Below are 144179 nucleotides of genomic sequence, written 5' to 3' on the forward strand. Positions count from 1 at the left end.
AGTTTTCTTCTTTTATCTTATTTCTTAAGACTGTACTTTGATCTTTCTTCTTTTCTGGTGCGGGGTGGGTGGTTTGTTTTTCATTTGTTGTTTTTGTTCTGCAGCAGTTAGAGCACTAGTTGAGTGTTTTTTGGTATTTGTGGGTGGGTGACAGACCTCTCAAGCCTTACCAACGAGTAGTTGTCCAGTTGACGTGTGTTTTTGAACTCACTTGATGCAGCGGGAGTTGGAATGGGGAGGATAGGGAAAACACAGGGCTCTCTGTGGGTTGTTTATGATCTGTTTGTTGAGGAGGGATACATGCATGATGACACTGTGTTTGCAACCCTAGTGGGAGATAGACTGAACATCCCCCTATTTACACCCTATAGTACCTGACAGGTTTCCAGATGACATATGGCACTCAATTATGTTTTGGAACGTAAATGGACTGGGTGATAAAGTGAAACAGGCCTGGTTGCGAGATATCTCAAGCAGCAGAGGCCTGAAGTGGTCCTACTCCAAGAGACACACCTACTTGGGACACCCTGCCGTTTTCTGGGTAGGGGTTTCTACACCACACTGACACATACAGGGATCCGAGGGGTGTCCATATTGACTAAAAACCATGCCCTGTTTCAGATCTCTCTGACCTGGATTGACAGGGCAGCAGATATGTGGGAGTGTAAGGGGAAGGATTTCTATCACACTTGTCAGCGTAAAAGCGCCTCCCCATCTCCAGGCGTCAGTACTAGACCAAGTAGCAGCCATTCTCCTGGAGGCAGACTCCACCTTCAACATACTGGGTGGCAATTTTAATGATGTCATGGCCCTAGATTTGAATAGATCGGAAGAGGTGCAGCCACCCTCAAAGACCTCCCCCCTGTGCACTATGCAGACTTACTGAGTCTCTGTGCGTCACCACCCGAGAATCAGGGGCTACTCTTACTTTACAGGGCTGCATAAGGTGTTTTCCAGAATCAACTACATTTTTGCTCTGGTAGAAGAGGTGATGGGGGGACAGGGCTGAATACCCTATCGGACCATTCCCCTCTCTGGATTACAGTGGGAGGGAGATGCCCCCCTCAAGGTGTTGGCTGGAAATTTAGGGCCTGATTACAATCTTGGCGGACAGGGATTCTATGTCACAAATGTGGTGGAAATCCTGTCCGCCATATTACGATTCCATCATATCCTATAAAAATCGTAATACGTTGGAAAGAATATCTGTCATGTTTGAGATTGAGTATTCCATCTACCTAGTCCTTAATGCGTGGGAACTCGGAGATGCGGAGGTTGCTCAAGAACTTTGAATCCATTCAGAGCTTTAATTAGGAGAAAACAATGGGTCTGTAAACTTACCAGTGGTGCTTTGGGAGGCCTACAAGACAGGCATAAGAGATAGAGCTCAAAATATTTTGGCACAACAGAAGTGCAAAACAATTGCAGAGACAGAGGGGCTTGAGCAACAGCTTAAAGACCTTGAGAGGTCCCCCAGAGCCCGGACAGATCCACAGACCTTTCGCACCCTAGAGGTGCTCTGGAAGGAATATCGAAACTTGGAGTAGGGAGAGTTTAGAAAACAACAACTGGCTACATGTCACAGCAGGTGATAAGCAGGGCAAGTTGCTTGCCTGGTTCAGCAGATGGGAGGAGGAGGAACGCTGAGTGCAATGTATTATTGATGAGTCAGGGACTTCCCATTCAATGGAAAGGGCAATTGAAGAGGCTTTTGTGCAGTTTTGTGCCCTGTTCTATGAGTCTGCAACTGCTGGCAGACACTCGCAAATAACTGAATACCTGGCAATTGAAGAGTCTTTTGTGCAGTTTTGTGCCCTGTTCTATGAGACTGCAACTGCTGGCAGACACTCGCAAATAACTGAATACCTAGATATACTGGACATGCCAGTGGTGTAAGTAGATGATCGTCTGACGCTAGAGGAGGACCTCACACTTCAGGAGGTACAGGCAGCTATTGCATGCCTTAAACCAGCAAAGGAACCAGTAGACTAGTTGTGGTTCCTATCGTCCAATTTCTTTTTTAACGTGGAAGCAAAGGTGCTGGCCATGATTCTGCCCACCAGGCTTCTGAAGGTGATAGTTCCACTCGTTCACAATGATCAATCAGGTTTCATGCCCAGCAGAGCTACAAGATTTAATCTTCGTCATCTGCACAACTGGATGGCGGATATTCGCTACAGGAATGAACCCCATGTCTTTTTAGCATTGGTTGCTGAAAAGGCATTCAACGCTGTTCCCTGGCCCTTCCTTCAGTAGACCCTGTGGAAGTTTGCCTTTGGCCCTAACTGCAGGCAGTAGATCTCCCTGCTCTACCAGGCTTCCACTGCGATGGTGAATGGCATCCTATCATCTGCTTTACCAATTAAACAGGGCACCTGACAGGGGTGCCCACTGTCTCCCTTACTATTTGCCCTTACCACAAAGTATTTGGCTGCTATGGTTCATGCCTATCCTGACATTCATGGGTTCAAAATCTCTGATACTAACGGGGCTGCTGAGAAAATCTTGTTAAGTGTGGATGACATACGCCTCTGTGTCAATAAGCCATTCATCATGAACCTGGCGGTCTTGCATTTGTTCGGGACCTACCCAGCCCACTCAGGCTATCATATCAAATGGAACTAATCGGTTCTTTGTAACCCGCATATCCTGCTAGATTTCACTGCTCTTCTCTGGACTCTTCGGGTGTTGAGCAACGGCTACCGCTACTTGGGAATCTATGTCTCTCCCCACAGTGAGACGTGTTTGGCCAAAAATCTGAGTGGGGTGATGCAGAACTTCAAAGCGGATGCCAGGAAGTGGTGCACACTCCCCCTTACCTTGATGTGGAAGGTGGCGATTATGCTCGCTAAGCTACTGTATGCCTTACAAAACACTGACTACCCAATCCCGGAGGTAATCTTTGTTAAATTAGATGGTGACTTCAGGACCTTGTTGTGGTGTGGCAGACACCTAGGATAGCGCTTGTGACTCTCCTGCGTACCCCTACAATGGTGGGATCACTCTCCCAGACATGTGGGCCTACTATTGGATGGTCAATGTGGGGGCCACAAACAACTAGAAGTTTACACCACAGGCTCAGTCTACCTATGGACTGAAGCTGGCTTAGTTTTCCAACCAGTCCTGTCTCCATTACCTCTATAGCAGGAAGGGAATACGATGGTTGCTACCGTTGACACAAGTGACCCTGGATGCCTCGCACAAGGACACTAGACTTATTGGCTGAGAAGGCAGGATTACGAGGGCAGCGCCGATTTGGAAGGGTGCATGAATGCGTGAACTGGGCAAACTCAGGGGCGTGCTGCATTAGAATTGCTCAGAATCTCCCAAATCAGAGATATTCTAAAAGAGGGCTCTTTTATGCCCTTTTCATTCCTACAGGGGGAGTACTCCATGCAGAACCAGTATCTCAAGAATGTGCAACTACGACATGCCTGGCAATTGAAGAAATTGGGGGACCCGGGACTGCGTGAATTTGCCACACTAGAGTCCATCTCTCTCACCTATAAGACATTAAGCAACACTATGCTGAGCACACTGACTAAGTTGAGAGCCAAATGGGAGGTAGACATGTGCGAGTTGAAAGATGTTGCCTGGTAGGCGGCCCTGATGCACCCGAAAGAAGTGGCTAGAAAGTCTCGGCTGCACCTTAACCAGCTTAAAATATTGCATCAGGTCTACTATGACCAGGACCGCCTACATCACCTGGAGAGGGCTGCCTCCCCAAAGTGCTTGTGCTGTGGAGATGCTAGAGGTACTTTTATACACACCATTTGGGGTTGCCCAGAGATTCAAGCATATTGGTCACAGGTGGTGCAAGAGCTTGGTTAAGTGTTGGGCACAGTCATCCCTCTTGACCCTAAGTATGTTTTGTTAGGGGTTCTGGGAGGTGTGGATATTCCCAGTATCCAGCTTCTTTTCTGCAACCTGGGACTGATGGTGGCTAACAGGATGTGGGGCGCCACTAGGGTGCACCGGAAGTCTCTACCAGCGAGTGGAAATCGGGGATGGATTTCTATATGGCTGCTGAAAAGGCCACGTACAAATGTAGGGGGTGCCCTCGTAGGTTCTTCAAGGTCTGGGGAGGGTGGCTTAGGCATTACAATCTATGCCCCTTGGGAGATACACCTACTCACTCACTATGATCAATCAATCAATCATTTGTAAAGCGCGCTACTCACCCGCTAGGGTCTCAAGGCGCTGAAAGGAGAGGGAGGGGGAGGAGAGCTACTGCTCGAATAACCAGGTCTTGAGGCGTTTCCTGAAGGTCAGGAGGTCCTGGGTCTGTTGTAGGTGGGCGGGGAGGGTGTTCCAGGTCTTGGCGGCGAGGTGTGAAAAGGGTCTGCCTCCGGCTATAGTTCGATGGATGAGAGAGATGGCGGCGAGGGCAAGGTTGGCGGAGCGGAGTTGGTGGGTGGGAGTGTGGAAGGTGAGTTGTTCGTTGAGGTAGGCAGGGCCTGTGCTGTGAAGAGCTTTGTGGGCGTGGATGAGGAGTTAGAAGGTGATCCTCTTGGTGATGGGAAGCCAGTGTAGGTCTCTGAGGTGGGCTGAGATGTGGTCACGGCATGGGATGGTGAGGATGAGGCTTGCGGAGGCATTCTGTGTGTGTTGTAGTTTCTCCTGGAGCTTGGCTGTGGTTCCTGCGTAGAGCGCGTTACCATAGTCCAGTCTACTGCTCACGAGGGCGTGGGTGACCGTCCTTCTGGTTTCGGTGGGGATCCATCTGAAGATCTTGCGAAGCATGCGGAGGGTGTTGAAGCAGGAAGATGAGACGGCATTGACTTGCTGGGTCATGGTGAGCGATGAGTCTAGGATGAAACCTAAATTGCGTGCATGCGTGGGTAGTGGGTGTTGTTGCGCTTCCTAGGGTGGCTGGCCACCAGGAGTCGTCCCATACGGAGTGGTTGGAGTGGAGGATGATGATCTCTGTCTAGTCTGAGTTAAGTTTGAGGTGGCTCTTCTCCATCCAGATGGTGGTGGCATGCAGTCCATCGTGGAGGTTGGTTTTGGCGGTGGCGGGATCCTTGATGAGTGAGAGGATCAGCTGGGTGTTGTCGGCGTATGAGACGATGTTGAGGTTGTGGAACCAGACGATGTTGGCGAGCGGTGCCATGTAGATGTTAAAAAGAGTTGGGCTGAGAGAAGATCCTTGGGGAACACCGCAGATGGTCTTGGTGGCTTCCGACAGGAAGGGCGGGAGGCGGACTCTCTGAGGATATGATCCAGTCCAGGGCCTTGTGGCGGATCCTGGTGTCGTAGAGGCAAGTGCAGAGAGTGTGGTGGCAGACGGTGTCAAAAGCAGCTGAGAGGTCCAGGAGGATGAGGACCGCAGTTTCGCCTTTGTCGAGCATGGTCCTGATGTCGTTGGTTGCAGCGATGAGGGTGGTCTCAGTGCTGTGGTTCCTACTGAATCTGGATTGGGAGGTGTCCAGCATGTTGTTGCCCTCCAGGAAGCCGGTCAGTTGGCCGTTGACGATCTTCTCGATGACCTTCACCAGGAAGGGAAAGAGGGAGATTGGTTGGTAATTCTTGAGGTCTTTGGCGTCTGATTTGGGTTTCTTTAGCAGGGCGTTGACTTCAGCATGCTTTCAGCTCTCTGGGAAGGTGGCGGTCTCGAAGGAGCAGTTGATGATCATACGGAGTTGGGGGGTGATGATGGGGCTCGCTTTGTTGAAGACATGGTGGGGGCAGGGGTGGGAGGGAGATCCAGACTGGTTGGTGCTCATGGTTTTGACGGTGTCCTCGTCGTTGATGTGGGTCCAGGAGAGCAAGAGGTTGGTGTGGCTGGGTGCGTTGGGGTTGGTGGTGGCCGTGGTGGTAGTGGGGGGGAGGACTTGAAGCTGTCATGGATTTCCGTGATCTTGCGATGGAAAAAGTTGGCGAGGGAGTCGCAGAGGTCTTGCAATGAAGGGGGGTCGATGGAGCATGACCTGGGGTTGGTGAGTTCTTTGACGATGCTGAAGAGCTCTTTGCTGTCGTGGGCGTTGTCGATGCGATCTTTGTAGAATGATCTTTTGGTGGTCCGGATGAGCTGGTGGTTCTTGCGGACGGCTGACTTGAGGGCGGCGTGGCTGGTCTCTGTTGGTTTGTGGCACTTCTTCTTTTCGATTTTCCAGCACTCCTGCTTGGAATCCTGAAGGTCGGCGGTGAACCAGATGGCTTTGGTGCTGGTGCTGTTGTTGGAGGATTTCCTGAGCGAAGCGAGGGTGTTGGCACAGTCATCTATCCAATGTCTGAGGTTGAGGGCAGCTCTGTTGGGGTCGGTGGTGTTGGGTGGTGGGGCATGGGCGAGGATGGAGATCAGTTGGTCTTCCGAGATCTTGTTCCAGCTGCAGGGGGGATCTGTTGTGGGTGGTGGTGAGTGCCGTGTTTCTGGAAGGTGAAGTGGATACAGCGGTGGTCGGTCCAGTGGAGTTTGGTGGTATGGCTGAAGGGGACGTGGCTGCTGGCGGAGAAGACGGGGTCAAGCGTGTGGCCGGCGGAGTGGGTGGGCGTCGTGACCAGTTGTTTGAGACCAAGGTTGGCGAGGTTGTCGATCAGAGCAGTGGAGTTGCTGTCGTTGGCGTTCTTGAGGTGAAAATTCACATCGCTGAGGAGAATGTAGTCTGTAGAGGCAAGGGTCTGGGTGCTGATTATGTCGGCTATGGATTCACTAAACTAAGGTCGGGGCCTGGGGGCCTGAAGACTAGGGTTCCTCTGAGGGTGGTGTTGCCGTTGATGAGGATCTGGAAGTGTAAGTGTTCGGCAGCATCAAGGTGGTCATCGGCGTTATTTGAGAGTCTGATGGTGTTCTTGTGGACTATGGCGATTCCTCCTCCCTGTCTGTTGGTGCGGTCTCTGCAGGTGATCTTGTAGCCTTCGGGGATGGCTATGGCGATGTCAGGTTCCACGGAGGGAGTCATCCAGGTTTCGGTGAGGAAGGCGACGCCTGGGGAAGAGGAGGTGAGTAGGTCCCAGAGTTCGACGGCGTGTTTGTGGACAGAGCGGGTGTTGAGGAGGATGCAGCTGAGGAGGTTGTGTGAGGTTCTGGCGTAGTGCTTGGCAGCTTGGGAGCAGGTGAAGCTGCAGATCTGACAGGAGAAGGGTCCGTGGGTGTGCCTTGGGGTGGCTTGGACGCAGGCGGTGAAGCGGCCTGGGTTGAGGGCGTGGAGTTCGTTGGCGCTGTGGTAGCATCTGGCTGTGCGGGGGCACGCCGGCCAGGGGGACTGGCGCTGGGCATGGTCCAGGGGCAGACGGGCACAGACGGGCCTGCTATCTGGTCTACACTGTGATGTTGTCCTCATCTCATTCTGTGGTTTATTCATCTCAACACTTACTCTTGTTGCCAAATGTTTGTTTTTTGTGAACAGTGGCATGTATGCTTTTATCTCCTCTGTTTGTTTTCAATTTTCTTTAGGGCGGGCTTTGAGCCCTTAATTGATATTTATTGCCATATATATTTAAATAGAGATATATTTTTTTTAAGTTGGGAAAAATGTATGTGTCCCTCAAATGAGATGAGTTGATATGTTGGCCACACCAGTGACAACTAGGGGGCAAACTCAATCCTAACGCCAAACCTTGGGTGCAAATTCAGTAAGTTTTGAAAGACTTCTATGACTTTGCATAAGAGTACAGCAGGTTATTTGAGGTTTGTTTAGGTTGCTTGATAGGTTACAAACCCCATATTAAATTAATGAAAAATATGGTACCGTTTTAGCAAAGGTAAGACATATTCAATTGAGCATGCAAGATTGTGTTGACAAAAAATTTAAGAAATTGGTGAAGAGGGGGTAATTGAATCATTTGAAGCCACAGAATGGTTAACTCTCATTGTTGTTTCAAAGAAATCCAGTGTGGCTATATGGTTGTGTGTCGACTTAGGAACATTGAATCATGTGGTAGTTGTGGACAAGTTTTCTTCTCCTAATTTTAATGAAATGATTACGACTCTGAAAGGGGCCTGGTGTTTTACAATGCTTCAGGCCTCTGTGTACCATCAGATAGAACAAGATGAAGTTGACAGCCTTTATACAGCTTCCGTATTTCAAAGAGTCATGGGAAAGGTGTTGCTGGGAGTAGAAAGGGGTACAGCATTACCAGAAAAATGTGTTTTTATTTGGAGAAAACAAAGAAGAGCATGATATCAGAGTTCATGTGATGCTGGGCAGATTGATGGAAGCAGGTGCAACCTTAGGAAAGGATGAATGCAAATTTGGCATCACAGACGTTTATTATCTTGGACACTGCATATCTAGTGCTATTGTGACACCTAAACAAGAATTTGTGCACACCATTCTCAATGTAAAGGCACAATTTGCAAAGAGGAGTTAGTTTTCTTTTTGGGACTGATGGACTACTACAGCAACCTTATCTCATTAAGGAATATGCTGTCTAAAAAGTGGAATTCCTGTGGTCTGAATCCTGTTCATAAGAGTTTATGGGGGTGATTCCAACCCTTGCGGTCGGTGATAAAGCGGCGGCCAACCCGCCAACAGGCAGGCGGTAAAAAAAAAGGAATTCTGACCCTGGCGGGAACCGCCAACACAGCCCGCCACTTTAACACTCCGACCGCCACGGCGGGACAAACAAACAGCGCGGCGGTCACCGCCAACAGGCAGGCGGCAGACAATGTACTGCCCACCCTATCACAACTCACCAATCCGCCACATTTTCCGGGGCGGGAGCCCCGCCGATAAAAATACGGCGGAAACAGACTACGAATGGGAAAACGCTTACCTCTACACACTCCACGAGGACGGAGGACAGCATGGAACCCGAATTAAACATCCTACCAGCTATTGTCTACCTGCTCATCTACCACGAGTACGAATGCCGGCGCAGACGACAACGGTGAGTACTGCACCTACGACACAGGGGAGGGGGGAGGAGAAAAGGTTACGGCCACACACATACGCGACACACCTACCCCCCCACCCCTCCCAACTATCTACACACCAATGCAGAGCAACAACTCAGAGTGACACCCCCCAAACCCCCTGGAAAAATGCAAAGACATAATTAAAATGATAATTAAAATTTATGTATAAAATAGGTTCATTGAAGTCATGGAAAATTATCTATATGAAATATAAAAAAAAAAGAATGAACAGTGCGAAATCTATATACATAGGCAATAAGTCCTGCTCATTTTGTTAAAGTTCCACAGTCCGTGGGCCAATGTCCACAAACACATGGGCAAAGCCCACACAGGAGACCAGATACCATTGGAGAGAACACTGCTGGGGCATCAGATAATAAAACTACAGGCACCTCAGGGGGAAGGGAAGGGGGGGCACCGCAGCCACAGGAGTCCACGACGCCAGATCCACAAGGGGCCTCCATGCCCACTGTACCATCCTGGGGAGTGCAAAGCCACAGTCTCTCAAGTCTATACAGTGGGAGGGTTGCCCAATGTGCCATCCTGGGGAGTGCAAAGCCACAGTCTCTCAAGTCTATACAGTGGGTGGCTTGCCCACTGTGCCATCCTGGGTAGTGCAAAGCCACACTCCATCAGATGGATAACCGACTCCACTGGTATCGACACAGAACCGGCACTGTCAATGGGCCAGCGGTGCTTGACAGGAAGGGCCCAGCGGAGCGGTGCTTGAGACGGCGGGCCCAGCGGAGCGGTGCTTGACAGGAAGGGCCCAGCAGAGCGGTGCTTGAGACGGCGGGGCCCAGCGGAGCGGTGCTTGAGACGGCGGGGCCCAGCGGAGCGGTGCTTGAGACGGCGGGGCCCAGCGGAGCGGTGCTTGACAGGAAGGGCCCAGCGGAGCGGTGCTTGACAGGAAGGGCCCAGCGGAGCGGTGCTTGAGACGGCGGGGCCCAGCGGAGCGGTGCTTGACAGGAAGGGCCCAGCGGAGCGGTGCTTGACAGGAAGGGCCCAGCGGAGCGGTGCTTGAGATGAAGGGCCCAGCGGAGCGGTGCTTGACAGGAAGGGCCCAGCGGAGCGGTGCTTGAGACGAAGGGCCCAGCGGAGCGGTGCTTGAGACGGCGGGGCCCTGTTCAGCGGTGCTCTTCACGGCGGGGCCCTGTTCAGCGGTGCCTGTGTTGGCGGGGCCCTGTTCAGCGGTGCCTGTCTTGGCGGGGCCCTGTTCAGCGGTGCTCTTCACGGCGGGGCCCTGTTCAGCGGTGCTCTTCACGGCAGGGCCCTGTTCAGCGGTGCTCTTCACGGCGGGGCCCTGTTCAGCGATGCCTGTCTTGGCGGGGCCCTGTTCAGCGGTGCTCTTCACAGCGGGGCCCTGTTCAGTGGTGCTCTTCACGGCGGGGCCCGGTTCAGCAGTGCTCTTCACGGCGGGGCCCTGTTCAGCGGTGCTCTTCACGGCGGGGCCCTGTTCAGCGGTGCTCTTCACGGCGGGGCCCTGTTCAGCGGTGCTCTTCACGGCGGGGCCCTGTTCAGCGGTGCCTGTCTTGGCGGGGCCCTGTTTAGCGGTGCTCTTCACAGCGGGGCCCTGTTCAGCAGTGCTCTTCACGGCGGGGCCCTGTTCAGCGGTGCTCTTCATGGCGGGGCCCTGTTCAGCGGTGCCTGTCTTGGCGGGGCCCTGTTCAGCGGTGCCTGTCTTGGCGGGGCCCTGTTCAGCGGTGCTCTTCACGGCGGGGCCCTGTTCAGCTGTGCTCTTCACGGCGGGGCCCTGTTCAGCAGTGCTCTTCACGGCGGGCCCTGTTCAGCGGTGCTTTTCCTGTCTTTCAAGGGAGCCAGACCTGGCCAGGATTTCCCGCTTAGTCGCCCTCCGACCGTGCGGTTGCTGGCCCCTCCTGTGATGGAGTCCTGGGCCCGTGGGTGTCCTCCGTCACACCCAGTATTGGGCTGGTGGGGCCCTCCTGGTCCGCGCGCCTGCTGGCTGACTTCTCCGCCCTGCTGCCCTTGCCCTCCTTCGATGAAGCTCTCTGGCCCTTGCCTCCCCTTGATGTTGTGGCAGGTGACGGGCCACGACTACGCTCCTTGGTGGCAGCCGTCTCAGCCTTCTCGCGCCGGCCCTTTGTTTTTCGGGTACTCTTTCCAGGGGGTGGGCTGGCTGTCCCCTTGCTGCTGGCCGATGTATCTGCACTAGGAAAAGGTGGACTCCAATACCCGTGCACAATGGTCGCCCTCGATGCAGGGCTGGTGGTGGCTGAGGTGCTCTTAGGACTCTTACCAGATGGAGGGGGTGGGTCAGTGTTTGGAAAGAGGTCAAGGTTGGAAAGGAAAAGCAATTTGGAAAGACAGGGACGGGTAGGTGTAGTGGTTATGGGAGTGGAGGAAGAGGATGTGGTTGTAGGAGAGTCAGGTGTGCTGTCTTTGGGTGCAGGTGCTTGTGACGTAGGCTGTCATGAGGTGGATGGCTGTTGGGTGGGTGGCTGCCTGCGTTTGTGTGGTTTGGAAGAGGGGGTGACAGACACACTGGGAGAGGACACAGGGGACGTGTAAATGGCAGTGGGGGTGGTGACTGCACCTGTGCGGACTGTACTGGAGGGTGTGCTTGTACTGCCATTTGATGGAGTTTGTTTTGACCAATGACTTTGTGTTTCACCACTGCGCATATTAGTTGCTCAATGTTCACCAGTAGCACATGGTATGTTTTGTTCAGTTTAGCCGCCTATGGGCTTTGACATGGCATTAGCCATTACTTTCTGTATTCAGTTTAGCCGCCTATGGGCTTTGACATTGCATTAGTCATTACATTCTGTATTCTGCCTATTGGCTTTGACATGGCATTAGCCATTACTTTCTGTATTCAGTTGAGCCGCCGATGGGCTTTGACATTGCATTAGCCATTACATTCTGTATTCTGCCTATTGGCTTTGACATGCTGTATCCAGTCTAGCCGCCTATTGGCTTTGACATTGCATTCCTATTGACTTTGACATGCTATTAGATATTCTGCCTATTGGCTTTGACATGATATCATATATTACATTTTGTATTCAGCTCCGCTGCCTATTGGCTTTGACATGATATCATATATTACATTTTGTATTCAGCTCCGCTGCCTATTGGCTTTGACATGATATCATATATTACATTTTGTATTCAGCTCCGCTGCCTATTGGCTTTGACATGATATTATACATTGCATTTTGTATTCAGCTCAGCTGCCTATGGGCTTTGACATGATATAAGACATTGCATTTTGTATTCAGCTTAGATGCTTATTGGCTTTGACATGACACTAGACATTGCATTTGATATTTAGGTTAGCTGCCTATTGCCTTTAACGTGGAGTTAGACATTGCAGTTGAGAATCCAAGCTGTATTTTTCCAAGCTGTGTTTTTGCACCAGAGAACCAAGATGTTTTTCTCACAGTAGACTAGACATGATAAGAGAGAGTACATGGGTGTTGTTTTTTCTTCGCTTGAGCTTGGGAACAGGAGTAGTCTTGGAGACCTGGCCAGTCTCCAAAAGGCTTGCTCAGTTTCCCAGGTCTGAGAGGAGGGGACACACCTTTGTAACGAATGTAACAGGCTGCAGAGGGTCAGATTCGAATCTGCCGGACCTCGTGCTGGAGCTTGGCGCCAGCTGCCAGCAATCCCGTGTGGGTAGATGAATCTCTTTCTCGCGGCTGACAGGGGTCATCAGCTTGCAGACCTTAGAAAGATGAAGCTGTAGATAGTTCCCACACGGTGAAGTATTTGTTTTGCTTTGCATTCAATATCTTATAAATATAACCTGCTGTGTATATTGCAAACTGATATATTTTGTTTGATTAACGCGGACTTGAAAGCTACTAATTCGTCATTCATAAATATTGTGGTTGGGGAAGAATTAACAACAATAAAAGTCTTCTTTGACCTCAGAAGTGCATTTCTGTTGTGTTATGTTAGTGCTTAGAAACTAGATAAGAGGAAAGCACTACAATTGGTACCAGAAGTGGGGCCGGTCATTAAGAGGTGATTAAGAGGGTGTTGACGAGTTGGTAGATTTCTAAGTGCACACTTTAAAAGTGTAATTGTTTTTTTTGTTGTTTGGAGAATTACAGAAATTGTTTTCTGTTTGGAGAATCACAGTAGCACCGCAGACCATGTCTGAGAATGCATGTGTTGATAAACTGCCTGATGGTGCTACGAAAAACTGTGAATTGTTTTCTGTTTGGGGAATTACAGAAGAAAATGCATGTGTAGCTAAAATGCCTGATGGTGTTTTGAGAAATAATTCCTGTTGTACATATGTAGAAAACGTGTCTTTTGGAAGTAATGATGACAGAAAGGTCTGGATACCTTTATCTGCTTACAGAGAAATGCAGGAGAAATGTAGGAAGTTGGAACATGAAAATAGGAATTTACGTGAGCAAATTAGCCCGACTGAAAGTTATAAAAGGGCTGTTTTTGAAGAATCTTTCTTGTCCCATTCCAGTAATGAGGGGGTTAAGACAGCTCCGAGCTGCACTGAGTTTCCGTGTGAGCCAGGGTTTTTGGCAGCCAAAATGCATTCCTTAACTGATATAGAATGTGATTTACGAGTTACCGTTGCAAAATGCACAAGTAAAACAAAGGATTTTAGAGCAAGACACCCCGAGTTTCATTAGCTTGTTTGATTTCTGGAAAAAGAATAGCCCTCATTTGAGTGAAATCCAAACACTTTTGTATATGGTCACTGTGAAAAATGATATGCAGCTGCGCGCTTGTGATTTGGCAAATGAAATAATGCAGACTTTAGGTTTCTGCGCAGTGCAAGAAGGAAATACTTATGTACATGTAACTCAAGAACAAGGAAAGAAAATAGTGCCCCTAGCTAGGATCATACACTGGATCTGGTATTTGCAAGACAGGGCTAGAGTACCACAGATAAAAGAGTTACCAATGAAGTTGAATGCACCATTTGAATTCGTGTCCACTGAAGATAAAAAGCATGTTTGTTTTACTAATGATTCATTGACTGAAATGTTGTTTTCTGGCACAGGAGAAGGAATGGAGTTGTATAATGTGTGTCAGATTTTAAAGCAAGAGCTACGTGAGATGTGTAATTTTTACGCTGATTTTTGGTTCATTGCTAATGTTTTAGCACCTAACTGGTTCAATTACCTTGCAGATGTTAATGAGAAAAATTCAGAGAGAGAAGTGTTCACCCAGAATTCTGCCTTAGTGGGGATGGCTAAGTGGGTGCCCCAGAAATGTGAACAGCTGAGAGAAAAAGCCACTTACGGGTGGGCAGAGATCAGAGAGATGCACATTCCCCTAGTTTTGATAAAAACTGTGCAGCACGCACAAAAGCAATCTGTCATGCAAGCCGTCACAGAGCAGTTGGGGAGAGGAAAGTTACCAGAACAGAAATGGCAAATTGATCAGGTTTTAGGGAGAGTGATTGCTGCAGATTACCAAGGAAAAATCGAAATTTTGCTGATACCTAGAAAAGAATCTGATTCATTCATACAAATTGGAGACAGAATGGCCCAAATTGACAAAAGTGCAGTGAATGGAGGTTTGGTAAAGAAGGAGTCTGCCCCAGCCCTTCTGACAATGCAAGAAAAGGGAAGCTGTGGCGCAGCAGATAAAAACCTCAGTGCTGATGTGTGGGCTGAAGCCCCAAGTGATCCTCCAGAACCTGCAGTGAATATAACAAAGGGCCCCAAAAACGTCCTGCTGATAATAAAACAGGGAAAGAAAGAGGAAGGGTGCAGTTTAAATGAAAAATGTTATTTGCAAGAAAAGTCATACTTGTTTCTTTTGCAGATCCTACCACGTTTCGCCACTGTCCCTGAGTGTGCTGTGTGGTCCCCCTTCCGGTGTGTGCGTGTGGGGTCGGGGAAGGGACCGAATCCCCAACCTGAACCTGGCTGAGTAAAGTGCCAGCACCATGGATCCATTTTGCGCAAACTGCGCCTTCAGTTCAAGTTCAACTTGTTTGATTGCATTCTTCCACTGGAACTAAGCTGTGTTTTTTTTTTTTCCCCTCTCGTATGGAACTCTGACTTTTGCTTATCTTCCAGCAAACCTTTCAGGTGGACCGTGCCCCTTTACATGAGTAGAACTCATGCCACATCAAATTGCTAACACTGTTGAATTAGAGACTCATTCAGAGAAAAAAAATTGCTCAGTCTTTTCTATGTAGATGTATCTGATGTGAAAGGTTATGAAATCAATGTGTTAATCCACTTCTATTGCTTTACAGGGATTGCTTTGATCTGATGTTTTTTTTTGTTTTTGTTTGAAACAACAGATATGTGAAACAAAAATTCATTGGTCAAAGGGCGGAATGTACTGCCATTTGATGGAGTTTGTTTTGACCAATGACTTTGTGTTTCACCACTGCGCATATTAGTTGCTCAATGTTCACCAGTAGCACATGGTATGTTTTGTTCAGTTTAGCCGCCTATGGGCTTTGACATGGCATTAGCCATTACTTTCTGTATTCAGTTTAGCCGCCTATGGGCTTTGACATTGCATTAGTCATTACATTCTGTATTCTGCCTATTGGCTTTGACATGGCATTAGCCATTACATGCTGTATCCAGTCTAGCCGCCTATTGGCTTTGACATTGCATTCCTATTGACTTTGACATGCTATTAGATATTCTGCCTATTGGCTTTGACATGATATCATATATTACATTTTGTATTCAGCTCCGCTGCCTATTGGCTTTGACATGATATCATATATTACATTTTGTATTCAGCTCCGCTGCCTATTGGCTTTGACATGATATCATATATTACATTTTGTATTCAGCTCCGCTGCCTATTGGCTTTGGCATGATATTATACATTGCATTTTGTATTCAGCTCAGCTGCCTATGGGCTTTGACATGATATAAGACATTGCATTTTGTATTCAGCTTAGATGCTTATTGGCTTTGACATGACACTAGACATTGCATTTGATATTTAGGTTAGCTGCCTATTGCCTTTAACGTGGAGTTAGACATTGCAGTTGAGAATCCAAGCTGTATTTTTCCAAGCTGTGTTTTTGCACCAGAGAACCAAGATGTTTTTCTCACAGTAGACTAGACATGATAAGAGAGAGTACATGGGTGTTGTTTTTTCTTCGCTTGAGCTTGGGAACAGGAGTAGTCTTGGAGACCTGGCCAGTCTCCAAAAGGCTTGCTCAGTTTCCCAGGTCTGAGAGGAGGGGCACACCTTTGTAACGAATGTAACAGGCTGCAGAGCGTCAGATTCGAATCTGCCGGACCTCGTGCTGGAGCTTGGCGCCAGCTGCCAGCAATCCCGTGTGGGTAGATGAATCTCTTTCTCGCGGCTGACAGGGGTCATCAGCTTGCAGACCTTAGAAAGATGAAGCTGTAGATAGTTCCCACACGGTGAAGTATTTGTTTTGCTTTGCATTCAATATCTTATAAATATAACCTGCTGTGTATATTGCAAACTGATATATTTTGTTTGATTAACGCGGACTTGAAAGCTACTAATTCGTCATTCATAAATATTGTGGTTGGGGAAGAATTAACAACAATAAAAGTCTTCTTTGACCTCAGAAGTGCATTTCTGTTGTGTTATGTTAGTGCTTAGAAACTAGATAAGAGGAAAGCACTACAGTGCTGGTGATGGAAGTACTGGCTGATGGTGGTGTGCATGCAGGTGTGGGTGGAGACGTCACAGGGAGGGAGGAGGGAGACGAGGAGGAGGGGGACACAGAGGTGGTAGTGATGTTGGCATGTCTGCATCTGGATGTTGCTTGGGTGAATGCTTGTGGGATCTGCGGTGCTTATGTCTGGATGAGCTGCCCTTGGGTGTTGAGGTGTGTGCAGGCTGGTCAGATGGTGTGGATGGGATAGGCTGAGGAACAGGAGACTGGGACTGGGTGGAGGCAGTTAGAAGAGGGAGGCTGGAAACAGGGACAATGGCTGCCGTCAGTGCTGAGGCCAGAGAATTGAACGATCGTTGATGGGCAGCCTGACCCGAATGAATGCCCTCCAGGTATGCATTGCTCTGATGCACCTCCCTTTCTACACCCTGGATGGCATTCAAGAGGGTAGACTGCCCAACAATGAGTGTCCTGAGGAGGTCAATGACCTCCTCACTGAGGGCAGCAGGGGTAACTGGGGCAGGGCCTAAGGTGCCTGGGGCGAAGGAGATGCCCGCCTTCCTGGGCGAGCGGGCACGGAGCGAAGGCTGAGGGGCTGCTGGGAGGGCGGGGCTGGTGTGCTGGGTGGCGGCTGTACCTGTTGTGGCGGTGGGCGCGGATGTTGCCGCCACCGCAACGGAGCTCCCTTCTGAGGACGTGTCGGTGTCACTGACGTCTCCACGGGTCCCCGTTGTGGAGCTCCCCTCGCCCTCCATATCACTGGTGAACTCGGTGTCTGTAGCATGGCCCTCCGGGGCCATGTGAGTTGCAGCTCCCTCGTGCTCCGATGCCAATTCTCCTCCGCCTGATGATGCTAATGCACACATGCAGCTCCCTCGTGCTCCGATGCCAATTCTCCTCCGCCTGATGATGCTAATGCACACACGCACAGGAAGATAAAGAAAATGGGTGGGGGGAGAAATAAAGACAGGTTGAGTGCCTGCATTGGCAACACCGTTGTCGGAGAGGACAGACACAGATGCCCCCTGCACTACGCCGCGCAATCGGGGTACACTACTCAGTACTTGTGACTAGGCCTCCAGGTCTATGGACAACAAATGCACACATGGGTGATGCAGGACCATGGATAGCTGTACTTGGCACCCTACAGAGGTGGGGGGCGGGGGCACAGGGCCATGCCTAAAGGAGGGGACTAGCCTACAGAAAGCGCCCTGGCCTAAAGTCACCCACAGCCCTCCTCCCCAACCCAGACACCTCCACTGCGCGCAAAGATAGCAGAATGTGCTGATACTCACCCCCTTGTGTCTGCTGTGATGTCCTCACGCGCCCATCCAAATCGGGGTAGGTCACCGCCAGGATCCGGGACATCCGGGGGGTCAAGGTACGACTGGCACCCCTCCTACGTTGGGAGGCCATCCCCAGCAGAGACTCGGCGGTCTTCCTGGTCCCGCGGCGGATGTCCTCCCACCTCTTTCGGCAGTGGGTGCCCCGTCTGTTGTGGACCCCCAGGGCCCGGACGTCCTTGGCGATGGCACATCAAATCTCGATCTTCTGATGGGCGCTGACCTATTTGACATGTACAGGGTGGGAAAGGAAATATCATCACTTTTCTGCATGGTGGATGTGAGTGACCCCCCCTCCCCAACCTTGCCATGTGGCACATGCTCTCATCTGTCGTGCGTTGCACTCCTCATTCGCTCCCCTCCCCACCATCTTACATACACCCCACTCAACACAGGCATAGCCCATTCAACGTGCACCCAGTGTACTTACCTGTTGGTCTGGAGGACCGTAGAGTAGCGCATACTGGGGGAGGACCCCATCAACAAGTTTCTCCAACTCTTCTGAAGTGAAGGCAGGGGCCCTTTCCCCAGTCGCAGCAGCCATAGTATCTCCCAGACCGAGGTCACAGCAGCACTTGCAGTATGGGTCCTCTCCTGTGGATGATCAGGTCTCGAGTGATTAAGCAGATAGAAAATGGCGGTCACGCCCACGGCGGTGCGTACCGCGACCACCGGCGCACATCGTCATTGGCTCCTGATACCCATAGGGTTCAATGTTAACCAATGCGGCTTCGCACCGCGGTCTTCGACCGCCTACCGCCACGGTGTGCCACGCCAGCGCATTGACCTCACATCCCATAGTCACACTTCACAGGTCAGGCAGCCGCCATTTCAAAGGCCCACATGGCTTAATTTCTACTGCGTCACACAGGCCTAGGCCGTGCATTGCCACTCATACACGCCTTTCACTGCATTGCGATTCATTTACTGTGAAAGCTGTGTGAACGAACCTGTGGCTTGCTTCACTCTGTACTCCATGTTGTCCTTCCTAGGCACCGTCCGCTGGGACTTGCGAGGAGAAGGATGAATCCTCCCGTGTACCGACCGCTGGTGGACCTGTCGACAATGGAAGAACGACATATTATACTTCGATACAGACTTGACAGAGCCACTATTCATGAACTGTGTGCCCAGCTGGAGCCAGACCTGATGTCCCTCATCCGCCAACCCACAGGGATTCCCCCTCTGGTGCAGGTTCTGTCAGTACTCCATTTTTTGGCAAGTGGGTCTTTTCAGACAACAGTGGCCATGTCATCAGGGATGTCTCAGCCTATGTTTTCTAAGGTTTTGTCCAGAGTGTTGTCTGCCCTGATGAAATACATGCGGAGCTACATTGTTTTCCCTGAGGAGGATGATTTGGCTACAGTGAAGGGTGATTTCTATGCCCTTGGACTTTTCCCAAACATCATTGGTGTCATTGATGGGACCCATGTGGCTTTGGTACCCCCCAAAGGCAGTGAGCAGGTGTACAGAAATAGAAAAAGTTATCATTCTATGAATGTCCAGGTGGTCTGTTTGGCAGACCAGTACATCTCCCATGTAAATGCCAAGTTCCCTGGGTCAGTGCATGACGCGTATGTTATGCGAAATAGCAGCATCCCCTATGTGATGGAACAGCTACAGAGACACCGTGTGTGGTTATTAGGTGACTCTGGTTACCCCAACCTCTCCTGGCTATTGACCCCAGTGAGGAATCCCCGGACCAGGGCAGAGGAACGGTACAATGAGGCCCATGGGCGAACTAGGAGGATAATAGAAAGGACCTTCGGGGTCCTGAAGGCCAGGTTTAGGTGCCTGCATATGACAGGTGGATCCCTAATGTACTCACCAAAGAAGGTGTGCCATATCATCGTGGCCTGCTGTATGCTTCACAATCTTGCATTGCGACGCCAGGTGCCTTTCCTGCAGGAGGATGGTCCAGATGGTGGTGTTGTAGCAGCTGTGGAGCCTGTGGAGAGTGAAGAGGAGGAAGACGACGGGGACGACACGGACAACAGGGATACCGTTATACAACAGTATTTTCAGTAGCACACAGGTAAGATTCAGCCACGCCATTTTACATTTACTTCAGGCCTCCTGCGTCTCTACTTTCTGTGTTTCCCCCCATTTCCTTTTAACTGAATTGTGACTTTCCCTTCACTTTTCAGAGCTGTTTGACCAACTGCGTGACTTCTGCTTTGTTTGCCCATGGACTACAGCTTGTTGTCATTGGTATGTTGTCATCACAATGTAACAGAACATAATTGCACCGTTATGTGTGATACATAATAGTAAAATACAAGCAGACTCCTGTTATTGTAAGTGCAATAAGTGATTTATTTTAAGTGCTACATATAGGTACATGATAGTAAAACGGTGATGGGTGGGGGTGGAGTAATGTCCATGGCAGAGTCCAGTTCTCAGTTTCACATTTGCATTGTCCATATGCCTGTGGAAGGATGGAGCAGGGGCAGTTCAAGGTTGGACAGGGTGACAATGTGGGACAGTGGGATGACATCAGGGGGTATTTTATGCTGGCGGGGTCTTGCAATCCTACTCTGTCTTCTTGTGTGATCTCAGGTTCCGCTTGCGGGGTGGTTGTTCTTCAGCAGGAGGTGGGGTTCTGGTGGCCTGTCGTTGTGTGGGGGCCTCCTGTCCACTAGCGCCGGCGGAGGTGGTAGGCTGTTCGTGGTCCAGGCTAGTGACAGGGGCCCTTTGGGGTGCCACATGGTCCCGCAATGTGGTGACTATCTGGTTAAGGGCCACATTGATGGTCCCCATTGCGGAACCAATGTTCCTCAGTTCCTCTCTGAACCCCATGTACCGTTCCTCCTGCTGTGCCTGGATCTCCTGGAACCTGGCCAGTACCGTCGCCATCGTCTCTTGGGAGTGGTGGTATGCTCCCATGATGGTGGTGAGGACCTCTTGGAGAATGGGTTCCCTGGGCCTGTCCCCCCCCTGTCGCACAGCAGCCCTCCCAGTTCCCCTGTTTCCCTGGGCCTCTGTCCCCTGGACGGTGTGCCCACTACCACTGCCCCCAGGTCCCTGTTGTTGTTGGGGTGGTGGGTCAACCTGGGTGCCCTGTAGTGGCGGACACACTGCTGATTGACGTGTCCTGGAGACAGAGGCATGGGCCCGCTGGGTGGGAGCTGTGGTGGTGTTCCCAGAGGGGGTTAGGTCTGGTGTAGCCTGTGGCTGTGTGTGGGGAACCGACTGTCCAGAGGTCCCCGACGGGCCGGGCTGGTCATCTGGGTCCAGGTCGACAGAGCTGCTGTCATCGCTGGGGGCCTCTTCTGGGGGTGGGATGGACATCTCTGTACCCTCCGTGGCGGTGTGGTGGCGTTCGGGTCCTGCAGGGGTATAAGGGTATGGTTATTGGTTCTGTGTGTGGCATTTCCTGTGATGGATGGGTGTCCGTGTACCCAAGTGCAGGCATTCCCGTGTGGGGGCTTTTGTGAGGGTGGCTTGTGGGGGTGATGTGTGTGCAGTGGGCATGCTTTGGTGATGGGTGTCCATGCTTTGTGGTCGCATGCAGGTCTAGGTGTTGGGATGGGTGGTACATTTGGAAGGAGTTGGTGTGATGGGGGTGGGGTGAGGGTGGGGATATGTGCTGGCATGCAGATGGGGTGGGGGTGGGAAGTAGTAGTTAAGATTTGACTTACCAGAGTCCATTCCTCCGCGTACTCCTGCGAGGCCCTCAGGATGCAGTGTCGCGTGGGCTCTCATTATCCTAAATGAGACTACTGGATTTCTAGGCAGCAGGATCGATAACGGTGTGGGGGACTGAGTCTGACCCACGTGTAAGGAACTCTGTCACCCTAAATCCGGTTGTTGCTCCGGCTAACTAGCAGTGCCTCATTTCTCCCACGGGGAAGAAATGATTGGGCAGCCGAGCGCATGACATCTTTGGAACTTCTCAGGGAAGTCGTGGTCACTCAGATCCAAACCAACTCTCCCATTCACTATATGGTCTCATATACAAATGACAAAGACAGTATAAGTTTTATATAATGTTTTAATAAAACGACTGTATTTTAGATATTAAGGCGTGAGCCGCAATAACCAGAACAATACAACATAGTAGGATTGATATAGTAACCAGGAGAGTAAAACATAGAAATAAAGCTATCATAATTCCTAACCGTTCCTACTCTCCCTCTGCTTGTTCTATTTAGAGCACAGCATGTTAAGCTTTCAGCTTGCCTTTCTGTATCACTAGGGAGACGGACACACTCATACCTGAGCAAACGCCTGTGATCTGGTTCAGGATCTGCAACGAGGCAGTCAGCGTCTAGTTGTGGTTCCCTGGTCGGAATCTCCCTCTTGATGTATTGGGACAAGGAAGTGATTTTATAACTAACATGTCATCGTGATCACAAAATGTTCCTGCGCAGGAATGGCAAGTCTAGACTCCTACCACGTCTATCGGCAATGTACCAGACTGTATCCTTGACTAAAGCACAGAGTGAATATGTTATGAAGAACTCCAGTGCTGAAGTAGGCAAAACAGTGTGATATGAATAAAAGACAACACCGTAGAACTGGCTATTCTGTAAAATAACAGTACGAAGCCTAATAGAAAGCATTTAGAGTAAAGTGCACAGAGGCTCTAAGCTGTTAGCAAATGAATAAAATATATTTAGGGCAAAGTGCACAGAGGCCTAAGGCCTGAAGCTAATGCTCAAAATATACGTAAAACTGACCACACTACACCCTCCCCTTGTCGGTAGCAAGTGGTTCTAACAACATTAAAAAAAAACATGACCTAAATTTAAACCCAACATTTCGACAAGATGAGAAGACAACAAAGTCATAAATTTAGGAAACATGTGACGATAGAGCGAATTGCAATATAGTGTCAATTTAGTCGGGAGAGAGAGAAAAAAAAATCCAATTGTCAGACAGAAGCAATAGAACGTAGAAGCTCCTCCACTTCGAGATATGTCAATATCGGAAGATCCACGCCACAAAGTACCATGGAGCAGGTGTGTTCCAAAGCCCCAAAACCATTCAGGGCGGCACCCCGTGTAGTGCCAAGGAAAGAGACAAAACCATCTTCCTCCAGGAAGGGAATCTCATAATCCGCTTCACGAAGCAAACGCAACCGTAGTGCACAAGTCTGGGAATGAGCCCTAATCGGGAACATCAACAGATCAAGATCAACCACTGGAGAGCGCTGCAGTGAGAGACAGAAAGCCAGTGCATGTTCAAACGAGCACCAAAGGCATCGAAACACGGGTTGCACACAATCCAAAACCGGTCGGAACGACAAAGACCAGTCACACTCCAAATGAGCCAGGAGTGTTGCTCCAAAACACTGCATCATGCGGTCACGACACAGCTGCGCTGACGGGAGCAGCAATACAGGATCTCGTTGCGGCGGAACAGCCATTGCGAAAAAATAGCAACAATAGCAAAACTCCAGCCAATAAAGCCAAAGTAATTGGGAAACCCCCAAAAATGCTTCCGAAAATAGAGTGTATAGCCGAAGGTATCAAACCGAATATGGAAGAGAAGGTGTGAACGAAACCAACACCAACGGCTTTGAAAAAATGAGCAATACCAGCAGTGCTGGATGCATTAAATATACGTCCCGCAAGTTCACCGAAGTGACTCGGAAAGTTAGTATTCAAAAGGGACTGTATCATCGCCGATGACCTTGCCACTTGAAGTGCGTAGGTCTCGCTAGCAGATGTAAGGGCCACATGCTTTTGAAACAATAAAGCGTTCAGCCGACTCAACTTGTCGAAATCAACCTTGGAAGTAGCAATATGAGGCCAGATGTCCGCTACCTCCCTAAATTCAGTAGGGGGAAACAACACATTCCCGCAGCACGTAACGGCCTTGTTGACAACGACGATGTAAACTATTCCGGCACGCATGCCACAGCAGCGTTCGCTGTTAAGAACAATGTAACTGCCGTTAGAAAGCACCTGGAAAGTGTTTTTAATTACCGGAACTCCCTTCAGATAACAAGCTAAGTTAGCAATCGAAGCATTACACGCTCCGTGCAAGGACAGCTGTGTACAAACCATGGAATGGCTAACAGAAGTTTCGCAGTCGCTACCGCTAAGAAAAACTTCCTGCAAACCATTAACACATCTGTACTGAAAAGGAAGCTCCCACACCTCGTGTATGTAACTGTCACCCAATAGTTCATATCTTCTCACCGGAATGTGGTTCAAACAAGAAGTAAATTGCAGAGTGGAGATAGGCAAATTAATAACCCCATGAATCAACCACTCAGCTGACGGAATCTCAGCCACCGTAAAAGGCAGTTTCTCCAACTTTTCAATATTTAACATAACATACGTCGCTTCCTTCTTAGCCATCAATTGTTGTTGACGAGTTAAATTAAAGGAGATAAAGATCTCTCTGGCACGAATGTGCTGCCATGGAACGTGACCCGCCTTCAAGGTCTGAAGAGTCCAACCCAGCTGCATGATAGATCGTGTCTGACTCTGCCCATGATATAAAGAAGACATGTCTGATTTTATAATGTCAATAGCAGAAGAGACAATGCTGTCAATCGTGTAAACACGGTCAGAAAGGGTATGCATGCCATTATCAACAACAGACAAAGTCTGCAGCAGATTTTCTCGATCAATCTGTCTTAACCTGGCTGCAGCCTCCTGCTGGGAAAGTTTCCAAAACTCATTATACACTTCGTATAAGAACCTTTTTCTCCGGGGCACCTTGGGACCTGACAAGAAATCTTGTAAATCAGTACCATTAGACAGTAACTTGAGGTGTGACTTAACTGCACCCAGTGTGGAGTACTTCAACCATTGTTGACAAAGTTTCCCCACACTGTATGTAGTTATTATATCTGCATGTTCTGGTGAAATGTAACGAGGGTCTGCCCTACTAGTCCTGAACCCCCCAGAAGAGGTAACAAAACGTTGATGACACTGATTAGTGTCTACAGGCCACAATAACCACCCGCCCTGATGTAACGATGAAGCGTTAAGCGTACCATTCTGGACCCAATGCGTAAATTCACTAAAAGTAGCATTCACATAGTGCTGCCAGTTATTTAATTTAGAAGGGACAGGTATGCTAGGCAAAGTCAATTCTCTAATCGACGCCAAGCCCAAACAACTAGTCTGTTGTACTGTGTCATTGAGGAAAATCATTTGCACAGGGATAATGCATGCTCGAAATAATGTATCTCTGCCTTGCATCTGCCAATTTTTCGTACCCCAAACACTTTTCAAGACAACAGTCTTCAACCAGTATTCATATCCTTCGACCGAAAGTTTAGATACAAACGAATTAGAATACAGTAATTTAGTATCGGTCAACAAAATTTGCTTATTAGAATACGGTGTCACTTTAAAATAGTAAGACTTAGCGCTTCGCTGATCATGCCCAGAAAAATATGCAAATTTATCATTATACGTTTTCGAACTCCCTTGTGGAGGAGTCGAGCAATGTTCCCATTGTACATAATTAAAGATGGACTTAGGGCTACTCGCTTTGTGAATAAAGTGGTGTCCATAATAGGTGTAGCAAAACATATCACCATGATTATCTTTAAATTGGTAAGCATCTTCATCGTCATAGACAGTATAATATTGCAAATCTTTTAGCATAGCATCTACTGTCTTCACATCCCAATCATCAGAAACAATGCCTGGAATAACAATATCATTCAATGATAACTGAAGAACATACGGTATTTGAATCAATTCAGTGGGACCATATATTTCAAACATTACTTTATCCCACACAATTCCATCCGGAATTGGTATTGCAGAAATGTTCACATTGGATAAGTCTCTTCGAACCATATGAGACGAAAAATGTGGTCTCAACACAGTCTCCACGTGCTCAATGTCTGATCGATCAGGAAGAAAATGACCATGTATTACCAGAAAAAAGGTAACCACAAATCCCAACCATAAAAAAATAGTTAGTACAGCCATAAAAAGCCACAAATAGTTCCAAGGAACAACAAAATATGTACGTTTAAGCCAACTTAGTAGCTTACGTGGACCTCGGATTGAAGACAGCGAAGACGAAGAGCTGGATACAGCTGCATCCGCGTCGTTGAAGCAGCCAGAGGCAGTTCTCGCAAAAGGTGCAACAGTGAACATGGAAGCTGATGGAGGTTCTCTCCTAGGTACGCTATAAATCACATGTTCAGAAACATCAGTAGAACGTACAGCAACTTGAGAAAAAGAATCGATATCAATCGTTGACTGTGGAACAATCGCAAGATCATCTTCCACCCTCCCCAAGCTCGGAGAGGAAACATGGTCGGTGCTAATCACCTGCAGCGGGACTTCTTCCCCAGTAGTGAGAGGGATGCCGGAACTACTGGGTGTCCCTCTTGGTCTGCTGTGCAGAATCGGCCACATGTTGTAACTTGACATTATCAATGGAAACAAAACGATTTCCTTTGGCCCCTTGCAGCGGCGGCAAAATCACAGTTCTCGTGCCGCTCACCCCCAACACTGGGACAGGTGCTCGATAAGAAGGACCAAATTCTTTCTTTACTGCGACCTTTTCACGCACTAGATCCCCAATCCTGGGTATCCAACCAGTAGGTGTTACTGGCTCATCCATAATTCCAGAGGAGGCAGCACTTGCAGAAGAGTTATCTTCACGGAATTGTTGTAAATCCTGCAAAACAGTGACACGATCATTTATGTCAAAGGGCGTTTCTGCCGCCTCCACACCAGGACCATCTAGATCAGGAACATACATTTGTGTTCCGATCAGGCACTCATATGAAGTACGACCCCCCAGTGACCTTCTAGGCAAGTTATTAAGTGCTCTCTGTACTCCATACAGATGGGCTAGCCAACTACGACCCATACCTATAACCCTGGCTGTTAAGGATTGCTTTAAATCACAATTTAAACGCTCCACGACAGAATTTCCCTCGGGATGAAATGGAGACGAGAATTGGAGTTGGACCCCCAACAAAGCCATGGTGTCCCTGAATGCCTTAGAGGCAAAAGCAGGGCCCTGGTCCGAATGAAAAGCCGCAACTGCAAATGTATCGACAAAGATACGCAAATCTTTAATAACAGTCCGAGCGTCAGCCGAGCGCTGTGGCCAGACCCACACAAATCTGGAGCACGAATCTACAGCAACCAATATGTATTTGTATGCACTATCTGGTGTCAGTGGACCACAATGGTCCAAGTACACACACTGTAATGGTCTATTTGATATCAGAAGAGGAGTCTGCTGCGGGCGTCTAGCCGACGATGTTTTAATTTGTTGACAGACGTCACAACAAAGGACATACTGCTTTGTCTCCTTATAGAGACCAGGCCACCAATAACGGGCCTGTAAAAGCGAAATCGTGGCAGCCACACCAGCATGCGCAGATGCCACCCCTTCATGCGCTGCAGAAATTAATCGAGGTCTCTCAATCTTATTCGGTAACTCACGTACACCAACGCCTGGAATATTAACAACAGCATTTAGTGCACCACCCAAGCAGTAACTATATTTAGAAGGGAATCCTTTAGGAAATGGCGTGCCATCAGCCGTAGCTTTTATGGCAGCCGAAATCTCTATGTCTGGTTTTGAACTCGAACGAGTTACCGCGGCTACAGTGGCGATAGTCACTGCCGCCTTTGCAGCCTCATCAGCCAAAGTATTCCCAGCAACGTGTATTCCAACGCGCTGGTGTCCAAGTGTATGTACAACATGGACTTTAGGAAGCGTCTCTTTCAGACCCGCAACCTTACCCCACAACAATTTATGTTTAATGGTGTTGCCTTTAGAATCTCTGAACCCATTCATTTTCCAATAATGCAGACATTCATTGAAGGATTGCACACAGTAGTAGGAGTCACAGACCAGCAAGGTCAATATCGCCGGCTCTGCATGCTCCAACGCTAACAAAAGAGCTTTGAGCTCAGCCAGCTGCGCCGTGCAATCTCCCAATGTTTTAGTATAAGTATGTCGGGGGCAGAAAACTCCCCCCTCCATAGTCCCGCTCACCACCGCACAAGCAGCAGAATACTGTTGTTTAGTTCCAACCGCCGGTTGCGCAGAGCCATCGGTATACATGACCACTTCATATTGGTCAATAGGTAATGTGCCAGCAGGAACCGGGTACTCTATTTCATATTGAAGAAATTCTTGAGTCTGCAGCTTAGGGTCAAATATGTAATCCACATCAGTGGCCGTCAAAGACGTAGCCCATTGTATCCACCGCGGGTGTAAAGCTTTCGAATTAGGAACACTCGCTTTTGTAACAGCCTCCAAGGCCGGAATTGGGGAAACGACAATAATGCGTTGGCCCTGGGCTAGCGGTCTTTCTTTGATCACAGCCATCTGTAATGCAGTGAGAATTTTCTCAGTCTGTGCAAAACGTTGTTCTGCAGCAGAATACAAGTGGGACTTGTATGCTATCGGGACTGTCTCCCCTTCATTAAAGGTGACATACGTAAATCCAACAGCCCCAGGAATCACCCTGATGACCAAATGAGTTTTATTGTCCCACGTGTGTAAAAGTTTAACTGCTAAGAGATCATTCTGCAGCTCTCGCAGTATGTGTGTATGCTCAATCGTCCAAAATCTACTTGAAAAATTCGGGCGAATCAGTTCATATAAGGGTTTTATACGTGTAGCATAATCAGGAATGTAAGTTCTGCCAAAATTCAGAAACCCCAACAAAGACTGGAGCTTCCGAACCGTATTAGGAGGCAGCAGTAAAGCACATTTCTCCAAAAAATGTGGCGCCAGGCTCTTGCCCTCACTCGATAACTCATATCCCAGGAAAATAACACTGAGGAAGGCAATCTTCGATTTCTTAAAATTAAACTTATAACCAATATCAGCAAAACCCACAACAATGCGCGATACGCGACTGAGATGTTGTAGAATCTCATCGTCCGTCAAATAAATGTTATCAACATATGATAACGCCTCAGGGTCCAACTCGTGCAGAAGTTCAGTCACACGAGCCGAGAACAGGCCTGGGCTATTCTTATACCCCTGAGGTAAACGACAAAACTTTTTCTGAGAGCCAAACGCACTGAAACCGGTATAGTCCCGACTTTCGGGTGCTATATTCTGGCAGAAAAATCCATTCGAGATATCCAAGGTTTTTTTGTATTTTTTACGCACTATATTATTCATAAGCGCAGCGCTATGTGAATTCTGTATCGCATATGTGCGTGTATGACTATTCAAATGTCTGTAATCCACCACTATCCTATAGGAATGGTCCGGTTTAGCAACCGGAAATAAGGGATTATTCATCGGCAAGACACAAGGCTCAATCACAACTTGGTACTCCAATTGTGTAAGAATTTTCCGAACCGATGCCCTTGCTTCAAATTTAATAGGATATTGCGGCTGTGGCTGAGGTTCTCCTTTAATGGGAATGACATGATAAGGTGATTGTTTATCCCACCCCACATTATTTCTATATAGGGCGGGGGCTTGTGCTAGAGCCCATGATTTACCATATGACTCCGCTAGTTCTCTCGGAACAAGTGGTGAAAAGGAAGGCGCAATAACCTCCTCCCCAACTGGACAGTCGCGAACAAAGTCAGGTGGCCAATCTTGTTCGGCCAACAGGACATCATATGATTTCACCATATGGTCCCAAAAGATGGCGTCTACAACGCGGTCAATGTCCCCTTCTAATCGTAGAGTCACAAGATATACTTGATCAGGATCAGAGACTCGCATATCCGCCATCTCGACTTGTATGAAGTCATCAGTTGCTTTAGCCTCCAGATGCTCTAGAAGACTCCGGCAAACTATTGTGACCTCTGCCGCGCTGTCTAACAGCGCTAACGCCCATGTCTTGTTCGTCAAGAGAACTCTCTTCTTGAGCGGCATGTCTAACTGAGACTGCTGCCACTTTCTTCTTTTTAAACTGCTGTTTTTGTTGCAGCGGTTTCTCTTCTTGTTTAATAGAAACCTCCGCTGAGCGTTGTGAATCCTGTCTCGGTTTCACGTACTCCGTCCTCCGCTCTGACCGCCCACCTCTCTCACTTCTTTTCTCCGAGGAGTCCTGAAAGGAACGAGATTGGCGCGTATCAGTATACTGATATCTATCAGGCGTCTTCAAAGTATCCCTATTCCTGAGATTATACTTATTTTGTGGGGTCTCCGGTTGTGGAGACTGCCCACCATCTTTCTTAGGTGTTTGCTGTTTCTTATCCCAGCGCTTTTTCGCACCCTCAGGTTGCTGTTGCTTAGAATTATCCTTATTATTTTTACCCTGCAATTGTGGTTTCTGCGGTCGAGCCCCTAGGCTATCACGACCAATACTAGAATATGTTTCAGCTATTATTCTCGGAAGTTCCCGCTCCTGATTAATCTGCGGAACGTCCCGAAGACGCATTCACACTGCTAGTGCTACAGCCTCCCCCTTGAGATTACTCAAAATAATAGAAGAAACCGCGTCAAAATTACCCATCAATTGCATGCCTAAATCCAAGGCAGGGGCAGCCCCATATTCATCCTGAATTTGTTTAAGCACCTCTGGCAAATTAGCCAAAGTTGGTGTACCGTGTGCTGTAGTATAGAGAGCGGCAAACACCGTGCCCCAAGTATTACAAAGATCCACCGTAGGAACCATCCCATACGGCAAACACATCGTCAAAATTCTATGCTTATCCTGAGGTCCCGTATGGGGAAATACTGCTTCCAGCGTATTAATTTTTTGCGCCAGCCAAAATGGAGTCTCCTCACGTTTAGCCGGTACCTTGCCCATTACAGAGTGTACAGTGGCCGGATTTATTCCCGGCACCACCGCATGTGGATGAGCTGGAGCAGCACGCGCTGCATTAGTATTTAATGTCTGCATCACAAACTGAACTAATCGTCTGTACGTTGCAGTTAATTCCACATATAAACGACGCACTTCAGCCACTGCCACATTTGCCACTCCAGGATATGGTGTATATGTAGCCAATAAAGGCCAGGTCGGACCATCATTACTCAACGGACCTAACCGTACTGGTGTTACTGAATATGGGAGGGCGCCATCAAGCCAATTATGGTGTTCTTGATAAGATAAAGGTATTTCTAAGTAAGCATAAGCCCTGTATTGTCCAGGGACATTCGCAACAGTATATTTGTGAAAAGTATTTGTACCCCCATCAGCTGCTGGAAATACGACCCAAGAATAAAAAAGTTCTGATCTATAGGCTGCATGGGCGTCCACCACAAAAGTGACCGGACCCCCCTGGACCGTCAGTCCATGTGCTATCAGATGACCCGTGAGCGGAAATCGCATATTAAGCGGTATATTTACTACAACTGGATTCGCCATTAGTATAACAATAATAGCTCTAGGACAGAGAAGGCACACCAATATCGGGGTATTTCCTTTCAAAGTTCAAACTTGAACAACCAACCACTAAGTAATAGGATTTACCCAACCTGTGGTGGCGGAAACCCTCATCCCCACGGACGTCTCCGCATACGGAACCAAGTAGTCAAAATATATACGAGACCGAGAGAGTCAGTCGGACCCAAACATTAGAGCCAGACCAAACGTTGGTGGCGCCATGTCGCGTGGGCTCTCATTATCCTAAATGAGACTACTGGATTTCTAGGCAGCAGGATCGATAACGGTGTGGGGGACTGAGTCTGACCCACGTGTAAGGAACTCTGTCACCCTAAATCCGGTTGTTGCTCCGGCTAACTAGCAGTGCCTCATTTCTCCCACGGGGAAGAAATGATTGGGCAGCCGAGCGCATGACATCTTTGGAACTTCTCAGGGAAGTCGTGGTCACTCAGATCCAAACCAACTCTCCCATTCACTATATGGTCTCATATACAAATGACAAAGACAGTATAAGTTTTATATAATGTTTTAATAAAACAACTGTATTTTAGATATTAAGGCGTGAGCCGCAATAACCAGAACAATACAATATAGTAGGATTGATATAGTAACCAGGAGAGTAAAACATAGAAATAAAGCTATCATAATTCCTAACCGTTCCTACTCTCCCTCTGCTTGTTCTATTTAGAGCACAGCATGTTAAGCTTTCAGCTTGCCTTTCTGTATCACTAGGGAGACGGACACACTCATACCTGAGCAAAGGCCTGTGATCTGGTTCAGCATCTGCAACGAGGCAGTCAGCGTCTAGTTGTGGTTCCCTGGTCGGAATCTCCCTCTTGATGTATTGGGACAAGGAAGTGATTTTATAACTAACATGTCATCGTGATCACAAAATGTTCCTGCGCAGGAATGGCAAGTCTAGACTCCTACCACGTCTATCGGCAATGTACCAGACTGTATCCTTGACTAAAGCACAGAGTGAATATGTTATGAAGAACTCCAGTGCTGAAGTAGGCAAAACAGTGTGATATGAATAAAAAACAACACCGTAGAACTGGCTATTCTGTAAAATAACAGTACGAAGCCTAATAGAAAGCATTTAGAGTAAAGTGCACAGAGGCTCTAAGCTGTTAGCAAATTAATAAAATATATTTAGGGCAAAGTGCACAGAGGCCTAAGGCCTGAAGCTAATGCGCAAAATATACGTAAAACTGACCACACTACAGCAGGATGTGCAAGACTTCCTCCTCCCATGCTGTGAATTCTGGGGGAGTAGGTGGGGGTCCGCCGCCAGTCTTCTGCACCGCAATGTTGTGCCTTGATACCATGGAACGCACCTTCCCCCGTAGGTCGTTCCATCTCTTCCTGATGTCCTCCCGATTGCGTGGATGCTGTCCCACCGCGTTGACCCTGTCGACTATCCTTTGCCATAGCTCCATCTTCCTAGCAATTGTGGTGTGCTGCACCTGTGCCCCGAAGAGCTGGGGCTCTACACGTACTATTTCCTCCACCATGACCCTGAGTTCTGCGTCAGAGAACCTAGGGTGTCTTTGGGGTGCCATGGGGTGGTGTGGATGAGGTGAGGGATGTTGTATGTGTTGTGGAGTGTGATGTGTGTGGTGGTGTATGGTGTTTTGTGCGTTGTAATTGTGTGGGTGATGTTGTGATTAGCCTCTGTGTGATGGTCTACTCTAAGCAGTGCTGTCTCTCTCTGTCCTTGATTCGCAATTGTGGTAGTAAGGGTTTGTGGGTGATGTGGGTGTGTGTTTTATATTGTCTTAGGTGTGTGGGAGTGGTGTGTATATGTGTGTCAGGTGTGTGTATTTCAAATTGTCCAATGTGGTAGTGTTTTGTAAGGGTGTGTGTATTTTGAGCGCGGCGGTGTGTACCGCCAATGGAATACCGCGGTTGAAAGACCGCCGCGTGGATTCGTGGGTCGTAATGGCATGGGCGTATTTCTGTTGGCGTGGCGGTGGAGGTTTGGTCATCGCCATTTTTTCGCTGCCCTTTGGTGTGGCGGAGTTTTGTGGATGTCGGGTTTTTGGCGGTTTGCCAGTTGCGGGTCAGAATGACCGTGGCGGTTTGCCGCGGCGGTGTTATGGCGGTCTTCTGACCGGCGGTAAGTGCCTTTTACCGCCGAGGTCAGAATGACCCCCTATATTTCTTACAGAGGAGATGAAAAATGCACCTGATCTGCAGGCCTTTATGAAACATTATTTGTAATTACAGATGCTAGTTCCCAGGGCTTGGAGGCCATTTTAATACAGAAAGGGTGAGGAAAAGAACATTTAGTTACTTGTAGGTCGCATAGTTTAAGATGCACTGGGATCAATTATTCTGTTATTGACAGAGAAGCACAGGCAATTGTTTGGGCTTTGAACAAATTCAGGTAGTTTGTGTAAAGTATGCCAGTTAAAGTAAGCACAGATCATTATCCCCTAAGAGAAGTGCTTATGAAGAAAGCCTTAGATCAAATCTCATCGAGGATCAGGAGAGGGATAGTTTTGTTATAGGACTATGAGCTCGCTCCTCTGGTGTATGTTTCAGGTATAGAAAATCAGGCAGCTGTTTGTTTGTCATGGTTGGTGGAACCATTCGATGGGAATGCTGAGTGTGTAAACTAGTAGAAAAGTGATCTTAAAGAAGATGTGAGTGTGTGTGAACTTACCAATTGCATAATAATGGAAGATGAATGGAAGTCAGCACTGTTAAATGATGAAACTTTACAAAAGGTTGCCAAGGAAGTGTGCACATTGAAAAGCAACTGGAATCTCCTGGGTAAAGTGAGGAATTTGATAAGCGATGAACTAGCAGTAGGCAAAGGCATTTTATTGGGCAGAACAAGATTGATTTCACCAGATTCATTTAGGAATAGAGTGATCTTCCTAGCCCATGAAGGACACTTGGGGATAGTTCAAACAAAAGAAAGGCTGAGGTCCAATTTTTGGTGGCCTGGTACGAACATCAAAGTGGAGAGAGTTGTTCAGGATTGTGTGGAATGTAATCTCATTAATAAGATTCTTACAACCAAATACATGCCAATGATCATTAGAGAACTGCCGAAACATCCTTGGGATGAAATATCCATCAACATAGTGAGTCCCTTAAGTGGGTAGCAATGCACGGCATTTTTGATAGTTTAACTTGATTTGTATTCCAGGTGGGTGCAGGTAACGTGTATGAGTGACATCACTTCAACAAGAATATTGATATTTTCAAAGGAGGTATTTAAAAGAGAAAGCTTCCCCGTTTAAATTTTTTCTGACATTGGTCCTCAGTTTTGTTCTAGGAAATTTGAGAAATTCTTATTGGACAATGGGGTGGCATATAAGAAAAGCTTGGTTTATCACCTCGAAACCACAGAAAGAATAAACAAAACTCTGAAGGAGAGTGTTCAATTAGCAAAAGCAAATGGGTTGGATTGGAAAAGTATGTTGCAGGAATGAATTACAGGGTACAGCAGGACTCCACACTCTTCTGCTGGGAAGATCACTTTTAAATTGTTTAAAGGGAGGTCACCCAACACGGTGCTGTGTCCAATGTGGATTGTATGGAACATAGGGGTGAAGAAGATTGGTGTGGGTGATTAGAGAGACAGAGAAATCGACAAACAGAATTAGAGAAAACGGCAGTTTGATGATCGCAAGAAGGTAAAAAAAATAGTACTTAAAGAGGGAGATTCTGTCAAAATAAGGGCACCAGCAGGTTTTGTGCAATGGTCAAAATATACAAAAGAAAACAAGGTCATCAAATTATTTAAGAATGCTGCAAAATGGGGGATGGAAGGGTGTGGAATTTGAATCGTGTTGTGGTGATTAAACCTAAGAAATCAATGAGGAAACACATCATACAAGAAGTGATAAAGACACTCAAATTCAGTGTGACAGTGTAGGAGATGAGCCTGTTTCAAATAAGGGAGATTTGAATATTCAAAGGAGAAGTTTGAGAAAAAGAAAGCTTTCTGATTATTTAAAAAATATTGGTGACTAGGTAATATGTACATTGATGAATCACCTTAGTTAAGTAGCTGTGTATGTTGTTTATCTTGCAACATATGTAGACACTTAGGTCTTTGTCTTGAAGGTTTCTATTAGTTAACCAAGAAGTCTGTGCAATGTAATTAATTCACCTTTTGTTAAGGATGTTATTCTGTCAATGTTGTAAACAAAGGGAGGTTGGTGGTATCTTCTTCTCTGGGCATCTCCTGATGACGATTGGTCACAAGATGCAAAGATGGGATTAGAATATCCCCTTAGCTGCTGGGCCGTTTCCCCCCACAGTTCTGAGCCCTTTTTTAGCTATTTGGGGTAGTTCGCGCTTAGGCCTTCATAACTTTTTGTCCACATAAGCTATCAGCGCCAACTTTGCATCCTTTTTTTCCAACATCCTAGGGATTCTAATGGTACCCATAGTTTGTGGTTTCCCCTGCAGGAGACCAAGAAATTAGCCAAAATACAGTGACAATTTTGTTTTTTCCAAACAAATTGGAAAAAAGGGCTGCCGAAGAAGGCTTGTGGTTTTTCTTTGGAAATGGCATCAACAAAGGGTTTCGGGTGCTAAAATCACCATCTTCCCACCTTTCAGGAATGGGCAGACTTGAATCAGAAAACCACATTTTTCAACACAAATTTAGCATTTTACTGGGACATACCCCATTTTTACTATTTTTGGTGCTTTCAGCCTCCTTCCAGTTAGTGACAGGAATGGGTGTGAAACCAATGCTGGATCCCGGAAAGCTAAACATTTCTGAAAAGTATACAAAATTCTGAATTAAGCAAGGGGTCATTTGTGTAGATCCTACAAGGTTTTCCTACAGAAAATAACAGCTGAAATAAAAAAAAAATTGAAATTGAGCTGAAAACAACAGCCATTTTTCTTTATGTTTTACTCTGTAACTTTTTCCTGCGATGTCAGATTTTTTAAAGCAATATACCGTTATGTCTGCTGGACTCTTCTGGTTGTGGGGATATATAGGGATTGTAGGTTCATCAAGAATCCTAGGTACACAGAGCCAATAAATGAGCTGCACCCTGCAGTTGGTTTTCATTCTATACTGGGCATACAGCAATTCATTTTCTGAAATATGAAGAGTGAAAAATAGGTATCAAGAAAACCTTTGCATTTCCAAAATGGGTTCAAGATAAGGTTTTGAGGAGCAGTGGTTATTTGCACATCTCTGAATTCTGGGGTGCCCATACTAGCATGTGAATTGCAGGGCATTTCTCAAATAGACGTCTTTTTTACACACTCTCTTATATTTGGAAGGAAAAAATGTAGAGAAAGATAAGGGGCAATAACACTTGTTTTGCTATTCTATGTTCCCCCAAGTCTCCCGATACAAATGATACCTCACTTGTGTGGGTAGGCCTAGCGCCCGCGACAGGAAATGCCCCAAAACACAACGTAGACACATCCCATTTTTTGACAGAAAACAGAGCTGTTTTTGGCAAAGTGCCTACCTGTAGATTTTGGCCTCTAGCTCAGCCGGCACCTGGGGAAACCTACCAAACATGTGCATTTTTTAAAACTAGAGACCTAGGGGAATCCAAGATGGGGTGACTTGTGGGGCTCTGACCAGGTTCTGTTACCCAGAACCCTTTGCAAACCTCAAAATGTGGCTAAAACAACACGTTTTCCTCACATTTCGGTGACAGGAAGTTCTGGAATCTGAGAAGAGCTACAAATTTCCTTCCACCCAGCGTTCCCCCAAGTCTCCCGATAACAATGATACCTCACTTGTGTGGGTAGGCCTAGCACCCGCGACAGGAAACGCCCCAAAACACAATGTGGACACATCCCATTTTTTGACAGAAAACAGAGCTGTTTTTTGCATAGTGCCTACCTGTAGATTTTGGCCTCTAGCTCAGCCGGCACCTAGGGAAACCTACCAAACCTGTGCATTTTTGAAAACTAGAGACCTAGGGGAATCCAAGATGGGGTGACTTGTGGGGCTCTGACCAGGTTCTGTTACCCAGACTCCTTTGCAAACCTCAAAATGTGGCTAAAAAAACACGTTTTCCTCACATTTTGGTGACAGAAAGTTCTGGAATCTGAGAGGAGCCACAAATTTCCTTCCAGCGAGAATTCCTCCAAGTCTCCCGATACAAATGATACCTCACTTGTGTAGGTAGGCCTAGCGCCCACAACAGGAAATGCCCCAAAACACAACGTGGACACATCCCATTTTTTGACAGAAAACAGGGCTGTTTTTTGGCAAAGTGCCTACCTGTAGATTTTGGCCTCTAGCTCAGCCAGCACCTAGGGAAACCTACCAAACCTGTGCATTTATTAAAACTAGAGACCTAGGGGAATCCAAGATGGGGTGACTTGTGGGGCTCTGACCAGGTTCTGTTACCCAGAATCCTTTGCAAACCTCAAAATGTGGCTAAAGAAACACGTTTTCCTCACATTTCGGTGACAGAAAGTTCTGGAATCTGAGAGGTGCCACAAATTTCCTTCCACCCAGTGTTCCCCCAAGTCTCCCGATAAAAATGATACCTCACTTGTGTGGCTAGGCCTAGCGCCCGCGACAGGAAATGCCCCAAAATACAACGTGGACACATCACATTTTTTCATAGAAAACAGTGCCTACCTGTGGATTTTGGCCTCTAGCTCAGCCGGCACCTGGGGAAACCTAGCAAACCAGCGCATTTTTAAAACTAGAAACCCAGGGGAATCCAAGATGGGGTGACTTGTGGGGCTCTGACCAGGTTCTGTTACCCAGAATCCTTTGCAAACATCAAAATTTGGTCAAAAAACACTTTTTCCTCTCATTTCGGTGACAGAAAGTTCTGGAATCTGAGAGGAGCCACAAATTTCCTTCCACCCAGCGTTCCCCCAAGTCTCCCAATAAAAATGGTACCTCACTTGTGTGGGTAGGCCTGGTGCCCGCGACAGGAATAGATCACACAACGGTCAATGTTGGTCCTTACGTGAGGCAGCTGTTGACCCTGGGGTGATCCATTCCTGACGAAGGCACTCGGTGTAGGCATTCAAGTGGGGTAGTGTTTTTATCAGGACAGGTGAGGAATCACTGGGTGGTAGGAATTTTGTGGATCCCAGCATATTTCTGTAGTTTGTGTGACAGAAATGCGAGAAAAATAGAGTTTTTATTCAATATTTCAGCTTTGCAGGGTATTCTGGGTAAGAAAACTTTGGGGAATTCACACAAGTCACCCTTCTGTGGACTCCCCCGAATGTCTAGTTTCCAGAAATATTTGGGTTTAATGTGTTTCTCTATATGGCCGCCGAACCCAGGACCAAAAACACAGTTGCCTGCCATACAAAAACCAGTTTGTTTTGCGATAGATAATTCTGATGTCTCCACAATACGATTTGGGCGGTGGAATTTGGGGCTGAACTAAATTGGGGAGCTCCCAAGAGAGCACTCTCTCTTTCTGCTTGCCGCCGCATTCACCTGCTCTCTGGGTTGGGCTAACCCACTATTACCCAGTTGCACAGACTGCTTGCGAAGGGACAGCAGGACTGTCCTCATCACCTCCCTCATAATTTACTGAAAGAGGAGTTATCGAATGGGACTCCTCCGACTGAAAAATCACTCCCAGAGTGTGCGCCATTGTCCTATCCCTCAGATGCTGTCTCAGTATCTGATGTCTCAGTCTCTGATCCTATGTCAGAGCTATCCTCTATAACCCGAGTGACGGCAGCAGTCATCCATCAAGATGCCATCTGTGCTATTGGCTAAACTGTTGCTCTAAAACACTAGCCTACGTAGACCGTCGCAAAATCGATGGTGTGTGTGAGATACGTGCAACAGTAGAGGCCACCTTACCTGCGCTTCTTCCCTCAATCAGCACGTTCTTTCAAGACACTCAAAAAACACATTGTCACATACCATTCGTCACAGTCTTTAGCACCTCCTGCGCCCAGTCCAACAATCATTATTGGTGCTCCCACTCCCTCCTCCTCGGATTCCCTCATTACCACCCAGCAAACGTGCCCTTCATCTCTCCATAGCCGCCCTCCACCCCGCACATACATTTAATTTGTATTATAGCGCAGGTAATGGCTGACTTTACTAATGTACTCAGCTATTTACATAAAATACAGATTTGCTCTTTGCAGTAGGCATACAAACCTTCTGAGCTTCTTTATGGCACTAAAACTGCCTCTAGCCAAGTCTGACCCTTTTGTAGCAGAAACATAATCACAATACTTACTTGACTTTTTTATTGCTGCCTAAAAGCTACAGTTGAAAAGCGTCAGTTGAAGTATGTGCATTGCTTTGAAGAAGCAAGCTGCAACTGCAAGACAACTGGTGGCAAATCTATATATATATATCACTTTTATATGTGGGTCTGGTTTTCCTGGGGGCCGATCGCAGCCCCCAGGGAAACCACACACATATTGACAAAAGTGATATATATATATATATATACATATATATATATATATATATATATATATATATATATATATATATATATAGAGAGAGAGAGAGAGAGATCTATCTCTATATATCTATCTATCTACATAGATATATCTATAGATAGATCTATATATACATATATATATATATATACATATATCTATATATATCTATAGATCTATCTATAGATATATCCATGTACATAGATATATCTACATAGATATATCTATATATATAGATCTATATATATATATATATATATATATATATATATATATATATATATATTTTGAGTTGTTGTATGGTTTCCTTGGGGGCCAAAATGGCCCCGGGGAAACCCTACAACAACAAAAAAACAAATTGCCCCCACAGGGGGTCGCCCTGCCCACGGGCAACCCCCTGTCCATTTTTTTTTTTTTAATTTAACCCCGGGATGGGGGGGGGGGGGGAGTGTTTAAAAAACAAAAATGCCCAGGGGGGGGGGGCCTTTTTCCAAGGGGGCCGACCCCCCCAAGTGAAATCCCTGGTGTCTTGTGGTGTTTCCTAGCCCCCGATCGCAGCTGTGCTGCGATCGGGGGTCAGGAAACAGTTTCAGAAGGCCTTGTAAAGAAGGGGAGACTCTCCTGTTTCTTACAAGGCCTTCCCGAACGTGGGGAAGGCCGTTTGTGGCCGTTTTCCCCATCGGAGCAGGAAGCGGGCGCAAGGCTGCTTCCTGCTCCGATGGGGAAATCCACATAGTAACAAGGGGCGGGTGGGGGGTGGGGGGAGACACGGAAGAGCTTCCGTGTCTCCCAGGGAACAAAAAAAAATAAAAAATACTGAAAGTGTTTCCTGGCCCCCGATCGCAGCACAGCTGCGAATGAGGCCTGGAAACACTTTCAGGAAGGCCTCGTAAGAAAGGGGAGACTCTCCCCTTTCTTACGAGGCCTTCCCAAACGTGGGGAAGGCCGTTTGTGGCCGTTTTCCCCATCCGATGGGGAAATCCACATAGTAACGTCAGCGTGCCTTGTGGCGCGCTGACGTCACAAATGGGTGGGTGGGGGGTGGGGGGAGACACGGAAGAGCTTCCGTGTCTCCCAGGGAACAAGAAAAAAAAAAAAAGCCTCGGGTGCGATTTATTAACCCCCTCCCTGGTGTCGGCCACTGGTCGTGACCCGCACCAGGGAGGTAGTGTGGGCGTCGGCCGCACTTAAGAGGATATGGAATGTAGAATGTTGTGAAGGGAATGTGCCGAACAGCTTGGGTGGCAGTTGGGATGAGTGCATGGAGCCAGCTGGGGTGTTAATAAACTGCTCTTCATAACTTCAAGTATCCCCTGTGCTGTTTTCGGAACACAATTCTACAGTAGTATTTATTCTTCCAAGTATTAAACACATCAGTGGCCTCCAGTGCTTAATTTGTAAATAAAGAGGTGCCGGTGCTCAAAGCCCTTCTCTTAAACACGAGACTGCTGTAATTAAATCTGCCAGCATTGAATACTGAGGCAGAGTAATCCTGAAGCCATCTCGGGCCTCTTCAATCCATTTACGGCCACCCCTGCCTCTTCAGCTCATCCTGCAACTTTTTACTTTCTCCCTTTATGAAGCTTTTTCGTTTTTCCTTCTTCCGTCTTTCCCATATGTGTCTTTTGCTTGCAGCAAATGCTTGAGGCATAAAAATAAGCCCCAGCCCTCACAACTAAGTGCCGGTGCTCAGCACCGGGAACAAGCACAAATTAAGCACTGGTGGCCTCCAGATAAGATGCCCAGCACAACTAATCTCTCCGCCCTAGAACCCTCACTCCACATTCCATCAACATCAACCAAGCGTCATCATAATCCAGAGTTCTATATCACAAGACATTTCCACAGCAGCTATCAATCAGCCCCACGGCATGTGTGACATATTCAACAACGTGGCTGCTTTTTAGCCAGCACATTTTGTAAAATGGGGTAATACGGCTAAGGTGCATAAGAAAATATTAAACTTGGGAGCAGACTTTCAAAGATTTAGCGTTGGAGCTCGTGTGACACAAAGGAGCGCACACTCTCACTCAGATTTTCAAATAGGTGTGTGAGAGCGTAGTTTGAATGTATCAATTATTAGAAGTGTAATGCTTATATAAATGCCTAACAAATGCAGCATAGAAAATGACAATGAATAATAATTTGCTTAATGTGCGTTTGAATTATGTCAATGAAACATGAAATTACCATTGTGTGCACAAACTAATGTCAGATGATTTCTTGCATCATAATTAATAGAGCTTATATTGGCGTTTACAATAATGCATTAAAACCCATAGGCCTTAAGTTAGCGTGAGCTGTGGATTTAGCTGCCTAAGCTCTCATATTAAAAGCATTTTTCTCTGTTTTTCAGTGTGCTGACTCACAAAGGGCCATGACCCTACATTTGTTATTTTTCTTCGTTCCACCTAACTATATTGGTTTAGTTCCCATCCGCATGCTAGCTGCTTTTGTATGAATTATACAATTTGAAACAAAGTAGATTAAAATAAATATTCAAGGACATTTGACCATGGACAGAAGAACTTATGACCTGAGGAACGTGCCAAGATTATGAACTAATCCAGGATGTGCCACCTCCGAAGACGTCAATTATGAAGACCAATCAAAGTGTTGTAAATTATCGTGGGGTGACAATTGAAATTACCTAATGTAAAATTTGATAGGTTAAAGATAGTGGGTATAGTAAATGACCAATAGAATTTTGGGGGAAGGTATTACGGAAAAGGGATAAAAACTCATGTCATAGAAGGGACGAGAAAACTAGGTAGGGAATGCTGTCGAATTTATCCAGAAACTTTGTCACTCTGTCTGGTGACTTTGAGACTTAATAAAGCATCCTCACCCATAGACTGCCCCATTTACACTTCTCCTCCTTATGAGGGAAGTGTCCCCTGTCTCTTAGACGAAGCTAGACTGAAGCGATCTGACTGATGTCCTGAAGACGAAGACTGATCCTGTGTGCTGACCTATTACTGGAGGGTAATTATGACAATGCAAATTACGATTTGTCTGTTTGCTTTTCCTTTCTAGGTACCAACTGCTGTATTGTTGAATAGAGGCCATAGCTAGATGCTTTCTAAATTTGTGTTCTAAAACGTTTTGCATGAAGTCCAACATGCTAATGCTAATTAGGGGTTAGGTTAGGAGTTCGCTCTGACTGACGCATCAGACAAATGACTGACGCTACGCTACGCCTTGCTAAACTTGATGAAAATGACACTTGCTGTGTTGTGATCTATGTTCACTTTGTGTTATATTCTTATGTTTGTAATCCTTGCATTAGCGAAATCTCATATTGTGACTATACTCTTATGTTTCTTGATTTTGAGATTAACTCTGCTGCTTGTAGATTGTAATCAATAGGGAATAAAATTCATAAATTCTACCAAGAGGTGTGGTTATTCATGGCTGAAAGGTCATGGTTGCGTCGACAATTTGATTAAATGCCTTATTCCAAAGTAAAGTATATTGTGGTGATAAGTATTGATGAAATTATTGACATGTTGCTTGACATATTGATCAGTTATCTCGTAATACGGTGTCTCACCACTGGTTCACAAGATTCATTGGCCTAAAACGAGTCCTAATGTGTATAAAATTTACATAGAAGGACGCGTTAACAGTTCTGGTGCAGAGGATGGTTTGGCCCTTGGGGGCCCTAGGACGGAAAATGATTGTTTAAATTGTTTTTCTGAGATAATGCAAATTGGAGGTATGATGGATTTCTAAATTCACCGTGACTTTCCTGGGATCTCGGAGCCTGCCTGAGTGAGTTGGGAATGTTCTCGGCATCATAATGTATGTGGTTTAGGGTTTTTGCGCTTGCTTAGTTTATGCCTTTTTGCAGAAGATTGTGAAGATTTGTGTGTATTTAGGCCAAATTATGTGTTGTTTAGTAGGAGTGGGTGTACTCCACAGTATGAGAGTAGGGAAGTCGGCGTACTTCATATGAGTGTGGCGTTTAATGCTCAAAAATTATCCACGTGGTTGGTTGTTATGTACGGACCGATCGAGGTCTAAGACTCCGTAGTATACAAGTGTGGGAGACACTTGGGTTTATGTTGTGATCTGTGTGGTTTAATAGGTCAATCGGTTGTAGTTGACAAGTAAAGTTTGAGTAGACGTGTGTATGGAAACCTTCGTGGAGATTTGGTGAGTTCTAAAGTTCACTAGAATAAGCCATTGACAAGTCGAGAGTAGAATTTGCGGGTCGAATTCTGCTTGCGTATGCGGGAACTGATAAGGAGAAAGTAGTGGCTGAGGCTTCAAGTGAAATCTCTGTAAAGTTCTGAAGCGAATGTGTTACCCTTCCTGTAGTAAACCGGCAGATTTGTGTTGTCATTTAAGGTGCTCGCAATAATTGCATTAGTTTGTGTGGGTTTGTATGGGTTCAGTGAGAGCGGACGAGCCGCAAGACTTTGTCAGCTGCAGTGTGTGTGAGTGTGATAGAGCGTTCCGTACCAATAATTTACCTGTATTTGGACGCTCTTTAGGCCGATGAATCTTTTGGCTAAGTGGGACTCTCTTCACCCGAGATCAGTCAATTTAATCAGAACAATAATCAATAACGAACATAAGCAATACACTGATCAACATAACACTTAACAATTAATCCAGAATACATTTCGGCGAACCCTGACCTTTCGGTCAGGAATGACCACACCAGTTTATTCAAAGTTAATGAATTTATTTCCCTATATTAACAAAGCTAGCACAATATAAATGTGTCTCAACACCAAATGATAAACGTAAATGAACATTAATAGCTGTCCATAACGACGAAACAGATGCAATCTATGCAGCATTTGAATAACAAGGCATTCGATAATAGCAATGCAAATCACTAAAACTATAATCTGTAATGAGCTAATTGCATACATTAGTCAGCATAACAAGGTCTCAAATTGCTCCTAGTGACGTCACACTCACACACACTGCGGCTGACAAAGCCTCGCGGTTTGTCCTCCTTCACTCAGCTCCTCTCGTAACAACTTCTGGCATGTATCGCGAGCTACCAAAAAATTATAATAAAACAGATCTGTCGGTTTACTACAGGAAGGGTAACACAATCGCTTCAGGACCTTAGGGATTTTTCACTAACCTCTGCAGTTATTCCATCTTTCTCGGTCCCCACATTCGCAAGCAAGTCTGACCCGCAGACTGCTCTCAACTTGTCAGTGATCTATTCTAGTGCACTTAGAATTTTGTCAGAGCCCGAAGTCGAAGTTTTCTTTCACTCCCTTAACACACGTACCGACTTGTTGACCACGCCCGATCAACCTACTAAACCGACCAGACCACAACATAAAACAAGTGTCTCATACACTTTTCAACATACTCCGGAGTCTCTTGACCTCGCAGGGCCCGTCTCAACAACAACAACCACGTGGACCTTTTTCTGCACAAAGCGCCACATGCACATGAAGTTCGACGACTTCCCTACTCTCACACTCGGAGTCGCACCTCCGCTATTTCTATGAAGTTCGACGACTTCCCTACTTCTACACTCGGAGTCGCACCTCCGCTATCCTCTAAAATCCTCGCAACCTTTTCACACAATCTGCGGCAGTAAGCTGTGCAAGCGCAAAATCCTAACTTCACTCATACCATCACTAGTTCCACCAACGCCGATCTCACACCTCCATTCTCTCCATTCGCAAGCTCCGAGATCCCGGGAAAGTCGCGGTGGACCTAGCCCATCATCATTCTGTCAATCTGTTTTACCCAAGAAAATCTAATTCAACTTCTCGAGTGGGATCTCAAAAGTCGAAACCGTTAATTCAACACCATGTATGTCTCGAGTGGGGTCCCAAAAGTCTAAACCATTAATTCAACACCATGTATGTCTCGAATGGGGTCCCAAAAGTCTAAACCGTCCTCTGCTACCATCTACTGATAGAGCGTTCCGTACCAATAATTTACCTGTATTTGGACGCTCTTTAGGCCGATGAATCTTTTGGCTAAGTGGGACTCTCTTCACCCGAGATCAGTCAATTTAATCAGAACAATAATCAATAACGAACATAAGCAATACCCTGATCAACATAACACTTAACAATTAATCCAGAATACATTTCGGCGAACCCTGACCTTTCGGTCAGGAATGACCACACCAGTTTATTCAAAGTTAATGAATTTATTTCCCTATATTAACAAAGCTAGCACAATATAGATGTGTCTCAACACCAAATGATAAACGTAAATGAACATTAATAGCTGTCCATAACGACGAAACAGATGCAATCTATGCAGCATTTGAATAACAAGGCATTCGATAATAGCAATGCAAATCACTAAAACTATAATCTGTAATGAGCTAATTGCATACATTAGTCAGCATAACAAGGTCTCAAATTGCATCGTGCAACAAAAGGAATCCTCATCTAACCTCAAATTAGCATCGGCATGTGGGACTTCATGCAAAACAATTTAGCAACATTAATTTGGAAAACTCCTAACTAGGGATCTTATCAAAAATCAGCAGTTGGTTACCTAAAAGAAACACAATGCAATTGTACAATTTCCTTTCATATTTACCAATTACAATCAGCATTCAAGGAAGTCTTCGTCCCACAGGTACCGTTTCTCGATCAGCATGGGACGGGGCAAAGGGGCAGGGGTGGACGGGGCAATTGCCTCACGGCGGCAAGATAAAACTACTACTTCATGCAAAGGGATCAAAGTTAAAGTCTCTAGGGCAAGAATCATTTATAGTCTCTTTCTCTCGATTAGAGAAAGCATCAAAGTCTCTTTCAAAATGGCGTCGCAGCAAGGTGGGCCATAATAGCTGCAATGTCCTGCAAAATGGCGGGATGTCCAATAATGGCTGCTAATGTCCGGGTAATGGCTGGTAACAGCAATAATGGCTGCAATGGCTGCTTTCTTCTCGTGCACCTGGTTTAAATAGACAACAGTTCAAATCCAGTAGGGTCTTCCATTGGAGGGTTCATAGGTTGGCTCCAAATTATCCAATCAAAAACAACAGTTCTCAAGCTTTTACTTAAGCATACATTATCCTTGGAGACGGGTACGCAAGTTGCAACATTTTATACCAATTAACTCACTTTCAGAGCTTCCATTGTCCGCACCTGCAGATTGACCTTGGAGCAAAGAGAAAAATGCCAGGCTGGCACGAAACCTTAAGATAAGCATGTGAACGATCTCAGTGGAAAAGTACAGCTTCAAGCAAAAATACACGTTTATTAGCACATTGGAAAAATACGAGCATCTAAACCGTGAGACCAGGCAACTAGGCCAAAGCCTCCACTAAAGTTATGCTAAGCTAAAGCATTTCAAACAAGCAAATCCTAGCACACGTTTACGATTATGTCAGATTCGTGCAGTTCTAATACACCACGTTATATAAAGCACGCTTATAAATGTTGGCGAACTACTCTGAGGGCACATTTTGTCCCCGTACAATCTTTATTAGTTCGGTTAAAGCCACACATGATTATTGCAGTACTACGTTTAAGCGCTAATAAATGTAAAACCTTCATTTCTGCGTCATCAATCCCTCCTCTGATGACTACTTGTCATCACACAAAACTATTCCCACAAATTTTATTCCATTAAAATTCTGTCAGTTCTCTTTTCCTTTTAATTCCCCTAGTTTTCGCTTTGTATTCTTCTGCCATTCTTTTCATCATTTTCTCTTCCTTCCTTCTTTTAATTCTTGCCATGATCATTATTATTCCCCTTTTTATTCCCCAAATTCCAAATATGCAAATCAGTACTATTAATATTCCCTGTATTATTTTTAGTAATATTCCATTCCAAATTCCACCAATCCAATTTCCCACTGAAGCAAGCCCTTTTCCAACCTTCTCCCACACTCCTGGTTCTTTCAATTCCTTCAAATCTGCACTCTCTTTTGTTATATTAGCAAGCATAGTTTTAATTTTCACACTGTTGTCTGGAATATACGTGCAACAGTGGCGCGCACCAAGCATTTTGCAAACGCCGCCATCCTTTGCTAAAAGAATGTCTAAGGCAAGCCTATTTTGAAGAGTCATAGCTCTTTCCGCTGCAAGTTCAGCATCTATCAGGATTATAGCACCTGAAAACTTTGTCAACATGTTATCCACTATAGTAGACAACTTTCTTATTTTGATGGAATTCAACACAACTCCCAATGAAGGAATCATGGCTCCAAATATATCTCCTACCACAGCAGCTGCGGTCTCTCTTTTCTGGATACGATGGGATCCAGATGTCTTTGGAATCATCGATAGGTCATCCAGTTGATAAACCTTTGGGAACACTATACCCAAATAACATCTCCCCCACCATCCTTTCGGAAGACGATAATAGGCATTATACCCACAAATGTAATATACACCTGGTATGACAGGGTCAAGTCCGTTCATCATGAATGTCCATTTGGCCTTAAAGATAAACGTATGTTTACACTCACTCGCTCCTACGAAAATGTTATCATAATAAGATTCACCTCGATATATACAAAATTTCCCTACATGCCAAGCATCTAAAGCTATTCTCCCTTGTGTTTTTATTGCGGCAAAATCATAATGATCTACTGAAGTCCTCTTACTTAGCTCTTTTTCTAATTTCGCATTCATTTGTGCCCTTCTATCATCTGTGCGATCTAAAAAGCTTATTTCTACTGCAGAGAGCGAGCAGGTAAGGTTTTCCCTATGAGCGTGAGCCGTTTCAAAAGGTTGCATTGGCTCGAAAAATTCCCTCATTATTTTAGCATCCCAATCTTTAGCAATCTGGCTTAGCTGCGCTATTATAGGAACATATGCAAAGGTAACATCATAATTTGAATAAAAATACTGTATGTTTGTCTGACCATAAAATCTAGAAGTTACTATACTACATGTAATCCCGTATGTAAGAGGCATGTGGTGATAAGTCACCCCTTCCTTTACTGATGTCGGTATCTGTGTACACACATAACAATCTTTCGCATCCATAGTCTCAACATATTCTGTTAGCAACGATAGAAAACATTATACGAAAGTTCCTTCTTATCATGCAAGTGTCTCTCATCTAATTCTAGTCTTTTCAATGCAGTTAGTTCAGTGACAGTAACAGGAGCAAAAGTAGAAGCATCAATTTTCTCATTCTCACCCTTTCCATGCATTGCAAGCACTATTGCCATTATTATTAGTACGCATGCAATTATCAAGCCTATACACGCATATTTACAATATTTCACTCTACTGTTTTGTGTAGCCATGATCTGTATAGAATCAGAGAGCTAGAAGCACCTATAAAGAAACTATTTAGCAATTCAGTTACAAAGCTGAACGAGCGCAATGTTCACACAGTTTTCTTCAAGAGGCCAGTCACTTATCGGTTAGCAGCATTTGTCTCAATTCGGCAATAACTCAGTCCTTTTTTTTTTTTTTTTTTTTTTTCAAAGTTCAATCAATAACTCAGTCTTTTATCGGTTCAGCAAATGTCTCATCCGGTTTAGCAATGTCTCAGCTGGTTGTTTGTATCACGTTAAATTGTAGCAAGCAATGTCATTTATCACCCTTTCAATCAACACTGTCCATAAAACTTTTCTTTTCTATTGGTATCTCTTCTTCTTCGTTCTCGAGGCTTAGAGATACAAATTCGTCAGTCCAATCGTCATTGACTACATATGCCCATTCTGGACCGGAATATCTCCTGTTTGGTATCCTTTTCCTTTTCAATTTTGCTTCTCTTTTCGATTCTGCCTCACTGGTACTTTCCTCTTTGGCCAAGTCTTTTCCTTCACTTGAGGTTGGTACCACGACAGACACTTCCTTTCTTTTCTCTTTCACTTTTGGCCTTTCTCCGTCGTTCAAATTTTCTCTAGTTCTTTGTTTTACTGGTGATATACTTAGTCTCCTCTTTGCACCGTGTCCATTTGATGGACCTGCGATCTTTTCTGTGGAAGCTTGAACAGTTTCGTTCTGTTCTGCCTTATCCCCTCCTTCTGGGGAATCAATCACGTTCTCTTTTTCTTTTTCTGTATCGTCTGCTTCTGGGAAAGCCCTCCTCTGATCAGGCTCTCCTGCTTCTTCACCTCTCTCGAGCCTTTCGTCACCTTTACTTTCGTCAGGCTCTTTATCACTTTCAGCTGCTTCAGGCTCTTTGTCACCTTCAGCTGCTTCAGGCTCTTTGCTACCCTCAGCTGCTTCAGGCTCTTTGTCACCTTCAGCTGCTTCGTCGCTGTCTGAGGTTTCTCCTTGGTCTTCCCCAAGTGAGTCTGTTGCTTCGTCCTCAGAGAATATTTCTCTCTCTCCTGTTTCTGCCTGTTCGCTTTCAGTTCGGTTTTGCTCTGTCTCTGCGCTCAGCACTGTTTTATCAGGCACTGGCAGTTTCAGCGCTTCAACTTCCTCATCTGTGGGACACAACACTTTCTTTGTGTGACTGGCGTGAATCCAGTTGGGAACTCCCGCACACTTCACAGCGGTAGTTGTCGTCAGAATCACTTGGAAAGGGCCTTTCCAACGGGGCTCCAGACACGACTTCCTCACGTGCTTCTTTACCACGACCCAGTCACCTGCTTTCAGTGTGTGTCCTGGACCTTGAATCGGTGGCAAGGTGGTTGCTTCCACCTGGTGAGAGAAAGAGCGAACCACGTCAGCCAGACCTTTGCAGTAGTCTAACACCATATCATCTGTAATATTCAAAAGCGCGTTTGCGGGAACTGCAGGAAGTCTCATAGCCCTGCCCATGAGAATTTCGTGCGGAGACAATCCAGTCTTTCTGTCAGGGGTGTTTCTCATTGACATTAACACCAAAGGCAATGCGTCAGGCCATTTCAAATTTGTCGATGCACATATTTTCGCCATTCTTGATTTCAATGTACCATTCATCTGCTCCACCAGTCCTGATGCTTCAGGGCGATAGCTACAATGCAGTTTTTGCTCAATGTTCAGCGCTTCGCAAAGTAACTTTATCACCTCGTTATTGAAGTGACTTCCTCTATCTGATTCTAAAGAGATCGGGAATCCGAAACGTGGTATTAACTCCCTCAGCAATAGCTTTGCAACTGTAAGGCTGTCATTTCTACGTGTGGGGTATGCTTCAATCCAGTGACTAAAAATGCACACAATCACCAACACATACTTCAAACCTCCATGCACAGGCATCTCAATGAAATCCATCTGCATTCTACTGAAAGGGCCGCTTGCCCTACCAATGTGGCTCGCGTTCACAACCGTTCCCTTCCCTGGGTTCATCTGCTGGCAAGTGACACATCGATGGCAAACTGCTTCTGCAGCTTGACGAAATCTGGGGTTAAACCAATCAGTCTTGAACAATCTTATCATGGCATCTCTCCCTAGGCGAGCCTGCCCATGATAGAACCGCGCAAGCTGCGATAAGAGACCATTTGGCAAAACAAATTTTCCCTCATTTGAAACCCATAACTCATCTGGTCTCTTTATACATTGTGATTTAATCCAGGAATCTCTTTCATCCTCCCTGACATTATTCTGTAATGCTTTTAGTTCATCCATTGTATCTACGACCTTCAAGGCAAATGCTTCAGCTGGTTCGAGTTCTGGTTCACTTATTGAATTCCATTCATCTCTGAGTAATATACAGTTCAAGGCACAAAATCTTGCGACTTGATCCGCATATGCGTTTCCCAGAGAGACATAGTCCTGTCCTTTTGTATGAGCACTACACTTTACCACTGCAACTTCGGCTGGCATTTGAATGGGGTGTAACAATTCCCTTATTCTCTCCCCGTTTTTCACTGGGGATCCTGAAGAAGTCAGGAAACCTCTCTGTGACCATAGTTGTCCAAAGTCGTGCACAATTCCAAACCCGTACTGACTATCAGTGTAAATGGTGACTTTCATCAATGCAGACAGTTGACATGCTCTTGTAAGGGCTACAAGTTCTGCTACTTGTGCGGAATAGACTCCTTGAAGCCAGGACGCTTCCAAGACACCTGTTACAGTACATACAGCATATCCTGCTTTCAAAATTCCCATCCCATCTCTTAGACATGAACCATCAACGAAAACAATTTGGTCATTTTCATCAAGCTTAGTATCCTTAATGTCAGGTCGAGGTTTTGTGCAAAATTCAGTCACCTGAAGGCAGTCATGCTCGACGTCTTCAGCGTTCTCAATTTCAGCATTTTCACCAGGAAGCAAGGTTGCTGGATTCAACGTAGTGCACCTTTTCAGCTGCACGTTCGGTGAGCCCAGAATTTCCGTTTCATACCTTGTGAGTCTTGCTCCAGTCATGTGTTGCGTTCGGGAGCGGGTCAAAAGTATCTCAACTGAGTGAGGGACCATGACTGTTACTGGGTGTCCCATCACTATTCCTTCACTCTGAGTGAGGCTGATACCAACTGCTGCTACGGCGCGCAAACACCCTGGAAGTGCTGCTGCGACCGGATCCAAGGTAGCTGAAAAATACGCTACTGGTCTGTTTATGCCACCATGGGCTTGAGTCAAGACAGACAAAGAACATGCATCACGTTCATGACAAAACAATGTGAAAGGCTTTGTGTAATCAGGCATACCTAAAGCTGGAGCCCTGCACATACATTTATTCAATTCAATAAAAGCATCCATCTCATCTCCTTTCAGCTCAATTTGATCCAAGGCATCCTTCTGGGTCAGTTTCAGTAAAGGCTTTGCTAGAGTTGAGAAGTTGGGAATCCACTGACGACAGTAGCTCACCATTCCCAAAAACTTCCTCACCTCCCTCCTCATCTTTGGTGGACTCATTTGAAGTACACTTGTTATTCTTTCCTTCATTATTCTCCGTGACCCTTTCTCTATTTGGTGACCCAAGTATTTCACTTTCTTCTGACAGAACTGCAACTTCGAAGGAGACACCTTGTGTCCATTCCTTCCCAAATGGTTCAACAGAGCAATGGTATCGGCTGTGCAGCCACTTTCTGTCTTTGATGCAATCAGTAAGTCATCGATGTACTGTACTAGGGTTGACTCGGATGGCAATTCTAACGCTTCCAAGTCTTTCTTTAGAATCTGATTGAAAATTGACGGTGACTCAGAAAACCCTTGAGGAATTCGACACCAACTGTAAACTCTGTCTAAGAATTTGAAACAAAAGAGAAATTGGCTATCCTCATGAAGAGGCACCGAAAAGAATGCTTGTGACAAGTCGATGACTGAGAACCACTCAGCATCGCAAGGGACTTGAAACATTATCACAGCTGGATTTGGTACGACAGGGCAGCATTTTATTATGATGTCATTTATTTTCCTCAAGTCCTGTACAATTCGGACCTTTCCACTCGGCTTTATTAGTCCCATGATTGGTGAATTACATGGACTGCTTAACACTTCTTTCAGTACTCCCTGCTTTACAAATTCGTCAATGAGTTGGGCAACTTTCATGAGGGTGTCTTGTGCCATGTGGTATTGTGGGGTCTGGGGAAAGATTGCATTGGGTTTTACAGTCACTTTCACTGGTTCCACTCCTTTCATCAATCCCACCTCTTTCCCTGTCATATCCCACACTTCCTTTCCGACTGTTTCTCGTAATTCAGCTGGAATATCTTCTTCAGTTATTATCGGGAAAAGGCAAATCAGAGGATACTCCTCATCGACAGTTTCCATCTCGTCCCCTTCTACACTGTCCTCTTCTTCCCCATCACTACTCGTGTGAATTTTAATTCCCTCGTTCGAACACATAATCGAACATCCCAACTTGCACAATAGGTCTCTCCCCAACAGTGCTATCGGGCTTGAGTCACATACCACAAATTTATGTAACCCTTGATAGTTACCGATGCTGACTGGTACCGGATCTGTAATTGGGTTTGTCAGGTGCCTGTTTGCTACTCCCACCACTTGAACTGTTCTCCCTGAGAGTGGCAAATTTGGTACTTCAATGCTCTTAACAGTTGAACGTGTGGCTCCTGTGTCAACCAAGAATGAGACACGATGACCCATTACTCTTCCCTCCACATACGGACCCTTTTGATCAACTTCCAAGGATGCTGCAAGCACACAATCTCCTTCCTGTCCTGAACTTTCACTCTCCCATACATTGTTTATTCCACTCTCACTGTGTAATGGGAACTGTTGTACTGTGCCATTTGTACTCATTACCTGACCCGAGACCTTTGGAGGAACCATCACTTGCTGCTGTCTCATTGGTGCCAAAGGTATTTGCATTTGCTGATTAGGTACCATGGGAAACTGCTGTTGCATTGGCTGCATTTGCGCCATCTGCATACGGGGCATCTGCATCTGCTGCGGCTGCATAGGTTGTAATCCCTGCAACTGATTTATGGTCTGAAAATTTGGGTTTGGACCTCTCATTTTCGGTCCCCTCATTGTCTGAAATGCATTGACATCATTGTTTTGCTGACCAACACCTGCACCTTCCTGCACCACCATCGGGCACTCGCGTTTCCAATGTCCGACTATTCCGCACACGTGACACGGCATCACCTTTTTCAATGCCTGCACACCATTCGGAGTCACAACAGTGTTCAAATCCGGACCATTATTCCCAAAACCTCCTCTGCCTCTGCCTCTCGCCTGTGGCTGAAACATCATATTTCCCTGCAACTGCGGCTGCGGTTGCGGTACCTGCTGTTGGAACCCTTGCAACCCTTGCAAACCTTGCAGACCTGTCTGAGCTGCCTTAAGTTGCATCATCATCACTTTTTCTTTCAACTTTTTCTGTTTCACTTCAATTTCGTCGCTACAGTATTTCGCATAATTCAACACCTCATCAATCGGTTTCGACTGCCAACAAATCAAATGCGACTTTATCATCTGACTTATCTCTGGTCTCAGCCCTTCCACAAATCTAAACACAAAATGAAGCATGTCCTTCGCCTCTATTGTTTCCGTGCCACTGTAGTTCTTGAACGCCTTCAACAACCTCTCATAGTAACTATGAATCGACTCTTTAGCCTCTTGGGCCGTTCGATCGATCTTCTGCCAATCCACATTTTTCGCGGCCACCTTCGTCTTCAAATGCTCAATCACCTTATAGTACAAACTCATCACCATAGGTGATGGTGCACCCGTGTCCCTGTCTCTCTCTGGTTCACTTGTCGGCCAACCTACAGCTCTTTTGCAATCCTCCCACAAATCTGCCGGAACCACAATCTCAAAGAGAGTGTTCAGGTCTTCCCAAAGGCATTTCGCAAGCTTCACAAACCTATCAGTCTGTTGATACCATTCAATCGGTTTCTCTCTCAGTTTGGGAAAATCATCCGTAAAAGACTGAATGTCACTTCTGTGCCATGGTACATGTATTAATTTTCCCCCTGCTGTCTCCCTCATTGGTAACATGGTTACTGCATCACTACTCTGCGGTCTTTTCTCGTTGAGCTCTGGGACACTGTCTTTCCTCTTTTCCTTTCTCTTTACCCATCTGCTTTCCCATTTGTCTAAGCACCTCCACACTTGTGCACTCTGCACCAATTCTCTAAGGTGCGCCTTCATGCCTGCTGACCTCATGTGTTCAAAGTCTGTGGTCCCGAAATCCAATCTGTAGCTCCTGCTCAAGTGTTTCATCTTGTCTATATCAACCCCGTTTTTGTCAGCTATTTCTTGCAAGCTTCTATGTACCTTGTTCACTTCTCTCGTTATCCTGGACATAGATACCTCAGCTCTTCTTCCGAATAGGACTCTAATCTATTCACACCCATAGTCCCTTCCACCAATTCTTGTGCTTCCATGTTCAACCTGACCCTATTCAGATAGTCTTCTCCCTTCCCACTGGCTGAGCTTTGTGTGGAATTCAGACTTTTGAACCACTGTGTCAGCTGTTGCGCATTCAACCCCATCAGTGTAGCATTCACATCGACTGCCATTGATGGTTGCGGCAACTTTTCAGTGTTCGATGATAGTGGTATCATCAGTGGGGAACTCGACCTCACCAGTGTTGACTGAGCACATATGGGACTAAACTCCATCAAGGACCCAGATCCAGTTGGCAGAGCCGCTATCGGAGTTGTCTCTGGAGTGTTTTGAATGCACCTCCTTTCCATCCCGCCCTGCACCATTGATCCTTGACTGCTCATACCTGAATTAGGCTGAATATACAAAGGTACCGGTGGACCTACAGTAATGGGTAGGGATATCGCATCTGCGTTCTGCCCATTCCCCATGTTCTGAGACATGTTCATTCCCACACTATGGGTCATCATTGCCGGCATGCCCATCTGACTCCCCGTCATCTGAGCATGTGCGTTTCCCCCCTGCATCTGCTTTTGAGGCATCAGAAACTGGGTTGATTCAGCTTGTGCCAATGTTGGGTTGTGACCATTCTGTACTCCCATTACAGTCGGGTCTAGAACCATTCCCGTACTGTTGTCACTGCTGTAGTACCTTGGGACCTGCGGCTGATAATTTTCTGCTGGTTTCAATATGGGCACATCTGGATATATTCTCCTAACCTGCGGTATCTGCGGGGTGAACAGTAAACTCGGGTCCTTAGATCCCGATGACGCTTCTGAACCCGGAGTTTCATTATTCTGTACCGGTGCCGGAGGGGCAGAACTGGTACTTGGACCTTGTCCACTCTCTGCATAAGGTGGTGGACGGTCGTTCAGCAATTGCATGATTAACTCCTCATCCTCTAACTCCTCTTCTCTTCTCAACTTTTCCTCGTCCTCTCTATCCTTGGAACACCTCCTGTTTGTCTTACAGGTAGCTTTCTTACCTGTCGTCTCTTCTTCCTTAGTGATTGCGGGAAACAGTTTTATCCCCTGCAATACATCTGACCTCCACACCTTCTGTGCATTATCCCACCTAGCGTCCGCTAGTGTCTTTTCTACCTTTCTTATCCTGGTCTCGAACTTATTTTGCTGTTGCTGTCTAGCCATCAGTTCCCAAATCGCTAGAGCCTCAAACTGTGCTGGCCTTGGGGGTACCTTCATGTCGTACATCGCGAATCTCAAATTCTCTAGGATCCTTATATTGAATGTCCCATGGATCGGGAACGCTACGCTCCCATGTTTCTCTGTCAGTTTGTGCCATTGCTTTAGCCAAAGGCACGGAGCTACCCCTTTTTCCTCCATTACAATGTAAGCTGGTGTACCTTCGGGTGGCGTCTCCTCTCCTACGCTCGCTTTAATGTAAGACTCCCCCTTCATCGCACTCCTTAATGCTTTAAAAAATTTCATTTTCTCGTCTTTTTATTTCACAAAGTTTGTAATCAATAAGTGACTTTAATTCCCGGAATACTCTTCGCTTGCCTTTCCCCTTCCAATCGAGCCTCACGGACTGCGTCCAATCCATGCGCGACCCTTCTTTGCAACCAACCTATCCCAGCGCAGCTCCTAGTGACGTCACACTCACACACACTGCGGCTGACAAAGCCTCGCGGTTTGTCCTCCTTCACTCAGCTCCTCTCGTAACAACTTCTGGCATGTATCGCGAGCTACCAAAAAATTATAATAAAACAGATCTGTCGGTTTACTACAGGAAGGGTAACACAATCGCTTCAGGACCTTAGGGATTTTTCACTAGCCTCGGCAGTTATTCCATCTTTCTCGGTCCCCACATTCGCAAGCAAGTCTGACCCGCAGACTGCTCTCAACTTGTCAGTGATCTATTCTAGTGCACTTAGAATTTTGTCAGAGCCCGAAGTCGAAGTTTTCTTTCACTCCCTTAACACACGTACCGACTTGTTGACCACGCCCGATCAACCTACTAAACCGACCAGACCACAACATAAAACAAGTGTCTCATACACTTTTCAACATACTCCGGAGTCTCTTGACCTCGCAGGGCCCGTCTCAACAACAACAACCACGTGGACCTTTTTCTGCACAAAGCGCCACATGCACATGAAGTTCGACGACTTCCCTACTCTCACACTCGGAGTCGCACCTCTGCTATTTCTATGAAGTTCGACGACTTCCCTACTTCTACACTCGGAGTCGCACCTCCGCTATCCTCTAAAATCCTCGCAACCTTTTCACACAATCTGCGGCAGTAAGCTGTGCAAGCGCAAAATCCTAACTTCACTCATACCATCACTAGTTCCACCAACGCCGATCTCACACCTCCATTCTCTCCATTCGCAAGCTCCGAGATCCCGGGAAAGTCGCGGTGGACCTAGCCCATCATCATTCTGTCAATCTGTTTTACCCAAGAAAATCTAATTCAACTTCTCGAGTGGGATCTCAAAAGTCGAAACCGTTAATTCAACACCATGTATGTCTCGAGTGGGGTCCCAAAAGTCTAAACCATTAATTCAACACCATGTATGTCTCGAATGGGGTCCCAAAAGTCTAAACCGTCCTCTGCTACCATCTACTGATAGAGCGTTCCGTACCAATAATTTACCTGTATTTGGACGCTCTTTAGGCCGATGAATCTTTTGGCTAAGTGGGACTCTCTTCACCCGAGATCAGTCAATTTAATCAGAACAATAATCAATAACGAACATAAGCAATACCCTGATCAACATAACACTTAACAATTAATCCAGAATACATTTCGGCGAACCCTGACCTTTCGGTCAGGAATGACCACACCAGTTTATTCAAAGTTAATGAATTTATTTCCCTATATTAACAAAGCTAGCACAATATAGATGTGTCTCAACACCAAATGATAAACGTAAATGAACATTAATAGCTGTCCATAACGACGAAACAGATGCAATCTATGCAGCATTTGAATAACAAGGCATTCAATAATAGCAATGCAAATCACTAAAACTATAATCTGTAATGAGCTAATTGCATACATTAGTCAGCATAACAAGGTCTCAAATTGCATCGTGCAACAAAAGGAATCCTCATCTAACCTCAAATTAGCATCGGCATGTGGGACTTCATGCAAAACAATTTAGCAACATTAATTTGGAAAACTCCTAACTAGGGATCTTATCAAAAATCAGCAGTTGGTTACCTAAAAGAAACACAATGCAATTGTACAATTTCCTTTCATATTTACCAATTACAATCAGCATTCAAGGAAGTCTTCGTCCCACAGGTACCGTTTCTCGATCAGCATGGGACGGGGCAAAGGGGCAGGGGTGGACGGGGCAATTGCCTCACGGCGGCAAGATAAAACTACTACTTCATGCAAAGGGATCAAAGTTAAAGTCTCTAGGGCAAGAATCATTTATAGTCTCTTTTTCTCGATTAGAGAAAGCATCAAAGTCTCTTTCAAAATGGCGTCGCAGCAAGGTGGGCCATAATAGCTGCAATGTCCTGCAAAATGGCGGGATGTCCAATAATGGCTGCTAATGTCCGGGTAATGGCTGGTAACAGCAATAATGGCTGCAATGGCTGCTTTCTTCTCGTGCACCTGGTTTAAATAGACAACAGTTCAAATCCAGTAGGGTCTTCCATTGGAGGGTTCATAGGTTGGCTCCAAATTATCCAATCAAAAACAACAGTTCTCAAGCTTTTACTTAAGCATACATTATCCTTGGAGACGGGTATGCAAGTTGCAACATTTTATACCAATTAACTCACTTTCAGAGCTTCCATTGTCCGCACCTGCAGATTGACCTTGGAGCAAAGAGAAAAATGCCAGGCTGGCACGAAACCTTAAGATAAGCATGTGAACGATCTCAGTGGAAAAGTACAGCTTCAAGCAAAAATACACGTTTATTAGCACATTGGAAAAATACGAGCATCTAAACCGTGAGACCAGGCAACTAGGCCAAAGCCTCCACTAAAGTTATGCTAAGCTAAAGCATTTCAAACAAGCAAATCCTAGCACACGTTTACGATTATGTCAGATTCGTGCAGTTCTAATACATCACGTTATATAAAGCACGCTTATAAATGTTGGCGAACTACTCTGAGGGCACATTTTGTCCCCGTACAATCTTTATTAGTTCAGTTAAAGCCACACATGATTATTGCAGTACTACGTTTAAGCGCTAATAAATGTAAAACCTTCATTTCTGCGTCATCAAGTGTGACGTCAATGGTACCGCGCTGAGATAGGTCAGTTGTCAAGAGGGGTCGCGCACGGATTGGCTGCCGTCTGTGAGAGGCAATAGGTTGAGAAAGGCGGGTGAAGAGTGTCCTGGGAACTAAGTCACTTCTGATTAAAATACAAAACAAGAGAAAATCGCAAAAATGAATTTTGTTAAAGTATTTAAGAGCGCTTTGAAGGGAGATACATATATCATAGCGACTGATGGGGAGCCTACACCACCCGAAGGTACCCCAGCTTATATAGTTATGGAAGAAAAGGGTGTTGCTCCATGTTTATGGATGAAACAGATGCGCAAACTAACAGAGAAAGAGGGATGTTTAGCGTTTCCAGAATATGGAACATTCAATACAAGGATCCTTGCACGATTGAGGTGGATGTTAAGTGAACAGAAACCACTTCCGAGGCCAGCACAATATGAGGCGTTAGCGGTTTGGGATCTGATGGCTCTTAAACAAAAGCAAGAGAAATTTCAGAAAAGATTGTGAAGGGCAGAAAAATCTTATGCGGAAGCTAGGTGGGATGATGAGAGTAAAATGTGGAGAAGGGGAATAGTTGAAGGGCTGAAACTGTTTCCAGCAATAGTACAAGGTGAAGAAACACAAGGAAAGAAAGCCTCATGTAAAACAGATAAAGACTCAGGCAAATCCAAAGAAAATAAAAGATCTTGGGAAGAGGAAGATGATTCAGACGATGAGGAATTTATGGACAGGCTGTTACATGATCGTCCACCACCTTATGCAGTGAGCGATAGTGCTCCAAGCACTAGCACGGATCCTGTGAACCAGACGCAGGAAAAGGGAGCTGCTGATACGGCACAGACTAGTGATATGACTTCGTTACAGAATGGTGTCAGTGTACCCACTGCTCCAGACATACCGATACAGTTGCAACCTCCACCGCAGATACAGAGGATATACCCAGACGTCCCAGTACTCGAGACTACAACAAATCTGACAGTGCCGCCAGATCCGATATATACAAAATCAAAGCTAATACAGATTGAGTCAACTCCGAAATTACTGTCCCAGCCACAACCACAACTAATACCAGGGGACAACCCAGTAACTGGTCCACCATTGGTACCTGTCCCAGGTACATTAGAACAGACCTATGGAGTCGCTGCTCCACGCAGTTTAGGTACAGGTCAGACACCTGCTGCCATCTCATTGCCAATTACTGTGGGTCCACAAGTGCCGTTGTATGCACAAGGCAAACCTGGTGTATGCGAGCAGGGAGTAATGACTCAAGATGCGATAAGAGGAGGGGTCATGGGAACTCCCCAGATTATGGCTCCGGGGGAACAAGTAGTTGAACAGCCAAGGCCCTTAATGGACCTTAGTCCAGTGGGAGCACCCATAGAGGCAATGCGACAAGCGGGACTAGGGGTCCTAACCCCACAGACAATGAGCACGAATGCTTCACGTTCCCCGATGGTGCATGCAGGGAACATCTCATTACAGGGTTTCACAGTTCAACAGTTAAATGAATGGTTAGAAAAAACTTACACTTTGCAAAAGACTACAATAGATACAGTTGAACCTGGAAAAGAAAAACAAGATGAATTCCTGAACTTTGTGAGACTAGGGGCAGAAGCTGCTGAATTAGTGGAAGGTACAATGGGAGTAAATAGATTGGAATCATACACGGAGGCAGAATTGAGATTCCTATGCCCTAAAATTACCAAAAAGGTAGGCAAGGTGCATCAGAGATTAGTGAACCTGGCAGATAAATACAACATTGATATCGGAAACACTAAGGGCCATATTTATACTTTTTGACGCACAACTGCGCTAACGCAGTTTTGCGCCAAAAAAATTAGCGCCGGTTAACGCCATTCTGAAGCGCCATGCGGGCGCCGTATTTATTGAATGACGTTAGCCGGCATTAGCCGCCGGCGCCGTCTGGTGTGCGTTAAAAAAAACGACATACACCAGGCAGCGCCGGCGTAGGGGAAGATGGAGCTTGGGCGTCAAGAAATGGGGCAAGTCAGGTTGAGGCAATTTTTGCGCCTCAACCCGATTTGCGCCATTTTTTTTTCACTCCCAACCCCCATAGAAATGACTCCTGTCTGTGGCAGGGGGTGTCCCTGGGGGCAGGGGAGGGCACCTCTGGGCTCATTCTGAGCCCACAGGTCCCTTAACGCCTGCCCTGACCCAGGCGTTAAAATCCGGCGCTAATGCGGGTTTTTTAGACCCGCCCACTCCCGGGCGTCATTGTTGCCCGGGAGTATAAATACGACGCATATGCATCGGAGTCATTTTTTAAGACGGGAACGCCTACCTTGCATATCATTAATGCAAGGAAGGTGTTCACGCAAAAAAATGACGCTAACTCCATGAACTTTGGCGCTAGACGCGTCTAACGCCAAAGTATAAATATGGAGTTAGTTTTGCGTCGAAAAAAAACACGCAAATTCGGCGCAAACGGAGTATAAATATGCCCCTAAACATCTAAAAAGAAGTTATAGAATAGACTTTGACTCAAAAGATTTTGAACACATGAGATCTGCAGGAAGGAAAGCACATTTGAAAGAATTGTTGCAAAGCGCACAAATTTGGGGTGCACTGGAGAAATGGGAAGGCAGATGGGCAAAGAAAAGAGACAAGGGAAAAGGTGACAGTCCAGGGTCTAATCAAGCCAAGGCCTCACCCGATCTGGAATCAGTAAAAATATTATCTATGAGAGAGACAGCTGGTGGTATCCTAGTTCATGTGCCATGGACCAGAGGAGACATTCTATCTTTTACTAATGATTATCCTAGATTGCGAGAGAAGCCGATCAAGTGGTATCAGCAAACATATAGGTTTGTGAAACTTGCGAAGTGTCTCTGGGAGGACTTGAATACTTTGTTTGAGATCATTGTTCCGCCTGATTTGTGGCGGGAGTGCAAGAGAGGGGTAGATTGGCCAACGAAGGAGCCGGCAAGAGATAAAGCAACCGGGGCACCCTCGGAAGAGGTGATGAAGTATTATCATAAGGTGATTGAGTTTTTGAAACAAAAGGTGTCGCCGTAGGTGACTGATTGGCAGAAAATCGACCGGACCTCTCAAGAGGTTAAGGAATCAATACATGCTTACTATGAGAGATTGTTCAAGGCATTCAAGCACTACAGTGGTACTGAAACTATTGAACCGAACGATATGAACCATCTTGTGTTTAGATTTGTTGAAGGGTTGCGACCAGAGGTTAGCCAGATGATTAAGAATCATTTAATTTGTTGGCAAGCTAAACCGATTGATGAGGTGTTGCAGTGTGCAAAGTACTGTAGTGACGAGATTGAGTTGAAACAGAAAAAGTTGAAAGAAAAGGTGATGGCGATGCAGATAAGGGCTGCACAGGCTGGATTACAGGGAAATGGAGTTCAACAGATGATACAGCAGCAACCGCAAATGAATGGTGAGTTTCAGGCACAATCGAGAGGTCGAGGCCGAGGGTTTGTGAACCGTGGTTCAGACATGAATACAGTGGTAATTCAAAATGACACGCAAGGGGTAAAGAAGATGTCACCATGTCACGCGTGCGGGGGCGTGGGGCATTGGAAACAGGAGTGCCCGAATATGGTGCAGGATGGTGCTGTTCAGCAAGGTGTTAACGTTGGTGCGTTACAAAATTCACGAGGTCCGAAAATGAGACATCAAAACCCAAATTTTCAGAACAATCCAGTACAGATTCAAGGGGTACAGCCCATGCAACAAATGCAAGTGCCACGTTTTCAGTCAGTGCAATTGCAACCAGCACAACAGCAGATTCCTATGGTGCCTAGACAGCAAATGCAATTACCAATGGCTCCGATGGGACAGCAACAGGTGATGATTCCTCAACAGGTCACAGGTCAAGTAATGAGTCAAAATAATACAGTACAACAGTTCCCATTACGAGGTGAAAACGGCATGAATGAGGAATGGTCAGATGATAGCTCAGACAGTGAAGAGTGCAGACTTGCAGCATCCCTAGAGGTGGATCAGAGGGGTCCATATGTAGAAGGGAAAGTGATGGGTTAAAAGGTTTAATTTTGGTGGATACAGGAGCCACACGCTCTAAAGTCAGAAGTGTTGAGGTCCCAAAATTGCTACTTTCAGGACATACTATAAGAGTGGTTGGAGTGGCAAACCAGTATTTTACAAACCCGGTTACAGATCCAGTACAGGTTGAGATTGGTAATTTTCAGGGACTACATAGGTTTGTAGTCTGTGATTCAAGTCCGGTATCCCTACTGGGGAGAGACTTACTGTGCAAGACAAAGGGGGTTATTCTAACTTTGGAGGAGGTGTTAATCCGTCCCAAAAGTGACGGGAAAGTGACGGATTTACCACCAGCCGTTTTACGAGTCCATTATATCCTATGGAACTCGTAATACGGCTGGTGGTATATCCGTAATTTTACCGTCACTTTTGGGACGGATTAACACTCCTCCAAAGTTAGAATAACCCCCAAAGTGTTCAATTACCTGTTCCAATTATGGAATTGAGGTACAGACAAATAGCGACGATGAGGGAGACGAAGGACAATTCTCAGAAGAAGACACAGGAACAGCTAATGAAGATTACCCTCTAATTACCCTGTTCCCAATGCTTACCTTGATTGACCTGCCTGTTGAACTACAGGGGACAGTAACAGAGAAAGTGTGGGATCTGACCGGAAAAGAAGTAGGACTAATAAAAGGGGTAGAGCCAGTCAAAGTCCAGATAAAGCCAGATGCAGTATTCACTCAAGTGCCACAGTGCCACATGACTCAAGACGTTCTCATCGAAGTATCACAAATAATTGCAGATTTTCTCCGACAAGGGGTTTTGAAGGAAGTTTTGAGCAGTCCATGCAACTCTCCAATAATGGGTTTGAAGAAGCCCTGTGGGAAGGTCCGAATTGTGCAAGATTTGAGAAAAATAAATTAGATTGTGATAAAATGCTGCCCTATGGTACCCAATCCAGCAGTAATAATGTTTCAGGTTCCTTGCAATGCTGAATGGTTTACTGTTGTGGATCTGTCACAGGCCTTCTTTTCGATACCTCTCCATGAGGACAGACAATTTTTGTTCAGTTTCAAGTTCCTGGATAAGGTGTACAGTTGGTGCAGAATTCCTCAAGGGTTTTCTGAATCAACGTCCATCTTTAATCAGATATTGAAAAAGGATTTGGAACCTCTGGTACTGCCTTTTAATTCAACTCTGGTGCAGTACATTGATGATTTGCTGATTGCATCTAAAACAAGGGACAGTTGTAAATATGATACAATTGCCTTACTAAATCATCTGGGAAAGAATGGACACAAGGTATCACCTAAGAAATTACAATACTGTCAGAAAGAGGTAAAATACTTAGGACACCTGATTGAAAAAGGTTCCAGGAGAATATCAAAGGAAAGAATAACAGCCATTTTACAAATGAACCCTCCAACGACAAAAAGAGATGTCAGGATGTTTTGGGGAATGGTGGGCTACTGTCGTCAGTGGATACCCAACTTTTCGATCATTTCAAAACCATTAATAAAACTGACAGGCAAGGAACTCAAAGATGAGCCATATACCAAAGTGTTGTCTAAAGAAGAGCTCGAGTCGTTCTTGGAGTTGAGAGAATGCATGTGCAGGGCACCAGCATTATGAATGCCAGACTATGAGAAACCTTTTCTGCTGTTCTGTCATGAACGTGATGCTTGTTCTTTGTCTGTTTTAACACAGGTCCATGGAGATGCAAATCACCCTGTAGCATATTTTTCAGCTACCTTGAACCCTGTCGCAGCAGCCTTACCGGGTTGTTTGCGCGCAGTTGCAGCAGTTGGTCAGAGCCTCATACAATGTGAAGGCATTGTCATGGGATATCCCCTAACAGTACTGATTCCACATTCAGTTGAAATACTGTTGACTCGAACTAAAACTCAGCACATGACTAATGCACGTCTCACTAGGTATGAGACGATCATATTGGGGTCACCAAATGTTTCCTTGAAGCGGTGCAGTGTATTGAACCCGGCAACTTTTCTTCCTGTTGAAAACACTGAGATCAAAAATGAAGAAGAATTTGAACATGATTGTTTGGAGGTAACCGAATTGTGTACCAAACCTCGTCCAGATATTCAGGACAACCAACTGAAAGAAAATGACTGCATCATGTTTGTTGATGGGTCCTGTCTAAGAGATTCTGCTGGAACGCTGAGAGCTGGTTATGCGGTATGTACTATAACCGGCATTGTTGAAGCCTCCTGGCTCGAGAGAGTGTTTTCCGCACAAGTGGCAGAACTAATTGCCCTTACCAAGGCATGCCACGCAGCAGTAAATTTAAAGGTTACTATCTATACTGACAGCCGATACGGATTTGGAATTGTACATGATTTTGGCCAACTTTGGTCCCAGAGAGGTTTCATGACATCATCTGGTTCCCCTGTGAAAAATGGCGAACACATAAAAGATTTGTTACATGCAATTCAGTTACCTCTTGAAATTGCCGTGGTGAAATGCAGTGCTCATACTAGATCACAAGACTTTGTGTCCATGGGAAACGGTTATGCAGATCAAGTCGCAAGGTTTTGTGCATTGAACTGTATATCGTTCAAGGAGCAATGGGAACTATTACCACAAACTGAAAATGACACATGTTTGAATCTTGCATTACGAGTAGTTGATACCTTAGATGAGTTGAAGACATTACAGAGTCGTGCAAGTAAAGAATAAAAATGTTCTTGGCAAAGAATGCAATGTACACAGAGAGCTGATGATTTATGGGTTTCAAAGGAAGGAAAATTAGTCCTACCAAATAGCCTTTTATCACAATTCGCCAGATTGTATCATGGACAGGCTCACCTTGGGAGGAACGCAATGATCAGGTCATTTAAAATTGATAGGTTCAATCCAAAATTCAGACATGCTGCCGAAGTCATTTGTCACAGGTGCATCATCTGTCAACAGATGAATGCGGGAAAAGGGACAGTGGTAACTTTGAGCCACATTGGGAGAGCTGGAGGTCCATTTAGCAAGATGCAAATGGATTTCATTGAAATGCCTGTTTGCGGAGGATTGAAATATGTGTTGGTGATTGTGTGTGTTTTCAGTCACTGGATTGAGGCATACCCTACACGAAGAAATGACAGTCTCACAGTTGCAAAATTACTACTTAGGGAACTGATACCAAAATTCGTGTTTCCGGTCTCTATAGAATCAGATAGGGGCAGACACTTCGACAATGAGGTGAGCAAACTCCTGTGTGCTGCACTTAACATCGAACAGAAGCTGCATTGTAGACATCGCCCTGAAGCATCAGGACTGGTAGAACAAATGAACGGTACCCTGAAATAGAGAATGGCAAAAATGTGCGCAGCTACCAATATGAAGTGGCCAGATTCATTACCTCTAGTGCTGATGTCAATGCGAAACACCCCAGATAAGAAAACGGAATTGTCCCCCCATGAAATCCTCATGGTTGGAGAGAAAGACTATTAATGCTACCTCAAAACCTGAAACTCCAACACTAACACCGTGGGAAAGATTTGAGCAGGATGCACGACACATGCATGAGGGAACTAATTCAAAGGGGGAACTTTCTACTAATGTCTTCTATCGCTTGCTAAATGAATATGTGGAGACTATGGATGCGAAAGACTGTAATGTGTGCACTAAGATTCCTTCATCTGTGCAGGAGGGAGTTACTTATCATAGCCTCCCTTTAACTTATGGGATTAGTTGTAGCTTGCTCTGAACAAGATTCTATAATCAAGAGCATGTGCAATACTTTTATTCAAATCTAGATGTTGTGTTTTCTTTTGTGCCTGTGATTGAATTCTTGAATAAGTTAGCTAAGGAACATGATATAAAAATAGTTAGAGGTTTCTTTGAGCCAACACTTACATTCGGAACTGCTTATGCACATTGCAATAATTTGACCTGCTTACTATCGCCTGTAGAGAAGAGCTTTTTAGATCACACTGATGATAGACGCAAAGCATTAAAAGAAAGATTAGAAAAAGGATTAGAAAAGCGCACATATGCAATTGATTATACTTACACTGCAATCAAAACACAAGGCAAATTAGCTATAGATGCACTACATGTAGGCCGGCTTTGTATATATAGACCAAAATCTGAGCAAGACAATTTATTTGTGGGAACGAGTGAATGCAGGCATGTGTTTCTGTTTCAGAGTAAATGGACATTTATGTTGAATGGACAAGATCCAGCGATCCCTGGGATATATTATATTTGTGGACTTAATGCTTATTACCGTCTCCCTAAGAGATGGTATGGGACATGTTATTTGGGAATAGTTTTCCCAAAGATCTACCAGATTGTTGACCTAAAACAACTACCTAAAACGTCTGAATTACAACATCCTAGACAAAAAAGAGAATCAGTGGCTGCTGTCATTGGTGACATATTCGGAGCTATAATCCCTTCAGTGGGGGTTATCTTGAATTCTATGAAGATACAAAAGTTGTCTACTATTGTGGATAACATGCTGACAAATTTTACAGGGGCTATACCCCTGATGGATACTGAACTTGCTGCAGAAAGAGCTATGACTCTTCAAAATCGGCTTGCTTTAGACATTCTTTTAGCTAAGAGTGGAGGGGTCTGCAAGATGCTCAACGAGCGTCATTGTTGCTCGTTCATTCTGGATAATAGTAAGAAAATTAGAAGTATGCTTACTAACCTTACTAGAGATAGTACAGATTTGAAGGACTTGAAGGAACTTGGTGTTTGGGAAAAGTTTGGAAAGGGAATTGCCAGAGTAGGGAGTTGGTTTACCAATATTTGGAATGGGGTCCTTGCAAAAATATTAATGGGGTTACTAATTATCTTGGTTTGCCTATTAGGATTGTGGGGGGCATGCAAAATTAATGACAAAATTAGGAGAAATTGGACTAAAAGAACAAGGAGAAATGAAGAAAGTGAAAGAGAGAAAATATTCAATTAAATTTGGGAAAGTTCACATAAAGGGCAAGATGTTGAAATGCGCATTATGCGCAAGATGAAAAATTTAAAAGGTTTGTGTGATGACCAACGTCATCAGAGGAGGGACTGAGAGAGCGTAGTTTGAATGTATCAATAATTAGAAGTGTAATGCTTATTTAAATGCCTAACAAATGCCGCACAGAAAATGACAATGAATAATAATTTGCTTAATGTGCGTTTGAATTATGTCAGTGAAACATGAAATTACCATTGTGTGCACAAACTAAGGTCAGATGATTTCTTGCATCATAATTAATCAAGCTTATATTAGCGTTTACAATAATGCATTAAAACCCATAGGCCTTAAGTTAGCGTGAGCTGTGGATTTAGCTGCTAAGCTCTCATATTAAAAGCATTTTTCTATGTTTTTCAGGGTGCTGACTCACAAAGGACCATGACCCTACATTTGTTATTTTTCTTCGTTCCATGTAACTATACTGGTTTAGTTCCCATCCGCATGCTAGCTGCTTTTGTATGAATTATTATACAATTTGAAACAAAGTAGATTAAAAGAAATATTCAAGGACATTTGACCATGGGCAGAAGAACTTATGACCAGAGGAACGTTCCAAGATGATGAACTAATCCAGGATGTGCCACCTCCGAAGACGTCAATTATGAAGGCCAATCAAAGTGTTGTAAATTATCGTGGGGTGACAATTGAAATTACCTAATGTAAAATTTGATAGGTTAAAGATAGTGGGTATAGTAAATGACCAATAGAATTTTGGGGGGAGGTATTACGGAAAAGGGAAAAAAACTCATGTCATAGAAGGGACGAGAAAACTAGGTAGGGAATGCTGTCGATTTTATCCAGAAACTTTGTCACTCTGTTTGGTGACTTTGAGACTTAATAAACCATCCTCGCCCATAGACTGCCCCATTTACACTTCTCCTCCTTATGAGGGAAGTGTCCCCTGTCTCTTAGACGAAGCTAGACTGAAGGCGATCTGACTGATGTCCTGAAGACGAAGACTGATCCTGTGTGCTGACCTATTACTGGAGGGTAATTATGATAATGCAAATTACGATTTGTCTGTTTGCTTTTCCTTTCTAGGTACCAACTGCTGTATTTTTTAATAGAGGCCATAGCTAGATGTTTTCTAAATTTGTGTTCTAAAACGTTTTGCATGAAGTCCAACATTCTAATGCTAATTAGGGGTTAGGTTAGAAGTTCACTCTGACTGACGCATTAGACAAATGACTGACGCTACGCCTTGCTAAACTTGATGAAAATGACACTTGCTGTGTTATGATCTATGTTCACTTTGTGTTATATTCTTATGTTTGTAATCCTTGCATTAGCGAAATCTTATCATAGTTGTCATATTGTGACTATACTCTTATGTTTCTTGATTTTGAGATTAACTCTGCTGCTTGTAGATTGTAATCAATAGGGAATAAAATTCATAAATTCTACCAAGAGGTGTGGTTATTCATGGCTGAAAGGTCATGGTTGCGTCGACAATTTGATTAAATGCCTTATTCCAAAGTAAAGTATATTGTGGTGATAAGTATTGATGAAATTATTGACATATTGCTTGACATATTGATCAGTTATCTCGTCCTACGGTGTCTCACCACTGGGTCACAAGATTCATTGGCCTAAAACGAGTCCTAATGTGTATAAAATTGACATAGAAGGACGCGTTAACAGTTCCAAATCAGTACTTGTGGCCAATTTCCAAGTTAGTGTGACTCAGGTACAACTTTGCATTTGTCTTCAACAAAGTAGGATTAATGTATGCAGTGTGTGTGTCAGGGTGTTAACCACACAAAAAGCTCCCAAAACCTGAGCTACAAGCATTTTCAAAAGTCACTCAAAGTGACTCGAAGCAGCGCATGAAAGATTAGCGTGGAAAAAATACTGCAGGTTCAAAACGGGGGCAAAAAGTGAAGCTAATTCCTGGAACATCCACCAGCAGAAGCACCACATATAACTACAGTCTGTGGCAACCATGGAGATTGTTCTTGTCTGACACCATCAGCGGATAGTTGCCTGGGCCAAAAAAAGAGCACAGAGTAAGGAAAGATTCTACAAGCAGAGCATATCACTCATCGACATGAGTGAAGAAGAGGTAATCAAAACATTTAGGGGCATATTTAAGAGCCCCTAGCGCCACTGGAGCGACACTTTTTGTGGTGTTTCGCCTCCTTGTAAATATGGGCCCCTCCGACAAAGTTTTCTGCGTCAGAGGGCAGTGCAATGGGTGTTGCTGTGGGTGTGCCACAGCAACACCCATTAAATTTTAACGCTGTCCCAGATTTACGGGTTTTCGTAAACCTGAGACAGCACCAAAATGTAACGCCACCCCATGGGGGGGGCGTTAGCAGGGCGCAACGAGGAGAAATGCTTTCATTTCTCCTCGTGTTTTGCTCTTTCTATGTTTGCTGGATTCTGCAGATCAAATCGCCATTTAAGATTGTTTTTGTCCAGGAAGGTGTTCCTTCCTGCACAAACGCAATCTCCCCCTCAATGTAGCCATCCTTGCACAATGGTGCAAGGGTCACTGCGTTGGCGCATGACAAAATACAGTGCCGGCGCAGGGGGAAACACAGGGGAGCGCTGTATTCTTTTAAATATGGCGCATCCCTGTGTTTTGAAAATGGTGCGTGACGCTGCCAAATTTGGCACAGCACCACTCACCGTAATTTTTTGTTAAATCTGGCTCTTGGTCTTACCAGGGACATGATAATCACTCTGTTACATCAAATTGGACCATCCTTTGAGGCAAAAACTGAAAGAGCTCATGCCATGCCACCTCATGTGAAGGCACTGGAAGTACTACACCTTCTTACAACTGGCTCTTTTCAACATACATGTGCTACATTGGTTGGTGTGTCTCAGGGTGCTCTCTCTTCATTTCTACCACATGGTGGAAGGTATAATGAAACTAGCACCTCAACACCTAAGATTTCCTAATCTGGGACAGGAGCAGAGGGCAAATAAAGGAAGGATTTTATCAAATTGACCATTTTCCCATGCCCTTCGTGCAATTGACTGCGCACATGTTAACTTGCTCCACCTGCAGAAACAGCCCATCTATACTGTATAGGAACAGGAAGCAGACAAATTCCATAAATTTACAAGCTGTATGTGATGACAAGTACTGCTTCACCAGTGCTGTTGCCAAATATCCAGGGAGAGCCCTTGATTCGTACATATTTCATCACAGTACCATAAACCAACACTTTGAAAGTGGAATATATGGAGATGGGTTATTGGTTGGTAAGTATATTTTAGTAGACTATACAAAAAACGATACATGCATGAAAATATAAATCATACGTCGTTTTTATCATTGGAGACATATTTTTCTACAATAACTTTACATGTAACACTTGTAATTTGTTTTGCATACATTGTAGGTGACATGGGATATGCTCTCAGACCCTGGTTGGTTGCTGACTCCATTTTCTAAACCAAAAACATCATCAGCAGAAGCATGTAATGCTGCTTATCATAGGACATGTAGCATAACAGAGCGCTGCTTCGGCATCCTGAAATCCAGATTTAGATGTTGATTTATGTCCGGGGAGAAAACTTTGTCTTTGTCACACCTCATTTCCTGGAATATTGAGGGGTGTGACTCCAAGCTTCAGGATGACTTATAGGTGGGGTATATTTCTTCATTTGATTTGTTTTGCTGCAAGAGACCTGGTCACAGGGGGAAGCCATGTGGAAAGTGTTTTCAAGGTTTGCGGGTTCCTGCTGTTCGTGTCAATGGCCTAGGGGAGGGATGGTGACGCTTGTTTGCATTTCTAAGGTTTAAAGGGCGTACCAAATTAGCTGTAACCATCAGGGTATTTTAATTGAGTGGGCCATTTTTCCCAACAATTTCAACATTTTGTAAATTTTTATAATGCGGTGTGGGAGCTGGGCTGTCAAATTCACGTTTTATTTTTAGCCCTGTCTGCGCTAAAAGCCAGAATGGAGTCTATTTCTTATGAATTTTGTAGCATTGTTGCAGGGTATTTTAATGCTACAATTGGTTCTTACACCACCCTCTCTAATCCATTTGAAAGGAAGGCCTATTTTTTCAACTATTTTATCAGTGTTGGGCTCACAGAGGTGGGACCCTAATCAATGCTCTTGTTAAATTAGGATTGATAAATACTGCTGAATTGGTGCATAATCCTGGTGAGCAGGCCCTTAATTTTGTGGTCAAAGGGGCTAGCACCACTATTGACTATTTTTTCGTGTCACCGATTATGAGCCAATATCTTCGGCGGGGTGAGGCATAGGTCGAGCTGGAGTGTAGTGACACCCCCCTGTTGCTTTGGGGCCTAGGGGTTGGGAAATCAAGGTTTTAGGGTGTGCTGGCGTTAAGCCGTTATTCCTTAGGTTTTTGAGACCAACCTGATCCTGGGGATACTAGTGACAAAAAATCCTTCTTCTGTTGAGGTTATGGACGCTATGGCCAAGTTGAATAATTTTATCAGAGTTATTGTTAACACCGCCTGTGATCCTTCCAATAAACGGCAAAGTGGCTGGTTTGACAACTCTTGTAAAACTGCAAGGAAAACCTTGTGGAAGGAGTTAAAGCTGCTGCCCAGAGACAGGGGAAAGGTAATTGAAGCTAGGACCCAGTATAAGCTTGTAATTAAAAACATGAAGCAGAAGATGAAAGAAAAGCTGGGGGAGGATTCAGTTCAAGCTTGTCATACCAGGAATAAGGGGTTGTTCTGGAGCATTGTTAATAGGAGAAGTTTTGCCACCGAAACATCTGAAAGGGTGGGGTGCAATATCCCACCTGATAGCTGGCTTAACCACTTTTGTAGTAATCATTCATATGGAGCTCCCAGGGCAGATTAAAAGGGCTTGATTGACCCCTGTTATAACCTAGATGATAGGTTCTGCCTGGATGTGGTAATTTTTGCTGTTCAGGAATGTTCAGCCAATAAGACGCTGGGGCCGGATGGCATTCCTATGGACCTTTATAAAGGGAATGTTCACATTTGGCCCCCTATTATTGTTAATATTTTAAACACTGCTATGAGTTATGGGATTCCAGCATTGTGGAAGTCAGCGTGTATAGTGCCTGTGTTAAAAAATGATATCGCCCTATCTCCTTGTTAGACTCTTCGGTTAAGATGTTGGGCTGCATTGTTTTCCGGCGTATTGAGAGTTGGGTGAAGGAACAGGCTATCATGAGCCCAGTACTGTTCGGGTTCAGAGAAGGATCTAGGAGCAGTGCCTAAATGTGCTATTGGTAAATGTACAATCGGGGTGAATGTTTGATTTGGTCTACATTCTGTCCATCAACTGTTCTTTTTGCATTTGTCACCCCAAGTGGGAATGTTATGCCCAGACGTGGGTCCTGTGCTCACTATGTCACCAGATTCAAGCTAGCCTGGCTGAAGAGAAGTGATACCCCGAAACTGGTCCCAGGATGCTTGTTTCTGGTCCAGGGAGGACCTGGCGTGGCAGTTTAGGTTGGACTGTTCCCATGGGAAAAAGGGTCAAGACTGATTTGCATATGGCTTGGTCCAAACTGGAATGGCATGGTGAGCAAAAAACTGATGGATTAAACCCAGATCAGTGACTGGGGGTGAATGTTTGCTTTGGTCTACATTCAGTCCATCAACTGTTCTTTTTGCATTAATCGCCAAGAAAGGCACTCTTTATTTGGCCTTTATGGCCTTAGTAGCACATTTGATAGGGTAAATCAAGCTAAGCTCTGGTGGCCCTTACAAAAGTTGGGGGTGCCTAATTCAGTTGTGGATTTCTTGCAAAAACTCCATGTTGGAACCACAGCCTCTGCAACGTGAAGGTACTGAACCTTTTGATCTTCATAGAAGGGTGCGCAAAGGATGTAGTCTAGCTCCAATTTTATTTGTTTTATATATTAATGGCCTGCACGATTTTTTAGTGGATAGGTGTAAGGCTTTGTCAGTGGTAAACTGGAAAAGTGTGCCTTCTCTGTTGTATGCCAATGATGCAGTCTTAATGGTGCGCACCATGAACATCTTACAAGGGGAAGTTAATGCCTTTCTGAAAAATATGACTGATTTGGACCTGGAAGTTAATATTGCTAAAACCCATTAGATGGTGTGTGGTAACCCTCAGAGCACACTGGGCTCAGTGATAATTAATAGCCAGGTTATCAGCCAAGTTCATGAGTTTTTCTACCAAGGCGTGACCTTTGATGACCAAGGAAATAGACATTCCTGTATTTCTAAGGGATGTACCCATTTCAATGCTGCAGTAGGTTCACCATTTGAATTTTCTTCAAGGCCCAGTTCTTGTGTGTGGAGCCAGATTTGGGGCTATCAGAATAGCACCTCGCTCCAAAAGGAAGAAGACAGATTTTGCAGATGGCTGCTGGGTTTTGGGCCCAGCAGTCCTGGGTTCTGCTTGCATGAGGATCTTGGCTTGGGCTATGTAGAGGATAGCATTAAGCTAGCATCCTTGCTTCTCTGGATTTCTATCTGGACTCACAAGCATGCTTCCCTCAATAAGGAAGTTATAATAGATTTTCCGTTGTGTGACCTAGGCTGGGTTATCCCTTGGATAAACTATATTAAGATTATTGCATCTCATTTGGGCCAGACAGTGATATTTACTTCCCCTCAGCTTTTAAGAAGCTCTGATAAGTGCTGGGTTAAGACACGGTTAAAAAAAACTCGCTATGGAAAAAGAGAAGCTATTGAATTGATGAAACCCACTGTGTGGCATTTTGCTAGCATCAAGGTGCACCCAGGGATTGAGCTCTATCTATCTCAGGTTAAAAATGTGAGGGAAAGGACGCTCATTACCAGATTCCGATTGGGCACTATTAGGTGTAACTTATGCTTCCCTCTAGGCCAGTTCGACCCAAAAAGTATTCTTGTATGCCCTTGTGATGGTGCCTCTTTACAGACCCTATTGCAGTTTATATTCTTTTGTGAGTTTATGCACCTTTCAAGCACAGATTTTTATTTCCCATCTTAATAAGAAAAGTGTTTTTTTGCCTACTACACAAAGCATCCATGCAATATTTCTCTGCATGGGTAAGGTAATGTGTAAACTTTTTTGGAATCATCTATCATCAATAATTCAAGTCACTCAATGTTAATCCAACTGCTGACATACAGATATTTGTGTTTGACCTTGTCATATTGTTTCACATCAGACACCCTCTGAGGACAATATGATGAACAGTCAACCATGTACAAATGCAACGTATACATGGATTACACACTGTTTTCTTTTACTTATACTGTTTTCAGTAGTGATGACTAGCTGTTTATCTACAAACTCATAGTTATGGATGTCACGCACATGTAATGTCAAAGCAAACAGTATCATATGTTGGACAAAGGAGCTGTGAATGCTCACGTCATGTCTGTCAGCGTATGCTGAACACATATATTTCAAAGTATTACATGTAACAAATGATGGTTTGCTATCAATAAATTCAAACCTGTCTGTGAATTTGCTAATAGCAATAATCCCTATAGTATTTTGTGTGCAAAATGATCATCATAGCCAAGTTTACTATCCAGATATTATTGTAAAATTTGCTTTTGGGCAACGTATGCATTTCTGATTTCAAATTGTGCTGTACATGAAATCCAAGGGGCAGATATTCAAAAGAATAGGGGCACAGGGCAATGCAGCAAGTGTCCTTTTTGCTCTGTGCCACATGGAAAGGGCAGAAATGCATAAAAATTTATAAAATACAGTGATTTTCTGTCCTTTTCCCCTGCACTGGTGCCCTTTTGGTTGTCTAGCACCAACGCAGGCACCCTTGAACCATGGTGCAAGGGTGCCTGCATTGCATGTAGTATTGTTTTTGTGCAGGAAGGGACACCTTCCTGCACAAAAACAATTCATGGAGATGTTTCCTCTTTCCATGTGTACTGCAATAGAAAGAGGAAAAAACAAGGAGAAATAAAGATATTTCTTCTTGTTACTCCACTCCTGGAGAGACGCAAGGTTTTGACACATTCCCAGGTTTACACATCCCTGTAAATCTGTGAATGCAGCAAAACACATGGGTGTTGCATGGGGAAACCCATTGCAATGCCCATAGAATGCCCCCTGACACAGTATGAGGCAGTGCAGTGACTTGCACTGCGTTGTCTTACACCATATCTACGAGGCCATGAAAAGCCAAGCAAAGTGACTTTGCGTGACCTCATAGATATGGATCTTCATTCTGCGCCACCAGTGTGTCACAAAAGGTCATGCACTGACGGTGCAAGCAGCTTGTAAATATGCCCTCCAGTATCACCACAGATAGTTTAACAAACACTTTTGAACCTGGCAACGGGCAAATGTATAGGTGATATAGATGCAGAGTATCATCCTACAGGAGAAGGTGGCCCTGTGCACAGTCTTAATATATGTAAACATTTTGCAAGCAACACAAGCAGTACAATCTTAGCAAGGTTTAAGTGTGACCATATATGCATGGACTCAGATCTAAAATGTATGATCATCTACACCTCTGGAGGAAGGTTGAAGGTGCCCAGCTGTTGCAAATGAAGGACAGATGCTCAAGGGCATATGTTTAAGGTCATGATTGCTGCACAACATACTCTCTGTGAGCAGTTTGTGCTGACTTGAATGACTGTGGCCTGTTTGTTTGCAATCATCTCCTGAACTTGTAGCAGCAGAGGTTTATTTATGAAGGGTTACTGGATTAATGAGTTTTATTTTAGATGGTAGTTTTCCCCCATTAAAATGGCCCTTAAAAACTCAAATACACATGAATGCAGACAGTGTGATTGGTATTTAGACTGAATATTGTAATCACAAGTATCATGGGACAGATTATTGTGTCAAAAACATATCAAGAACAAAATCCCCAAGACGGTAAGTATTTATAGGTATGTAAACTTTTATCACATATATGTACGTTGACAATACATATATCTTCAAGGTATGTCGATGTGTTAAAGATAGTAAATCCATTGTTACCTACTTGCAATTCCCTTCTCCATATTTTGGTCCTTAAAACTTTTTACACAATAGTATTTCCACATGATGGGGGGAGAGGGGGCATGACCTGACACCGATGGAGCAAGTTGCTTACAAAGTAGGCTCCCAGTGGTTGCGCCCATCAGGCTCCATCCTGAGGGCAAATGTGGCAGTGAATCCCCCCCAAACATGGGGGTGGGGGCTAGAGATTATTGACCTGCAGCACCCAAGCGAGCACCAGGGAGGAGAGACTGCCCTGCTAGAGATGGGCCATACACCGCAGAAAATCAGCAAGGCCCCAAGATGACGCCCGAGGCTGACGGACCCCTGAGGGGGAGTCTCCGCCCAGCTCGCGATTAGGGACAATGCAGTGCCACTACAGTGAGCGGTCAGCTGGAGACGGGAACCATCGTCAGAGGCCCTGAAGTGCAGGGTCGCCCATGCAGCTGTACCCAGGGGCCAAAGAGAGCGGAGTTGAGTGTCTGGATCGGAGGCCCACATGGCCCGCCTGGTGGGAGCTGCGTGGCAGCAGCAATGAGTCGCAGGGGACCCCTGCTGTAGTGGGACCCCCAGCGGAGAAGTTGTGACATCCGTGAGGAGGGGAAGCAGAACAGAGTCCCCAGGGAGCAGCGGTTGAGAGGTGAGGCCCAAAGGAGGCGCCGGCCTGGGGTCATCCACGCCTATGCTCAAAGCACTTGCAAAGGAGTGGGGCCTTGGACTGTGAGTTGGCTAGCCCCATTGGGAGGGAGAGAAGACTGGAGCCAGCCGGGCTGCAGACAGTGGGAAGTGGTGGGGGCGCAGGAGCAGTGCTTCCTTTCCCCGGCCCCAAACGACCCTAGCAGACCACCCTCTGCTACCATAAAACACAGAAAGCCCATGGTTGGGACGCTCTGTGTGTGCTGCCCCCACACAGGAGCAGGGCGGGTAGCCCACAGGAGACCCTGGGGCTGACCACCTGACACCCCCTTTCTCCCAATACAAGACAAGCCGGAGGCACATGATGGCGCATGAGTGAAGTTGCACACGAGGGCCGGGGTGGCCATATTTGCTTTCATATTTTTACCTGCGCTGATAGGCACCGGCCCAATTTTCCCTGCATTGGGTCTCCTGCAATGACTACACAGACCCTCAATATAGTCCCATGGGGAAGCTGCCAAAGAAAAGAGACTTGCTGTCGGAAGGGGACAATATTGAAAATGACACAGTACAGACAGCCATTGGAGATGAATGCCATGGAACGGAGCCCCGGCCGTTCACTTGAGGATATCCTACAGGCAATCACGGCCTCTAGAGAGGTCCTGGAAGTCAAAATGAGCTCATTGGCGACAGACTTGGGAATATTACGAGATGATCATCGCCATCTGGCAGATAGAGTCACCACCAATGAGAAGAGCAAGAAAACTGTTACCCCAGTGGTGACCGGGATTACGGACAGATTGATGGTCATGGAAATGAAAATCCGCACGCTAGAGAAAAGTACCGAAGACGCAGAATATAGGTTGCGTTACAATAACATATGAGTCACAGGTCTCCCGGAACGCATCGAAAGACGGGACATGGTGAGTTATCTGGAACGCTGTCTCTGGGAGGAGGTGGTGGGAACAGGCCTCTACCTGTTCTTTTCACTTGAAAGAGCGCACAGGGTGCTGGGGCAGCCCATGCCTCCGGGGGGCTGCCCCAAGACCTGTGGTGTCAAGAGTACTCTAATATAAGGACCAAGATCATATCTTTCAGCAGGCGAGACAGAAAGAAGAACTCACTGTGGAGAATAGCATAATCTGAATCTTCCCGAACTTCCCCAGAATTGTCCACAGACAGCGCTCCTTATTCCAGGAGGCGAAATCCAAGCTTCGTCAACTCCACATTTCTTATGCGATGCTGTTCCCTGCCCACCTACGAGTGGAGGCGGCAGATGGGACACACTTCTTTCAAACTCCGGAGGCGATGTGGAGCTGGATCAATCATATCCACTAGACTGATCCAAATTTGAAGATCAGGTGTAGCCGTGGTACCAGACTTCGATGACATATCACGGCTGGCACAATAACAGCTCCTTCTGGAGAAGGAGTGCAGCAAGAGAGACAGAAGGTGGTAGATGTGGTGGCCTCGATGAGCAGCGCTGAGACTAGCCCCTCACCTCTGCTGGAGGAAGATCAACTTGCAACCCTCACACTCTGATCCCGAAACATGCTCTTCTGGGGGCTTGAGCAGCGCTCTACCAGTGGTGACACCAGGTACCTCAAATTACATTATTTAACTGTTCCCCCATGATGCAAATAAAAGGTACACAGTCACTGTTGTCAGACTATGAGGGGTTGTTACAGGTCCTCGGAGTGTCTAGAGCTCATTACAAGCCAAAACTAATGTTGACATGCATAGCTGGATAGGGGTAGCCAAGCAGGACCACTGGGACAGACCTGCCCCTGTATTAGTATAACATGCAGGATCTCCTGTGAAAGTTGCAAATTGTTTTGAAAGTTTGGTTGGGGGGTGCATGCCCACTTGTCCTGGGGAGTGGGAGTTGAGAAGTTTATTGCTGGATGTTTTTGGGAGTTAGTCTGCGTCATAAGCCATTTCAACTGAATACATTGTTGGGCGCTACATTTCTAGGATTGATGAGGGGGCGGGATGGGCAGAAGAAGTGGAGGGGATTTTACTATCATAAAGTTGACAAATATACCTTATATCCTAATATCCTGGAACATACGGGTAATGCAAAAGATAACAAAGTGCTATAAGATGTTTTCATAGTTTAACAGGAGGGTAATACATGTGGAGCTTTTACAAGAAACACACAGCACATCTGAAGGAGGAGCAGCCCTCCAGAAGCGCTGGAGGGGACAGGCTTATTATACAACCTACTCACCTATGCTAGGGGCTCACTGATTTGGGTCAGACCGGGGGTGCTCTTTCAACATACGGACAACCTTGTCACTCCCGAAGACAGATATGTAATAGCAACTAGACAACTAGAAGGGCAGAACATAGCCTTGGTAAGCATACACGTACCAAATACGGATCAAGGGTTCTTTCTATCCCACCTCTCGACCAAATTAGCACCTTTCCTAATATAGGCCACTATTATCGGGGGTGATTTTAACTGTGTGATGGGTCACCTGTTAGACCGCTCCCACCCTCCACTCAGGGATTCACCAATTGTCTGCATGGCACACCATTACGCAGGTTGGCAGAAACATTGGGGCCTCATAGATTGCTGGTGCGCTATGTACCCACAGGTACTGGACTATTCCTTTATTCCCACATTACACTACCTCCATACACAGCTAGACACGTTCCTCTGCACACCTGTGGCCCATGGCATGGTACAGGAAGTGGAATATCTAGACCACACTATATCTGCCCATAATCCAGTTCTACTCCACTTACATTGGGCGTCTCAAGGTGAAAATTCCCAAATGGCGCTTAAAGCCTGACTCGCTGGAAGCCCAACATACCGAGAGGCAATCAGGCAACATATAAACAAATATTTCACTGACAATGAGGGAACAGCCTCCACGTCCCTGGTAGAATGGGATGCATTTAAAGCAACCATAAGGGGCCATTGTATAATGGAGTCAGTGGGAGTTAGATGTACCCTTCTGCAAGAAAGAAAAAGTAGAAGAGCAGACCAGGCTGCCCAGAATTGCAGCAAGACCTGCTGGAAGCCAAGGAAGCAGTAGCTAGCCAGGTAGAAAAACTTTGCTGCTTCAATTATAAACAATATATGATAAGAGTAAATGCAGAAAGTGATAATACTGGCCCCCTACTGGCTTGCCTGGCTAATCCGGCTAAGAGAGGTTCAATAATCATGGAGCTGCACACAGAGGAAGGCATGTGCCTATATAAACAGAAGGACATTAACCAGCAGTTCTATAGCTATTACTCTACGCTCTATAAGAGCCAAACCTCACAAGATGAGATAGACCTTCATCAATTCCTTGTACCAGTTGTTCTTCCAACTATCACACAGGAAGAAGCAGAAGTGCTTGGGGAGGACATAACTACACAAGAAATAAAAGTAGCAATTAAAGGGATGGCAAAAGGTAAAACCGATGGGCTGACTGTCGATTTTTACGCAACCTTTGAGGCAGTCCTAACTCTTAAGCTAACAGAGCTTTATAAGACAGCAAGGGACACTGGTGAATTGCCAAACACTACCAAAGAGGCACTGATAGTGCCCTTGTTAAAACCAGGGAAGGCTGCCCATGATTGCAAAGCATGTGGACTACTCTCGATGGTCAACTTGGATATAAAATCCTCCGTAGGATATTGGCCACTAGACTTCTTCGCTTGATGCCACACCTCATACACCTGGACTAAGCCGGGTTTATTCCGGGCCATAACACAGCAATTAATATTCGCAGGCTCCTGGCAGTTCTAGAAAATATGCTGTGGCCTTCGCAGTAGACATAGAAAAGGCTTTCGATAGCCTTGAATGCCAGTTCCTCTATGCTTTTATGGAAAATATGGGGCATGGGGTGAATTTCCTGACATGGGTGCGGTTACTCTACACGGATCCCACGGCTAGAGTATGAACAGGACATGTGATATTGACAAGTTACCAGGTAGAAAGAGAGTCTAGACAGGGATGTCCCCTGTCACCCTTGTTGTTTACCTTGGCAATGGAACCGCTGGCCAGGATTGCAAGGGAGGGACTCAGCTACAACAGATTCCAACTGGGTCTTCATCACCATCATATAGCTCTCTACGCCGATGACCTGGTGCTCTTTCTCCGGAACAAATCCTTGGTTTTACTGATTGCCAGACAGCTAGTACAGGTATTTGGTGAGCAGTCAGGACTCAGGGTTAACTGGATAAAATCTAGGCTGTTCACCTTGAAAGTCGAAAGTAATGCCCCGGACCAGCTGGTAGAGCTGAGGTGGGAACCTAGATGCCTAGCCTATTTGGGAACAAAGCTATACCACAATGAGAATGATTTAATTTACTGGATGGTAATGTTGGGCAGCCGCTTAGGTCAATAAAGACCTGCATTGAGTTCTGGCTTACACTCCCAATCTCGCTAGTGGGCAGATTGGCCCAGCTCAAGATGGTTGTCCTCCCCAGGTTACTCTATTATTTTACAGTGTTCCCTCTGTGGATCCCTAAAACATTGTTCAGAGAACTAGACACCATGGTGACGTCTTTTTTGTGGGGCACAGGGAGAAGAAAAGTGGCCCTCGCAAAGACCATCGACTGAGGGTGGCATGGTGGTGCCAGAGTTAGAATTCTACTACCTGGCTGCACAACTGCAGTGGTATATACAGTGGCTGGTGACCCACCTGGCCACAGAGGGGACAGTAAAACCCTTCATCCCAACAGGGCAGATGCTGACCAGAACACTCCTGTGGGTGGGGGGCCCGGTGGGGGATGACTCACATGAACTCTAAGTGATGCGTAAGTGCGGGTACTGCTGACTACAGAAAACAAGGACACAGATGTAATACTCCCCAGATTTGCCTATCACTATGTTGAAATTTATACCGCATGGGGGTGGTTGGGCTGGGATGGCAGAGTGGTTGATGTTGGGGGTGACAAAAGTAGGAGATCTCTATCGGATGGGTGAACTCCTCTCCTTTGAGGAATTCCGTACTGAATTTGATATTCCACAACACCACTTCTTACTCCACAGAGTGGTTACGGCAGCCATCCATACACATTGGAAAGCCGGGTGAATGGAGCAAAGGCCGCATGCCACTAACCAGCACATTGTCCTTTCGTCAGGGATGTTCAAGGTGGTCTCGTATCTCTATAGGACGCTGCGGGGAGACATAATCCGCCCACTTGAGGCCCTACAAACAAAATGGTGAGAGGAAATGGGGGCCCCTAATCCCGATAAAGACTGGACAACTATCCTAGAGCAACTGCCAAAGTCCTCCCGCAACACATGATTTAAATTGATTAACTATTTTATACTACATAGAGCCTACCTCACCCCCGGAGCACATCAATAGACACTTTCACACAGAGACGGAGAGTGCCCACACTGCGGAGAGGTGGGATCCAACTTCAGGCATATTCTTTGGGAATGTCCATCCCGGGAGGAGTTTTGGGAAACAGTCACCAGAGCAATAGCAGAGGTGATTGATAAGGAAGTCCCACACTTAATGGCACACTGTATACTAGGAAAATGTCTTCATACATCCAAAATGAAAGTGACTAGAAGATTCCACGACTTGTAATTGGTCCTAGCCAAAAGGGAAATAACTCGTAATTGGAAAACACCGGGGGGAGACCCTGCACCATGGTCTGTCGCAGAGAACTAGAGAGGTGGGCAACCTATGAGGGTGAAGCACTCCTCAGAGAAGCCAGGAGGAGGGTATGACAGATCGAGATTGCCCGAGCGTGGGAAGGGATGATAGATATTTTGAAAGCACCAGAAGACCAGTCAGTGGACTCATCGCCCACGAGATCCAGACCACACTCCCCTGACAGTGATGCAGCCAACAATGGGGAAAGGATCCAAGGACTAAATTAAATACTATGGGTGATCTTCGCCCTGGTACACAGCTCCCACATTCCGCCACAGTACTCACGCATTAATCCTGCCAACTCTACCCATATACCTGGCAAGATCCATTCATACTATTAAAACCATAATATGACACTGACTCTTACACGGGGAGGGAGGGACCCAGAGGGGAGGGTAGATGGTATGGTAATGAAGATGAAGATGAAGGGGGCAGTCGTTGGGGCGAAGGAGTTGGAACTCGGAGAATGGTGGGGAATTTTAGTTATGTACAAGTTATGACTGCTGAATGTAAAATGCAAGGATTCATGTATGACTATCACTTGCCGTTGCTTAATAAGGTACTAAATATAAATAAAATCTGTTTACCAAACAAAATAGTATTTCCATATGATATTTGTGTTTAAGATATTCTGTTAGTGATCCATGTGCATAGTAGCTGCTGCCTAATCTGTAATTTGCAGAATGTATGTGCATGTGTAAATGGCACTTGTGATCCACTAAGCATTGCCCCATTAATTAATCTTCCTTGCCATTCAAAAATCCTCCCATGTCGTGCACCACAAGGACGTTCTCCATGATGATGCTGCCATTTACACATGTTCAGTGGGTTCAGCATCAGGGTCCATGAGTTCACAATGTTCTTCTTGTAATACCAAATGGCACTGGTGTGATCCATAGTCATCTGCACCAGACTTCCATTGATGGTCAGAAAACAAACTTATAATGCCTAGTGTATGTTCCTCAACTGTAGCATGTGTGACATGTAACAGGACCTCAGCTTGATATCAGAGGTGTCTGAATTTCTTCTCACCAAGAAGCTCCCACCCCAAACATAAGTGAGGTAGCAAAAATACTTTAGTTAGGATGCACAAACACATATCACCATGTGTTTTAGACTTATTTATATGTAGTCAGAAAATGTAGTCACAACAAAATATCTTGGGATATTCAAAATATCTTTTTTTTTTATTCTAAGCATATGTAAACAAAGTAGCATCATAATAACTATGATTTTAGTGTTGAAATACTGGTAGCCACATGTTTGAACAATATATCATCAAATAACAAAATTATTATACAAGGACATAAATGTAGAAAATATTAATCCTTAACAAAACATACAGATCTGTAGTACATAACACAAACTTTTTAAATAAATTTTCATTTGTGTAGTCTTATGTCCCTTCGAAGGAGTCTAATTTCTTGATGTATTTTCAGCAACATAATTCTGTGATTAATTGCTTACGAGTGATTACCTGCAGATGACATGGTATGTGTGGCAACCATAGTGGATTTGTTTGTGCCACTTGTTCTAGCTTTAGGAGCCCCTCTATTTTGTTCTCCATGTTGTTATGTACTGCCATTTTGTCAATACTCTCTTGTCCTTGCTGTTTCAGTAAACGCCTTTGTTCGTGATCCTCTACCATCCTACGGACATGCTTGCACACTTCTTCCGTGTGCTTCAATCTGTGCTTCCTTTTGTTATAATTTCTTATTGCAGCAGAATCCATGTTAGCTTGCGATAACATGTACACAGTTAGGTTACTGTCATGAGAAATACTATACTGAACATATTCATGTATACTAACTTTTTTGTATATACTGGAATATCACACAAAATTATGTTACTCTTGACACTTCTATACAACAGGGCCAAGTAGCTCTACTTAACTTATAGTCTCTAAGTGGTATTGTGGTTTGAACAATCATAGTGCTATTAAACTGTATGGCAATGTAGCTCTGCAGCTACCAATATACAACTATATGGAACCAGCTACAACCTGACACATATCACTGAATAGCAAAAATTAACAACATCCTAAATAAACAATTTTCTACACAAAACTTTTGGGGTGAAAATGGGCTCCCCATGATGATGAATGTGCAACCTGGCCCTGAGTTGGCAAATGTACTGATGTCTCTACCCTACTGTAGATTTATCATCCCATAAACAAACAAAGATCATGTGTGAGATACGTCTCACATATATTAGTTCATTAGGAATTGGGACTGCAAAAGAGCTACCCTCATAGTGGGGGAAGAGTACTGTCTTCGCCGGAGTTAAGCATCACTAAGGCAGTGAAACAAACATAACACATTCACAAACATATTCACAAAGGTGACACTAACCAACACAAAATGTTTTTTTCCCAATTTACGTTCCAGTGCAAAACTTGTTTTGCTCTGGAAAGTACCCTAAAAGTAACGCAAAGCAGTGCATAGCACTGCTTTGCATTACTTAACGCCGGGGGACCTTCATGAGTGGTACATGGATGTTCCCATGCAGCCACCCTTGCTTTTTGGTGCAATACTCTATCCACTAACATTAGTAGACAGAGTTTTGAGCCAAAAATTAATGCTTTATGAAAGCAGGCATTAAACGGGGAAATGTTTTTATTTCTCCATTCTTTTCTGACTTTACACATGTGCTTCACTGTACAGCAGGAACAGCTTTTAAACTTGTATAAGGGTATCCTTCTTGTACAAAACTTATGCTGGACTCACACATACACCTTAGCACTATGGCGCTAAGGTGTGTGTGAGGTGCTCTGCAGCACAAATCTGTGCCGGTTCTAGGGAGAGGGAAGAAGAGTGCGACATCTCTGTGAATATTGTGCTCTCCTGCTCTCTCCCTGTCGCCACACAAGGTTCAGCATCTTTGGGTGCTGCACTACGTTGGCTGACATCTTTGAGAATATGGGCCATCTTAACCTGTGTCACAGGAGTGAGACCTGCAGGCAGACTCAGTGTAAAGTTTCTGCTGCTTTGTGGGTAACACAGCCTTTGCCTGCCTATATTGGTTTGATGTGAAGTGTAGTCCATCTCCCGATGGGAATATATGTCCTGTATGTACGTGTGCCTGGTGAAGCTAAAATACATAGCAGACAGTGCAAACAATTTGGAATACACACACCTGCATGGTGAAACCTTAAGTGACACAAGAACTGCAAATGGAGAACAAGAAGGGAATATTCAGAGTGCAGATCTTGTCAAGCAGACAGCTAGGCTGTGGGAGTAGGAGAATGACTTCACTCCTTTAGCCATCTAGCAGGATTGTGGGCCAAACCCTCCAACTCTCCCTGCTGGATGGGGATACATGATTCATGAAACCATGAAGCCTGTTCATATGTCTGGAGGACTAGGGCCTGTCTTTTTGTCAAGACCAGTGTGCCCTGTGAGTAAGAGGAGAGGGTTGAAGGGGGCATGGTCCACTTCGGACCTATGTCAAGTAAACTCCTGTTGGCAAGCGTAAGGAGATAGATGCAGCTCAATTGCCATGATGGGCACATGAAGGACAAAGCTGGCAATTCACATATACCATGAGTGGGGTAATTTGACAAGACTGTCATATGGTAAGGTCCATTTCCTTGTACGTGAGTGTGCCCGAAGAAGAAAGGTCTGAACAGCAAGCCATGAACAACGTCAGTGTGTCAATATTGCAAAAGCACATATACTGTGAGGATAAGGTGACCTTGTATGCCTGTGGTTTGACCCAGAGCAGTGAGACGTCTGGCCTCAACTGACTTGTAATGGAAGGAGTGAGGCCAATGTATGCCCCAGGACACCTAGCAGGGACAAAGGATTTGTTGGACCTGGCCTTTTCTGCATGGTCATCAAACGGTTTGGCTTTCTCCTTCTACTTTTTACATTGTTGATTGGGTAGCACTAGGACTCTGTGTACAGTTCTACTGCTAACCAGTGCTAAAGTGCTTGAGGTCTTTCCTCAAAACCTGGCTGTTTCATCCTACCTATCAGAAGGTTAACAAAAGCAAAAAGAACAGATGATGGATGGAATGCAGAACAAATCAAACTTTCACCCCTCGTCACAGATCTAAGTTTAATCCATAATTTTTCCTGCTCACCATGCGACCTCCGTTTGGATCCAGCCATATGCAAATGTTTGCATGTGATGCTCTAAGTGGTAAGGGTATGCCCAGACGTGGGTCCTGTGCTGGCACTGCCACCAGATTCAGGCTAGACTGGCTGATGAGGGGGTGATACCCCGAAACTGGTCTCAGGATGCTTGTTTCTGGTCCAGGGAGGACCTGGCCTGGCAGTTTGGGCTGGATTGTTCCCATGGAGAGCAGGGTCAAGACTGATTTGCATATGGCTGGGTCGAAACCGGAATGGCATGGCCACACCCTTCGCATGCTCCGGAAGTTCTTCCGCTGGATCCCCACCGATACCAGAAAGACTGTTACCCACGCCCTTGTCACAAGCCGCCTGGACTACGGGAACACCCTATACGCAGGAACCACCGCAAAACTTCAGAAACGTCTTCAGCGCATACAAAACGCCTCTGCACGCCTCATCCTCAACGTACCCCGCCACAGCCACATATCCGCCCACCTGAGACTCCTGCACTGGCTCCCCGTCAACAAGAGGATCACCTTGACGCTCCTCACCCACGCACACAAAGCCCTCCACAACAAGGGCCCCGAATACCTCAACAGCAGCCTCGCCTTCTACACGCCCACCCGCCAACTTCGCTCTACCAACCTCGCTCTCGCCGCCGTGCCTCGCATCCACAGAGCCACCGCCGGAGGTAGATCCTTCTCCTACCTGGCAGCCAAGACATGGAACTCCCTTCCTGTCCACCTCAGGACTACCCAGGACCACCTCGCCTTCAGGAAGCGCCTCAAGACCTGGCTCTTCGAGCAGCAGTAATCCCCCCCCAGCGCCTTGAGACCCTCACGGGTGAGTAGCGCGCTCTATAAATGCCTTGATTGATTGATTGATTGCATGGCGAGCAAAAAAACTGATGGATTAAACCCAGATCTGTGACTTGGGGTGAATGTTTGATTTGCCCCACATTCTGTCCATCACCTGTTCTTTTTGCATTTATCAGTAGATTAGCCTTTGCCTGGGTTGAATGTCTAGGCATCTCAGCACAGGTGCACTCTCTGGATCTATGACTGGGGTGAATGTTTGATTTGTTCCGCATTCTAGCCATCATCTGTTCTTTTTGGATTCATCAGTAGGTTAGCCTCTGCCTGGGATGAATGTCTAGTCTGCTTAGCACCCGTGCACTCTCCGGGTAGCCGTGCACTGTAAAAATCCTAAACATAGATAGATGGAGAGACATGTAAATGATTTGAAACTTACATTGGTCCACACTCTCATTTTCAAACTCCAATGGATCAGTGGGTTCTGGTCCACCTGAAAACACACATATACTTACATTAACACATTTGTTAAATAAAACCTATATATATATATATGTACATATATATATATATATATTTATATATATATATCACAGAACATTTACTTATTAAGCTATCAAAATTAATACTTGCTTAATATTCTGAAGTATCTGAATTTAACACTTGTATAAAGGCATACTACTCAACGTTATTGTGCTTATAAACTAACATATGTATAATAAAAGAGATCTCTGACATATCGGGGCAGATTTACAAACATGTTGCGCTAGGTTAGCATTACAAAAGTGATGTAAACCAGCACAAAATGTTATGCTTTGTAATTTACTTTCTAGTGCAAAACTTGTTTTGCGCTGGAAAGTATTCTAAAAGTAATGCCAAGCTGCGCAAAGAAGTGCCTTGCTTTATTTATCGACAAGGGGGCACTTAAATGGGTGGTGAATGGGTGCAACCCTATCTCCTAACACTAGTAGACAATATTTTGCCCCAAAAGTTAACACCATTTGCAAGGAGGCGTAAAAAGGAGAAATGTTTTAATTTTTCTTTTATTTTCCAACTTTGCATGTGTGGTGCGCTGTGTAGCACACATACAAAGTAAGGGAAGTTTAAAGATAAGTCTAAGCGTAGTAGTTTGTACTGGAAAGCTATCCTTCCAGTACAAAAGCTATGCTAAACTCACGCAGACACCCTTGCACCAGGCGCTAAGGAGTGTGTGTGGCTCACAGCAATTCAACACTGCCCTGGTGCTAGGGAGAGGGAAGGATAGAGCCATATCTCTGTAGATATGGTGTCCTATTTTCACATACCAATTACGGTAAGCTTAGTTTGGACACAGGGTTTAGCATTACTCTATGTATATGTCAATATTTGCATATACCTAGCCAAAGGTCCATTGGCTTCAATTCCAATATGATGAAGCAAATCATTCTTGCATGCTACTATATCTGACCAATGATGTGCACCTGTTGCATGGTCCGCTCAGCTCCACTGGCTTCACTCACCCAGTAGGCAACTCTATTCCGTCAACCTTGTCTCTTGTGTAGTGGATAGTCTTTGCCCACACAACCTGCTTGAAGCATTTGCGGTAGGTACCGTACTACAAAATACAGCAACACCCCTATTTCCTTGGCATCAAACATCTCTGAGATGTTGATGAAGCTTGCACCTTCCTGCAATTTCTCACAATGGTTCAACATCTCTGAAATCTGCACAGGCTACCAATGAGTTTCAAGAAAACCCTGATTTGTCTTGAGATATGTGTGGTGCTTGCAGGAAAGTGCAATCTGCCCAGCACTAAACCTGAAGTCCCCCCAAAAAATGCACCTTTGAGTCTGTTCTACTTTAAAATGGAAAAGGCGAGGTCTGTTCTCACACGCTCGTGTGGTGTGCGATGACGACATACGTTTGCGTTGCTTTGCATGGCTTTCAAACTGTTTCACTTTACTTTGCGAGAAAATATAACACATAGCCTCAAAAATAAATTATGAAACATCACAATCTTTAAATACAGTTGTGGGAATTATTTTCCAATGCTCTCATAATAACTGTCTTTCTCATTTTTTAGAGTAATAGTGTTAGTACAGATTGTACTGGCATTTAACTCCTTTTTCCATAATTATTGATTATTCATATAAATATCATCATTTTTTTATTTACATATTGTGAGACCTGTCATCCTTAGGGGGGTCTTCCACAAACTTTTTGCCGGCTTGCCTCCATCTTGTTTGGATTTTTGCTTTGTTGGCCTTCAGACTCTGTACACTTTACCACTGCTAACCAGTGCTAAAGTGCATGTGCTCACTCCCCTAAACATGGTTTGATTGGCATATACCTGATTAGCATGTTTAAGTTACATGTATGTCCTTTGTAGAGTGGTATACCATGCACCCAGGGCCTGTAAATTAAATGCTACCAGTGGGTCTGCAGCACTTATTGTGCTATCCACTTAAATAGCACTTTAAAACGTGTCCCTGGCCTGCCATTGCAGCAGGAATGCAGTGTACCACTGCCATGTTGACTTGGCATTTCGTACCCCTTGTCAAGCCTTAAACTCCCCTTTCATTACATGCAAGTCACCCCCTAAGGTAGGCACAAGGTAGACCATAGAGCAGGGTGTTGTATAATTAAAAGGTAGGCCATGTACTTTTTAGTTTTACATGCCCTTGTGGTGAAAACTCCTGAATTTGCTTTCTCACTATTGAGAGGCCTACCCCTCCAATAGAGTGAGATTGGGGATCCCTTATTAAAATGAATACGTTGTAATTCTTAAACCTGAGGAGGTGGATAGTTCATGTTAGGTATCTAGGCACTTGTAATAACAATCCCTTTTTAATGATAAAGTTGGATTTATTAGTACAAGTTTTAAAATGCCACTTTTAAAAAGCTGGAATTTTCCTGAACTTAGCCCTGTAACCTGCCTTAGGTCATATGACTGGCTCTAACTGACAGTTGGGACTTTGTGAATTCACCCCAGACAGTCACACAATAGGGGGTTTGGGGACAGGGCTATTAACTGACTCGATGGTGGGAGGAGCTACGCACAGCCCCACTTGCAACTGAATAGGCTGGACTCTGCCACCACACAATAGGCTTAAAGACCCTGTATTGTCAGTGCACCCTGCTAGGATCCAGGGAAGGGGAGGCAGGGAATTCCTGGAACTTCAGAGGACCCTTTTGGAAACTTCTCCCAACTTCCAGGAGCAAGGAACCAGGGTATAAAAATACGGCTCTCAGACCTGTTCCTCAGTTCACTACTGGACCTACAGAAGGAGTCTCAGAGGACTGCCTGCTGCTGTGACCTGCTGTGCACTCTGCCAGGCTGATACTGTACCTGAAATGACTGCTTTGCTGCCTGGAGCCTACTGGGAAGTTTCAGAGGCCAGCCCTACTGTACAGCCCTGCATCACCACCTGCACCCAGGACTTCGGAAGTGACGTCAAGGGCGGGTTTAGATGGTGCCCTGTTCTGAGCCACAGGGACATAACAGGCTCCCACCATCTTAAACCTGCACCTGGACCCAGACTGAGTGGCTCTTGAACTCAAGAGGTCTCTATCTATTCCTGGAACCTTGGTTGTGGTGCTAAATGTTCCCAGGTGGCCATTTTCTAGAACTGAGGGCATGCTATTTTGTACCTTAAACTTTCAAAATTCATAACTCTAGTTCTATTTTTAAATGTTGATGGTTTTGGTGTCAAATAATGCATTAAATGTTATATTTTTTTTATAAAATGGTTTGGGATTTTTAGTGTGTTGTGTTTTCACTGTATTGTTGTTTGTGTACTGTATAAATACTTAACACATTACCTCTAAACTTAGCCTGACTGCTTTTTGTGCAACACTACCCAAGATTAAGCACAGAATAAATTAATGACTTTTTGTGGTTCACCCAGCAAGGGATTGTGGCTGTTGCTTGACCAGGGCTCACACCCCAGTCAACCAATAACCCAATTTTTCACACATATTATATTATCACCAGTGCATATACAGTGAATATTCAAAAACATACCATGTAGACCATGTATAACCCTGGATTCGGCACAATGGATCCAGTTTATTGAAATTAATGAAAGGGCACAAAACAACATTCCTGGGGAAAAACCTGTAAGATAGCTCACAGTAAAGTCAGGTTGTAACAAAGCCTAATAATGGTGATGGCAAACATCTCCATCTGAAAACATTGGACAAGAAACCAAAAAAACAACTCCAGACTTCTCTCCCCAGCCCACAGCGTCTACCCCCCCAACCAAAGGATTCATGAAAACAATACAATAGGAAGGCAGGCCTCTCGTAGCTTCTTGCAGTGTGTATTTGTCCCCGGTGGTCTGTACCAATTCAGGGGAGCAGTAATAGGAGCCCAATCCTCAGGCATCTTCTCATCAGGGAGAGGGGAAGGCCAGACACCCCTCCAATTGAACACCTAGGGACTAATGTAGAGTTTGGCAGATGGGTTAATCCATCACAAATGTGATGGATATCCTTCAGCCCTATTATGATTTCCGTCGGATATAATGAAATCGTAATAGGATTGTGACGGAGTAATCCCATCTGCCAAACTCTAAATCAGGCCCTTAGTCTGAAACATGTCCTGTACTCTCATCCCTGCACCTCTCAGAAACATCCAGCACAGTGGAAAGTCCATGGGTCTCCTACCCTCATGCACCTTGTGGAGCTAAGCAATCCCTTCCCATGTCACACACAGCAAGACGTCCACTCTCCTGCCTTCCAACTGGGGACACTGCATGTTTTCAGTGCATCATGAATCTATGCTTGGCAAGCACTAAAGCTAGGTCAATGAACCAGGGGTTGATTTTGTGTTTAGCAGGTCTAGGGTAGAGGCCCAGGAGACAAAGCAAGGGCATGGGGACCAGGGTACAGTTTGTAGCTGCAGCCAATTGTTGTAGAATGGCATTTCAATAAAAGGTCAACCAAGGCCAGCTTCATAGCATGCAAAAGATATCTCAGTGGAAACACAACAGCACGGCCAATCAGGTGAGGTTGGATGGATAAAAGATGTGAAGCTTCAGGGGCGTGAGATATGCCAAGTAAAAATGTATGACTTTAAAACAGCTGTCCCATGTAAATTTTATGTCATGGGGGACCCCAGGTCCATGTCCCAGCATTCTTGCAGTGCTATAATGGGGCAACATATATCCTCTTGCAGGGCATTCTACAATCCCAGGCCAGACGGTGGGTGTTAGAGGTGTCCCACAAGTAGCAGCAATCATGGCCCAGTCTGGGCTACACACCTCGCCCTCTTCAGATCATGTGCCTGCTGCAGTCGGGGTACCATATAGCAGGAAATGACCCAATGGGATGTCAAATCCACTCATAACTCCTCAAATGGTCACAGTACAATATGTGAATTAGGTGATGGGCCCTAGATTATCAGGAGAACATAATAAGGTGCAAAGGCGTACATATACTGCATGCATACTTTAAGGAAAGGAATAATCCTGATCCCAATTAAAAAGGTAAACTCTGACCGTTAAACCAGCAAGCAAAGACAGAGTAGTGCCCCTCTGAATCTTTTGTGCTACTTGTAAGTTTAAATGGGACACCTGTTTTCACCCATATGAAGTTTTGTCAGGTGAAGCCCAAGTATATAGTGTACACTCCGTGCCCCAACAACCTCTTGCAGGAGGCAGCCTCCTCATTAGAATTTAAATGAGTTTCCTTCAGAAGCACCACATTACTCTTTCTCCACTACAGATACGCCAGCACCTTATAGCGCTTGACCATGCTTTGCAAACCCCAGACATTCCAGGAGAGGAGCTTGTAAGTACATGTATAATGCCACATGAAGCTACATCACAATCCAAACACATACTATATGGAAGAGGCGCAGTAGGAAAGAACCACAAATCCATGCCCAGATGGGATAATTGGAAGAGCAGACAGCCACTGGACCACAAGAATTCCAAACAATCTTCTTAACAGTTGAACACCCCCTCACCAGCATACCCACCATCCAGGTAATGTTCCTGTGGGTACGAGCCTCTGAGTCCTCCCCTTGGGCCTCAAGAACATGCAAGCGGCTCACCACCTCTTCCATCTAAGCCTTCAAATCCTCTGGTGTGGGGAGAAGTTCCTTGACGGTTATTTGCATAGCAGCAATATGTTCCCACAATGTACAGTGGTCAGCCCTCAGTAGGCCCAGATACACCAAATCTTATCTATTTGTTGTTCAAAGGCTTCCTTCAGGTCCTTAATAGCTAGAGAGATAGAGTCTGACGTCCTGTTCGACCATCACTGAGTCAGTGAGAGAGCTGGCTTCTCTACCAGTCATAGGTGATTTCTTGGGGCACATACCCTGGGTCTCGAATGTTTATAGACACATTTTCTCAAGACTGGTTCAAAGTGGCACCATTTTGGAGGCCAATGCTTTTCCCACTTTACTTAGTACACAATGTTTAGCTTCACAATCAATGGGTACTTGCATAGATTTTTCTATGTAATACCCTTGTAACAACCTCTTGACACTGAGAGAAGCAAGGAAGAGCTATGGGCAGGGTTACAGTATGAGAGCACTTTCAAGCCCACAGCAACATGTGTGCTGTATAGTCAGGTAAGTAAATCTTTGGGGCACAGTTGTGCATAAGAATTATGGCACACAACAGTGAACAAATGTTCCCTTGATTCAATTGATGCAATGAAATTATACCCATCTTTAGTGACACAACTTCTTGTGGAAGTATGTTAATGATATTGATTTCATGATCTACATATTGATTGCATGCTGTAAGGCATATTTCTAAAAGTAAAACAATACAACAAGTCTGATATATATTCCATAAGCTTTTCATTGTTCACATATTTATTGAAGCTACCTCTGCATTTATATTTAGCTTTATTCATGAACATAAAGGCAACAGTGGCTGATTATGTTATTTACATAATGACCTTTAGTAAATCATATTCACATACACATTGGTGTAATATATATTGCATGGCAGTGTACGCACAAAATGTGTAATATTTGACTTTAAACAAAAATGTATGTGGTGTAAGCCAATTGTTATTTCATTTGTACATTTCAACAGTTACTCTTCTTCATCAGACATAACATTAGATGCATATTTAGAAGAAGATAATTTTACTGTGCTTGTTTACATTTGTATAGTGATCCAGATTTACATTTATATTTGCATGGCGTGACTACTGTGCTACAGCAATGCGCTCCAGAGCAGAAGCTATCTTTTAATGTGAAGCCAATAGTAGAGTATTTTATCTCATTATATATTTGAAATCATCTCTGAGACCAGTAACAGTTTCCAATTTTTTTCAATGTGTTTGACATATCAGCAATGTCAATAAGTGCAGTTTGAGTGTCACTTCTACTTTGGCCTGATGCATTGGTACCTGATATTTTTGCTTCCTCTTTTTTCCAAAACATTTTTTAGGTCCTCATGGATGTCCATGGGTGATGTATCCATACCTTCAGAAATTTCTATAATCCTTTAATTTTCTCAGGAACTGAAATTGATGATTTTATACATTCTTTTACCTCCTTCTTTCAAACTTTCAAGTGTTTTTTCCTGTGTGTTGTGGATGCGGGTTTCAAAGGATTGTACATACGCATGTACTGTTGATTCCTGCCTGTGCCTGGTTGCAGCAGTAGAAGCATTGTTCCAAATATCTGCAGAGGTCTGTGTTTGACCATCTGTCTAAGTTTCAGGCATTGTTGGCTCCTCTTCCAAATCTTGCAGTAGTACATAAAGTGTTTCATGCACAAAAGATGGTAATGACATAACTAGATGATCGATTCCTTCACCATCAAGTGAAAGGTTACCTTGTGAAGTCTCATGATCTGATATGCATAGGGAGAAAAAGATGAAGATACATAACTATGAATATGCATGAAATGTCTTTATTTGTGTATGAGGTAAACAACATATGTAAAAACAATTAAAAAATCTAGTTATTGCATTATGATAGTGATGCAAGAATATGTGATGTTAATGAAATCATACAGACTCTGATAGGATGATTTAAGGTGACCTTACACTGCTCTACTACTATTTAGATTCATTGATATCTGACACATGCTCAACTTAATGAGATGACAGTATGTTTGTAGTTGGTGATGCAGTTCCTGTGGTGGTATGGGCTGACATTTTTGACATTAAAATCTTCTTTAATTGCTTCAGGCATACGTGTGTACATTGTAATGTTACTTAACACATGAAAATATGTGATACTTCGTTCACTCAGACAGAGAGTATTTACAGGGTACTCTTTCTGTACAAACGTACCTTATCCAAATTTTCATGTGTGCTGCACTGTACCACACAGATACAAAATAGGGACATTCCTATAGTTTGCATGAGTTTTTCTTTTTGGTACAAAAAATACTAATTGTATTGTATTGTAGAGCCACACAGACACCCTTGCACTACAGTGCATTATACATTCTTCTACAAAACACATAGGGACATATATTTGATCCCCTTGTGCTACCAGAAGATTACTTTTTGAGACACTCCAGTGGTGCAAACTAGAAACTCATGTCTATGAGACCATGCAATGCCACTTTGCATGGCGTTGAATGGCCTAATAAATATGGAGTATGGCAAGCACTGTAAATCACTGTGTTGCCTTAGTCTGTGATTGGGCATTGCTGTGGGTGTTCTCATGCAACCCTCATGGATTTTGATGCTTCCAAATATTTACAAAGCCATGTAAACCTGAGGATGCACAAAAACCTTACCCCTCCCGAAGTAAGGCGTAACAATGAGAAATAGCTGTATTTTTCCTCGTTTTTTCCTCTTTCCATGTAACGCTTCTGAGAATTGCTTTTGTGCAGGAAGGCGCTCCTTCCTGCACAAGAAACAGTCCTGCCAACAACACAGGCGCCCTAGGCTGCCGAATTATCACCAGCACAGGGGGAAAGGACTGGAATTGCATATATATGTACATTTATGCCCTTTCACTTTGGCATAGGGCAGCACAGCAAGGTGACTTGCTGTGCTGTCCTATGCCAGATACCCATAAATGAGGGCCATATAGCAGAAGCATACACAACTACTACCATGATCTATAGATATTTACAATTTCATTGCAATTACCATAATCCTTTTCAAAGGTATATACATTTGTATTATATGATACTTTACCATGACCTTCCTTACATTCAGCAGTGTCTGGACCTTCTCCACCAACCAAGTCAGGTCCCATTACTGCTGCAACTTGTTCATCCATAGTTGTGAGCTCAATGTTTTGCTCTCAGGTCCACCTCTAGTTGTCAGGGCAGCATGCCGATTACAAGTTAACTTCTCTTTGGTACATCGTTTGAAGCCATGCCAAAGCTTTTTGCACTCTTCAACCGTCCAGGTGGTAGGTTTATTTTGGCTACTATTTAGTTCCATATTGAGATTATTTTGGTTTTAGGTATTTTTGAATTTACAAATAGTTGATGCTCTTATTTGCTAACCTCGGATATTAATATTTCTACCTCGCCTGAGGTAAATGTATTTTTGCTTTTTCAATATCTAGCCTGTGATCCTTCCAGACAGTTATTTGAAGCAGGATCCTCTTCTGACTGCTCAATCACAGGACTAGGTTGTGGTGCAAGATTCTCTGGCATTTTGTGTGTTTGGACTTCCAAAATACATCGCTTCCTTTTTCGCTATTTTTCGTCATTTTTTTAAGGATGTGTATGATGCACATACGTTTTGTGCACGCGTGAGACCGGAACGTTTCCCGTTGTAAATGTGATGCCCGCTATTCTGTTTGACACACATAGCAGAGAGCTAATGATTTTTGACACAGAGCCAATACTACTCGACCTTGAAAATCTCCCCCTAAAACTACCTGAATACAAACTGCATGTGACTTGAAAAGCACAACTGTCGTTAATGTGACAGAGATAATGTCAAGTTTCTATGTAGGTGGTAAAGGGCGCATTACATTGACAGTAGCAGTGAATTGATTTACCAATTTCGCACCTGTGCTACAGAAAACAATAGATCGGTCAGCTTCCTGATAAAACAATTTTATTAAGTGGACCGTGTGTAAAGATTTGCACTGCTTTCCCATTCCAGTCTATGGAAAATTAGTATTTTCATTGTCAAATAATAGACCGAGTTAAGGTTTTCTCACTTGTATGTTTATTAATCTTGAGTACTATCAGTGTTATATTTCTAAAAGAATGAGTGCCAAAGGTCTACTCTGGCACTGCTATTAATAGTCGGCTCGCCAAATACCAAGGCTGCATAGTGTTCGATCCGCCTCAGACCGCTTTAATCCACTATGAGACACTGCTGCTCCCCTTCTCTCACTCTTACCACAGTTGTCTGAACGGATCATGTCGTCAAAAATACAGTGTGGATAAAATATCATGTCAAAAATATCAAGGACCAAAATATGAAGAAGGTAAGTGCAAATACATAAGTATAGATTTACCGTTCTTAACTTCCCATCTTTGTACCTTGACGATTTATATATATTGTCAAGATACATATGTGTGGAGTTACTAATAGAAATACTTTGCTTATCTTCACAACATTTTGCCTTAGATATTTTGACACTACATTTTGCCCACACAATATTTTTCTACAATATTTTGTACTAACACCCATTCGGGTCCCTGATTTCTCCTTTTGTGCTATTCTTTCCTTCCTTCTCTTCCTTCGTCTCTTCACTTTGTGTGTTTTCCCCTCTCATTCCCGCGATTGATATCCTATGAGGAAACATGAGTGCCAGTCTTCAAAAATTTGTGCCAGTGGGCCGCATCCGCAACCACCGCTCAAATTATGCGCTGAGCAGTATGCATGTTGAATGCCTTCAGGAGTACATAAATCATTTCTTCCCTTCCTTAATTGCTGCTTCTTAAACTTGTCTGCATATTGTATTATTGAAATTGGTATATGTAGGAGGCTGGCCTGGCTTATAGTGGGTACCTTGTGGTACTTACACCTTGTGCCAGGTCCAGTTATCCCTTATTAGTAGATTAGAGGTGTTCTAGCAGTTTAGGCTGATAGAGGTAGCTATAGCAGAGAAGCTTAGGCTGAACTAGGAGACGTGCAAACTTCCTCTATACCACTTATATCATTTAGCACTATATCATAAGAAAACACAATACTCAGAGTTACAAATAAAGGTACTTTATTTTAGTGACAATATGCCAAAAGTATCTCAGAAGACATACTTCCTTAGGAGGTAAGTAATATACACAAAATATCACAAACCAAAATCAGGAAAGTAATAGTTAGAAAAGTAGTGCAAACAATGTAGAATACAATAGAACGCAATAGAGAGAAATAGGCCTAGGGGCAACACAAACCATCTACACCAAAAGTGGAATGCGAACCAAGAATGGACCCCAGGCCTAGTGTAGTGTGTAGAGGGTCTCTGGGAGTGTAAGAAAACTCTAAGGGTGTCCAAGATACCCCACCCCAAGACCCTGAAAAGTAGGAGTAAAGTTACCCTATTACCCCAGAAAGACAGTTAAGTCGAAATAGGGGATTCTGCAAGAACAACAACTGACTGCAAAGCAATGAAGACGGATTCCTGGACCTGAGGACCTGTAAAGGAAGGGGACCAAGTCCAAGAGTCACGCAAGTGTCCAGGGGGGGCAGGAGCCCACTAAACCCCGGATGAAGGTGCAAAATGGCTGCCTCCATGTGGAAGAAGCCAAAGATTCTGCAACAACGGAAGGTGCCAGGAACTTCTCCTTTGATCAGAAGATGTCGCAGAGCGTGCTGGAGGATGCAGAGTTGTTTCCACCCAGAAAGACTGCAAACAAGCCTTGCTAGCTGCAAGAGTCACAGTTGAGGATTTTGTGTGCTGCTAGGGCCCAGGAAGGACCAGGAGGTCGCCCCTTGGAGGAGGAGACCGAGGGGGCACTCAGCAATAAAGAGAGCCATGCAGAAGCAGGCAGCACCCGCAGAAGCACCTGAACAGGCACTTAGAAGATCTGAGGACAACGGTCGACTAAGAGCAACAAAAGTGGGTCCCACGACGTCGGAGTCCAACTCAGCAAGTTGGGCAATGCAGGACGGAGTGCTAGGGACCTGGGCTAGGCTGTGCACAAAGGAAGTCTTGCAAAAGTGCACAGAAGCCCAAGCAGTTGCAGTTCACGCAGTACACAGGATTACTGTCTGGCGTGGGGAGGCAAGGATTTACCTCCACCAAATATGGACAGAAGGGCCACTGGACTGTCGAAGACACTTGGACCCAGCTCCTGTGTTCCAGGGGCACGCTCATCAGGATGAGAGGGGACTCAGAGGACCGGTGATGCAGAAGTTTGGTGCCTGCGTTAGCAGGGGGAAGATTCCATCGACACACTGGAGATTTCTTCTTGGCTTCCAGTGCAGGGTGAAGGCAGACAGCCCTCAGAGCATGCACCACCAGGAAACAGTCAGGAAAGCCGGCAGGATGAGGCGCTACAATGTTGCTGGTAGTCTTCTTGCTACTCTGTTGCGGTTATGCAGGTGTGCTGGAGCAGTCAGCGGTCGATCCTTGGCAGAAGTCGAAGAGGGAAGTGTAGAGGAACTCTGGTGAGCTCTTACATTCGTTATCTGGTGAGATGCCCACAGGAGAGACCCTAAATAGCCCACAGAGGAGGTTTGGCTACTAAGAAACGTAAGCACCTATCAGGAGGGGTCCCTGACGTCACCTGCTGGCACTGGCCACTAAGAGCTGTCCATTGTGCCCTTACACCTCTGCATCCAAGATGGCATAGGTCTGGGACACACTGGAAGAGCTCTGGGCACCTTCCTTGGGAGGTGCTGGTCAGGTGAGTGGTCACTCCCCTTTCCTTTGTCCAGTTTCACGCCAGAGCAGGGCTGGGGGATCCCTGAACCGGTGTAGAGTGACTTATGCAAGGAGGGCGCCATCTGTGCCCTTCAAAGCATTTCCAGAGGCCAGGAGAGGCTATTCCTCCCAGGCCCTTCACACCTATTTCCAAAGGGAGAGGGTGTAACACCCTCTCTCAGGGGAAATCCTTTGTTCTGCTTTCCTGGGACCAGGCTGCCCAGCCCCCAGGGGGGCAGAAACCTGTCTGAGGGGTTGGCAGCAGCAGTAGCTGCAGAGGAGACCCCAGAAAGTTAGTTTGGCAGTACCCGGGCTCTATGCTGGAGACCCGGGGATGCATGGAATTGTCCCCCCAATACCAGGATGGTATTGGGAGGACAATTCCATGATCCTAGACATGTTACATGGCCATGTTCGGAGTTACCATTGTGACGCTACATATAAGTGTTGACCTATATGTAATGCACGCGTGTAATGGTGTCCCCGCACTCACAAAGTCCGGGGAATTCGCCATGAACAATGTGAGGGCACCTTGGCTAGTGCCAGGATGCCCACACACTAAGTAACTTTGCACCTAACCTTCACCAAGTGAGGGTTAGACTTATAGGTGATTAATAAGTTACTTAAGTGTAAAATGGCTGTGAAATAACGTGGACGTTATTTCACTCAGGCTGCAGTGGCAGTCCTGTGTAAGAATTGTCTGAGCTCCCTATGGGTGGCAAAAGAAATGCTGCAGCCCATAGGGATCTCCTGGAACCCCAATACCCTAGGTACCTAGGTACCATATACAAGGGAATTATAAGGGTGTTCCAGTGCGCCAATCAGAATTGGTAAAATTAGTCACTAGCCTGCAGTGACAATTTTAAAAGCAGAGAAAGCATAAACACTGAGGTTCTGGTTAGAAGAGTCTCAGTGATACAGTTAGGCACCACACAGGGAACACATACAGGGCATACTTTATGAGCACTGGGGTCCTGACTAGCAGGATCCCAGTGACACATAGGCAAAAACAAACATACATACAGTAAAAATGGGGGTAACATGCCAGGCAAGATGGTACTTTCCTACAATATATAACGCAATACATCCTCTTTTCAACATTCTGTAAGTTGAAAACATCATAATTTTTCAGGTAAATCTTAGACTATATTTAATGCATAAATATCTCTACTCAAGTAGATCGGTGCAAATGTTATTGTGATCTTAGAGAATATTGATAAAAACCACCTTCCAAAAAACCATTCCGAAAGACACTTTAGGGCCCCAACTTAAACATTTCTCCCCATTGTCATTGCAGTTGACGTGTTAATAGTTGATATGGCAGTTATGTGCTCGCTGTCATCTCCAAAGGGAATGCATGGATGCTGCATGCAGTATGCAGAGACATGTGCTGCAGGCTTTTGTAGGCAGGAACGCTTGTAACAGAAACAAACAAGTTTCTCAGAATAGTGCATTTTGTGTGCTACCTCTATTCCTGCTGTTTCCGAAGCCAGGGGTCCCAAGTTCAGTAACAGGGGCGGCAAAGAACATTTCAAGATATTCAGCTGTGACCTCCAGGGGCCCCACCCCCAATTGACCTGCATATCCTACTCCTTCACATGGTCCTGTATGTCATGTGTCTTCTGGCCCCCACCTGCCCCCACCTCCAATGTATTCTTTCATATCTAAACTCACCCATGTATGTGCCCCTCTCAACCAGCTGCGTAGCGGGGCTGATGTGAGCCCTAATGCAGGAAAGGAAAGAGTGCCAACTACCCCGTTTTTTGGGACGTACATTGCACCCATAATTGGGGTACAACGCCACCCCCTCACCTTCGAACCCAGTGCTCCACCACCTTCTGAATTATTGATAGTTTTGTCTCCTGCAGTGCTTAATTTGAGCCGGTGGTTGAAGGTGAGGCCCACCAGCACTCATTGTTGGGGACTGGCACTTATTTTTCCTCATAAAAATAATGAGTGCACAGTTCCTCATCAGACTTTGACCCAGAGCAAGGGAAAGAAAAACATAAAAGAGCGAAACAAATAAGAAGAGAAAGACAGAAAAACAGTGATAAAGGGAGAAAGAAAGTAAGTATGAAAAAGAACCTCAACCAGTGATATAAGAAAGAAGGGTTTGCATGGTGGAGAGTGAAAGAGGCACGAGGTGGAATCAGCACTAAGACAGCCGTGGCATTCTGCACTCCGACATCCCATAGCGCAATGTGGGCTTCTGAGGGCAACTCTGGGCCCTGGCACTTATCATTTTACAAATTAAGCACTAGTCCCTTGATAAACAGTGTGAACCCAGGCTGTGCAGTGGTACTTGTGAGATGCAGTGTCCCTTAACAAGGTTAAAAGTTAGCTCAAAGGCAGTAGCTGTGATATGGAAGATGTGCTTCTAAACCCAGCTTTAGAGACACATTTAGCTTTGCAAATGCTAATATGGTGGAATAAGAATGCCTGCAGTAAAGCAACTCACAAGAACCAGTGGAGAGGCGGCATTAAAGTGGCACTAACCTGATGACGTCAGTATACCCTGTATCAAAGCCTATCATTCCGGTTTTGTCAGTTTTGTTTGTGTGCAGTCAGAGTCTGAATTATTATAATAGTTGTGCCACTCACTAGCTTATCTTGAAATACCAATTTAATTGGTTTCAGACAAATAAATAACCTTAACAGCACTGAATTGCGCCACTCCATAGAATAAAACAGGCAAAACAAAAGACCTCACTAAAACACCTCACCCACATTAATACAGTCAGCAACATCTCAACTTACATACTACAAACCTGAACACATCATTTAATATGATGCCCCCTATGCCATACTACAACACATAGAGCACATAACCGTAGCAACCATAACACAGCACACCATATCATCTAATGCAATGTGACTTTACTGCTGCAACACTCTACACCACTAGACACCACATAGTGTTCACCAATCCCTTCATACCACAGAACCACACCAGTCTAACCTCAAGAGAGGACAGTACATGAAACATCTCTAAAAGTAGATACGACAGGAACGATGCATTGACAGACAGTCCAACCTCGAAAAGGCCATCCCTACTCATTAGGGACCGAGCAAATTTAAGCACCTCCTTTAGGGGAATCGTCTGATTGATATGTGCATTAGCACACTGCAAGTGGTCACCTTGTTGACAGTAACCCATGGGACGAGCCACTCTATCAAGGTGAGCTTCTTCCGGAGGATCATTTTATGGGGAATACTCTCTAGATTCAGGAATGGTCTAGCCTATCATTATAAAGAAGAGGGAACCCTGCTACAAAATTGAAAGAGAGGTGAGAATCATGCTTGGAGTGCCTGGCTGGTGAGACTCTAAGGAGAAAAGCATGGCGAGTCAGCCACTCAAAAGAACCATGGGTTAGAGCGAAGACAGGGCACTCACACATCCTGGGGGTTAGCCATTCCACTAAGAAGGCAGCATTCACTCACGCCTATAGTTCTGTGGACAACTGACAAACGTTGCTTGGTTGTTAATTCAGGGGTGAAGTTAAAATGTCCAGTCTTATGGAGCCTAAAAACTTAGAATCTTAACATCTAGTTGCTGTCTGTCAGGTTATCCAAACACCAACCCACTGAGGAATTAGAGCGGCTGAAAATGTTGTTAAAACAGATGGGACATTCCATAGTGTGTTGGACTGACTATAAATATATCTCTCATGTCCTACTTACTTTTTGAGATATTTCATGTTCTGTCCAGTCTTAAGATTAGACTGGTGCGGTAGAGGCAGAAATAAAGTCTGTGATACTGCCACATGCATTCTTTTCAGAAAAACCTGAAGTACTGTTGATGGGTTTGGAAGATTGGAAATGAGACCTATTGGTTGAGGGACCAGGTGCTTATTACCTGTTTGTATTACGTCTTTTTCACCAAGAAACCGAAATCCAGAAATATGCCGGTACACAGCAAACACTGCCTCTTTCTCACAATACTCTTGACCACTTTTACCACAAATCCACAACCACAAGGTACAACGAAGACACAAGCACTACGATGTGTTTACCTGTACAATCAGCTAAGTTGCAAAGAGGTAAATTAGAATGGATTATAGTTACAACACATCAGAGGTTAAAGGGTTGTTTGATGATTGGTGTTTGGTGAGTCTAGATGGGATTTTAGGGTTCAGGGATGAGTAGTGATAAAGGGTAGTAAGAGTTTTGAGTTATTTTTAGGGATTCGGAGTGGGCAGTGATAAGGAGATATAAAAGTTAAAAACAAGAAATGAAGAGTTTGGGGGGCTGGGGTTTAGCCCTCACCAAGAACAGCTTAATGAAGAGATTGGGTTGGAACGATTTGACCCACCCGAAAGTGAAAAAAGGATGGGGTTTTGGGGGTTACACCCAAAAGACATTAAAGAAGTATTTTTTGAGTAGGGGCTGTGGGTCTTTATTGTTTATTTTAAATAAAACTTAGGATTACTGTTGTTAAGGTGCCGGGTGCAAGGATGAAAGGGGCCTGAGGTGGGGAATATAGTATCTGAGGGTTATTATTTTTAGGGTCAGGGCTTTTAGTTGAGGTGTTGTGCAATTTACGTTTGGGGTCCCAGGTAGATTTTATGTGATGTGGGTATTTATTTTAATGTTTTACTTTAAATAAACCTGTGGGCTGTTTTTTTATGGTCCGGCTGATGGTGTGGCTTATGTTTGAATAATTATTGTTAGGGCCATGGTTTATGTTTGAGATCCATGGTAAATGAATGTTGGAGGTCCAAGGTGAGTATTAATTTTATTGACGGGTAGGAACATTTATTTTTACATGTTTTCAGTAAACTCTGAGGATTATTGTGTTTGTCAGAAGCAGGACGCAAGGATGATGAGGACCCTGGGTTAATATTTTCATGTGAGATATTGAGCAATTTAATTTTGGGGTTCAGGGTAGGTTTTTTAGTGTGTCAGTACTTAATATATTTCTAAATTTAAGGTTCAATGATAGAAATAGTCTTAATAGTACAAAAACATAATTTGCATTATTTTAAAATAGTGTATTTTAAATACAGTCTCTAAAACATCATATGAATAATTATTTATGAGACTTGTGACCCATTATTATATTTCACATTGCTTTATTTCATTTATCTTTATTTTGAAAATTAAAACTGACCTGTATATTGATTTTCAAGGATGTGAGAAGGCGGTTCTGACCATCTGATCTGCCCAGATGTTTTGCTTTTGGATCACCTGGTTTTTGACCTTTTACTGTGGGGGAGCCTCAGAACCTGTGACTTACCCACTATAAACTCATGGTAGCAATAGACTGTGCGTGTTTACCGCCAGTGCTCACCTTTTAAGAACAAGACAGCTATGAGACACCAAGGGCAAGAGGCACATGGCTGGTTACACATGACCACGGGTGTGCACTCATTTGAGGGCTGAGCAGGGGAGAATCCTGTTGCACACAGCCTGAGAACTGCACACAGGTAGCCTGGCGCAGAAGGGACCATTCAGAGGGGGTGGTGACCTGGAATAGGCCTTATGATGTGGGTGTACACATGTAAGGGAAAATCAGTGTGAATGGTCTCTGGGAAAAAGTTAGAGCTTATACCTCCTTTATGTCAGCTTTGGGTTTAGAGGTCAATTTTAAGAAATCTCATTTTATGGTGTGTGGAAGACCCTTGAGTAGGGTGGGGGAGCTAAGGGTGGAGGATCAAATTGTTAGCAGGGTCCATGAGTTTCCATACCTAGGGATTATTTTTGATGAGAAAGGATCTTGGAAACCTTGTATTGCCAGAAGGGGTGCGCTTTTTCATGCAGCTGTTGGCGCGACTTTTGACTTTGCTGTAAGGGTAGGCAGTAAACCTATCAAGCCTTTGCTTGAAATTTATAGGTGGAAATGTCTCCCTGTCTTGCTGAATGGTGCTGCACTTTGGGGGTATAGGGACTCCCGAGCCCTTACGGTGGAAGAAAATCGGTTCTGTAGAAGGCTATTGGGAGTTGGACAAAATATCCCTGGTTTTAGCCTCCATTTGGAACTGGAGCTGGAGTTTGTGCAGGACACTATTCAGTTGGCTCCCCTTCTGCTATGGATCTCAATTTGGACTAACGAACATGCCACTCTGAACAGGGATATTTTAAAGGATTGTCTGGCTTGTGATAATGCAAAGAATATTCCCTGGTTGATGCACATAAGGAAGTTGGCTTGTGATCTGGGGCGGCCTGAACTGGTTGATCGCCCCGAAGGCCTGATTAGCTGTGATAAGAAATGGGTTAAGGAGAATTTTTTAAGAATCCAGAAGAACAGGAGGGAGGGGGAGGCCTTAGGGAAAAAATCGATCAGGGATTTCATTATGCTAAAGATGTGGGTAGGTCTTGAGCGATATCTCTTAGAGATAAAGGATGTGAGGGAAAGGTCTCTCATAACCCGTTTCCGCTTGGGAATCATCAGAAGTAATCTGTGTTTCCCGTTAGGTCAGTATGGGGACAAATGTATTAGACCCTGCCCCTGTGATGGGGTGTCCCAACAGACCTTGCCCCATTTTACTTTGTTTTGTGTTTTTTATGCACCTTTCAGAACTTGTTTTTTATGACCTCTTCTAAGGCCCAAGGGTTTTGTGCAATATCGTCCTGCTTTTATGTGGTTGCAGATGGCCTCAGATGTATTGGTGTGGAAGGGGCTGGGATCATTCCTGAAGGGAGCTATTACTTGGCGTAATAATGTGGAGTTTTTAGAATGAATTTTCTATTTTATTACTTCTATGTATGTGGTTATATATGTTTTTTATTCCTGATGGGTGTTCTTATTATTTATGGTTTTATTGCTATTTTTAACAAATGTATTGGAGAATATTTATTGTAATGGATGAATTTTTTCATACCGAATAAAGTTATTATATATATTGGTGTAGGAAGCACCGACAAGGCGCAATGTGATTTATCACACTTGGAGCAATGATGTATTGGCAACCATCAATTATGCAAAAGTCCCCATTTGCCCAGGCCGGAGCTCAAAAGATATATGTGTCAAGCTGGCAGTATACCAGATTTTTACTGTCAGACCACCAAACGAGCTGAATCTTCTTCAGTAACAGTCTTGTAATGAAGTTCAGCATGGGGGTGTCTGGGTGGAACCGGACACCCCCAACGGAAAGGAAGTTGCGGCACAATGCTGTGAGAAAAACAAAGAAACCAATAAACCAGCTCTTCTTGACGCAGTGGAGGTGCCACTCATTGCCTATGCACGCTCTTGGAGGAGCACCCTATAATGCTGTGCAAGACTGATTGATTTGGCCAGCAAAGTAGCTTGTTCTGGAGCAGGAAAGCAGGGTCTTCACCAAAATTATTTCCAAATGGGGGGAGCTGTAGTAGGAGCGCAGCATGCCCCCCACGAAATTTCTAAATGTCACCACTCTCAGTTTCAGGGGACTTGAAAAGGATCACCCCTCAAGGGTACCAATATGGTTTTAAGCTCTGTCAGAGCTGGATCTTTTATTTCAAGGTAGCGGAACTGGGCCGTCTAGGGGTGAAGATAATGGCCGCAGGACTTGTGGCCTGAATGTGAGCAAAATGGACTGCCAGGATGGTGAACCACCTCTGGGGTGAAGGGCTTTAATTACATGTGTTTTTACAGAAATGGGGTCCTTTATTGACTATGGTTAAAGTGTAGCATTTTCTGCTGACTGTGATGAAAAGTGTATGACTGCAGGGTTGTGGCCAACAATGGGCCTTGTGAATTGTCATGTGAAAAAGCACCCTCTAGGGGTGAGTCATAGTATTATGCTGCTGTGAACAACCAAGTGATGTCCTTTAGGGACTACGTCAACTGTCCATCATTTTTATGTTGAACGCTTCAATGTGGAATATGATGAAACTTTGCCATGGTTAGACTGAGTAGATCATGCTGAGAGTAATTGTAACAACACAAATTATTCAACCATGTTGACATATATTTCGTGTTAATGTTTTACTTGAGCAATGAGACTGACAGCCACTAGTGAGCTATGAGGTGCTCACACTCCAAAGTACAGTCAGACATTGCATTGGAATACAAGTGAATGGTTTTTCATGTGGGTTGTTGGTCTACCCCTCCTTTTGGGAGAGTCACAAATAATGATGCAATGTCACCCAAGAGTAATTCCATCAGCTTCTGTTTATTTGTAAATCGTTGCATGGTATTGAGTAGTGTGTGTGTAATAAATGCACTTTTCCTCGTTCAAAAGAAAACGCGCAGACTGGACAATTGTTTTTTGAGTGTTATTCTTGGGTACTTGTGAATGGAGATTACTAGCCCACACCAGCTCCCTTGAGTAAGCCCTGGACTGCTCTGAAATACCCTATGAGAGTCAAGCGCTACAACGGTGTGTTTGGTTCCCAGTGGTGGTTGAGTACAGACTTCTTACTTGTGGAGGCCACACAACTAATGACCCGCCTTCCAACATTGGACATCACATTAACAGTGCAACAATGTAGGATATCTTGCAAGGAACATGATCTCATTTGGCATGTCGCACTGTCCAGAAGCATAGACACAAAGGGGGTCATTCCGACCCTTGCGGTCCATGACCGCCAGGGCCGGGGACCGCGGAAGCACCGCCATCAGGCTGGCGGTGCTTCCATGGGCATTCTGACCGCGGTCAGAAACGGGAAACTGGCGGTGTCCCGCCGGTTTCCCGCTGCCTCAGGGAATCCTCCACAGCGGCGCTGCTTGCAGTGCCGCCATGGGGATTCCGACCCCCTTACCGCCATCCTGTTCCTGGCGGTTTTCACCGCCAGGAACAGGATGGCGGTAACGGGTGTCGTGGGGCCCCTGGGGGCCCGTAACAGGGCCCCACATTGATTTTCAGTGTCTGCCAAGCAGACACTGAAAATTGCGACGGGTGCCACTGCACCCGTCGCACGCCTTCAACTCCGCCGGCTCCATTCGGAGCCGGCTTCCTCGTTGAAGGCGCTTTCCCGCTGGGCTGGCGGGCGGCCTTCTGGCGGTCGCCCGCCAGCCCAGCGGGAAAGCCAGAATGGCCGCCGCGGTCATTTGACCGCGGTGTGGTCATTCGGCGGCTCCCGCCGGGGGGGCAGTTACCGCCGCCGGCGGGAGTCGGAATGACCCCCAAAGTTATTTGACCAAGTAAGCTCTAATTAATATTAGTACTCTTATATATTAAAAGTAGAAAGATGTTCTTAATTGTATACAAGGTAAGGAGAAAAAGTAAAGTAGTTTTAGTTTACAATGAAAATATAAATTAACATCAACTGTAGGGAGAGAGCCCATTGCTGTGCTCTATGCTAGGTTCATATGGGAAAGATGTTTGAAAGACTCTCTCAGATCAGCAGCGGGCCTACTGCTGTGAGTAAATGGGGATTCTGTTTCCAAATGGCCATCTACCATTACCCACTTTAAATCCATCATGCATACAGTTGTAAAGTTATTAATACATACATACATAGAACAATGCAGCATTCAAAACTATTGTTAATCCTACACCAGGCATGCCCCTGACCTTGCACACTATTTTAACATAAACTATTTGCAGAATCCAGTTGTTTTAGGTGTAAAGTTATAGATAGGGACTTCGTTCACCTTGCTAGCCACTGTTCAGCAGAAACTGGGTTTATGAAAATCAAATTCCTCTCTGAAATGAGCAAATTAGAGATAGAGCTCTCCCTAGAGTTAGCACTTTTGAGCTGAACTAATAACGTGCATGTAGTGTGCAAAGCTTTGTATCTGTTGTCCATTTACAGGCAAAGGGAGAGGTAGCTAGTGACTGGGAGAGGGATGTAATCTCTACTGTGAATAGTCGGTTGCAAGACATGATTTACTGTTATGAACAACTAGAATCATATCATTCCATCATTCCTTTTGCTAGAGGACTTAAAGATATCTGGGGCTCTTACAATAATATTTGTTAAACAAAATTGCAATAGGGGGCTGACTGAAATCGAGATACACCAGGATACTCATCATGAGCAGGGAGACTGTCTTGGAGACATCCTATTTCCAAGACCTGGTGTCCTCTGAACACAATAAGATTACAATGTTTTTCACTCTCCGGGTTTATGCCTTGTGTAACTGTGAATTTTTAATTTAGAGATTGCTGACATGTACTTACAATAAATTGTTCAAACACATTATAGCAAATAACATTATAATGACTTGTAAGGTAAATAGATAAATAACATGTAAAAAAAAAGATCAGTAAAGATTTCATTTTTAAAAACTGCATAATTATAATAAACCTGCAAAAATAAAATGGAAATTAGTATTTTTAAACCATTTTAACAAACTAAAACAGTATCATACATACTCTTCACATTTTTAAAAAAGAATACAAAAAATAAATAATGTGGAGCCTATTTAAAAATGGCATTTTCCATTACATTTTACAGTACTACAACAGTACAAATAAAATACTAGAAAATGCTATTAACAAACCTATGTGTGGAGATTTCTCCTCCACCTCTCCTGACTTTTCTGTGTGGAGATGTCTGCCTCTGCTGTAGAGTCTACACACAGGTAAGCATACGTTTTAGTAGTTAATGTGGGAGGAACAGGGAGGAGTTGATAAAAAATGGGAAATAGAAACTACTAAATGAGAGGGGTAGAGGAATGGGTATGGAATGTTTAAACAGGGTTACCGAGAGGTCTGGGAGGGATGTGCACCCACCCACAAAAGGGTAAGACCATTTCATTTCGCAAATTACATATCTAAAGTTACTGCAGCCACTCAGTATGGAGAGTAATGTACTCCAGCTCATGGCTAAAGTAGGTCCAGCACTACCCATGGCCAACTACTGGTGCTGTGACACACTCCCATAGACATCAACAGAGGTAGGGATAAATTAAATCATTTAAAACAGTTAAAGACAATTTTGTTATTGCAATATAATTTAATAACCTTTTTTATTTAAAAAATAAATGTAACATTATTTTTATTCAAATATAATTACATTACTTTTCATTCATTGTATAAATAATGTTTAATATTTATTAATACACAATAAAAAATATATTTTTACTTTAGAATTTCTTTTCTTAGTTTAACCTTCAGAAAAATAATGTTCTCTACGGTAGAGGGTGAGGAGAATTTGAAAAGTTTATTAAATATTGAATTACATTTATTAAATGATATTGTCATTATTTTTTAGGGATTTATAAAAAAAGAAATCCATTATAAACTAAAATGTTTATATTTATATATTACTTATTTAATTACAAAATGTTATGTATGGAATTCAAATCAATTTAAACAATTTCATGTTTTCTGAATTAAAGTTTCATTTATAATTTATTATTAAAATATGTCATCATAAAATATCTATTCTTGATTATGTTTACAATGTTATCACTAAATTAGTTTTAGATGTATATTCAAAAAGCCAAAATAAGTTAATTTAAATTAACGTGGGTGTTAGACCTGGTATCCTTAGCATTGTTTTCCCCTTAGCATTTTGCCTTCAACCTTCCTGTGTTGCTGACTTTGTTTTTGATGGCTGTAGACCCTGCACACCTTACCACTACTAATCAGTGCTACAGTGCTTTTGCTCTCTCTTTAAAACATGGTAGAATTGGCTTATACCCAATTGGCATATTACATTTACTTGTAAGTATCTAGTAAAGTGGCACTACCTGTGCACAATGCCTGTAAATTAAATGCTACTAGTGGACTTCAGCACTGAGTATGCCCCTCACTTCAGTAGCCCTTTAAACATGTCTCAGGTCTGCAAATTGCAGCATGTGTGTGTGCCGTTTTAAAGTGCCATTGCGACCTGGCAAGAGAAACCTTTTGCCTTGCCCAAACAGTCCTTTTTAATACATAGGGCGCCCCAAGGGTAGGCCCTGGGCAGCCCAGAAGGAAGGGTACAGCGTATTCAAAAGGTTGAACGTGTACTTTTAAGTTTTACATGTTCTGGTACGGAAAAACACTTTAAATCATTTTCACTACTACAAGGCCTATCTCTCCCTTAGGCTAACATTGGAGTTGACTTATCATATTTTATAAGTACAATTCCCAGTTGGGAAGAGATGCCCAGTTCATGTTTGGTGTCTCTGGAATCACAATTTAAAATACTTATTTATGGTGAATTCGGATTTTAAATTGTAATTCTGAAAATGCCAAATTTAGAAGTTGTAATTTTCTTGCCTTATCTATTGAGTGCATGTGGCCTGTCTATGATCACATGACTGGGTATACCTGACAGTTGGGCTTTGTGTATTTCTCCTAGAAAGCCACACACAATAGAGGGCTTATGTGTGCCTAGATGGGCCAACACTGGCAGGATGGCATTGCGGATCTGGGCACAGCTTTACTAAACACTTCAACAGGTTGTGTCCTGCCTCCAAAGGGCTGCATACTCCATAAAGCTAGTCTGGAGCCAGGGTATGAGAGGCAGAAAACCTGTGCACTTCAAAGGGAAACCTCAGAAGTTTCTCCCACTTTAAAGGAGGCACCTGGTATGAATATTGGACTTCAGGAACCAACTCTTCAGTACACATCTGGACCTGTGGAGATTCTGCCAGGAAGAAGGACTGAGATGCTGCTGAAAGAGCTGCCAATCTACTGGACTGCTGTCCTGCTGGACTGCTGGCAGGCTGGATTGCTGCCTGCTGTCCTCCTGCCTTAGTCAGTGGGATAGTACTTGTACCTAAACCCAGGATTTCCAGAGTGACTCCAAGGGCTAGTCTGCTGGCCTCCTCTTCAGAGCCTTAGGGACATAACAGGCTCCCACCCACCTAAACCAGCCCCCATATCAAGCTAGAGTAAGCCCCTAACCCCTAAGTGGTGCCCCTCAGGTCCTGGGCCCTTGGTGTATCCTCAGTGGAACTGAATTGAGGTTTTTGGTTCTTTGTGAACTAGGCTGTTGGTGCCAACACCTTGTTGCTGGCACTGCCTGCCAATGTGAAGTTCCATCAACTAGATCGTTCGCACTACAGCATAGACCACTTGTGAGGCCCACTACCGCAAAGATCGGACCCAACCATTAACAACAGTAGGATCTTCACGCTACAGTGACAACTGTCCATGACGCTAGGCCTGCTCTTTGTGCTCACCGATGACCATCCGTGACACTTTCCTGCTCCTTGTGACCCCCTCCATCACAAACAGGACTTTTTGCACTGGACCAAAAAGGTACATTTTCAGCTGGACGAACAAGGTCCTTGTATCTGACCCGCACTCCACTGCGGTCAGCTTGAACTTGTGACTTTCTCTCAATATTGCACAACCAAATAGCTGAGAGTGGCGCTTTGGGTTTTTTAGTGCTATTTTAACTGAAATCTTTAAAATAGTTTTTCTCTGGTTCTACTATTTGGATTTTAGTCTTTTTGGTTTTATTTTATTTATTACATTTTCCTAAATAGGTAAATTGGTGTAGGATTTTTCTTCTGTTGTGTTTTCACTTATTACCGTTTGAAGGGCTGAACATATACTTTACACACTGCCTCCAAGGTATGCATGACTGCTGTGTGCCAAGCTACCAGACAGTTGAGCATAGGTTAGTTTGGGGTTTACTTGTGCCTCACCCTGACAAGGATTGTGGTTGCTGCTTGAGTAGGGTTTCGCCACCCTCAACCAGTAAACTAGTTTCTCACAATGGTGTTCTATTTTATGTCAGTGCCTCCATTATTTCCTATAAACAAGTACTATTTAAGTGGTGTAGTCAAATAAGTCTACAGCTTTTACTTTACATTCATAAATGGTGAATAGCCAAAAGTAGAAAGATTGCTCAAAAGTCTTAAGCTAAAGTTGCACTTGTAGATTTACTCATGTGTAAGTTTACTTTTGTGTGAATGGGTTCCATGTGAGGGCTAGAGAAACTCATGAATTCATAGGTGAACTACCCAACCAAATGGGACTGGACCACTTTGTACCTAAAATTTGGCAGACCACATATTTTACCCTCTTTTGTTGTATACAAAATAATGACACTTTACCCTACTGTTCATCACTATTGATTTGTCAACTTTTCCCAGCCTTTTCTTTGGTTCTCATTTCAAAATATATTGGTGTTGTACTGAAGAAAATAGGGTAAGCAGACCTTTACTTTAAAAAATGTTTTAAGACCTACACATGCATGTGAAACACGCACGTCTTTGATCAACAGAGATGTACTCATACCAATTGTGGATTCATTTCCAATTGTGCTTGGGAAGGAGGTTGCCTTGGCCTGCTAAAATGTCTGAAGCAGTGCTTTAATTTACAGTGTTTGTACAATTAAACATTAATTGTCCACACAATGGCCACCCATTATGCTTGCTCCTGTCACATGTATATTCGACCACAAATATTGCACCTTTCAGTGTAGTGTTACAGTTATTTAGTACTTTTCCATTCGTTTTAAGATTGAGGGTAATTATTTCAAGTGCAGGCCAGTAGAAGTCATATCTGCCTGCAACTAAATTCACTTTCACTCCCCAGTGGCAGTGTCCTAACACTTTTTGGCTCAATGCTGGTTGACTCTGTGTGGTGCCTATTTTGTACAACAATGCAAATACCTTTAAGAATCATGTTTTCCTGGCAGTAGATCCACAGATTAAATCTTGAGTTTGCTTATTTTCACATGAATTGAGGGACTTTGTAATTAGTACACTATTTTCAATTGGTCATCATTAGTCATTGGGTATGTGTGCCACCTCTAAAATTATGATGGGTAATAATGCATCAATGTGTATAATTCGGGCCCTAAAGAAGTTTGGAGGGAGAAACATTTTTGATTAGATTGTCTAACATTTAGGAAGCCAATGAATCACATACTTGGAGGTGAATATTTAAGGACAAGGAATTTCTAAAGATACCTCTAATGTGCATGATTTACGCATGTGATTCAGCAAGAATGTTTCATTTATGCAGTTTACAGCAGAAAGTAACTACATCACTGATGTGAAAGTTATTTGTTATTTTATGGAAAGTCCATTCCTTAGAATTTAGAGTATAAAAGGTGCATGTTTGGTGTATTCCTGCTTCACTTCTATGACAACGGATGTAAGGAGTGCACCCCAGCCTTATAAGTGCATTTAAGGTATTACTTGGAACAAACAGTGTCATGCATCTCTCTTCTCCACCATTGCAAAAAATGTTAGAACAACAGTATGTTTTTTTGTTCGAGGAAGTGTTTGGTAAAGGGTGAGCAAGTCTTGTGATATCAATATAGATGCTGAGAGAAAATGCCATATTCTGAACATATTGCATTTACTGACTGTTAGAAATTGGGTTGTTGGTTGATTGGGGTGTGAGCCCGAGTCAGTCAAGCAGCAGCCACAAGCCCTTGCAGACAAAAAGTAACTAAATTAACCTGTTCCTAACCCTGGGTAGCTTGGCACAAAAAGGAGCCAGGCTTAACTTAGAGGCAATGTGCAAAGTATTTATGCAGCACACAAACAGTATGAAGTCAAAACAAAAAAACACGAAAAATCCCAAGCCAATTTAGAAAAATAGACTACATATTAAGAAATAATTTGACACTAAAACAACAAAAATCCAATCAGTAGAACAAGAGTTATGATTTTTTTTTTGTAAAAACTAGAGCCTAAAACATCAAAGCTCCAAGTGCGGACATCTAGTTGTGTGACACTGAGTCAAAGTCGAAAAATATGGCAGTCACAGTGCAGCACAGTTCAGAAACAAGAAGTAGATTGGGCCCAGTCAGCACTTACTGTCGGTCTTAAAAACTAAATTCTGAAGAAAAGTGTCTGAGACGGTAAAGTTCAGTGGGGCAAGGCTGCAGGATGTGTCTAAAGAGGGAGTACCATGGTCAGATAGCCTTGGGTCGAAGCCTGTGGTGAAGATTTCTATGTTCTAACTTAGTCTCTGGAATAGAACTCATAAATCCCAAGTGAGATGAGGCAGAGAGCTGTAGCCAAAGACAGTTTCATGAGGCCGGATACCCCTTTGGCGAAGGACCGATGAAAAGGATTTGTTGCTTAGGAGAAGAATGTAGCGGGAGAAGCTCCAAAGTCACTCCGAATGGCAATGCTACTAGGGTGTATAGGCGACCAGGTTGGTCCTGGCCTCCTCCTTGTTCTCACAGCACTTTTGGACCAAAATTTGTTTAAGTCCTCAGTTTTGGATTTTGGCTATCTGGGCACCTTTAGCACCACTTTCAAGTGTCCAAGACTGGAGTGGTACCACTTGAAGGGTCAAGACTCCAGGTGCAGGTTCAAGATGGATAAGCCATTTGTGTCCCAGTGGCTCTGAATAGGATGCCAGCAAACTAGTCCTTGTGAGTCACTCTGGAGGTCCTGGGATAGTTAAAGATCCACTCCTTGTACCCAGGCAGAAGGTGAAAGAGCAGCAGGACAACAGAGCAGCAATCCAACCAGGCCGCAGTCCTTCAGAGATGCAGTCCAGCAAAGTAGTAGTCCTTCTAACTGCACAGCAGTCCGTCTTCTTGGCAGAGTATTCACAGATCCAGAAGTATACTGAGGAATTGATGTTTGAGGTCTTCTTTTTATACGCTTGTGCCCTGGGTCTGGAAGGTGGGAAATACTTCTAGACAGAGGGTTTAAAGTGCATGGAATTTTCTGACTCCCTTGTACTGTCTCCAAGCCGACTGAAGTGACAATGTGAGGATGTTAAGTTCTTTGTACGAAGGCAAAGCACAGGCTATTCAGTTGCAAGTGGGGCTGTGACAACTCCCCCCCATCCTACCAGTGGATAGCACATTCAGGCACACCTAATCCCCCTACTGTGTGACTGTCTGGGAGAAATTCACAAAGTCTGTCAGTTACATCCAGTTGTGTGACCCAGGCCAGGTTGTAGGAACAAAAGGGCCAAGAGCAGGTAAATGTCAACTTTCTAGAAGTGCCATTTTCAAAACTGTAATGAAAAATCAGATTTTACCATTAAAGAGGGTTTATCATTCCAGTATCACAGACATCAGACATGATATAGTTACCTGCTTCCAAAATGGAAATTACAACTTATTAAATGAAATAAGGAATCCCCAATAGTATCCTACGGGAGGGGTTTGCCTAACAGTAGTGCAAAACAAATTTACAAGTTTTTCAGTACTGCGACATATAAAACTTGAAAGCACTCTGCCCTCTGGGTTACCCAGGGCCTACATTAGGGATGATTTATATGTAATGAAAGGGACGTTTTAGGCTTGGCAATGGAATTTTAACACCAAGTCGACCTGGCAGTTTAAAACTGTATTAAGTGCTTCCTAGTTAGGTGACACATAAGATGTTGCAGGCCAACTAGTGGCATTTAATTTGCAGGCATTGGGTATATGGTATACCACTCTGCAAGGAACTTTCAAGTAAATGGAATATTCAAATTGGGTATAAGCCAATGTAACCTTGTTTGAAGGCAGTGAGCAGAATCACTTTGGCACTGGTTAGTAGTGCAAAAGTGAACAGAGTCCTAAGGCCAACAAAATAAGTTCTGCAAAAGAAATGGAGAAGATTAGGGCAAACGTGTGGGGATACATCCACCCTAAGACTGATAGGTCTAACACTGACTTAATTTGGACCCACAAAGAACAGTTTATGAAAAGGAGTCAGAAGATGAGGTATGTACTAGAAGCAGAGAGCTGGAAAGTCATACATAGTAAAATACAGCACAACACATATTACAACAAAAGACCAGTAAATTCATTCCTACGTGCACACGAGCATTTACTTTCAAATAAAAAAAGCCTTAAATCCAACATGTTTAATATCAGTAGATAATAAAACTAAAGAACACACAAGAGAAATCAGTGAACAGCATGAACTATCTTCATGAAAGCTAAAAATCCAAAAACTCACTTTCAGACATTACAACCATAAATCAGCAATTAAAATGTTATTGTGTCAGAAAAGTAAATACATCACATAATATACTCTGTGTATAAACTACAAGCTATGTTTTCTCTTGCATCTGCAGTCTTAAAAACGCTTAGGGCCTGATTTTGATTTTGGTTTTGGCGGGTTACTCTGTCACAACGGTGATGGATTTCCCATCTGCTGTAATATAAATCCCATTATTTCCTATAGGATTTATATTTTGGAAGACGGGATGTCCGTTAGCATGGTGATGGAATAACCCGCCCCCTAAAATCTAAATCAGGCCCTTAATAGATCACAAAATCGAATGGGAACACAAATGGGTCAAGATATCCAGCCACAATATGTAGGAGCCCTGATCAAGAAACACACCAAGTAATGGAAAACCATTAAAAATACATGAAAGCCAAGTGGCTGAATTGGCGGACCCACAACCCATGTTCCAACTAGCTATTATACACCAAATATTGTGTCTGCATAGAGTGAAACCATAACCATATATTCATGTTGCCTCAAGTATTAATGTTTCTATACACTTGTGTATAAGATGCACTGATATATTACATACTCCAATATGAAAAACATTTTTATAATAACCTGAAGTGTGTATCAGCATTAACATGCATGCTAGGTTTCATGATTCCTTTGGGCCTAAAAGCCATTCTTGAACGAATACATACGCTCATTTTCTGTGTCTTGAGGTAAAGTTTACCCTCACTTTCAATATTGGAAAACAGAAGCATGATTTTTAGAAAATGAGAAAGGCAGCAGTATGTTTATGTCTCTTTATCTTCAGTTCAAAACTTTTGCATATTCTGTCCGTGAGGAACATTTGCCTCCTACTCATGAGTTAATTGAAATAACAGTTTCTGTTACAAGTTTATGCTCTATCACAAGATTTGTAGTGAGAGAAAAGTGTAAAAGAACCTTTCGAAAATGCAGTCATTTAAGCAGTTTAGGAAAATATTGAATATAGCAGTATGCACAGACTTGCATTGAGGAAAAAAAAACTGTATAACAATCGTTCAGCATTGCGTACATTTAGGCAATGCTTTTCCAGATGGCTTTTTGAGTTAAAACTCTGGTCAGTTGAAATGACAACTGTCACCTCATTATGTGCTCTGCCTTTTGATATTTTTGCATTAAAACTTTTAGGTTGTTTTAATTTAAGTACTATTGATAGCTTGAGATGTAGTCCAGGGGCCGTATTATTATCTGCGCCCTCTTTGTGAACCTCCAGAGCAGAATGTTATTCCAGATGGGGCCGTAGATGATTATGCGCCCCCTTCCATAATACTGCTAACGCTGGCACACCTGTAGCGCTACTGCTATGATGAGAAGGTGTTCCGTCATTTGCATGGGGGTGTGGCCCCAAACAAATGAGGGAATCCCTTTGCCTCAGCTCTTGTGCCATATTACCGACATAGGCACGTAGGTAAATATGCCTTTAGGAGGTGCACTGAAAATGCATCACAGAAAGATGGTGAACTTTCAGTGCACCTTCTAAGAGCATCCCTCTGGCAGGTATAAAGTGGGTCCCATGGACCTCACAGACATCCCCTTGCAGAAGGGTGCAGTCACTCACTGCACCCACCTGTAAGGGGATCTTTCTCCCCTCTTCAGAGTGCAAGTGGCATGTCTCCTGCACTGTGAAACACAGAGCGACATTGAAGGAGCTGCTCCATATTTCACTTGAATGTGATGCCCCTAGGCATTTGTAATTGTGTTTTTATTGATTGAGGATAATTATTAACATTCTCCTTGCTAGAGATATTTTCTTGTGTGTAAAGACATAAAAACATTCCACAAAAGAATGTGAGATGTCTATATTAGCAAAAACATTCTTGCCCTTCTCATCCACGTAGGATTTGATTTTAGGGCCTTCTTTCTTGACATTCAAAAAGACTAAAATAGGACTGTTGTGGATCCTGAGAATAGTTGAAAGATGCTGGGGACTGTGGTTGAAGTATTCCCCTGGTGCAGTATCCTCACAACTGGTGTAGCCTCCGCCGTAATTCGCTAATCCAGCGATGTGGAAAGCTGCAGCCTTCTTCACCCTGAAACGGGCATACTGTGGTTGCTGCAAGGAGCGGAAATATGCTGGTTAATGTAGTCCTCCAGAAGAATATCCTCACAGCTGATGTACCCCTCTCCAATATACTGTCCTCCTGCACAGCAGGAAACAATGCAGTCGTAAGTGGGCCTGCTGTGGCTGCTTGCAGGAGGTGAAAGGCAGTAGGCACTGTGTTTTATGTAGTCTCCAGCTAAATACCTTCACATCTGCTCTAGCCCCCTCAAAAAGTCTTTCATCCACTCTGTTTGAAGCAATGCACGCTTACATGGGCCTGGTGTGGGGATCCAGTGCCCTAGCGGAATACTTTGCAGCTGCTGTAGTTTCCTCAAAAAATCTTTGATCCTACGATGGCGGACAAAAAGCTGCCTTAAATTGGCCTCCTGTAGTTGCTAGACAGAGCTGAATGGCGGTGGGCACTGTAGTAGATAAAGTTCTCCACTGAAATATTCGCACAACTGCTGTGGTCCCCTCATAAAGAATTTAATGTTACAGTGTGAGAAGATATGCAGCCTTAAATCGGCCCACCACTGCTGCTTGGTTGATCTGAAAGACACTGGGTACTGTGATAAGTGTAGTATCCCAATTAGAAATCCTCACAGATGCTGTAGAACACCAAAATTTAATATTTCGGAAATCCAAAATTATTTGGAAATAAATAACCTTGGTAGTAATAAATAGGAAACCCTACTCATAACACAGAGAAAAATCAACATCCTTCAGTAGTGAATTGCTGAACCTCTGTTTACCAGAACCATTTATGAATGGAACAAAATCAATATCCCTTGTGGTTGGTGCATGGTTTGATACCAATACTGCACCATGTCTGCATTTATTAAAGACTGAAACAACTGATAGAGAAAAAAAATATATGATCAATCCTTGGTTGTTATGTATGAACAAGGTAATGAAATTGGATATTCCTATTGTAAATGCAGTCACATCTTGTGTAAAAAGTAAAAATTACTATCAAACGAAGATGTCTGATTCATCCATTTAGCTGATATTATCACTTTTATGAGGTCAGTATATTCCAAAAATAAACATTAACACCTTTATGTTTGGATGGCTTTCCAGAAAAGAGGTGGCCCTGACCATCGTGCTCTTTGAATGTTCAGGATTGCTAATTCTGATAGGTACAGAACTTTTGGCAGTATTATTTTTCTCTCACAAGCCATATATTGATAGATTATTCCTGCAGTTGTGATTCTGAATCCAATTTCCCACTTTTCCTGTTGAGTCCTGAACTTCACTTACTCTTTGCTTCATCTCAGATATCTTCTCTCCATGACAGACAACTTATCATTATCAAAACTTTAAAGTTTCATATTTATACCTTCCTTGAACGGTTGTAAAGCTCTACTTTCATTTGGGAGTACTTCCATTGTCAATAGAGGAGAAGTTTAAGAGGTGATGGTGGTGTATATTTGTTCGGTCTCTTATTTGTAGAAGTGACAGCTACATTTGATATCTTTAAAAATGTAGATGCATTTGATATGTCAGAGTATGAATTATCCTGCTTAGAAGCTCCCTGTTCTCCTTTTTCTAATTTAGAGAATGTGTTGCTCTGCTAACATCAAGCATAGAAGTGTTTTCACAAATGAGTTTTAGCCTTCTACTTTTGTCCATATTTACAAAAATAGTAAAATAACCAATTTGTTGAATAAGGTGATTGTATTAAAATAATAATTTCTAACTAACCGTGTTTACAAGTCCAAGTGAAATAGACTGGGTTTTCCTGTGCATTTAAATAATAACAATATGGAATACAAGATCACATAATGCAGGATAAAATCATCCACAAAAGCCTAACTAAACAACATTCCAAGTGAAACATGGTCTTTGTGAGCAAAACTTGGCTGAGTTAATTAAAATAGAGTAAATTAGAACCCGTAACCCGGTTCAGGTGAGCTGGAGTTTGAATGGAAAAATGTATTTAAGAATATGCTGAGTTGTAGAGCATATGGTCATAATATTTCAGTAATATCTCTTCCAAAAGACAAACGATGTGGTGTATTATTTCACGTTTATAGTAAAACAAGCATTACAATATTAATTCAACTTCTTATGAACCTTGCAGACAGCTTGTTCTAGTCATTTTAACTGCGCAGGGATTTGGCGACTGAATTTTTACTTGCTCTCACTTCAGTGTCATGAATTGCTTGAAATTGAAACAAATGTTAATCAGCTCAGCTAGCGGTTTCTGTCCTTTTAAGTCAGCACACAACCATTCTCCATGAATTCATTTATTTTCTTCTTTGTCGGTAATCCGAGACATGTGAGTCCTGCTGAGAACCATAATGACGTGGCTCCAACACTACATCCGCTCTGGTGAATACAATATTTTTGCTTCTTCTGCTTCAGGTGACAGTCTAACTCGGAGAGCTGTCAGAATGAAGCTCAAGCCTTAGTCTTCAACAGTACATAGTTATTTCACAAAATAAACAGACTTCCAGCCGCCGCAACAGCGTCTCCAAACTGCTCTCCTAATCTTTTTTTTTCGGTAAACCTTTGTCGGACCAATTCATGACGCGGACGCAGTCCTGGAGCCCCGCTAGTAGGCGTCAATTTTTCTTGACAACCAGACCACGCCACCTTCCAATAGGACAAAGGTGAACACGAATCACATGGCTTTAGTGAAACTAACTTCAATGCAATCTCAGACAGAGAATACCTTGGAATACGTTTTAAATTTCCGTTATAGGGCTCAGAATAAGGGTGGGAGTAGTGGACTCTCTCGCTCTGTCAGGAGGATTACCTACATCTAGCGTAGATAAAGGAACGGTTTGTGTGGCAGGGGAGAAGGGAAATAAGCTTAATTTAGCTCTCTGTAAATCTTCTGTGATTTTACAGACAGGAACTTGCTATTAGTTTTGGATTTGTCCCAAAAGGGATAGTCCACCTTGAACTGCTAGTCCACATGCCCTCTGAAATGAACACAGGAATTCCCTACAATATTCAAGTAAGCTGTCTCTCCTTTAATTTTAGTTCATGGCTAATGTATATTTGTTTATGTTTGGTCCCTTATTGGAATGCCATACATCAGACATAACACCATAGACAGTGCCCCGAATAGTTACCATTGGTTCAAAGTCAACATAGCATTCTTTCCCATCTTTTTTTGCATATTTTTACAGTATGCACAGATATATCCCGAGCCATAGGGAGCCAAAGAGCATCGGGCATAAATTTGTCTAAAGTTGCTTGAGTTCCCATTCACGAGACATTCCAGACATTACAGATCAGTCTTAGCTTGAGTTTTCCTTTTGGGGCAAGATGAATAATAATTTGCATATTGTTGATACATTTCTGGAAATGATGTGGACAAATGAAAAAAGAATGAAACACTGGCATATAATTTGTTTGAAGTAACTACCAGTGGCTCATTCTCACATTCATCTTTTCACTCATTCATAATTCCCAAACTCACTAATAAGTTAAGAAACACTTTCACTGCTAAAATAGCCAGATCTATTAACATATTTTCCATGCACTTAGTCTTTCATCCTTCGATGCATGCTATCACTCACCCATTAGTTACACATGCACTTACTCATTCGTTAATGTACTAACCCACCCATCAAACCAGGGCATATTTTTTAATCCTGGTATTGCACATACTTCTATCAGTTCTTCTGTTGAAAAGCATGGATGATGAAGTGTCCACTACATCTTTCAGCAATTGCCTATATTCGCCCCTCTGTACTCAACCAATTCTGGACTGTTCATAAACTGTTGTGGCAACCAAAGATCACCTGGCCATTATATTTCCCTGTTTACACTAAACTACAGCATTCAAAGACCCATACTTAGGGCTCGAGTTAGACCTTGTGGACAGAGTAAAGGCAGTCATTAGGTCAGACTGTAGGTCCTCCAGCCTGCCTTTATCCTGTTCACCAGATTTAGAGTTCACAGTCAGCCCTACGGTGGACTCTCTGGGTTAGTATGAACTGCCATCACAATGGTTCATACTAAGCCATTTAAAGCCATAATATGTGCGTCCGTTATTTGCGACAGATGCCAAACTCTAAAAAGCGTCTTCTTTTCCTAAACAAACTCCCAAAGTGGTAGTTTCTTTTTGGAAAAGAAAAAAATGATGGCCTCTACCCCATTGGAGGTTTTTCCAGTGGGGTGGGGTCATTTTTAGATCAAAGCCTACCAGAAAGTGCAACTGTCTGGTTGCAAAGACATATTGGAGACAATCTGAAAATTTACCTGGGAATGGATTTTGCCTACTGCTTATCATTGGATTTGTGCTTTGTCACTCTGAGTTGCTTTCCATTCACTGGCTCTACTTGTTTGGTCCATCCAGCATGTCAATCAATCAAACAAATCTACTCACTGCACTATATAACTCACACCCACACACACCCAAAATCCTTTACAACACACCCAGACAGCAAGGAGCGCACAAACAGAGTGCACAGCACTGTTATACCATAGCCACCATCACACTTCACACCCATCACATTCCACACAACTGCACCAGCAACACAATACACACATTGCCACTGCACACAAACACCACATACAGATAGCGCACACAACAAAACACCCCCCACCCCACCAACCACCCCACACTGCACCCTTGCACACAACGCACCACAACCCACAACACAACCACCATGTCACATCAAAAGCACCCGCACTTCACAGATGAGCTGAGGGTCATGGTCAATGAAATCGTCAGGGTAGAGCCCCAACTGTTTGGTGCACAGGTCCAGCAAGCGTCCATTGCCAGGAAAATGAAGATATGGCAGAGAATTGGCAATAGGGTCAACTCATTGGGCAACCATCCACACACAAAGGAGGTCATCAGGAAGAAGTGGAACGACCTTATGGGGAAGATGTGTTCCAAGGTATCACAACACCAGATCGCCGTGCAGAAGACTGGCAGTGGGCCTCCACCACCTCCCCCAGAGTTCTCATCGAGGCAGGAGAAGGTCTTGGCAATCCTGCATCCTGAGGGCTTGACTGGAATATCCGGAGGACTGGATTCTGGTAAGTAACCATCACTCCCCTGGCACTAAGTACACCTGTCCAACATACCTCTCACCACCCTATCACTCCCCAAGTCACTCCATCTTCCACTCCATCTCACACCCAATCACATAATACCCCTGCTCTGGATAGCACACCATGAACCTGCCACAATGCCCACACAGTCCCACCCAAGTGCACGAATAGCGCTGCCAAGAACAATCACTACAACTCCCACAAAGCCCCCGTTCATCCACATAAATACCTGCTAGCAGCACTGCACAGTACAACTCCTGCATGTACAGCCATTACACCCCCCACACCAACTGGATGCTTATAATGAGGACCAACCCATGGCAATGACAGCAATGCAATCTCCATGCCCTAACATTTAATGTAACATGTCATCTCGCTGCAGTGCTGCATCTGTCATTGCCATAACTGGGAATCAAGTTAAGCATCTGTATGCATCAGACAAGCAGACAACCAATCACAACTTCACCAGATAGCAATCTTCCACTCTTTTCACAGGTGCCACAGCCACTGGTACCATGGAGACAATGCCTGAGACTGCCAGCCCTCCCCAGGATGAATGCCCCAGTGGCGAGTATGCCTTAGGATGCCTTGACAATGACGACTTACCTGGCCCATTGGGCACATCTGGTCAGTCCACCACTCCCAGCCTCACCCTGCCCACATCCAACTCACCCCCCCTCCATGTTGTGTCAATTACAGCACAGCCACCCCCTTGTCCCCAAATCTGTGTCACAAGGACTGGTCAATCAGTTTTGTGCCCCACAGTACAGGGACCAAAGTCTAACCCACAAACATAAGACAATGATGCTGGCAGTGGGCATACCGTGCCTGTGGCACATGAGGGTAAGGGGGTTGGGAGGGCACCTATGGGACAGAGGACGGGGCAGCCAAGGGAGCCGACTGACCAGGAGGCCATCTCCAAAGTCCTGAGAGCATACCAGCAATCCCAGGCCAAGACAGGCTAAATTGTCACCATCTTGGAGAAAACCCAAAGGCTGCAGGAGGCCATGCAGCAGTGGCAGGCACTTAATTCCTCCATGGCCACCATTGGAGGGGTGCTCAGTGACCTCCCCAACATCCTGCGTCCCACCTCCACCCACCAACAGGCCCCTTCCATTGGCATCCCCTTATCAGAGCCATCTACGTCAGCCAGTGGACTGGAGGCCCTGCCAGGGGACCCACAGGCCACTGACATCCCTCCCTCTGTAGTTGAGGACCCCCCACCCCACAAACGGGGTCGTCCATCCAGGCATCCGGCTGGAGCAGATGCCAAGACCAACACTACTGCCAGGAAGTGAGTCTCTCCTGAACATTCTCCCTTGAGTGCCACTGACACCCCTGTTGACTGTTCAATGTCATCTCTCCCCTTTTCTGATGGCCCTTGGACACAGGACCTGTACTACCTACAGCTAGGCCACCTACTCCAATGAAAACATCCAATATGACCCTACTCATCAACTGCAGGACAATATGTGCACAATAAACACTGTAGAGCACAGCATATGCCTTTGTGTCTTTATTGTATGATGTGGAAATGTGAGCAGACAAAAATGTCATGTGTCTTAACACCCATTAACCTACAGCCAGTGCAAATCACAGTAGAGGGGGCATCCACCTCAGGGAACATAGGACACCAGAGATGTCACATTAGATTTCTCAAGGAGAATTAGCAGTCCAGCCATACACCAGAATAGAACCAGTTATCCAATCTGTAAAAAGGACAACACAGGGACACAAATCAGGATGTGAGCCATGGTGCCACCCTATGCACATATTCAGTAATTTGTAGCAGCGCCCCTTGTGGTTTTGCAAGGAAACAGGGCCCAACACATTACACGCTACATCAAGAAACACAAGAATGATATAACCAAAAACACGTACAGACATCTGGAATGGGCTCAACACAACAACTCCAACTGTCAGAAGACGCAACTTGCCACGAATGGCTCAGGAAACAGGCAACAGTTAGGATATGAAAGGAAACGCTGTACAGAACCCATAGCTTGACTCATCTCTGGACAGGAGATGATATGATACATTGCATTCTACAGGACCTACCTCTGTAGATGTCAAACTAGCAACCAGCATATCATACGAATGACAGTGTTTCGACCACTGACAATGCTCCTGACAGAAACTCAGTTGTTTACCACCACCCACATATGGTAAGTGTCAAAACGACATCCCCACTGATATACCTGGCCAGGAGGGACTGTTTATTGAATCCAAGTGCAAATATTTCACCTTCTACATTACACATACACACAACATACCTGTATGTTATTGGAAGTACTGATTGATCAGCTCCGTCCTAGACTCAGCTGCACCATCATCATCTGCCTCCTCATCACTTTCCATGTGTCCATCACCACCCACTGATCCAGCGGCCATCTCCTCATCTGTCAGTAATGGGATTTGACGTCTGAGGGCCATATTGTGGAGCATGCAGCAGGCAACAATGATCTGGCACACCATTTGGGAACTGTAGAAGAGGGCACCTCCCGAGACGTGGAGACACCGGAATTTTGCCATGAGTAGGCCAAAAGTATTTTCTATCACCCACCTCACCCTGCCATGGGCCTCATTGTAACGTGTCTCGGCATTTGTGGTAGGGTACCTCACTGGTATCAACAGCCAGGGAAGGTTAGGATATTTTGAATCTCCCATATGAATAAAGGCAGGACTACTTGGAAACCATGTACAGCTACAGGGACGGTAGTATTGACAGGTGCAACAACAGACATATATATCCACACTGATACCTGCCAATGAGCCAAGCCCTCTCTCTCTTTGTAGACATGCCATCATGTGTGGGAAATTGCTGTTCCTCAAAACATAGGCGTCATGGACAGATCCTGGAAATTTGGCAGTCACTTGGGAGATGTACTGGTCTGCCAAACACACCACCTGCACATTAGTGGATTGAAAGTTTTTCCGGTTACAATAGACCTGTTTGTTGACCCTTGGTGGAACCAAAGCAATATGGGTGCCATCAATTGCATCAATCATGTGAGGGATGTGTCCCAGTTCATAGAAAACAGCCTTCCCAATGGGCAAATCCGGAGGTTGGGGGAACCTGATGTAACTGTCTAGGTGTTTTAGGAAAGCTGACAGTACATCCCACAACACAATGCTGAACATGGGCTGTGACATCCCTGCAGCCAAGAACTGTGGTCTGAAAGGACCCTTTGGCAAGGAAGTGCAGCACCGACAATACTAGGACCATGGGAAGGATGGCATAGGGATTGTGGATGGCAGGCAGTAGACCAGGCTTCAACTGAGTACAGAGTTCCCTGATGGTGACACGATTCAGATGATAAGTCTGCACGATGTGTCTCTCTGCCAAGGTGGTGAGGTCGACTAACAGACAGTACACAGGCACATTTCTCCTTAGCCTCATTACATGGTATCTAAGATTGGGAGGAGAAAATGTAGCATGTGATGAGCAATCCTAACATGTTAGCAGTTTAATATCTTGTGCCACACACTAAACAATGCAGTCATGCCTGAATGGGTGTCAGTTACTTCACTTTGTATACAGGAGTGCCATTAATGCCATGCGTGCTGCCCATTGATGGCCCTGTACATTGTTTGTGCCACCCAATACATGTGTTATGTTCCATGCCGTGTGCACAAATGCGTCCCGCACGGGCCATGCATGTAGATGTGACAGTGATCTAGGGTGCAACACCGCTTACAGGACAGCATGTAGGGGTAAATGCACTTTAGGTGACATCCGTGTTGAATGTCACATGTATGTGCCCATACATGCTGTAAATACATGGACCTGTGCAAAATTATGGACATTTCACTCTCATGACGCACTTACATTTTTTGGAATAAACCCATTACCTGTGAGTAAAATGGCAGCCGCCTGTCCTGCAACACACAGGCAGTTGGAAGTGATGCAAGTCCACCGGCGCATGCTGTCATGGCGGCAGACAGTCGCAACCGCTGTGCAACTTCTCATTGGTTAACATTGCTGCCTATGGGGGACTGTGGCCAATGAGGACCACCGCTGACGGTCCTGTACACAGCAGCCGTGACCGCCATTTTCGCCCACCTAGCAAACTTGACTCCTGACACTCCTGCAATCAACACCTCCACTACATGAGCTCCTCTGTACTGTCTCTGAGAGCCATCATGCCATGTCCTGCAGGTGATAGGGCCCCGCCCTTCACCCAAGAAGAACTGAAGAAACTGGTGGAAGGGGTTTTACCCCTGTATGAACAGCTGTATGGGGCACCAGAGGAGCAGGTGAGCCCTATGCCATTGTAGTGTGTGTTAGGTGTGTGTTTCGTAGTGAGAGGCGGCCACGGAGTGCATGCATGCTGGGGGCATGGATATGTGGAATGTGACCCATTTGGATGGATGTGGATGGCGATGTGGTGTGGTGTGTCTGGTGTGTGTAGTCCACTGCTGTCAATGTCATGCCACTCCTAATCACGTTCTCCTCCTGTCTGTTTCACCCATCCAGGTCAGCGGCCTTCAGAAGAAGGAGATATGGTGTGCCATCGCCAAGCAAGTGTAAACCCGGGGGGGGTCCATAGCCGGCAGAGCACCCATTGCAGAAAGCGGTGGAAGGACCTGAGATGCTGGGTCCGGAAGATTGCGGAGACCCAGCTGGGGATGTCCTCTCAACGAGGGAGGGGTGCCCATCGGACCCTGACACCCCTAATGGCCTGCAATTTGGCGGTGGCCTATCCTGAGGTGGATGGGTGCTTGAGGACAGCACATCAGCCACAAGGGGGTGAGTACTGACTGTTATCTCGCACTTGACAGGGCTTGAGTGCTATTGGGTGGCTTGATTCTGCCATACTGTGAAAGTGGACAATGGTAGACACATAACTGCGATGGGTATCGATGACCCTGCCAGGGTACCTATGATTTATGTGTGACAAGACAATGGTGTTATTGGCTTGCACTCCCAAACTTACCTTGTTTGGGGCTGTTTTGACTCCCTATGCATTGTGTTTGAGCAGCTCCAACCATAGCCATCAGTGTATCAGAACTGTAAATGCAAATCAATCTGTGTTGGTCTCCTACTGGAAAAGTGTATGTAGTGGTTTGGTATAGTTGCTGCCATTGACTGTAAGGTCTGCCTTCACATTTCCACCACAAGAAGGGCCTCAATGGAACAGGAGTATTGGCCTGATAGCTGACCTTGCAATCATATCTCACGTTCAGTATCTAGGGATGTGTAGGGACACAACAAAGGGGTACTGCTTAAGCCAAATTATCTTACATGAGGGCAGGTGGTAGAGCAAGTGCAGCTTTTGTAGATATCAATGTGTGGACTTGACCTTACAACAGGATGGTACTAGATGTGGTAAGTGCCCAGGGAGTGACAAATTTGTGAATCCATGTGAAATTACATATTTCTCTGACAAAACCCTGGTGTAATGAAGTGTCACTGCCTCTTCATGTCCATATTATTACTTGTGTGCACATCTGATGTTACATGTCCATTACAGCTTTGCAGGTGAAATAGGTATTGGCAGACTTTGAGTGCAATTATAATGGAATGCCCTGACATGTGATGTAATGGGTGAAATGTATATGTACATATGTGTTTATGTGAGTTATATTTTGACCATTTCCTACCTATTTTTCTCTCCCAGTGTCTTTCTCTCCCTTTGGGGGCATCAGGATCATCTGGTGAAGGAGAAGGGGAAGTGGCGAGTGGGGAAGCGGCAGCCTATGAGACCCATGAGGCTGAATCCAGCAAGGCTGAGGGACCCAGTGGGATGGAGGGCAAGTGGAGTGCCACGGGGGAGACCAGGTCATCATCATCATCCTCGGAAACCTCTTCCAGTGGACATTCTCTGGCGGTGGTGGACCCATCTGGGGCAACCTCAGCACCATCTTTGTCAGCCACCACCCTTACTAACACCGCCCTCCCTGTAGCTCCCCACCCAGGTGCCCATGCCCGCTCACCCAAGAGGGTGGGTGTCTCCTTCACCGCAGGCACCTCTGTTCCTGCCCCAGTCAGCCCTGCTGCCCTTAATGAGGAGGCTATTGACCTCCTGAGGTCCATCTCTGTAGGTCAGACCACCATTGTGAATGCCATCCAGGGACTGGAAGCTCAAGTGCAACAGAGCAATGCATTCATGGTGCCCTCACTGGCCTGCAGAGATCCTTTCACTGGCCTCCTCCCTGACAGCAGCCATTGTCCCTTTGTCTACCATCCCCCATCCACTTACCTCTTCCCAATCCCAATCCCCTCTTCCCACACCCATCCAGAGCACTCTTTCACCCACACAACGGCATCCACTTCAACAGACACAGTTGCACATGACAAACACAAGCACCAGAAGACCCGCTACCGCCATGCACACAGACAACACACACCTGCAGACATGACAACATCCACTCCCTGCACGGACTCCCCCACCACCCCTTCGATCACAGCCACTACACCATTCACACCTGCTGGCACTACATCAACACTCCCTGATCCAGCCACTACTCCCATCTTACATACAGTCACCACAATAGCTGACCCACAGGCATCCACCCCAGTCACCATATCCGCACTCACCACAACACCAACACCCCACATGCAGCACATCCACCATACTTGCAGCCACCACCCCAACACACAGTCACCCATCCATCATGGCGATTCCCAGCACCTTTTCCCTCCCTCCTCCCAAGACACCTAAATGCCTGCACTCACCCACCCAACAGACACCCAGCACACACAGGCCCACTAGTAGGATTTGACTTAATAACAGCCCCTGGGCACACATAGTCCACTTTACTAGAGACTTACTGGTAAATCAAATATGCCTGTCATGGAGAAGCCAATGTCACCATGTTTTAGACATAGAGCACATGCACTTTAGCACTAGATAGTACTGGTAAAGCGTGCTGAGTCATAAAGCCAACAAAAACAGGGTCAGAAAAAGAGGAGGAGGAAGGCAAAAAGTCTGGGGATGACCCTGCGATAAGGGCCATTTCCAACAGTCACAACAATGAAATATTAGAAGATGGTCCTACCCGGTGCGTCTGGATTCACCAATCAAAGACGGTGAGCCGTCCCGGTCAGCCTTGGACGGGTGCATACAGGCCTGTCCTTGGCCCGTGCTTTGCACAGGTGCAGTCCGTGTGCGTCCTGTGCAGCGGGCTGCGGTGCGTTTTTGAAAGCGCAGTTTGTTGCAAGGGATGATGGGGATTGGAGTTCCCTGGTAGAGGCAGGAATGCTCGAGGCTCCCTCAGCAGCTTTCCCAGGACAGTCACAGCAGTGTTGAATGCCCCAGGCTGTGTGGCTGCAGGGAGCTTTTTAAAGCATAGTTTGTCGCAAGGGATGATGGAGATTAGAGTCAGCAGCGGCAGGAATGCACACAGCTCACCCTGCAGCTTCTCCAGGCCGGTCACATTACATTTGAATGCCCCCATGCAGCGGGGCAGCAGCGCACCTTTTAAAGTGCAGTTTGTCTCAAGAGATGATGGGTTTTGGAGTCTCCCTGCAATGGCAGGAATGCACATGGCTCCCCCAGAAGCTTCTCCAGGCCGGTCACATCAAAGTTGAATGTCTTTGTCCCTGTCATGGAGCATAGCCTCTTCACGACCTCTCTGACTGGCTTTTCTGTTTGTTCCTTGAGTGCCTTCTTTTTTGGGACCTCTTTTTTAACTCTTCCTGCAGCAATGCATGAGTGTGCATTTTGTATTCAGCTTTCTCCCTTGTATGCTTCTCTACCCCACTGCAAGTCACTCCCAAACACAGTGTGCAACCCCATGTTCATGTTTCCCAACATGGCTCTTTCTCACATGTGTCTGTGTATATATATATATATATATATATATATATATATATATATATATATATACATATATATGTCCTGAACTCAGCCCCAGAAGCACTGGAGTGTTTCATATTTAGCACTAGTCATATTTCACATGTCCACATTAATATTTTAGGCACATGGAGTATGAGTGACTTACCCAGAATCACAAGATGTTGAGATCACACAGGGACTAGAACCTGATGCATGCTTTTTGGTTAGTTTTCATTAGCAAAGTCAATAGGTTCTTTATGCATGCTTAAATCTTTGTATTGTTTCAGCTGTAACTTCAGGGTTACAGTACAACACATAGGCCCTCCTTACGACCCTGGCGGTTGGTGATAAAGTGGCGTTAATACCGCCAACAGGTCGGGGGTAATTGCCGCCAAATTATGACCATGTCGGAAAGATCTTCAAAAGACAGCCAATTTACCACACCGACCGCCAGGGCAGAAACAACAGCCACCACAGCGGTTGCAACCTACAGCCAGGCCGAAGTCAAATTTCCGCCCACCATATTACAACACAATCCGCCACCTTTTCTGGGGCGGTACCAATGCCATCAAAAGCCTGGCAGAAACAGAGCACAAAACTCAAAAGACACACCTTTGGAGACACAGGGAAGAACCACGCCGCCATGGAACCTGAACTGCATGTATTTCCGATGATATTCTACGTTCTGATCCACCATGAACACCAACGCTGGCATAGACAACGGTGAGGACAGCCGCCTAGCACACAAGGGAGGGGGGAGGAAAACGACAGTGACACACATGCATAACACACAGCCCATAAACACAACCAGATGCACAAGAAAACAAGTTAATCCCACTAAATCGGCTGAATAATGCAAGGACAAAACAAATTCACTAAAGTGAGTGTAATAATATCAGCACAGTATAAATAACAATTTAGCCAATGTTACAGATAATAACAAATGTACAGAAAAAGGGACACTGCCCAGTCCTCAGTAAGTATGGGCCACATGGCCACAGGCCAAAGTCCAAGGCCCCACTTGTCACCTGCATCAACACAGAGAGAACCCTGCAGGGGCATCAGTTGGCAAATAGTCAGGCACCTCAGGGGGAGGGAGGAGGGACCTCAGCTGGCAGAGGAAACAAGACCACTGGTTCTGGAGGGGGCAACATGCCCTGTGATTGGTCCTGGGGAATGATAGGCCACAGTCTCTGAAGTTGGTGTCTTCCCCACTGGTTCTGGAGGGGGCAACATGCCCTGTGCCTGGCCCTGGGGAGTGCATGGCCACAGTCTCTGGAGTGTGTGTCTTCCCCACTGGTTCTGGAGGGGGCAACATGCCCTGTGCTTGGTCCTGGGAAGTGATAGGCCACAGTCTCTGGAGGAGTGTCTTACCCACTGGTTCTGGAGTAGACAGGCCACACAGCATCCCATAGAGGCAGGATTACATTGTGTCCGCCAGCGGTGATGGCTGCACTGTGGTGGTGCAGGTGGTGGTGGGAGGCTCCTGCACATCCCCTGCACCCTCGTATGGAAGCACTGTGGTGATGCTGGTGGTTGTGGGTGGGTCCTGCACATCCCCTGCACCCTCAGATGAATTCATTGTGGTGGTGCTGGTGGTGGTGGGAGGCTCCCGTACATCCCCTGCACCCTCGGTTGGATGCACTGTGGTGGTGCTGGTGATGGTGGGAGGCTCCTGCACATCCCCTGCACCCTTGGATGGATGCACAACCATGTTTGGTGGAGGTGGCTCAGTGACAGCTACTGGTGGAGGCTCCTTGCCCTTCTTGCCTTCTGGTGGAGGCTCCTTGCCCTTCTTGCCCGCTGGTGCAGGCTCCTTGCCCTTCTTGCCTGCTGGTGGAGGCTCCTTGCCCTTCTTGCCTACTGGTGGAGGCTCCTTGCCCTTCTTGCCTGCTGGTGCAGGCTCCTTTCCCTTCAGTACATGTGGCCTGGATTCCTTTCCACCATGAGTATTTGCGGATGGAACTGGCCCGTGGACTGTGTGGCTGAGGTGCTTGGCTGGGTACGTGATACCCCGGCCATATGTGCAGGACAGGGGGGAGGGGTAGGGAAGAGGTCAATGGTGGTTAGGAAAAGCTTCTTAGGGACATTGGGGCAGGAAGAGAGAGAAGGAATGGGAGTGGAGGATGAGGAAGTGGTTGTTAGAGGTGTCTGTCTGCTGGATTTGGGTGCAGGTGCATGGGCTGTATGCTGTTGAGAGGTGGATGGCTGGTGGGTGTCTGAGTGCTTGCATTTGTGTGCTTTGGGGGGCAGACACAGTGGGAGAGGACACACTGTGCATGAATGTTGTGGAGGTGTCTGCCTGTGAGGTGTGTACTGCTTGGTGTAGTGATGATGCTGATAGTGGATGATGATGTAGTGCATGCAGATATGAGTGTGGACGTGGGTGGGAGGGAGGTGGAGGAGGGGGAGACAGTGGAGGCAGTGGATGTTGTAGTGTCTGCAACTGTATGGTGTGAGTGCTTGTGGGATGAAGTGTGGTGCTTGTGTTTGCCTGTGACACTCTTGGGTGTTGTCCTGTGTGCGTGCTCTTCTGACTGTGTGCATGGGATGGGTTGGGGTAGAGGAGAATGGGACTGGGAAGTGGAAGTTGGAGGGGGTACGGTAGTAACAGGGACAATGGCTGCCATCAGAGAGGAGGCCAGAGCCTGGATCGATCTCTGTTGGGCCGCCAATCCAGTGTGAATGTCCTCCAGGAATGCATTAGATTGTTGCATCTGGGTTTCCAGCCCCTGGATGACATTCACAATGGTTGACTGCTCTACAGAGATGGTTATCAGGAGGTCGATAGCCTCCACACTCAGGGCAGCAGGGCTCACTGGGTCAGGGCCTGAGGTACCTGGGGCGAAGGAGATGCCCACCCTCCGGGGTGAGCGGGCACAGGCAACTCGATGAGGGGCTCCTGGGAGGGCGGTGCTGGTACAGGGTTGGCGGCTGTACCTGTAGCTGGGGTGGTCATAGAAGTGTCCGCCACCACCAGGGAGCTTCCATCGGAGTAGGTATCTGTGTCTGTATTGTCCCCTCCAGTCTCCGCCATGGTGCACCCCTCGCCCTCCATCCCACTGGTGCCCTCAGCATCAGTGGACTCTGCCTCCTGGGTCCTGTGGGATGCAGCTCCCTCCGTTGCCAGTGCCTCTGCTCCTCTGCCAGATGATGCTAATGCACATAAGGACAGGATGACAAAACAAGAAAGAGGGGGAGAGAGACAAAGGATACACTTGGTCTATAGCTGCACCAACACCACCGTTGGCGTACTCAGCAACCTCACACACTATGGAACAGGCCTACGCACTATGCATTGCACCACCACTGATCGCGCTAGCCACCAAGGCATGAGGTGGGGCACACACCACCAACTGCAGTACACCTGGGACCCACGCAGCCCTGACCAGTAGTGGATGCCTACAAGCTAGGTAAGCAGGATTATTCCTTCAGAACCCTAGCCACCAGAGGAGCTACCCTGCTATGTCAGGCCTGGCCTAGGGGCACCCACTGACACACATCTACCACCCACCAGGCGTATGTTGAAAGGATAGCCACTGTGCTCACCCACTTGTGGCTGCTGAGATGCCCTCAAGCGCCCATCCAGCTCTGGATAGGCCACCACAAGTATGTGGACCATCAGAGGGGTCAGGGTTCGACGGGCACCCCTTCCTCATTGGGAGGCCATCCCCAGCTGGGCCTCTGCCGTCTTCCATGCCCAGCATCTCAGGTCCTACCGACAGTGGGTGCTCTGCCTGCCATAGACCCCCAGGGTCCGCACCTCCTTGGAGATGGCACGCAATATACCCTTCTTTTGATGGACGCTGACCTGAAGAGGCAATACACACAGGAAAACACCAATAGACAAATTGTTCAGTCTGTTACACATGTGGCCCACCATACCCATTTCCATCACCATTGGCCCACTCATAGCCCAGCACACAAGCTGTACACGGCAAAGAAAACATCCACCCACCCCCTTACACGAGGCCTTCACACACACACACCTCCATGCATTCATGCCACATGCATCGTGCCCATAAGTACTCACCTGTTTGTCTGGAGGCCCATACAGCAGTCCGTAATGGGATAGGACCCCATTCACCAGTCTCTCCAACTTCTCCGAAGTGAAGGCTGGGGCCCTTTCCCCGGTCACACAGGCCATGGTAGCTTCCAGACACAGATGACAGGAGCGCATGCTATGTAGGTCCTCTCCTATGCAAGGTCAGGTAACAAGTGAGGAATATAATAGAAAATGGTGGTCAAATCCGCGGCGGTGCATACCGTCACCACCGGCGTAGATCACCATTGGCCACTGTACCCCAGAGGGCCCAATATCAACCAATGAGGAGTTGCACGGTGGTTACCTATCGCCTCCCACCACGGCATACAACGTCAGCGGAATTACCTCACTTTCACCTGTCCCTCCACACAAAACATGCGGACGCCATTTCATGGGGGCGGTATCCCTATGGATTCATGCTGCGTCACAGGAGAAATAGGCACATACTGGACAAATCACACTGACCCATTACAAGTTTACAGATTGCTAACTCCTGTTGTGGCACTGATGTTAAGTTTGTGACAGCCTCCTCACTCTTGTGTCCCTTAGATACATACTGCTGCAGTGAATAGGAGATGGAGGCATACCCCCGTGTACAGACCCCAGTTGGACTTGGCAACACTGGAGGACAGGCACATTATCCTCACCTATAGACTTGACAGGGCCACGATCATAGAGCTGTGTGCCCAATTGGAGCCTGACCTGATGTCTGCTATCCGTCACCCCACTGGGATCCCCCCTCTTGTGCAAGTGTTATCTGTACTCCATTTCCTGTCAACTCGTTCTTTCCAAGTGAAAGTGGGCTTGGCAGCAGGAATGTCACAGCCAATGATCTCAATCGTGCTGGCAAGAGTGTTGTCTGTCCTGATTAAACACATGTGTAGCTACATTGTTTTCTCCCAGGTTGAAGATTTGGCCACAGTGAAGGCTGTGTTTTATGCAATGGGACATATCCCCAACATAATTGGGGCGATTGATGGTACACATATTGCTTTTGTTCCCCCCCGGCAGAATGAACAGATGTTCAGGAATCATAACCTGGCCCCCAGATGACATGTCCCTTTTCTGCAGGAGGAGGAGACTGGAGATGCCCCTGTGTCAGCAGTAGACCCTGTGGACAGTGAGGATGAGGAGGCAGAGGATGAGGGCAACAGAACATCAGTTATTCGACAATACTTCCAATGACACACAGGAAGGACAGTGTAACTTGACATTTCAATGACTTTGGTTGTAATCTGTGTGGCAATGGCATGCTGATATTTCCCACTTCTATGCCCGCTTACTGTTCCCTCTGGCAATTCATTTTGCAGATGTTGGTGACTTGACATATACTCCTGGTGTGATCACTACAGCCAGCTACAGATGATTAATCTATGCTCATTCTATGTACAGTTATTTTGCAATGCTTGTACCTGTTTCAAAGAATACATATTTGACATACATGACATACTTCAAATGGATTTATATAAAAGGGTGTTTATTGCAGTGCTGACATATTGGGGTAAGTGCAATGGGATGGGATGATGATGGAGGAAAGTCCAGGGTATTGTTCCAGTTTGTTTGAAGCACAGATGCATTGTCCAAGGGGACATAGGAAGGGGAGCAATGGCAGTTGAAGGTGGACAGGTTGACTAAGTGGGATACAAGGGTGACAATCAGGAGAGTCTCATTTCCTGGCGGTGGTCTTGGCAAGTGTCTCTGGGTTCTGTATGGATCGCAGGGAACGTTTGCGGGGTGCTTCACCTTCTGCAGGGGGAGGGGTGCTGCTGGCCTGTGAGTCCTGTGTGGGGCCTCCTGACCACTAGCGGAAGTGGGTGGCTGGCTAGTGGCAGGGCCCACTGGTGTGAGACTGCCTCCCTCATAATGTTGTCCATGTCTGTCAGCACCCCTGCTATGGAGATCAGGGTGTTGTTAATGGCCTGCAAGTCCTCCCTGATCCCCTGGTACTGTCCCTCCTGCAGCCGCCTGTTCTCCTGCACATTTTCAAGGATCTAGTCCATTGTGTCCTGGGAATGTTGGTAGGCTCCCAGGATCTTGGAGAGTGCCTCCTGGAGAGTCGGTTCCCTGGGCCTGTCCTCCCCCTGGCGCACAGCATTCCTCCCAGTGTCCCTGTTGGCCTGTGCCTCTGTCCCCTGAACGGTGTGCCCACTGCCACTGATCCCAGGTCCCTGATTGTCTTGTGCGCGAGGTGTGGACTGGGGTCCCTGTAGAGATGGACACACTGCTGATTGACGTGTCCTGGGGACAGAGGTGTGGGTACACTGGGTGGGTGCTGTGGTGGTGTTTCCTGAAGGGGAGGCTCTGTGGTGGTGTGTGACTGGGCTTGGGTAACCGGCTGTCCAGTGGTCCCTGATGGGCCAGGTGGATAGTCCAGATCCTGAAGACCAGAGTTGCTGTCATCACTGTGGGCCTCTTCAGTTGGGGGACTGGATAGTGCTGGAACCTCCTCTCCGCTGACATTGGCTGGGGTACCTGTGGGGATGTACATAATGTGTTATGGTTAATGCATCTGACATATTGTACATCCGTGGCTTCCCCTCTATGGTTGGATTTGCCCAGCCAGCTTTTACTTGTTAATGTTGGTGTATGGTGGGATTGTTAGTTCTCTATGGTGTGCATGCTTTAGTGATGAGTGTCCATGCAGGGCTGTGAGGGGTGTCCATGCATTGGTACATCATGCAGGGCTTGGAATTGGGATGAGTGAGATGTGATGGTGGAGTGTGTGGGATGTAGGGGAATGATGGAAGTGAGGGTAAGGGTATGTGATGGCATGCAGGTGGGGGTGTTAGTAGTAGAGAGTTGACTTACCAGAGTCCAGTCCTCCTCTGACTCCGGGCAGACCCTCAGGATGCAGTATTGCCAATACCTGCTTCTCCCATGCTGTGGGGGAGGAGGTGAGGGTCCACCGCCAGTCCTCTGGAAAGCGAGCTGGTGTCTTGCTGCCAAAGAACGTACCTTCCAACGTAGGTCATTCCATCTCTTCCTGATGTCATCCCTTGTTCTTGGGTGCTGTCCTACGACGTTGACCCTGTCCATGATTCTCCGCCATAGCTCCATCTTCCCAGCTATAGATATTTGCTGCACCTGTGCTCCAAATAGCTGTGGCTCTACCCTGACAATTTTCTCCACCATGACCCTTAGCTCCTCCTCTGTGAAACGGGGGTGTCTTTGTGGCGCCATGGGCGTTATGTGATGTGTGTTGGTGAGGGTGTGTTGGGTAATGTGTTGGGGTGTGTGATGTGGAGTGTGTGAGTAGTGTATGGGTGTGAGTAGTGTGTGGCTCTAGTTGTGTCAGTGGTCTTGGTTTCAGTCTTGTGCCAATGCTTTGTAGTTGTAAAGGGTTGTGTGTAATGTGGGTGTATGTTTTATAGTGGTGTGGGTGTGATGTGTGTATGGGTGTCAGGTGTATGTTGTTTGTATTGTCCAATGTGGTGTTGTTTAGTATTTGGGTAGGTATTCTGAGCGCATCGGTATGTACCGACAATGGTTTACCGCCATTGAATATCTGCTGTGGTGATTCGGGGATCATAATGTGATGGGCGTTGTTCTGTTGGCGTTACGGTGTGGGTTTTGATACCACCAGTTTATCACTGACCTTTGGTGTGACGGATGTGTCTCTGTGGCTGTATTCTGTCAGATTGGTGTGTGTGTGTGTCATAATATAGTGAACGGATATTTGCCACTGCTGAGGTAAGTTGGCGGCCGTCAGCGTGGCGGTAAGTGGGATTTGCCGCCAATGTCATAATGAGGACCATAATGACCTAAAGGTCATACGCATTATAGAACCCTCCCCATATTACCGCATTTCAGGTTGTGAATTCAGCATAACCAGGGTGCAATGACAATGCATTTACAACAATAACTAAGAACTTGAAGTCCGTTTTGAACATTCCTGCCCTGGTCTCTCCCCCCACATAGCCCCAGCGCTGCTCACACGCCCAATAGCGACTCTACCATGCCATGTAAGGCTAAACCCCACTCATCCCGTCACACAAGGTTGGTCCCCACAAGCTGGAATAAAGGCTGCGCACACGCGGTTCAGCAGATATGATAATCAGACCCTATGCGTGGGCGACACAGCCAGCGGTCGGTGGCATGTCAATGGTTGCACCGATACCCGGGCTCTCCGGCTGCTCCACCTCCTGTAGTTTATCAAGCATCACATCCCAGTTAATGGCCAAGGGATATTTACGGAGACCCAGGCTGTCCTCCCTACGCAGCGCCCCTCCCTCCACCTCTGCCCACACCACAAAGGAGTTCCTCCACGCCACCAATGTGGGTGGGGCAGAGGCTTTCCAGCCCCTGGTGATAAGACGCTTAGAGGTCAGGAGTCCAAGGTCTAGAGATCTCGTTGAGGCCTTATGCTTTTTGGCTCTGGGGAATAACCCCAGGAGGCAAGCCTCCCATGTAGATAGAAGCAGGTGCAACGTGCATTCTGATAGTCGTGCCGTAATGCCACACCAGTAGGCAGTGAGGAAGGGACAAGCCCAGAGCTGGTGGAGCAAGTCCGCACCCACCAGCACACATCGGGGGCATGCAGCGTTTAAGTGCTGATAGTATTTGTTTAGAGCAGCTGGCATAAGATAGGCCCTGTGAAGAATGTAAAACTGGATGAGACGGAACCTAGAATTACTGGGGATGTGAGTGTGACTAGACAGCACAGCAACCAATGTCGTGTCAGATTGCTCCTCGAGAGATCATCGTGCTGGTCATATGTCCTGGATCCTGCTGATACTGTTAGCAAGTTGTTCCCTACAAGTTTGGTATCCTTGTGGGTTTCCCCTGTGGATTACGTTTTTTAAACCATGTGAACTTGTAGAGTGAGAAAGCATAGCTTCATTTAGCTATATCCATGTGTTAGTCCTTCATTTTGGACTACAAATTTGAAGTTGGAGAGTGTTTAATCCAGCCTGTAAGGGATATCTAAATTCTTTCACATCTAAGGCAGATTACAAGATGTACGCATGCCAATTATACTGAATCATAAAGTCCTGATGAAGGTGTATTTATATTTTTCTTCACTCACCGAAACGCGCATCGGCTTGTAAATTGGCATGTCTTGAACATTGGCATGAAGTGTTTGAAATTGGCAAATTTGAAGCCCTGACCAGGATTGGCTACCATCAGGCCTGTAACACGAGAATTTGAATCAGGAAATTATAACCTAGAATTGGCTGTTACTATGTTGAAGTTTATACAATCCAAACTACAACGCATAATTGTAGCATCAAAGCAGTAACTTTATTGTGCTGTTTAAATATCCTCTCATGTATGAGGCGGTTGTAAATTTGTATGTATACTATTTTGTGATTTTGTTGGTTCTGTGTTATTTGTTTATTTTTGCGTATTTACTGGTATGTTATTTATGTTTTCATATATGTATGTTTCATTTAGGTTAGGGGGTTGTATTATATTTTTTTGGTTGATTCTATGTTGATTATATTATGTGCGAACTGAATGTTTAATTAGCTATAATAAATATCTAAATTGAAATATATTGTATGTTGTATATTTGAATTTAAGATTTCCATTCCTATGTTTGCTACGTTAATGGAGAGTAAACTACATTATACTCATAGTGTCAGAGCAAGGCCCATTCATATCTGTTTCCCACCTGGCATGCAGCATTTTGCAATTACAAACCGTGTGTGTGCGGAGAGCATTACTGAGCCATCTCACTAGGTGTCTACCGCGCCTCAGGAGGTGCATATACTGTAGTAGTAGGTGTGTTGGCGTTCAACTGTTATGTTCCCACAATGTCTCTTCAATGTCGCTATCAGAGAGTTATACAACAAGAATTGCCCTGTGGGTAGACCCATCTCTGCCGCCAGCGCGGCAAAGGAGATGAGCGCGTCCTCCTCGTATATATCACCTATTGTATGGATCTCATTCGTGTGCCAGAGTCTCAACTCGGCATTGCTAGTGTATTGCAGGCCACGAGGCGTGCAGAGCAAGGCCATAGCTGGTGCATAGGGAGTGCTTAAGCGCGTGAGGTACAGGCTTCTGCGGAAACATCGATGCGCCACGGCCAGCAAGGGTGCCCCTGGCTGCTTTAATTTTGCAAGGTGGTGGAAAAGGTGCAGAATTTCAGGTATTGTCCAGGGTGGTGCTTTAGTCGCTGTGTCCATTAATTGGTCGCTACCTAGCCACTGCGTCACCCATTGAAGCTGGGAGGCCAGATAATACTGCTCCATGTTCGGGACCGCCAGGCCTCCTCTGTCCATGGGCAGGTACATCTTATTTAGTGCTACTCTACAGCGGCTCTTCCCCCAAAGAAATACTCTGATTCTAGTCTCCAGCTCCCAAAAGAATTTAACCGGAACATAGTAGGGTACATTAGTGAAATAATAGAGCAGCCAGGGGAGAACTATCATTTTCAGGAGGGCAATTCTACCCATCACGAGAGGGGCAGGGTTTGCCAGAACGTCATCTGAGTGCTAATAGAGGACACCGCCGCTTAAGGTTGCCATCATGTAGGTCATCCTCTGTGTGAAATATGTTGACGCCGAGATAACAAAATGTTCGAG

This window comes from Pleurodeles waltl, chromosome 1_2 (genome assembly GCF_031143425.1).
Source record: "Pleurodeles waltl isolate 20211129_DDA chromosome 1_2, aPleWal1.hap1.20221129, whole genome shotgun sequence".
Taxonomy (NCBI): Eukaryota; Metazoa; Chordata; class Amphibia; order Caudata; family Salamandridae; genus Pleurodeles; species Pleurodeles waltl.